At 32.4% G+C, this 120,121-nt stretch overlaps 4 protein-coding genes across 4 annotated transcripts; 1 reads left to right on the forward strand and 3 right to left on the reverse strand.

The window, feature by feature from the left end:
- Positions 1-322: 322 nt before the first annotated feature.
- Positions 323-47,475, reverse strand: LOC114330845 (glycoprotein-N-acetylgalactosamine 3-beta-galactosyltransferase 1). Its single transcript, XM_050656384.1, has 6 exons — positions 47,065-47,475; positions 39,342-39,688; positions 33,285-33,423; positions 29,478-29,637; positions 17,302-17,523; positions 323-9,247 (listed from the first exon to the last, which is right to left on the reverse strand). The coding sequence occupies exons 1-6, from the start codon at positions 47,106-47,108 to the stop codon at positions 9,065-9,067; spliced, it is 1,095 nt and encodes a 364-aa protein (XP_050512341.1). The 5' UTR covers positions 47,109-47,475; the 3' UTR covers positions 323-9,064.
- A 414-nt stretch (positions 47,476-47,889) lies between these two features.
- On the forward strand, positions 47,890-50,349 carry LOC126888276 (uncharacterized). The gene is made up of 4 exons (XM_050656385.1): positions 47,890-48,155; positions 48,248-48,440; positions 48,585-48,824; positions 50,001-50,349. The coding sequence occupies exons 2-4, from the start codon at positions 48,252-48,254 to the stop codon at positions 50,310-50,312; spliced, it is 741 nt and encodes a 246-aa protein (XP_050512342.1). The 5' UTR covers positions 47,890-48,155; positions 48,248-48,251; the 3' UTR covers positions 50,313-50,349.
- A 518-nt stretch (positions 50,350-50,867) lies between these two features.
- On the reverse strand, positions 50,868-57,405 carry LOC126888275 (putative nuclease HARBI1). Its single transcript, XM_050656383.1, has 5 exons — positions 55,742-57,405; positions 55,319-55,515; positions 55,084-55,225; positions 53,284-53,440; positions 50,868-52,804 (listed from the first exon to the last, which is right to left on the reverse strand). The coding sequence occupies exons 1-5, from the start codon at positions 55,979-55,981 to the stop codon at positions 52,413-52,415; spliced, it is 1,128 nt and encodes a 375-aa protein (XP_050512340.1). The 5' UTR covers positions 55,982-57,405; the 3' UTR covers positions 50,868-52,412.
- A 6,376-nt stretch (positions 57,406-63,781) lies between these two features.
- LOC114336364 (eukaryotic translation initiation factor 4E-binding protein) lies at positions 63,782-119,246 on the reverse strand. The gene is made up of 2 exons (XM_028286719.2): positions 118,936-119,246; positions 63,782-72,991 (listed from the first exon to the last, which is right to left on the reverse strand). Exons 1-2 carry the CDS (start codon positions 119,075-119,077, stop codon positions 72,765-72,767), a joined length of 369 nt encoding a protein of 122 aa, XP_028142520.1. The 5' UTR covers positions 119,078-119,246; the 3' UTR covers positions 63,782-72,764.
- Positions 119,247-120,121: the final 875 nt, after the last annotated feature.

The raw sequence follows: 120,121 nt of genomic DNA on the forward strand, positions 1-120,121 counted from the left end.
ACCATCGGAACTACTTTTTTTCGAGGCCTTGACTTTGGCGCCCTCTACAATATTAGTGAACGTGCATAAATGAAAAAAGATATATTTTTTGTATTCTCTAAGAATTAGATATTAATATGTAATAGGTTTTATGTTCATTTTTAATAAAGATTCTGAGAAAAAAATCTTCAAAAAATGCTTATTTTTGTTCTTCTAAAGTGTACTAGTACCTTAAAAAGTAATGATAGCTAACCATTAGAAACGTAGTTATAGTCTGTGTATAGCCCCTAGGGGGGCGCGCTTTTAGTAATGGGGGGCATGAGCATATAAAAAAATACACCAACATCATTAACTAATTTACTAAAATCAAAGCAAAACAAAATTCTGACAAAATAAAATACACATGAACAATGAATAGGAGTTATAATCATAAAGAGCACTCAATACTAAAAAGTAAGATTTTACTGTTTTTTGTCAAAATTATTGAACGAGGGGGGGCGCGGTGAAAATAGGGGGTGGCAAAGGGTAAAAGGTTGAGAAACGCTGCCTAGATACACATAATAGCATTATGCTAATGCTGAGAAATTTAAATTAGCACACTTTTTGTTGACAAATTTCATACCTGAACTTATATTTATTATTATTTGCAACGGTTCTGATATAGGCTAAAACTCAACTGCCCCAATGATGCTGTAGATGCCATATTTACCGACCATATAAAGTTTGCGACTATTCTATCGGAAGAGACTTTTAAACCATAGGTATATACACAATTTCGTCTCAAATGTCTTGCAACCCTACGCCTCAGCGAAGTAATGAGTCTCATAACCTTTACAAAACCACAATATTTTAAAGACGACTATATTTAGTATGTACACACGTCTATTTTACTTAAAATATAGTGGTTTCTGCGTAGACCGTACAGAACACTTTTTCCACCAAAAAACTTGGCTTTACGTATCAGTACTGTTGTGAAGCTGACTCAAGAGATGTACAGCTGGTTCCTAAAAAAACTGATACGACACTTAGTAAGATTTAATTATCTTGAGCAGTGTATTTGACTGGTCTGACATCTATATAAATAAAAATGAATGTTTGTATGTATGTATGTTCCGTATAGACTCGCAAACTATGCATTTGATCGTATGGTGACCTTGATCAAAGTTGTTGTGCATAAACCCGGGATGGTTTCTGAAGTGGTACGGTCTACCTAAGTGAAAAAGGGGCTTGCCCCCCGAAATTTTTTTAAATTTTTTTGGGCAATTTTTTTTTTCTTAATTTTATACGATGTAGAACCCAATATACACTAATACATTTTATAAAGAGTACATAAATGATAGTTTTTTACATAAAATAGGGTTGTTGTTATCATTTTTATTATTATTAAGGAATAAAACAAACGACTTAACTCAACAATATTTATATTAAAGCAAGAATTGTAACCAAATTAAAAGATAACTGGGCACTACCAGAGACAGCAAAACATTTTAACATAATAGTCTAAGAGCTAGAGCCGAAAAATCATCGTCATAAGTAATATGGAGTTTGGCATGTGAAATGTGTCTATTGTATATTGATAATTATGACCCCTTTCAGGCTGACACCTCAGTGGATACAGGAAGTAGCAATAAGGGATGAAAGGGGAAAGTTAGCTCAGTCATTAAATGTTTTCACCTCCATCGATTTGCATGAAAATTGGTGACTAGTTAGAGCATACCTCAAGAAACAAAACTGATTTGGTGCGAACTTGTACTTTTACCCTGGGGGTGGATACCACCCCTTCTCGGGGGGTGAAAACTATTTTATTAAAAATAACCTCATACATCGACAGAGGGACAAATTTTAAGTAAAATTTGTTATATCATGTTATTAAAATAAATCAATAATTTTGGAGTTATTAGAGATCAAAGATTTGAATTTTTCGTGAAAAAATGCATGGTGTAAAGTGGTTTTTCATAAATAACTTAAAAACCACCATCTCAATCTGAGCTATACCAACATCTTTTACGAGCACGATATATTATAAGTACTTGGTTGAACGCCTATAAAAAAAGAATGTGTGTGTACTATGTACGCACGTAAGAAGATATTCTTCTATTATATAATAGGTAATTTAAACGAAGTAAATATACTTAAAAGGTTATTATTTGTATTTTATTTAAAAATCAAACTAACTTTCTTATCTACCACTTTCAAAAATTTTTTATTAAAACAACCAAAAATAAAAAAAATATGAATCGCCCGGGAATTGAACCCGCAACCTTCCAATCTCAGTGCTAACGCATTTCTAACTACTCCATCGAGGCTCTAGAAATAGATATGTAAGTTTCGGATATAATTACACAACACGGCGACATATAGTGTAAAAATGTTATGCTTACATAATATTTTATTAATCCAAAAACACAAGAATTATAATAAATAATACATTTCCTAAAACCACTAATATATTCTTTTAATGACTTATTTGCACGGTTACAGATATATACATACCTATCTTGTAAGATTAGCAATGAACTACATAGGTACTGTCAGAACTACATACTGTCAGTGTGCGCAGGCGCGCGGTAAATGTACAATTTTACCCTTAATCGATTCGCCGCTAAAGAAGAATATCTTCAAAAATCCAACAGAGCTGGTTATTGAACAAAATGGTTGGGAACTTGCTGAAGATAACACATATAAATTCAAATGGTTTGAAGGGTCCCAAATGCCAGATATTGTTAGAGATATTATTTTTGAGAATGAAACAGACGACGAGATGGATGATCAGCAAGCTGATGATGAGATTCATAATAGCGAGAGTAATGAAAATAAGTATGATAGCGATTTTAGTGAATATGACAGCGAAAGTGAAAAATAAATATTTTCAACGAAAATTTTGTTTTCGTTTATAAATTCGCAAAGTCCGTTCGTTCATTCGTGCGTTGCCGCCCCTGCAATATCTAGAGCTTATCTACCGATATCAATGTAGTTTTGTTTCCTGAATGCAAATCTAAAAACGGCATTTCGATATCTCAAACCATCTTCGAGATAACCGACCTCAACGACAAGTTGCATCCCGGGACAGCAATTTAGGATCCTTTAGCAATTTTAGATAACGAGATAATTCTACAATAGAGACACTGCTAAAATGCATTAAACCTAATGTTCGGAAAAACGTAAATGAAAATTTCATATTATTTCAAACTAGCGCGTGATTCGACTGACATCGGCTAAAAATGCTAGTGATCAAGACCTAAATTGCTATCCCGAGATGTAAGTCTTTGTTTCGTTTGACACATAAACGGCAAAAGAATTGAAATATCAAATAAATAAATATTATTAATAATGTTAACCTAAGTAATGTTAACCTTCGGATGACCAAGGGGCCCAAGGGATGTAAATTTGGACCCCAATATGTATGTTTTTATTCAATAAATTTAGAAATATTTTCAATTTTAAACTCATTATTTTTTTATTTGACTTTAATATCATTCTAGATACCCTCATATTTTGTAATAAAAAACTTCCCTATATTTTACGAAAAAAAAATATTTTCTGAATTTGGGGTCAAAGACGAACTCCCTTGGCCTTCCATGTTGCAATTTTATATTAAGTAAATACCGTCTATTACGTGGAATTGTTTGTAAGAAACATTCCAATCTTAAAAAAATGTTTGTTAAGCCTGTGGTGACGTAAATTAGTGTATATTTAAAAAAAAATTAGTTATATGTTCAGAATGATGATTCCTAGTTTTGTGCAGTTGCACTTAAAATATGTTTTACTAATGTTTATATATCATTTTTGATACAATACTAACATTAAAATTAGAATACATTATTTTATTTCTTAAAACAACTTAATTTTTTTGTCAATTGTCATTTTTGACTGGGGTAATTTTTTTACCCGTTGGTCATCCGTGTAACAAAAAAAGGTTGGTCATCGGAAGGTTAAATGGCACAGTAAAGTACCTTTATAGCTCACAATATTTAAATATAAGGATATAATTGCATATGATAGTAATTTTCCATATTAGTAATTTAAATACATAAATAAAGTTTTCGTTATAATAATGCTCGCAATTTTAGCTTGTTATATTTGAATTGTAATAAAACGAACTTGATAATTTAATTATTAAATTATAATCCTAACTTCATTCCCGAAATTCCTTTGAAATTATTCTGTTAATTAATATAGCGTATGTTTTAATTTTCACTTTTTCGAAAGGGTTCGCTTCTTTTCGAAAGGGTTCGCTTATTTTCATCATCACTTGCTTAGCTTTGATGTTATCAACTTCATCTGGAGCTCACTTGATAGGTATTCTTGAGTACTTTGACAAAAGTGTTTAGTAAGTATATTTTACAAAATGCATCGTTTTCCCGTTATTTAAGCTTGAATACTTAGATTTGAGTACTAGCTGAAAAAAATATATATTCAATCAACTATAACTCACTTTTAATTAATTCTAAAAGGGCTTTCACGTAAAGAATCTATTCGATTTTTTATTACCTTCAATTTTGGTAATCATAACTATTTTGTTAAAACTTACAGTTTTTGAATTATTTATGAAAAATCGCGTTTGTTTCAAGAAAAATTCAAATTTTTGATCCTTAATAATTTGATATAACAAATTTTGCTTAAAATTTGTCCCTCTATCGATTAGTGTGGCTATTTTTAATAAAATAGTTTTTACCCCCGATAAGGGGTGGCATCCACCCCCAGAGTAAAAGCGCAAGTTGGCACCAAATCGGTTTTGTTTCTTAAGGTATGCTCTAACTAGTTACCAATTTTCATGCAAATCGACGATCAAATTAAGACTGTACATGTCAATTATTCGCCCAGTTGTTACATATGGGAGTGAAACATGGACTCTACATCAGCGAGAAATAAATAAATTGCTGATATTTGAAAGGAAAGTCCTCAGAATGATATTTGGTCCTCAAAGAGATGAATTTACAGGAGAGTGGAGAAGGCGCCGCAATGCTGAATTGGTGACTCTATATGGTACTGAAAACATCGTCAGACATATAAAAGCTAATCGGATAAGATGGGCAGGTCATGTAGTAAGATCAGAGGAAGACAGAGTGCTAAAGACAGTGTTCTTCGAGAGACCAGACGGTAGAAGATCAGTGGGCCGTCCCAGAAAAAGATGGAAGGATGATGTTGAAACCGATCTATCTAGGATTGGGGTACAACAATGGCAAATCGAAGTGCAAGATCGCAGACGATGGAGGGCCATAGTGGATGCGGCGAAGACTCACCCCGAGTTGTAAAGCCAGTCAAGAAGAAGAAGATGCAAATCGATGGAGGTTTAACAAAATAGGAGGTGATAACCTTTAATCACTGCGCTAACTTTCCCCTTTCATCCCTTATTGCTACTTCCTGTATCCACTGAGGTGTCAGCCTGAAAGGGGTCATAATTATCAATATACAATAGACACATTTCACATGCTAAACTCCATATTACTTATGACGATGATTTTTCGGCTCTAACTCTCCCTCTATAAGCAGAAGCACAGTTTTTCTATTAATAAAAAATGGAGGGAACAAGAAACTCTCGAAAGAAAGCGAGGGTCTGGAAGGCCAAAACTATACTAAATTTAGGTATGTAAAAATAAAATTAATATTTTGTAATATCTCCATCAGCAGTGATAACAGCTTGTAATCTTCGGTCCATCTGCGTGAAAGGAAATATGAGATTGTCTTCTTCGGAGAGCTCTTCCCAAACCTTGCTTTCTTTCGAGAGTTTCTTGTTCTCTCCATCTTTTATTAATATTAAAAACGGTTGTTCTACTTACGGTAAAATGGTTCGCTACGGCAGATAGTGACCAACCATCTTCTAATTTCGATACAATTCTTGATTTTAGTTCTTTGCCAGCATGTGGAGCCATTTAACAGAATAAGTTATCCGACAAATTTTAAGATTTGGCAGTGACAGTATGTAAATAATAATATAAGTACAGTGGAACCTCGATAACTCGGATTAATCGGGACCGCGGCCGATCCGGGTTAGCCGGAGAATATGGTAAAAATTAATAAAATACGGTATACGTACAGATAAACTCCGTTAGAATTGAAATAACATGAAATATATTTATAAATATGCACAGTACCTACTCATTAAAATTACTAAAAAAAAAAAACACCAAACACAAACGTAAGCAAACGGAAGCGAACAATACAAGACACACAATACAGTCACAAAACGATGTAATGTTATTTAAGAACAGTGAAAACTAAAGACCATTGTTTATAAAAGAATTTTTTAAATAGTCTGTCCTAAACAATGCTAAGACAGTTTGAAATAAAAAGGAATAGGTACTACAGACAGGTGCCTGTTGTTTCTGCCGGTTTGTGCCACGAATCATTTTTAATATCGTATAGTTCAAATTACACACATACACATTATCTCTCAAATATTATATTACATACATTTTTATTGTTGAGAGGTTTGTCTGATAATTAACTATTTTGATGGGAAATAAGCCACAATTAAATTGAAAAATACAAAATTTTGAAAATCAAAATGTTTATCTGATGAAAATCGGTCCGGGTTAGCCGGACTTCCGGGTTATCGGGGGCCGACTTATCGGAGTTCCACTGTATTTATCCTTCAAAATACACTGCTCAATTTTCTACAAAATACGCTTTAAGAGTCGTATCAGTTTTTTTGGAACCAGCTGTACAACATATAGAGCTGAGTCCCATCACCGAGACAGGTACAAACTACACGTAACGTTAAGTTCAAATTTTGGCGGAAAACACTTCAAACACTGCACAACAAGCTTGTACCAATGCAGAATGTGGAATAGACTAATAACTCATGGCTAGAGTTATGAGTCAAACTTGCCACACCATTGAAATAACTAGAAGTAACTTCATGTTAGTTTTGTGATGGAGAGGGTACCAAACAATCCAAAACAAGAACACAGAGTTCAAAAGTTAGGATGTCCTGTACCCAAAGGCTGTACTACATCTTTATGTGATAAGAGGAGCAATTATCTAAAAACTTCAGATACAAACGAGTTCAAATGGTCTAACTGGGCTTTACAACACAAAATAGGGCTTTAAAAAACACCTTTTAAATAAATATAGACTCTGTGTTAGATGTTCAGTTAGATATGTTAAAAACTATGTATCGTCAGTGCTTTTTTCCGGCTATGTAATATGTAGATTCGCAAAAGCACAGATACTTCAGGATCATTCCTCTCAAGTTTTATTTTTCCATACATAATGAAATTTCGAAGCACAACTATGGCTGTAAATTGTTCTTTCGGGCGTTTAAAACAACTTTTAAGGTTCGGATCACTCAATGAATCAGTTTAGTCTTGCGCACCCATCTCTATTTCCAACACCTACAATCGTTTGGAAATAGAGATGGGCAAGTACGATTTAGTTCATTTCAGTGAGTTGATTGAATGATCCGAATATCAAATTTGTTTTTAAATTCGAATATGTTTAAATAACTGAGCAATGCTATAAATTAATTCATCGGAAATTTCACAAAAATAGACATGCAATTTTTGTTCTTTTACTCGTTTATGGGCTAGATATTATAACACTTAAGTTTTTCTGTCCGGATTTGTTTCACGCATGTGACCGTTAGGCTACGGCCAGACAAGCGACAATTTACATCGCTGTAAGAGCAGTAAAATGAAGCGCGAAAAATGGGTCCCACGGTGAGTGTAGTGGATTGGCCAGACCAGGATTTACAGCTCAGTCTGGCCATCCACTACACTCACTGTGGGACCCATTTTTCGCGCTTCATTTTACTGCTCTTACAGCGCCGTAAATTGTCGCTTGTCTGGGCGTAGCCTTAAGGAAAAATATATGTTGTATAAAATAACTTGATCGAAAATCAGACACTCAGGATGGCGGATATACAGGGTGTCCCGAAAAGATTGGTCATAAATTATACCACACATTCTGGAGACAAAAATAGTTCGATTGAACCTAACTTACCTTAGTACAAATGTGCTCAAAAAAAGTTATAGTCCTTTGAAGTTACAAAATGAAAATCGATTTTTTTCAATATACCGACAACTATCCGAGATTTTTTATTGAAAATGGACATGTATCATTCTTATGGCAGGATCATCTTAAAACAAAATTATAGTGAGATTTGTCCACCCCATAAAAATTTTATGGGGGTTTTGATCCCTTAAACCCCCCAAACTTTTGTGTACGTTCCAATTAATTCATTATTGTGGTACCTTTAGTTAAACACAACGTTTTTAAAACTTTTTTGCCTCTTAATATTTTTTCGATAAGCGAGTTTTTATCGAGATGCGGTTTCTTTTTTAATATATTTACATATGTTTTATACTTGCTAGGCCGTTAACCAACTTAACAGGCGTTACAATAATTTTTACAATAATGTAATTATTACATGTACACTATAGCGTTAGATTACCGCATTGTTGTCAAGCTTCATCGTGTATTAGTTCATCGGAAATTGTGAAAATCGTACCAGACAGAAAAAATTAAGTATATACACAGTAATAATACATGAAATATAAGGAATTTTTAGTTTTCATTATTTATATACTGCTCAACATAAACTTTTTCATTTCTATCCATTATGTGCTAAAATGTTTAAGCTAAAAATAAATACTTAATTTTAAATAACGAATCTTAACATAAGAATCGATTGGTCGGTAATTGTGATGAAAGTTGTGAGAAAGTTGATAAGCAAAGAAAGAATAATATCCGAAAAATTTAAAGACATAAGTATACTGAACAGCTAGATAGCAAATCTTTATTTCAAATCGTCCACCGTAAGTTTCTTGATATTCTGTACGATAAAAGAAAACCTGAAAGATTTCTGATGGCCCCATTCACTCTCAACCTCAGTCTTAAATCAAGCACGTGTTCCAACAGGTAAACCAATATCTCCACTCTCGGACAAAAAAGAAATGAAAAAGAGTTATGGTCCGCAGTACACGTTACTTTAAGCTCTTTGATCAGTTAGCGGCTATTGTTTCAAGCTCCACATTATATATACTTTTAATCCGTTAAAACCTTTCGATTTACAGAAAAAACAACAGCCTGTGTCCTGCAGATATAGACAATTAGTACCGGTACTCGTGAGTTGGTATTGGTATTACGTTGTCGCGCTTGATGATTCGTCTGCGACTGATGGTTTCTCAGTTAGCTCTGGTGGCATCTCTACGTGGAAGGATATCCCGTACGGCCTTAAGTGGTATACTAAGTACTCCAGTACGTACATTTGGTTCGGGCTGACGTAGTGGAAGGATACTGCGTTATCTGAGCAACAGTCCATACCCTAAATTGAAAAATAACGTTAGGTAAACACAAAAAATAATACATACATACATATACAGGGTGATTGATTAGTGGGGTAAAGCTCAATAGATCCGCTATAGTAATATAGCAATAAAAGTTAATAACAAAAATTGTAGCCAACTGTGAGCTTCACATTACAAAATTAGTTAGAATGTTACAGGGTGTTCGATAACACAGTGGCAGACCAAATTTATGTTTTTTTTTAAATGGAACACCCTACATATATTTTATTTTAAATTCGAAATCCTGTTACCTTCTCCATCACAAAAATGTAAAGGTTTGTTATGTTATACAGGGTGTTTACAAAGTTATAACCAATTTTATATGAAAATCGTAACAAGTTCCACTCCCTGCATAAATAAAAATAAGCAAAACAGCAATGGTTTATTAATGTCATATTTTTTTGCGTATTGTCAAAATTTTCAAGACTGATTGATATTGCTAATTTTCTTTATATCAAATACAGGGTGAGTCAAAACGCAAGTACATTATTTTCTCAGTCATTTTAAATGGAACACCCTGTATTTTATATCACTATTGAAAAGTACCATTACCGTACTTTAATTTTTAGATAACATTCCTGTCTAAACTTATTAGTTTTCGAGATATTTTCATTTTCAATTAACCAGTAGCGTAACCACCCAAATCACCTGAATTTAATAAACTGAACTGATTTTTTTGGGGTTATGTTAATAATGAAGTTTATAAAATACCTCCAACAAGGGATAAGATGAAAAATAGAATACACAGTGTATTTCGATGTGTTAATTTACAAATACTTCGTAAAGTAAGTAGCTCATTCATTGATCGTTTTTAGGCGTGCATAAAAATGTGTTAGGAGGTAATTTGGAACACCTTATGTAATTAAATATTAAAAATATTTTATTAAAATTAGTTTCTAATTTTTTCAAACATGTTTCTTTTTGCAAAATGTATTACTGATAAATTATTTTTCGTTCTTTATTTGTTACATTGTTACATTTACATACAAAAGTAGTGTTTAATTGTCTTCAAAAAATGTTGTATTTTGTTTTTGTGTGTTTTTTTTGTAAAATTTATTACTGATTTTCTTTCTTTATTTGTTACATTTACATAAAAAAGTAGTTTTTAATTGTTTCAAAAATGTTGTATGTTGTGGTTATGTTTTTTTTTTTGTAAAATGTATTACTAATAAATTATTTTTATTTCTTTATTTGCTACATTGTTACACTGATTACCGGATAGATAATCAGTAATCGTCAATTGTCAATTCAGTCATGGCTTACTTAAAATTTACATAAATTTAGACAGCTAATATAATTTGCTCTGAAAAATGAAAACATCTCGAAAACTTATAAATTTGGACATAGGGAATGTTATATAAAAATTAAAGTACGGTAATGTTACTTTTCAATAATGATATAAAATGCAGGGTATTCCATTTAACATTACTGAGAAAATAAGGTACTTGCGTTTTGACTCACCCTGTATTTGATATAAAGAAAATTATCAATGTCAATAATTCTTGAAAATTTTGACAATAAATAAAAACTATAGCATTAATAAACCATTGCTGTTGTGTCTATTTTTATCTATACAGGGAGTTGAACTTGTTACAATTTTCATACATAATTGGTTATAACTTTGTAAATACCCTGTATAACATAACAAACCTTTATATTTTTGTGATGGAGAAGTTAGCAGGATTTCGAATATAAAATAAAATATAGGGTGTTCCATTAAAAAAAAAACATAAGTTTGGTCTGCCACTGTGTTATCGAACACCCTGTAACATTCTAAATAATTTTGTAATGTGAAGCTCAAAGGTGGCTAAAATTTTTGTTATTAACTTTTATTGCTGTCTATTACTATAGCGGATCTATTGAATTTTACCCCACTAATCAATCACCCTGTATAGTGAATTTTTTATAATCAATAAGTGAGGAAAACATTACAAATATATTTGCTTCCTATAATTTTTTCATAATTATCTAACTAGGTAAAGTCTTAGAAGGAAATAACGGAAGTATAAACGTCCTGCTCTAGCTGGACGTGCACAACTAAGGAAGACTAGTAGTAGGGGAGTATATTTCTCCTGTGCTTTAAGCGTTCTGAAACTCATACTTCAGCGAAGATATTGCTCAAACGTGTGAACGGCCGTAGCTCAACGGCATGATCACTGGCTTTACACGCCAGAGCACGCGGGTTCGAGCCCTAGTCCAAATAATGAAGCTTACAATAGAACAAAACCTCGCAATTTTTACAGAATGGATCGATTTGCTTGAAAATTTGGGAATAAGTAGTGGATAGTCCAAGGATCAAAATCTATATGATGTCGAAAGGCGCTTTTACTATGGGGGCGGTTGCCACCCCATCTCGGGGGTGGAAATTTTTTTTATATTTAGGCAGCAAAAGTTGGTAAAAACATTTATTCTAAACAAAAAACGTTCTATACATTTTTTTGATAAAATCAATACTTTTCCATTTATTCGCTATCGAAAGTGTTGGTTTTATATCGAAAGTGTTGGTTTTATATCGAAAAAATCAATGTTTTTAATCAATTTTCTGCTAATAACTCAAAAAGTTTTCGTTTTATCAAAACAACTTTGCTTAATAAAAATGTACCATTTGAAAAAATAAACAAATCTGTTTTTTTTAAACCAACAGTAATCGAATTATACTTTTTTATATGTTAGCTCTTCTTTGTCAACTGCTAAATATGGTAGATTCAAAGTCAAACGACGGGAAAACTATGCATTTTTCGAGGATAACTCGTTGAAACTAATTTAAAGTATTTAAAAATATCTATCTCTAGAAATAAAAAAGTCTCTAGCTCAAAAATTAAGTAACTTATAATGAAAATAATGTCCGTCCCTATTTTAAAAATATTAATTTTATCAAAAAAATGTATAGAACATTTTTTGCTTAGAATGAATGTTTTTATCAACTTTTGCGGTCAAAACATAATAAAAAATTTCCACTCCCGAGATGGGGTGGCAACCACCCCCATGGTAAAAGCGACTTTCGGCATCATATAGATTTTGATCCTTGGACTATCCACTACTTATTCTCAAATTTTCAATCAAATCGATCCATTCTGTAAAAATTGCGAGGTGAAAAGCTTCAGTTCCTGGACTACCCTGCCAACGACAATCAATTTTTCATTTCTAAAAATGATACGAGCCGTTTCACCGTGCCTCGGAGAGCACGTTAAGCCGTCGGTCCCCCTGGGCTAGTGTACATCGACACTAGTTACCTGAAACAAGGTTAAAGATGTAAATGGCGCCGAAACAATCCGAAAGGATCTCAACGGCAAAAATGCCATACGATATTATTATTATGTTATTGCTCAAACTGTGTAAACTAGGACTAGACTATGTCACATCAATTTTGAATATACAAAAATATATGACAGAGTTATTATTCTCAAACCCGGAGGGCAGAGGAAGTATAGGACGAACGCGTAGAACGTGGATTGATGATGTGGAAGAAGACTTTAAGATTCTAAGCAAATAGACGGAGAAGCAGCGCTGAAAAATCTCTTTGAATTTACTATACCTAAATTTTTCACATTTTTCACAGTTAATTACTGTGATTGTGTAGAGTGTAGAGAAACATACTGCGGTCGGTCAAGCGAAACGTAGAACAGGGGTTACTGAGAGGGTATCAAAGTTGCTTTCCTACGAAGGTAATTAAATCCTTTTACTAACGCTGAAAATCAGTACACACATTCTAAATTAAATATAAATAAAAGTTGTTATAGTCGGTCAGCTGTATGACGGGACAGAGCCGGTCGGTCGGTTATTCACTATATTTTGACCACCTTGTAAACTGCTTTATTTACAGAATTAGAAAAAAAATGTAAAATACAAATTCTATTTTTTAATTAGGATTTTTTTACATATATATCGTACTAGTGACGTCATCCATCTGGGCGTGATGACGTAATCGACTATTTTTTTAAATGAGAATAGGGGTCGTGTGCTAGCTCATTTTAAAGGTTATTTAATTCTCTATACAGTACTATAAACATTAAGATCATTATTTATACAGGGTGTCCAAAAAAATGTTTTGAATTATTAATTGAACAATTAATTTAATTAAACAATTTTTTTGGACACCCTGTAAAATTAATCAAGTTAATGTTTATATTACTGAATAGGAAATTGAATAACCTTTCAAATGAGCTAGCACTCGACCCCTATTCCCATTTAAAAAAATAGTCGATTAAGTCATCACGCCCAAATGGATGACGTCACTAGTATGATATATATGTCAAAAAAAAATCATAATTTAAAAATCGAATAACTTTTGTATTCTACATTTTTTTCTAATTCTGTAAATAAAGCAGTTTACAAGAGGGTCAAAATATAGTGAATAACCCTGTACATTCACTGGGGCCGACCGACCGGCTCTGTCCCGTCATACAGCTGACCGACTATAATAACTTTTATTTACAATATTTAATTTAGAATGTGTGTACTGATTTTCAGCCTTAGGAAATGGATTTAATTACCTTCGTAGGAAAGCAACTTTGATACCCTCTCAGTAAGCCCTGTTCTACGTTTCGCTTGACCGACCGCAGTATGTTTCTCTACACACTCACAGTAATCAACTGTGAAAAATCTAGCTTTAGTAAATTCAAAGAGATTTTTCAGTGCTGCCTCTTGGACTAAAAGTGGCGACTTCTCTGCGAGCAGACCAAGATCCACATATTATGGTCGAGACAATTATGATGATGAATTCCAGATTTGAATGGTCCAGTTATAGCCTTCATTCTCTTAGGATAAGATATTTAACGATTTCTTGCGGAATTTGGTTCCATTCCATTCTGGCATAATTCTGCAGTTAAATGTTTTAGTGCTTGTAATTTTGAAGATACAGGTCCACCTTCGCTACAAGATGGGTATATCATATTTCCTTCTCAAGCTCCAGTGATAGTCTGCATTCTCTTAGACATACTGTGCAAGAGATATTTGACGATTTTATTGCGGATTTTGTCAGGAATCAAATATTTGCGTTTTTCAGGAATTTAATTTGCAAGTATTTATTTAAATTGAAAAGATATTTAATGATAATGGTGTTAATTAACGCTATTAATTACCGCTGACCGGCCTAAGGTAATAGGAGGCTGGGAGTCAGCCATAGAGTTAAAGAAAAAAAAAATGAAAATACGTGACAAGAATGTCAGATGTGGACAAAAAAAGTTACGCCAAGAAATTAAGAAAAAGAAGAAAACAACCAAGGAAAATATGTCTAAAAAGCATGCGGATATGTCTAAAAAGCATGCGGATAGAAGAAAACAAAGACTTGATGCCCAAGACTCGGTATTATAACAACTTTTTTATTTTAAAAACGTTTGTTACATTTTAGAGATTCCCTGAATATATCCTTATATCCTTTTATGCAACTTCTAATCCGGTTTTAATATTTCTATTTCGAAACATTAACTGATATAAATTTAAATGTGGTTACTGCATCTTGATAACTATAATATTATTACCGCATCAATTATCTTATCTACGAGAAAGATTTATCAATGAGCAGCAGAGAAATAATTGTAGTGTAAAAATAACTGATTGTGAAATTTAAAAGCTAAGATTACTTCCTGTAGATTTCTTTTAAATGGATAGACCGAATAGACCACTAAGATAAAAGTCAAAAGCTTACAGTATGACTCCACAAGATATCTATTCCTCAAAAGACTAACAGAAAGCAGCAGAAACATATACCACAGAAAGTGATGGAGCAGCGGCGGCCGGCCAGGTGAAGTAGGTGAAGGTGATCTTCACCAAAAAATATAATCAAATTGAGATAAAAAAAAAAATAAAAAAATATAAGTAGCATTATTATATCTAAATACTGAAATTAATTATAAACCTATTTTTTTAATTAATCCAAAAATTAAAAAAGAATTTTAATATGTAATCCAAAAATTAAAAAAGAATTTCAATATGTAATCCAAAAATTAAAACTGTAGGTCCTTGACGGTCAGATACTGACCTGTGTCATTTGACTTCTATGACTCGAGCAGAGTTAGATGAAGACGTAGCTGAAATTTCGGCTCTCGGCTGCACAAGCGTCAACGGTTGTCATGGCAACGTGACGTCATCATATCGGCACTGGTAGTACCCAAATTAGCAAGTGCAGATGAATTTAAAAATAAGTCCGCCGTATTCACCTAGTAAAATTTTAGTTGTATGCGTGCTATGATGGGCAGTATTCGTTTTTTTTTTTTCGGAAGATGGAAGACCGCAAATCAGTTCAGCTGGCTAAAGGCTTTTTATGAGATTTAAATGATTTTGAGTTTACATTTTTAGCAGTTTTTATCGACATGTTTCATATTATAACAGATATTTTATATGACGTTCTTAAAAAAAAACGTCCCTAGATATTCATTTTTGTTTTAACTAGATAAAAAGGACTCGTCAATTAATACGTGATAAAAGAAGTGAATAATTTTTTAATTCTGTTTTTGACAAAGCAAGCACAATGACGATTATTAATACTTTGAAAAGATCTATAGGTGTGATGATGGTATGAGCACGAATGCAAATTCTACCCAATTTTTTTATTTAATATATATATTTTAATGGAAATGGATTACATTTTCAGGATTGTGATGAATTAAAATTCTTTGTGAATTGTGATTGTGATGAATAAGCTTAGCAGATACAACAAAGTTTGGGTCATACAGTTTGATCATTCCTTCCGACGCTTTTCAAAATTTATTTTGAGTTTTTGGCAAATATTTACTAAAACTCAAAGACTTAAAAGAGAGCTCTATTTCATCCTCGTCTCTAATATAAGTGCCATAAAAAAGTTTTCAAGTTGTTAGGGCCCTAAACTCTAAACATTTTTTAAAGAATTTTTAATGAGATTTGGGCGCGTCATAGGTATAAGTATACCGAAATGTCTTTTGGGTCCGGCAGACTTTTCTCATCTTCACCACTTTTTTAGGCCACGAGCCGCCGCTGTGATGGAGTAGAAGAAAGCTGGGTAAAAATTAAGTCCCAATATCTTAGCGTCAGACAATGAAGGTCTTGGCGACAGAATTATAACTAAAATTAAATCGCTTCCAAAGCGAAAAACTTCATGGTTTTGTACAGAGTGAAGGAAAAATGTAATGAAAAGAAAAAGCTTACCTGAAATACATGTCAAAGAAGTGGAACATGATTTTTATGGTCTGCAAAAGGAAATATGGCGCTTTATAAGAGGTTAAAGAACGGAGGTAAAGGAACTCATAGAACCAAAACACATAGAAAGGGATACATGGAAAGACTATCTAAAAAAGATCTATGCGGAGGAAGAAAAAATGATGCAAGAGCCGGAAACACCAGAAATTACCACAAACGAAGAAGTTACTTTATTAATACACAAGAAGTTCCAAAACACTTGAAAAGCTGAAGAACAGAAAAGCTGCAGGTAGAAATGGAATACCAATCGAATTAGTTGTGCTTATGAATACAAATCACAAAACCTTCACAGAATAAAAGATAAAACACCGAAAATAAAATATGCAATATTTGTGTCACATGTCAAATTTGATACTTCACACTAGAGATGTTGAAAAAGTATGTATTCGTTACAAAGTACTCGTTACTTACGAATACCGAAAGTAACGATTACTATACAGAGAAGCAAATCGTTACTTTGATTACTTCGTACTAATCGTATCAGAGCGAGTAACGACTTGTATCTACTTTGATTATTTCGTACTAATCGTATCAGAGCGAGTAACGACTATTGTATCTACAACCAGTACACTTGATTACTTTCTACCAATCGTATCCCAGCGAGTAACGGACGGGACCGGTATTTTACGAGTGATACCGAATATCGTTATCGGGATGAAGCGTTTTAAGGGTGTGAGGGTGAGGACTGAGAAATAGGATTCTCGATAATCATAGTAATCAAAGTAACGAATACTGTAAATGATTACTTTATACAAAAGTAACGATTTGTAACGAATACTCGAAAGTAACTAATCAACATCACTACTTCACACACAGTGTTGCCATATCTCAAAACTTATGCAGGTACTGATTACTTTACCTGTTTAGCTTCATAATATATGTAATCCCAGTACCAGAAACTCTTCGATACGTGTCCTGGAATTAAGTGATGTTCCGGTACAAACGGAAAGAATCTACCTCTACCTAAGGAGTCACGTGAGTCACCAGCCTTCACGTTGACAGCCTCCATACATTTCCCCATTTCCACGTCCTCGGACCCGCCGTTGGCGTGGGAACAACCCGTTGAGTTCGTCAGTCCAACCTAAAAGAAAACATTCTTGTTTTGACATCTTGTACATTTCTATTCAATTTGACATTCTAAATTGTACATTTTGTAAATAACAAAAGGCTAATTTCGACCGACCTCAAATAACGGTTGCACCTCTACCGACTGATTTGCGGAGGTCTAGAGATTTCTCGGCGCTGCTTACGAGAAACGGCTACATGCGAGACCATCCGCTACATAGAGATGGGCGGATCATTCACGTATTTTCTAGAAATAACATATTTTGTTTATATCAGCGCGCTAGTATTAGTTCAGTTAGTTAATAAGATAATTCGGAACTGCAAACTTCTAAATAAATAGTCGTATATAAATTCGAACTGTTAGTTTTATACAAATACGGTTCTGGATAATGACAGTAGCTCTTTCAGACAAGAGTTTTCTATTGTCTTCGATTTTGAACATTAATCCAATCTGTTTAAAAACACTCCAGAGACCTACCGTGGAAATTTCGAATATACTTCTACCTTTCAATATTTTAACACCGTCTCTATGTAAACATGTTCTTTCTTTTCACGCATTTTATATACAGAGAGGTTTTAAATTATGGAATAAATTCATTTTCTCTAAAATGAACCACTACAGAGAAAAATCCCGAAACAGGTCGATTTTTGTTTTTAAATTACAACTTTTTGGTATATATTCCATACTAGTGACGCACAGTGGTTCCAAATGCTGAAAACGTGGTCATGAGGCGAAAAAAGGAGTCCCTATTTAGGGATTTTCATGTTTACAGTTGTTTTCTCATACTATCGTAGAGTCCTAATACGCAGGTACGAGGATCAGACTGGATGTATTCTGGTTCACAACTCAGGAACAAGTGGGCCATGTCCGGGGTTATTTTGGCCGGCAGAGAAAGTGAAAAAGAACTTGTATATTGAAAACGCTGTAAAACGTATTGTAGTTTATCAATTTTATCGCTGTAAAGCAGATTCTTCTTTTTTAAGTATGTAGTAATGTAAGATGTAACTTAAATCAACATTTATTGACAATAAATGCCTTAAATTTGTTAATGCATAAATAGTGAAAATATACTTGAAATAATTAAAAAATTGTAAAGATGCACTCCAAAAGTACAAAATTCTGCATAATTCTGCCACTAATGCTTATTAATCTTAAAATATATAGTAAGGAGATACAGAATCACTTTGGTTTAACTGCCTATAACTGCCTATGCATTGCTGGCAGTTGTTTGAATACAAAAGTGTGAAATGACGCATATTAATGATTCTGGCGATTGTTGAGTATGTATGGACAGTTGTATATAAGTAATAGGTTCTGAATATTGTACTTCATAAAGAAAATGTATTGGTAATCAGCAAAAGTCCCTTATAGTATAACATTTTAAACAAAAATGCGGCTAAAATAAAATTTTCGAACTTATTTCGTCCATATTGGATCAGCCATTTTGTTTAAAAAAAAAAGTAATGTTAGATTTATAATCAGCTACCTTAACCTACCAAATATGATAAAAAATTTTCCTTTTTGATTGATATTTTCAATTTCTTTCCGCCATGTTGGATCCGCCATTTTGTTTTTCAGAAAAAATAATGCCAGATTCGTAATCAGCGATGCCAAAAACCCTTAAGAACGAAAGTAATTCCAAAATGTATAAACAATATACGCTTTTAAAGGTTCATGACCACGTTTTCGGCATTTGGAACCACTGTGTGACGTCATCCATCTGAGCGCGATGACGTAATCAATGATTTTTTTAAATGGGAATAGGGGTCGTATGCTATCTCATTTGAAAGGGCGTTCAATTCTCTATTCAGTAATATAAACATTAATATCTTTATTTATACAGGGTGGCCAAAAATATAATTTTTGAATTAAATTAATTGACGTAAAAAGAAGAATATATGCAATTTATTTAACTCAAAATACATTCTATCGCTGTCAGAAAATAGAAAAAAATGTTTATTTGGCAAATAAACATTGCTTTTCGCTTAAATTAAATGTTCAAACTGCCAAGTGGTAGATTGGAGGCTGTTTGTGATTTAATTTAAGCGAAAAGAAATGTATATTTGTAAAATAATCATTTTTTTTGTATTTGCTGACAGCACTATAATGTATTTTGAGTTAAATAAATTGCATACATTCTTCTTTTTGCGTCAATTAATTTAATTCAAAAATTATTTTTTGGTTACCCTGTATAAATAATAATAAAAAAATCATCGATTACGTCATCACGCTCAGATGGATGATGTCACTAGTATGAAATATATGCCAAAAAGTTGTAATTTAAAAACAAAAATCGACCTATTTCGGGATTTTTCTCTATATCGTCGTCCATTTTAGATAAAATGAATTTATTCAATAATTTAGAACCTCTCTGTATAATGTCAGAATTTCAAACTAACAACCCCTCAGGAATATCTATAGTTATAGGTAATCTAAGTTTATATTGTACAATCCCTACTTCACTATTTACTCTTTTTCTGTTTTTCAAAACTAACTTGGGTTTTGTCTTACTAATACACAATCCATCACACACACGTCTATGTACGGATTGAACTGGTTGCACAAGGCACCCATTGGATTTTTCAGGAATAAAATAAACGTGTGAATAATTAAATATTACCTACTGGATTTATATCTAAAACCATTGACATATTAAGCGTAGACTCGGCATACTCACCAAAAAAAGCGTAATGCGGAAACAGTCGATCGGTGGTCTATCTATCTATTTTAACCAAACGATCCCGCGCATGTGACTGACAAGGATGGCTAGACCACTCAATCTTTGTCGACGTTACACCCCGATGCATTGAGTGGCATATCCCTAGCCAAGTCTATCCCTAACATGTCTCTGTCTAAAACACGTCTTGCCATTTTCGCTGACAAACACAAACCATTTCCAATCCCAAGTACTACTATGACAAACTTACTAAGGTACCATTTATTTGCAACCGGTTTAAGAGTATCGCTAAAGTAAGATATACTCCTTCTCAGAGGCATCTTTCAGTGTATCACAAGTGACAGAAAAAAAGGTAGGTCCGTGATACATACACATTTATAATATTTATTCCAGTTGTTGATAGATGACGCTATAATCGGAAAAAAGATTTAGGTATTTACCCACTATTTACCTATTACATATCTATACGACTATAATTTAAAGTTCTTCTCAGTCTTTCAGTGTGTTATTAATGATGTAATATATGATTTTAAGAATTTAGAGAATCATAGCATGACATTTTAGTTAAATCTGACAGTTTTCAGAATCGTAATCGTAATTTGCAAGAAAGTTTAATGAAAGGGTAACAAATCAATTGAAAGTTCTGTCCGACAAAATACATGGGACCTTTTCGTAATCTGACGTTCCAAATTTTTAAACTGTTCCACAATTAAAACTTCCCCTGTTCCAGTGTTCCCGTGCATCAAAGTTTGTCCGACTAGACACTGTTAAGCTATTAACAAATTTTCAGCTAGTTATTAATCAACTTTTTTTTGGTACGCGGGATCCAGGCCTAATAGTCGTATAGATAATACATAAATAATTTTTTGTTCGATTATAGCGCCATCTATCAACAACTAGAATAAATGTTATACAAATAACTTTAATCACGGACGTACATTTTTTCTGTCACCTACAACTTAATGCGTTAGAAAAAAATCGAAAAACTGTGACGCACTGAAAGATGCCTCTGAGAAGGAGCATAGCAGTTCATTCGATTTGCCAAAAACCCAAGTACAGGCTATTAGGGATTTTCTCCGACGCCTTCCGACTCCTAACCGCCATTCCATATTTAACCATAGACCTAGAGGGATTTCTCTTTCCTCTTGTTCTGTCATCTGGCATTCTCTGGTACTTTGCCAGTAAATATAAAATAAGGATGATTCAAAAATCTACATCTCTTCATAACCTTGTTAGCATGGAACTGTTTTTAATGCCGTGCCAAAAAGGTAAAACTGCTAAGCAAACAAACATTTCACGCGGTGGATTAGTCCGCAGTTTCCTTTAGGTCATCGTTCATAGGTTGTGATGTTTTTTTGCCTTCTCTGCTATCTTCTTCCACTCACTCCGGTCCTGAATCTTTTCTCTCCAGTTTGCAATTTCCATCTTTGATATATCGTCTAGCAGTTGATCTTCCCATCTTATTTTTGGTCTTCCTCTTGGTCTATTTGTTACTGGTCTCCAGTTCACTATCTTCCTGATCAGTTCTTCTACCCCTCTTCTTTGTGTGTGTCCAAACCATCTGAGTCTTTGTGCTTTAATGAATTTTACTATATCTTCTCCTTCAGTTATATTTATTATTTCATGGTTCATCAGCCTTCTATATTCCCCTGTTTCTGTCATCACTGGGCCATGTATTCTTCTCAAAATTTTTCTCTGAATTATTTTTAACTTTTCTTCGTCTTTTTTCGTAACGCACATTTAGACCAGGGCGCATCTGTAAAAATATTAGTACATTTGGACGTTGAGAGGTGACTCAAATTTTTTTGCAGAAATTGCTTGAAAATAAATCAAATAATATTTGAGTTATCCTCCCTCTCAAAAAGGTCCGGAACATTGTTTAAGGGGGGGGGTATGGTTTGAAATATTTAATTTTTTTATTATTTCAAATAAAAGTGCATACTTTCAAGAATACTGTCTAAAAATTTCAGATTTATCGGATTAAAATTACCAGAGATACAGGGTGTTGAATATCCCTACCTTCGACTCGCGTTGCCGCGGCTTCACGCCAGCACGCTTGAGCGTAGTGAGAAATGTTAAACAACTGTTCGCCTTCTCTTTTGTAGATTACTCCGCAATTCAAAAAACATATTCCAATGTTCATCACTTTACGATTTGGCAGACAAATCAGAAGATGAAGATGCAGTTGTCAAAACTTTAAACGCATTTTTCTCAAAACTGCTTTTTCAAATGCGGTGGACATTGTAACTGAAAAACTACTTGACCGATCTACCTGAAATTTTGCATAGATTTTCTTTAGACATTTCGTGAGGTAACAACGTCGAGATATTTTTCGTTTTGTGCTTATTTTTTCTTAAACAATATTAAACCTGTTGGTTTTCACAACATTTTTATCAAAAATTTCGTATTTTTGATTTCTGAGTGATACCAAAAATTCAAAAATCATTAAAAATAAAAAAACTCGACGTTGTTACCTCGTGAAACTCATAATCTAATTAAATCTTTTTGAATTTTTTGTTTCGTATAATCCAGTGATAAGTTCTGATGTCCACCGCAAAATCCATTTTTTTGAGCTGCCTGCCAAAATTTGTCGCCAATGGCTTATTTTTCAATATTTTGGATTGAATTTTTTCTTAAAAATTCTTTGAATTGTACTTAATATGTTTATTTAATTTAAAAATAAAATAATTCTACCATAGCTTCGAAAAAAAATCACAAAAATGTGCTTGATATGTTGATTTCAAACCATACCCCCCACTTAAATAATCAAAATGTCAATAAATTAAGGAAAAATTCGATTTTTTTCTTGGTTTTTTGATTATAACTTTAAAAGTATTCATTTCCGAGAAAAGTTGTACTGACATAAAAGTTGCGTAATTAAATTTCCTACAATGTAGAATTGGTTAAAAATTTAAAAAATAGTCACCCTTGTTGCAAAATAGCAATAATTGTGAAAAAAACATACAAAAACAAGTATTCGCATTTTACGTTTTTCAACCATTTATGCTACACTTAGGACTTAGGAACTTTATGATACAGTAAAACAATACTGTAAAGTTCATTAAGATCGGTTTAATAGATTTTGCAAAATAAATTTTGCAATCCAGCTTTCGTAAAAAAAATTCATTTTTTAAAATGTTACAGGACTGAAAATAAAGCAGATAGCAAGTTGAAAATTTTTTTGCGTATAGAAATGTGCTGTACCTTTCATTTGCAATTTTAAATTATCATATGTTTAATATCATGTTTAAATAAACATTAATTATTGGTGCTACGCGCAGGACAGCGGATTGTTTGCTCTGATTGGGCATTCCAATGACCTTTGACAATGATTGATACATTTTAATTTTTATTACATTTCGATATAAATAAATAAATTTGTTTATTGCAAAATAAAATCACATACTCTATCCTTTGAAATAACACTTTTATTAGCAAAAACTTTCTTTGTTCATATATTTTAACTTAAATAATAAAAGTTTATTATTTTTAAACATATGCAATTGTTTAAACAATATTTCACAAACAATAATAAAATTAGTTTGATTTTTGTGGAATTAAAATATTAAAATACAACAACATATAGAGTAAGAAAATAATATATTAGATAAAGATTGGAAGAAATTTTGGTGGAAATCAACTTGTGTGAATCGAACACCGCTGTCCTACGCGTAGCACCAAAAATTATTGTTTATTTCAAAAATTTTCTGACGCCGTGGTAATTAATCGATTTTAATTTTGAAAATTGCAAATGAAAGGTACAGTACACTTCTATAAGCAAAAAAAAATTTCAACTGGCTATCTGCTTTATTTTCAGTCCTGTAACATTTTGAAAAAATGAATTTTTTTTGCGAAAGCTGGATTGCAAAATTTATTTTGCAAAATCTACTGAACCGATCTTAATGAAATTTACAGTATTGTTTTACTGTATCATAAAGTTTTTCTGGGTGAAATATGAAGGTCCTAAGTGTAGCATAAATGGTTGAAAAACGTAAAATGCGAATACTTGTTTTTGTATGGTTTTTTCGCAATTTTTGCTATTTTGCAACTAGGGTGACTATTTTTTAAATTTTTAACCAATTCTATATTGTAGGAAATTTAATTACGCAACTTTTATGTCAGTACAACTTTTCTCGAAAATGAATACTTTTAAAGTTATAATCAAAAAACGAAGAAAAAAATCGAATTTTTCCTTCCATTTTTGACATTTTGATTATTTAAACAATGTTCCGGACCTTTTTGAGAGGGAGGATAACTCAAATATTATTATCTGATTTATTTTCAAGCAATTTCTGCAAAAAAATTTGAGTCACCGCTCAACGTCCGTCTCAAAACAGATGCGCCCTGGACTAATTACTTCTGCTCCATAGGCTATCACTGGTCTAATTGCTGCTGTATATATTTTTGATTTTGTTTTTTTGCTCAGGTTTTTGTCCTTGAGTAGTCGGTGGTATTTCCAATATACTCTATTACCTGCTTTAATTCTTTCGTTTATCTCTATACTCCTTCCGTTTTTGCCGTCCACCATCACCCCCAGGTATTTAAAGCAATCTACTCTCTGGAATGTATTTTCACCTATCTTTATTTTTGTTATTCTGTTTACATTGTCTCTTGTGCTTATGAGGTATTTTGTTTTATTCTGATTGATTATTAATCCTCTCGTCTTTGCTTCTCTTACAAGGGTTAAAAGTGCCTCTTCTAGTCTTTTTTTTATCTCGTGCTATCAGTCCTAGGTCATCCGCATATCCTATGATCTGTGTTGAGCTTTGAATAGTCTTTTCAGGCCTGTGTCCCTAATTACTCCTTCTAGAGCGATATTGAATAGTGTCGTTGACAGACTGTCACCTTGTCTTACCCCAAGTTCTATTTTGATGTCGTTTGTATCTCCCTCATTTGTTTTAACTTTTGCTGTTGAGTCTTTCATTGTCATTCTAGTTAGTCTTATTAATTTTGCCGGTATCTCCATTTTTTTTCATTTCTTTTAATAATTGTTGTCTGTATATGCTGTCGAAGACCTGTTGGAAATCGATGAATAGTATGTGTAATTCTATGTCATGTTCATAGTTTTTTTCAATCTTCCTTTTCTAAAGCCCTGTTGGTATGGTCCTATAATTTTTTCTGTGTATTGATTTAGTCGGTTTCTTATAATTGTGGTCAATATCTTATACGATGTATTTAGTAGCATAATTGCTCTGTAGTTGCAGCACTTAGTTGGATCTCCTTTCTTAAAGATTGGTGCGATATGCCCATTTTTCCATTCTAAGGGCATGCTTTCGTCATTCCAAATTGTAACCATTAACTTGTGCATTCGCTTCGTGAGCTCCTCTCCTCCGTTGATGATCAGTTCGTTGTTGATTTCATCTGGCCCTGGCGTTTTGTTTACTTTTAGTTGTTTTAGTACCTCCATGAATTCCTGATAAGTAGGTGCACCTTACTTTTCATCTCTGTTATCTCTTATATCCTCATCCTCTGAATCTGCCTTGTTGTTGTTTTTGTATAGGTTCGTGAAATGTTTTTCCCAATCTTTTTTGTTTATTTTTGTGATAATAATAACTAAATAAACTGTAACTGTAACTGTAAATAACTTCTTATTAATACTGTTAAAAATATTTTTTTAAATTCAATTTAGAAATTACTTGTTTCATATTTTCATTATGTATTACAGCAATTTACTTATGATGTAGATTAGAATGGACCATTGGCTGTCAAGACGTGTAGCGATAATCCAAAACAGTCGTAAGTTCGTGAAATATACTTTAATAGAACGCTTGACTTTTATTATAGAAACAAATGTGACAAAAATTTATAATTAATGTAGACAGTTGACCCAATTCTTATCATTTCGAATCGAAAAAAACAGATGGAAACTTGAGCAACAATTATACGAACGCGACTTATAAAATCGTTTAGGACGATTAAGAAATATTTTATTGCCTATAGAGATAATGATTATACGAATTATATATCAAGGAATGAACGGATAGTTGACTGGTATTCGACAATAATAATTACGATACTACTCGTAGATAGTAATGAACACTTTTACTGGCAGATAAAAAATATTCGACCAATAATCGTATTCATTTCATAAAAATAGCGTCAATAAACTTAATATAACAAAACAAGGGATCGTATTTTTCTTTCGTTCGAAATACTTTTTTTTGAAATACTTCAAGCATTGTCGGAACAAATAATTCCAGTACTAACATCATTATACAATGAATGTCTTAGACAAAGAAGGTTTCCTAATAATTTTAAACAAGCAGAAGTTATAATAATACATAAAGGGGAAGATAAAGATCCTGCCTTACCGAAATCATATAGACCGGTATGTTTATTGAATGCAATGGGAAAATTACAAGAAAAATTACTATGTAAAAAATTAAATCAAATAAGAACAGAAATTGGATTACATCCTGGTCAGTATGGTTTTAGGAAAAGTAGATCAACAGAAGATGCAATAAATAAAGTATTTGAAATAGTAAACGAAAGCATAAAAAAGTATGTTTTAATGATCTTTATAGACGTGTCTGGGGCTTTTGACAATCTTTGGTGGCCGTCATTCTTTGAAAGACTTCGAAGAATGAGATGTCCAAAGAATCTGTACGGAAGTCTCAGAAACTACTGTCAAGACCGATATGCAAGCCTAAGCTGTCCAACAGGAAAAAAGACAAAACATATCACAAAAGGATGTCCACAAGGATCAGTTTGTGGACCTATGTTCTGGGATGTAATGCTAGAGGAACTGTTGGAACAATTGAATATAGATCCTGAAGTGCTTGGAAGCATAGCATATGCAGATGATTTGTTGTTGATCATAGATGCAAACTCAAGAAGAGAATTAGAAAATAAATCAAATGAAGTATTAATAAGAGTAAATGATTGGATGAATAAAGTAAAATTAACAATATCAGATTCAAAAACAACATATAGTTTAATAAAAGGAAATTTAGAAAGAGATCCAATTATAAAAATTAGAGGGAAAACAATAAAAATAAAAATGGAAACAAGATATTTAGGTATTATAATAGACGAACAAAAATTATTTACAAAACACATGAATTGTGTCTGTGAAAAGGCAACAAAGATCATGCATAGCATTGCTAGTCTAGCACAGAAGGAATATAGAATTTCGTTCCGACAGATGAGAATATACCTAAGTACAATACTTGCATCAATTGTAGGGTACGGTTCAAGTGTATGGGCACATAGATTAATAAATAAAAAAAATGCAGAAAAATTAAATAGAGCTCAGAGAGGATTTCTTGTAAGAATGACGGGAGCATTTGGAACAACTGCAACACAGGCACTCACAGTTTTAACTGGAGTAATGCCAATGCATTTAGAAACACAAAAAAGAGCATGTAATTATTGGCTAAAAAAAGAAAAATATGAAAAAATAATACAAATAATAGGATTAGATATAAGAAATAAAAGAGAATTAAAAGAAATAATAAATAGAAAAAGACAAAATGAATGGGAAAATTCAACAAAATCTAGACGTTTATACAATTTTATACCAATATTAGAAAACATTCCAAATTATTTTAATCCAAAACAAGGTTTAATACACTTTTTAACAGGACATGGACCGTACCCAACATATTTGGAAAGATTTAACTTAAAAGATGATGCATATTGTGAATGTGGAGAACTAGGTACACCAGAACATATAGTATTACATTGTGAAAATACTATAGAAAATGAAGAACATAGAGAAATGAGAAGAAGATTAGAAAGAATTGAAATAAGAGATATATTACAAAATGAAGAATATTTTGAAATATTAAACAATCTCACACAAATAATATCTAAAAAACAACAAGAAATCTATAATAATAGAAGAAGACAACCAATAATCCAACCCTGATGAAGTTGAGTAAGATAAAGTTAAAATAAATAAAATAAAATATAAATTCAAAAATAGATATTTACAATTATAATAATAATAATTCAATATAAATAAATAAATAAAAATAATAATTCAATACATAATTCATGAAATTTAAAAAAAAAAAAAAAAGAAAAAACTACCAACTCTCTTCTGAAAATAGAGGGACTGTCTTTATAACTTAGAAGGGAGTTGATAGTACCAAAAATATTTTAAATTGTTTATTTAAATTTGTTTGTTAAACGTAATTAATAGATTATGGCAAATTGTTAATTGTAAAAATAGATTTAATAGTTGAGTAAAAAATGTAAAAATATAAAAAAAAATATCTGTAATCCCATCAGGAAAAACGACCTGGATTAGTCACTAGAGGCCAGGTCATATGTATAAATAATAAATAAAATAAAAAAATAAATAAATAAATTTTCTTTCGTTCGAATGTAAACATTTTTATTTATTTGAGTTTTATTATTATTTTCGTCAGTTTCCGTCTATCTTTATTTTTTTTTTTCGCGAATACATCGCCTGGGAATATTAATTATTACTTTATTCCAAAGAGTTTTCCTATCTATCATTGCGAAAATTACAAGAAATCTCTTCCAAATTTCCCTTTCTTCTTCTTCTGGATCGGCTACTATTTCATTGGTTTCATTTTCCAACAATATTTTCTATCTAGGTTTTCAAATTCCTGCTATTTCTTTTCTTTGTGGTCGTTTCCACTCTGTTTATTATTTTACCTGTGATCTATTGTTTTTTCTTTTTAGTTTACTTCTTTCTTCCTATTTTAGATTTAGATCTGCTTCTGTTAGGATATTTTTAACCCGAGAAAAGTCGCGCTCTTTTCTGTCACACGATCGGTCGCGCGTTAGATTAAATCTAACTTATTTGAAACAAATTTTTACGTTATAGTATTTTTATTTACTTATATTAAAAATATTTATTTCTAACACGAGGGATACACGAAAACGGATCAAACGCTAAGATAAAAGACAAACAGATACAAAGAAATGGAACAAACACTAAAATGTATCCACAGTATATAATTCCGCTGGTATGTCGGTCTAATTTTTGCGCAAAGTGCCTACAACTGTTAATTTATGATTAATATAGAGATCGTTTAGATATGTATAGATATCTCAGTACAAAATAAATCTAGACAATATACTAGAAAATTATACTTGAAAATTTTGACCTACGTTTTCAGTCGCGTCGTTAGATTTTATCTAACAAAAGTCAATTCTACTCATATTTAGTTACACTGTCCGGTACCCCTGGACATGTGCATTACCACACTCTTCTTCGAGGCACTTACGAGTGGAAAGCTATGTTGCTAAATGTTTCACCAAGTTGATAGAAGTTGTTTATCTATTGGTTTAATATCTCTGGAAAAAAAACACTTACCTCAATGAATCGCTTAAGCGCTTCTTTGCTTAACACGTACCCCGCACCCCCGCTCATATAACCCTGCTTCACGAAGGGCTTAAATCTACAACCAAAGTATATTGGTTCGGTGGGTTTGTTGGGTAGTAGCATATACCTTAAATTTTCTAGTATCACATACCTACAACCAAGGATGGGAATAAATGAGAATTTTTCTTTCTGTTGGAATTTCAATATTAAACAGTTTTAAATAAAAGAGAGGCATTATTCAGTCTTTGCGTTCTTGTATAACGAAACCGAGACCGAGTTTTCTAGATTTCGAGAAGGCTTTTGGTAAAAAACAGGTCATTAAAGATTGAAAAAACTATTAAAAACTGTTCGGATTGACCATCAATAAAATTCCCTAAATGTTCCACTATCCTGGCGATACGGCAACTCTGTGCGAATATGCCAACGTCAAAATTGATGACGTCACTGAATAAACACAAACATAAGGTAATTTCTTACAAGTACATACACCAGTACACGCAGCTGGTTCGCGCAGACAGCTCGTGCCGTTATTTCAGCGATTTCAGTAGCAGTACCAAAGATAACAATAAAAAAGGTACAAGAAGACATCGGGTTCATGAAAAACAAGAGAAAACATGAATGGATAACGTAACAGATCATGGACCTCATGGACGTAAGACGAAAACATATAACAAACCCAATAGAATACAAATAAATCAATATAATCAGTAGAAAAAAGTACAGAGAAGCTAAAGAAAACTGGATGTCAGCAACATGCCTAGAAATCGAACAACGTCAGGAAAGATACGACACCTTTAATGTCCATAAAATAGTGAAAGAAATGAGAGATATACACAAAAGAGACAAGAAACAATATTAAGAAAAAACGAAATAATTCTAGATACATAAGACATACTGAAGAGATGGAAAGAATACATTCAGACTCTTTTGACTACGATAGACCTTGTTCTCCACTATCCAAAGATGATTGAGTAATTGAAAAAGGTTCAAAGGTTCAAAGAACAAGTTTTTTTTAATGCCATAGATATTAGTGGCGTAGAAACATGGATCATGATAGAAAAGACAATAAACCTTATTAATACTTTTGAAAGAAAGATATTAAGAAGGATATTGAGATCCATTTACGACAACGCTATATTTATGGAGAATAAGGTTCAACGACGAGTTATACCATTATTACAAAGAACCTTCTATCACAAATTATGCAAAAGTACGAAGATTGAGCTGGGCAGATCACCTTATAATAAGAATGGATAATGACAGGACACCTAGTAGAACGCTTAGCGGAACTATATTGGGACATCAGCCAGTTAGTCCAGGGCACATTTGTTTTGAGATGGACGTTGAGAGGTGACTCAAATTTTTTTGCAGAAATTGCTTGAAAATTACTCAAATAATAATATATGAGTTATCCTCCCACTCAAAATGGTCCGGAACATTGTTTAAATAATCAAAATACCAAAATATGAAGGACAAATTCAATTTTTTTATTGGTTTTTTGATTATAACTTTAAAACTATTCATTTCTGTGAAAAGTTGTACTGACATAATAGTTGCGTAATTAAATTTCCTACAATATAGAATTAGTTTAAAATTTAAAAAATAGTCACCCTTGTTGCAAAATAGCAATAATTGCGAAAAAAACTATACAAAAACAAGTATTCGCATTTTACGTTTTTCAACCATTTACGCTACACTTAGGACCTTCATATTTTACTCAGAAAAACTTTATGATGTAATAAAACAACACTGTAAATTTCATTAAGATCGGTTTTATATATTTTGCAAAATAAATTTTGCAATCCAGCTTTCGCAAAAAAAAATATTTTTTTTAAACGTTGCTGGACTGAAAATAAAGCAGATAGCAAGTTGAATAGCAACTTTTTTTTGTTTATAGAAGTGTACTGTACCTTTCATTTGCAATTCGCAAAATTAAAATCGATTAATTACCACGCGGCGTCAGGAAATTTTTTAAATAAACATTAATTTTTGGTGCTGCGCGCAGGACAGCGGTGTTATATTCACACAAGTTGATTTCCACCAAAATTTCTTTCCAATCTTTATCTAATATATTATTTTCTTACTCTATATTTTGTTATATTTTAATATTTTAATTCCACAAAAATCAAACTAATATTATTATTGTTTGTGAAATATTGTTTAAAAAATTGCATATGTTTAAAAATAATAAACTTTTATTCTCTACGTTAAAATATATGAACAAAGAAAGTTTTTGCCAAAAAAAGTGTTATTTCAAAGAATAGAGTATGTGTTTTTATTTTGCAATAAACAAATTTATTTATTTATATCGAAATGTAATAAAAATTAAAATGTATCAATCATTATCAAAGGTCATTGGAATGCCCAATCAGAGCAAACTATCCGCTGTCCTGCGCGTACCACCAATAATTAATGTTTATTTAAAAAATTCCTAACGTTGTGGTAGTTAATAGATTTTAATTTTGCAAATTGCAAATGAAAGTTACAGTACACTTCTATACGCAAAAAAAATTTCAACTTGCTATCTGCTTTATTTTCAGTCCTGTAAAATTTTGAAAAAATGAATTTTTTTTGCAAAAGCTGGATTGCAAAATTTATTTTGCAAAATCTATTGAACCGATCTTAATGAAATTTACAGTATTGTTTTACTGTATCATAAAGTTTTTCTGGGTGGAATATGAAGGTCCTAAGTGTAACATAAATGGTTGAAAAACGTAAAATGCGAATACTTGTTTTTGTATGGTTTTTTCGCAATTATTGCTATTTTGCAACTAGGGTGACTATTTTTTAAATTGTTAACCAATTCTGTATTGCAGGAAATTTAATTACCCAACTTTTATGTCAGTACAACTTTTCTCGGAAATGAATACTTTTAAAGTTATAATCAAAAAACGAAGAAAAAAATCGAATTTTACCTTCATTTTTTGACATTTTGATTATTTAAACAATATTCCGGACTTTTTTGAGAGGAGGGATAACTTAAATATTATGATTTGAGTTATTTTCAAGCAATTTATGCAAAAAAATTGAGTCACCTCTCAACGTCCAAATGTACTAATATTTTTACAGATGCGCCCTGGGCTAAGTAGGAAGACCAAGGAATTGGATTGGTGGATAGACGAAGTGACAACAGATGATACAGAGGTACTGAGAGCGGATAACTAGCAGCCAGGGACAGAGACACTTGGAAGCGGATGCTGGGGAAGGTCATGGTCCGACTTGGCCTGTAATTTACTCATTCAGCCAGTTGCAATATACTGCAATAAGCGGTAACGATTTATTTCATTTGGGTTACTACTAATAGGGCTTTTCATCGACTGTCATTTGTGTCGAGCTTCTGTCATTTGTCACATAATATTAATATATCTGCGCCGTACGTCTTTGGTTTGTATCATTCCAGATACCAATAACGTATGACGTAGATATATTAATATTATGTGACACATGACAGAAGCTCGAAACAAATGACTGTGAATGAAAAGTCCTATTAGGGGCATACAACCATATAACCTGAGGACGTATCTTGTTCAAATTTAGACCGGAGTCAAGTGAGTTTCCTGTTGACTGGAGCAGTGTTGCCAATTCAATTAAAAGCCGGGAAATTCAAAAAGTCACGGGCTTATTGACCTGCCCCGTATTACCAAAAAACATGATAGGCTATTTTGGAATGTCCTTCAAAAACCGATAGCATTGAACGTGTTAACCGCTTAAATAACATTGCGCAAAAGATAAAACTAATTGCCTCATATACTTTCATTTTGTTTAAAATCGACAAAAATAAAAAATAAATATACTCACGTATCGTCATCAGCCTTTAAAAACCAATCTGCCGAATCATAGTAATGTTTGTAGACATACTTGAACGCTTCTTTGGTTTTCAACCAAAGATTATCGCGACCTTCCTTCACCGGAAGTGCTACCGAAGGCAGTGAATTATCTGAAAACACACTATTTATCAAAATTACGTACGGTACCATCATTATTTTTAAGTAAAAAATGGTAAATTGTCGTATGGTATGATATTGGACCCATATAGTCCATATTGTGATGCCGCTCCCGTCTGAAAAAAATCTGATTTGGTTTCTTTGCGGATTCCTATTCAAAAATATCTCCTTTAAATAAATCAGAAGAGTACCGGATGAAACTTCTGGACAAAAATTGTTTACACAATTTTTTAAACTAATTCCAAAACTCACCTTTTTCTGGCCCGAAAAATATTTTCTTAGCTTTTCGGGTAATTTTAAATAAAAAAAGTCTCTTGTCATTTTTTTCCAACGAGTTATCAGTGATTTAAGATCTAAAAAAATGCGAAAATACGCATTTTGGACGCTTGAAAACTAACACGTATTATTTTTGAGATTGCCAACTACCTAAATTTAAGTTTAAACATTAAGTTTCAAGATTCTAATTCAAAGAGGACCTAAACCTCTGAGGACTTGAGTCGGGTTGAAGCCTGAGTTCTGTGAAAAAAAAAACTTATATTTATTAGCATTTAGTATTAGCATTTAGTATTATTTGTCTAATTCCTTAGTTGTAATTAAATTTAAGTTGGTTAGGGCCCTGAATGAAGAGTATACCTGCTGGTCAATTTAATGTTTTCGCTTCCTTTTTTGTATTTTTTAGCTTTTTATTTATTAGTAACTACATATGTAATGTACAGTCCCTGGCCATATTATTATGACCACCTATGAATTTTTATAAAAATCAAGTATTCCACTAGGTACGTTTTGTTTAAAATATGATTTTTAAATTTAATTTTGTTATGTAATGTTAATGTTATATATTAACTATATTATATTTAATAATAAACACCAATAAAACATTTCAAAATATTACCTGTTTATATACTTGTTAATAATTTGTGGAACTTCTGACCTTAATCAGATGGAAAATATTTGGGAGCTTGTAAAACGAGAAATTTCCGATGAAAAGGTCACTAACGAAATTGTTTTGACTAAAGGACTAACATATCATTGAAACCACAATGACAAATTGAAGCAAAAAAATTTAACTGCATTCAAAGTATGCCAATACGGATACAAGCGGTAATCAAAGTTAAAGGTGGGTCAACAAAATATTGAAAAAATAAAAATATGTGATATTTTTAAATGTTTTATTGGTGTTTATTATTAAATTAATACATTTAATAATAAACAGCAATAAACCATTTAAAAATATCACATATTTTTATTTTTTCAATATTTTGTTGACCCACCTTTAACTTTGATTACCGCTTGTATCCGTATTGGCATACTTTGAATGCAGTTAAATTTTTTTGCTTAAATTTGTCATTGTGGTTTCAACGATATATTAGTTCTTTAATCAAAACAATTTCGTTAGTGACCTTTTCATCGGAAATTTCTCGTTTTAAAAGCTCCCAAATATTTTCCATCTAAGTAGGGTGAGAAGTTCAACAAAATATTAAAAAAATATAAATACATATGTAATATTTTCGAATATTTTATTGCTGTTTATTATTAAATATATTTTAGTTAATGCGTAAAATTAACATTGCATAACAAAATTAAATTTAAAGATCATATTTTAAACAAAACGTACCTAGTGGAATAGTTGATTTTTGTAAAAATTCATAGGTGCAGTGGCGGCTCGTGATTTTTACAAAAGGGGAGGCTATACCTAACTGTAAAATATCTAGACAAATTTGCACTAGCAAAAAAATGCGCCAAAAAATGTAATTTAAGGCCCCATATTTTGACCATTTTTTATTTACATTTCATAATATCATCCTAATTCATAATTTCATGATATTATCATTTTAAAAATAGTTAGTCTAATAGTAAAAGTTTAATACCAAAGTTTGTGTCGTTTATTTGTTAACAATTCCATCTATTTGTAGATACCTATGCATATCAAAATAAATACAGATTTGAAGTTTTGCAGTCCATACATAATGAAGCTTCAAATTTTTTAAGATACTCAACTGAATTTTTTTAATTCTAAACGCGGCCTACTGCGAATTCAAAAACACGATAAATTACCGATATTTTGCTTTGAGTTAGAGATATCGGAAAAAGTTATTTGAGCAAGTTGTTCCAAATATTATTATAACCCCACATACCAAATTTCATAACAAAATTCGCACTTTTAGATTTTTCATTATTTTTAGTCAGGACCCTAAAATTCGTTGTCCCGAGACGCACCCAACCACCCAACGGAGCTGAGAAGGTACTCTGCCTCCCTTGGTATATCTCCGGGCAGCGTGTGATGGCGCCGTAGATGCCACTGTTAGGAGACCGGGTCTCCTTAAACGCCTGCTGCGCTGCACGGAGCATTAGCAACGGAGAATGCTGGGCTTCTCGGCTCCGTTCGTGCATCTCGGGATAACCCAGGGTCCTGCCTACAATAATATGTAATAAAACTGAGACGCTATCATGCGTTCTAATGCTAATGCTCCGTACGTATGGATAATTAGTGATAATATGGAATTTACACGTTGTATAATAGTGAGAGTAATTATTGTTGTTTTCGCGATTCATGATAAACAAAACAGTATAGAGTGTGTAAAAAATTTATGGGGAGACTGAGCCTCCCTTGCCTCCTCTGACGAGCCGCCACTGCATAGGTGGTCATAATAATATGGCCAGGGACTGTATGTATGTGCGTGCATAAGTATGTATGTGCGCACATGTACATACTGTTATTGAATCGATTATTGTTGAAAGGGGGTAAGCGCCATTTTCAACTTTTCGAGTTACAGTAAAAAACTCTTCTCTCTTTCTTAATTCGCATCATTTGGTGTTGAAAGAAAGCAAGCACTGATGCACTGCATGGATATAGTTTATACTGCGAAACTGCATTTAACACCAAATGACTTGCATATAGAACGAGAGAAGGGTTTTCTACTAGAACTCAAAAAGTTGAAAATGGTGCTTACCATCGTATGGTACCATGGTGAATCGATTCTATTATATTTAAGATATTGTAGCAAACAGTAATTTATTATCTATCGTGGCTGAATGGATCAAGCAATCCAAAGCCAATAAGAAAAGAAAAAAAATATTACGAGTAATCGGGGCTTTCAATTTATACCGTTGTTTTCCAATTGTTAATTATGCGCTTCCAGTCGATTTTTAAGACGCTGCGCGTCGCTCTATATGATGCGTCTCTGTCGCACTATATGATTGGAACACACTGAAAATAATTAATCGAATAAATAAATAAATAAATTATTAAAAAAACTATGTTAATAATAAATTATAAAAATTTAATAAATGGGAATTTCTTGGGAATTCTTGAAGTCTAAATTGAATTAAAATCTGTTCAGAATCTTGAAATATTTTCGCATTTTTCAAATTTTTTCATCACTTATAACTTATCACTTTTTTGTTTAAAATTACTCAAGGCAATCAAAAAAAATATATATATTTTCCGGAGCAAAAAAGGAAATCTTTTGGATTTTTTGCGGGGATTTTGGATGTGTTTAAACAATTTCTGCCCAAAAATTGCGTCCGGCACCCTTCAGATTTGTTTAAAGGGGACATTTTTGAATATGAATCAGCAGAGAAACCGAATTAGAAATGTTTTTCAGACGAGAGCGGCTTCACAATTAATTATGTTCTATTTTTCTACAAATCCCGCCTGGACTACATTTAAAGTTATCAAAACGGATGTGGTTGGTTAATATTTTGGGAATTGTTCGAATGGCAGCTTTAAAAACTATTTTCGTAATACTTCCTCGTGTAGATAGCAGTATTATGGTGATTGAGTGTTTTCCACGCATTTTTTGTTTGCGGTGACAAAATCCTTAAATTAAGTAAATTAGGGAAGATATGCCTGAGACGGCATACTTTGTTTTAAATGTTTTGTAATCGATAATCGATAGAGTTAGTCATGTAATAAAAATCAAAATCAGTGCTAGGACCATTTACATAAATATAACATTATTTTTTAACAACCTACATATTATAGTTTTTTTCTGAAAAAATAAATTGTAAAGTATTACATGTACCATCTCACCCACATACATGTGGATAAGATGGCATACCCTTGAAATAAAGGCACTAATCTCGACATAAGTCACAAATAAATTTTTTGCAGTCTTGGGTACACCGGCACATTCGGAATATATGACCACTTGCCACAAATTTGGCATCTTAGTCAGGTTTCTCGAGAACGAGATAATGAAAAGAGGCCATTACAAAAAATGCAAGCAGCATCTTCCTCGTCACTTGTTTCAACTTCGACGGAATCGATTCTGTCGGTTCTAATTCCTCTTAAAACGAAACATAACTGTAACGATCATATAACAAAATTAATGCAGTGTTAAAACGCATAAGGGTGAGATGGCATACCTATGCCATCTAATCCACCTACTTACTATGCCATCTTAGGCAACATTGCAATCAGACCGTTTTTTTAAATTAATTTTTCTTAAGCACATTTTTAAGATATAAATCGATGCAGGCGTGATAGGCATAAGGTAAAAGAACATCACAAAATTTAAAAACTTAACTTAGGTGTAAAGACTCGCGAATTATAATGTGATACAAAAAAAGCCAATAAATATATTGTCCTACTTATTAAACATTCTTAAGGCTACTGCTGTCAAAACAAAACTAACATGCATAAGTTCAGCAATGTTGACAAATTCTAACTTAAGGAACTGAAAACTGTCGCACTAGGCACAAAATTTGAAATAGTTTAAGAAAAACGCGAGATATGCCATCTCAGCCAGTATGCCGTCTCAGGCACATCTCCCCTATATAACTGATTGTGATTTTGTTTTATAAAAACTTAACCAAAAGTCTGTTAATACAGAGTAAACACCATTTTTATTCTTAAATGAGTCGAAATACCATACGATACATAGACAATTCAACAACCTTCTCAAATACTTTCTGAAGCACAAAAATAACTAATGGTAGGGGAGCCCAAGCGGGGATTTTTGCAGTAACTCGAGCGCGTCAGATTATCATATGGTGAGAAACCTGGTACCCTTTAACTGTACCTCTACCATATATTGGCTCTAAACACAGGGGAGTTCGTTAAGGGGGGGGGGGGGGGGCGAAAAAAAATCTATCCTTAGAAAAACTCGAAATCGTCAGATTAAGATAAGGTAAGTTAAGTACATGCAAAACAGTGTATATTTAAAAAATCTCATGATTTGGGCGGGTCGTAAGGAAATGGGTCAGTCACAAAGTTTCACAAGAAAAAAGCGTATATTTCGCGAAATTAACGATAGATCTAAAAACAAAAAAATACGTGCTCAATATTTGTCAAAAATCTATCGAATGATACCAAGCACGATTCCCCACATAGAGGTGGTGGGGGTAAATTTAAAATTTTAAATACGAATCCCGCGATATTTCGCGAAATGAACATCAGATCGAAAAACTGAAAAATACACTTATTCCATATGTTTGAAAAATCTATCGAATGGCACCAAACACGACCCCCCACGAAGGTGGGGTGGGGGGTTACTTTAAAACTTTAAATAGGAGCTCCCATTTTTATTGCAGATTCGGATTTCTTACGTAAAAATAAGTAAGTTTTATTTGAAACATTTTTTCGAATTATGGATAAATGGTGCTATAATCGGAAAAAACCATTGTTGGAAATGGAAAATTAAATTAAAAATGGAAAGTCCCCACTAAAATGGAAAACTTTACTTAACTTTTTTTGGTTTTAGAGCCTAATCTTTACAACCCAATAGGTCCCGAAACCTATTGGGTTTATATCAATCCACCCTCGTATTATATTAATGTTTACTCCCCCACATTTAAACCACTTAACATTTGCATAATTTAAAAAAAAACATACAAAATGAAGTATCCGGATTTTTGACCAGGAGTGTATAAAGTACATAAAACCATAAAAAACATTAAAAATTCTTACCTTCTTTCGAACTCATAAATAACAAAACATTACACCGTTTCCCCCACGTGTTCTTCACGTGTTTGGCCCTTTTCTCATGATTTTTCGGTCCAGTCATGATCCAACACAAAATCCTAACGTTACTGTACAATTTGTTGGCTACTGTCGGATCTTCCATGTTGTGGAATTCTTCATTCTCAGCATGGTCTCCTGGATCTACAGTTGGCCCGTACATGTTTTCCATGTCGTTGCTTGTGTGAGGATCTGTTAAAGCTATGATTTGATGGGAGACGCCTGTGTATGCTATGAGCCATCCGCAGATTAGGCCCATTAATAGAGCTATGAAAAACTGCTTGTTGATGGCAGGCCTGCAAATAACAATAACAATTTATATTCCTGCTGAGTACAATAATTTTATAAGTTTCTGATAGTCAATGTGGTGAGACCGCTCCCGTCTGGAAAAATTTCTGATTCGGTTTCTTTGTGGATTCCTATTCAAAAATGTCCCCTTTAAACAAATCTGAAAGGTGCCGGGCGGAATTTTTGGGCAGAAATTGTTTAAACAATTTTTTTAAACAAATACAAAAGATCACGTTTTTTGGCCCGTAACATATATTTTTGAGTTTTGTGGGTAATTCTGGACAAGAAAGGTCTCTTGTAAATTTTCTCAGAAATTGATAGTTTTCGAGTTATAGGCGATTTAAAATCTGAAAAATGCGAAAATACGCATTTTCGAGGCCTAAAAACTCATATTCATATTAGTATTTTTGAGGTTGCCAGATACTTAAATTGAAGACCAAATATTCAGCTTCAAGATTCTGAAGAGTGATCGCGTCTAGCTTTAATTTATACCGTTGTTTTTTAATTGTTAAACATGCGTGTTTATCCGATTTTTTTGCCGGTACGGCGCGCTTCGTTTCAAAAATCTCCTATTTTCCCCCGAAAAATATTTTTTTCTAGATTCTTTGGGACATTCTAAATAAAATAAGTTTCTTGACATTTTTCTCAAAAGTTAATAGTTTTAAAGTTATAAGCGATTTAAAATCCGAAAATGCGTTTTTTGGAATTTTTCGGATTTTAAATCGCTTATAACTTAAAAACTATTAACTTTTAAGAAAAATGTCAAGAAACTTATTTTATTTAGAATGTCCCAAAGAATCTAGAAAAAATATTTTTCGGAGGAAAATAGGAGATTTTTGAAAAGAAGCGCGCCGCACCGGCAAAAAAATCGGATAAACACGCATATTTAACAATTAAAAACAACAGTTTCAATTAAAGTTAGACGCGATCACTCTTCAGAATCTTGAAGCTGAATGTTCAGTCTTCAATCTAAGTATCTGGCAACCTCAAAAATACTAATTTAAATATCAGTTTTTAAGCCTCGAAAATGCGTATTTTCGCATTTTTCAGATTTTAAATCGCCTATAACTCCAAAACTATCAATTTCTGAGAAAAATTACAAGATACCTTTCTTGTTTAGATTTACCCAAAAAATCTAAAAATATATGTTCTAGAGCAAAAAAAAACATGATCTTTTGTATTTGTTTAAAAAAATTGTTTAAACAATGTCTGCCCAAAAATTTCGCCCGGCACCCTTCAGATTTGTATAAAGGGGACATTTTTGAATAGGAATCCACAAAGAAACCGAATCAGAAATTTTTTTCAGACGGGAGCGGTCTCACCACATGGACTATGATAATAAAAACGAGGATCATTCATAAAAAAGGTTCCCTATACTGCTAAGAAAAAATGTGACGTGCTGGGAGAAATCTGACAACACTGCCTTGAACATCAACTCTCCCTCCCTCTTACCCCACCAGTTTCGTCTCGCTGCATTGCTCAGTGTCTGCCTAGCAGCCTTCGAAGATGGAGGCCCCGGTCGCTGTTACGGCAGATGTAAAATTCATGCTGTGATTCGTTTTTTAAATGCAAAATGGATTTCACCTATTGACATTCATTGTCTGTTAATCGAAGTTTATGGGTAAAAGTGTATATTATCTGTTCAACATGTTCGTAAATAGTGTAGTAATTCAGTGAAGGCCGCTCCAATCTTTGTGTCACGACTACATTGTCACAGGGCTTTCTAAGGTGGGTACTATGTTGACTCTCTTATACCGACTTCTCGAAGGCCTTTGACACAGTAATCCATTCTTTGCTCATCTTTAAATTAAGATGTAATGAATTTCCTGAGTGGTTTCATTCATGGTTACTTAGCTCTTTTGATGAAAGAGCTCAGTATTTTTTTATAAAGGGTTCACTCTGGATTCCTATCTTGGTCAGTTCAAGGGTTCCTACAAGGTTCACATGTGGGTACTATTTTGTTGAACTTGTTTATTAATAATGTTTCTGAGGTAATAATTTAAGCACTCTTTGACTGAGTAGGTATGTTAGGGAACGAAGATGAGAGACCTCTAACTTCAGTAATTATTTCATTATAATAATATTTACAAGAAAATTTAATTCATATCTCAATTTAAAGATTATTTAAAGTTTAGTTTTTTTGATTTTTGTTATGGTTAGTATATTTTATAGATGTATATAACTATATGTATATGTTGTATAAATAAAAATTACATAAGTAAATAAATTAAATATATGTAATCAATTTCGTTTTTGGTTTTCCCATCTGGGCTTATCCAGGTTAACCTTCTATTATCTTATCTACAACATAATGAACAAATATAAGATTTTGAGACCTTGTCACATGTTTATCTTAGGTTTGTTAAGTTAAGATAATTTTTAACTAGGAATATATAAGGAATCCCATCTACATACACATGTTCACACTATGTATTATAAAACGAGAGACAATATTATGTATTTTACCTCAAAAAAGTTATGTAGCCCAGACATAATTGATTAAACAAATTAATGTTTCTAATTTTGAACCGAGTGTGACTAGAGTTGTACAAATGGATTGATTATGTTAAAATTTAAAACCGATTATACAAAAGTAGGTTCTACTCACTTCCTCAATAGAATAATTTCATTATTAAAGTGGGATGTTTTACTCCATAGAACCTCTTATGGTATTAACAATCCTCTGGATAGATATTCAGTCTTTGTGAATAATTTAAAAATTAATATTTTTAACATAATGTTAACGAAACTTAAGGGGAACAGAGCAAACTGCAAAATATTGACGCATGTCAAAATTTTTAATGTGAATCATGAGAAAATTAGTAAGTATTTTTGAAGAATTTAAACACAATGAAAACCTACTTTATTACCGAAGGCCGAAACTCCCTTAGAATAAATAAAAAGTTTCTTTTGGATGAAATATTTGCAATTAAAAATCACACTAAATCTTCTCTTTTATTTTCACCCCTGTAACATATTAAAATAGACATAATATGAGTATTCAGGGACATTTGGCCCTCGGTAATAATGTAATCTTTCATTCTGCGTTTAAATTTTTCAAAAATATTTATTAGTTTTCTCGGATTCGAAAAAAATGAACACATTTAAAATTTTGACATGCGTCAAAATTTTGCATTTTGCTCCGTTTCCCTTAAGAGAAGCATTTTGTTTTGGTTTTTTATTACAATTTAACTGATTTTTCAATTTAACATTAAAATAATGGCGGCATATTGTAGTTAAGTCTCTTAATATTTTATTTACATGAAAGTATTACTAGGATAAAATATTTATTCTTGTGCTAAACCTAAGCACTTATTGTAATTTAGTTCATTATTGAGGTTTTCCTGTATAATAAAGAAATAAATAAAATGTTTCTGGTAATTGGTACTGTTTTGCATAAATTCTTTAGTAGGTAGGGTTCTTTTTTGCATAAGTGATTAGTTTAGTTTAGTGAAACCGGCCGTTATACTCTAGGATAGGTATATGAGACCACACTACAGTCTTCTAAATGTGAACAAAGACAGGTCTACAGATGTGTGTTGGATAAATCCCAGTACTTTCATCGCCCTGTTTGTTATTTGATCGAATGTGGCTTGAGAATGACAGTTTGGTTCTCAGACTGAATCTACTGAGTAGGTACCCATACATATGTATATTATGTTACTGGTTGGCTAATAGGTAATCAATGTTGTTTTTGGTTTTCCCATCTGGGTTTATCCAAGTCCACTTATTATCAATTATCTTATTCACAATATTGTCCAATACAATATAATTTTTAAAAATAACTATGAATGTATTTAAAGAAAATACTGAACAAATATAAGATTCTTGAAGAATTATCACAGGCTTATCTTAAGTTTGTTAAGAAATTAAGATAATTTTTAACTTGGAATAGATATTACATTCACATGTTAAGAGTATGTATTATAAAACAAGAGACAATGTGTATTTTTCCTCAAAAAAAGTTATGTAGCCAGACATGATTGATTAAACAACAAATTAATTTGTGTATTATTTGCCTTGGCAGGCTATTAGCTCTCTGGAACAATCAAAGGCGGATCCAGGGCCAATTTTCGGTGGGGGCCATGGGCTTTTTTGGGGGAGTAATGGGGGACTGGGGGAATTTTTTAAAAAATTATGGCTAAAGTGGTGAGTTTTTAGGCATTTTTTCACAAACTTTGGAGTGGCATAAAGACAATCAAAACTTATTGTTATTAAAGTATCTAATATTAAAGTCAGTACCGATTCCTACACATTTCTTCGGATCCAAGTGCAGTTCTTTCAACAAGTTTAATACTATTTTCCCAAAACTTCTCCTGTCAGGCGTTGTTCTTCCCCTCTTTTTTTATATTCTCATAAGCGTCAATGAACTTGATTAAATCTTCACGAATGTTGTTATTGTGTATGTATCTCAAATTTAGAGGAAGCTGTTCCACATGGGATACCTTGGTCGTTTCGTCAAATATGACAGAGTAATAATTTGGACTTTGAATCTGGTTCATTATTTGCTCAATTATTTCTTCACCACAATACATGTATGTTGCTCGGGAAGATGCTGTGGATAGGTGTTGTTTAAGAGTCTCATCTACTGATGCGATTTTAATCCTAAACAATTCCCTGAAATTTCCCTCATTGATAGGTCCAGCATCTTCATCCAGAAGCAGAAGGCCATCATCACGATGGCCCCTTAGAGGAATATTTTGTCGACCTAAGAACACTATAGACTCTAATATAGGTTGTAGTCTTTCTCTATTTTCTTGTATCTGTTTAGACCTCAAGAGTATATATCTGGTTAATGACCGACTTTTGCGGGTTGCGATGATGTTTTTTCATGGGTGTATGGCTCCGTCTGTGCTCATGAGTTTGGGGAAAGATGTTTAAGGTTTCGTGGCAAGCTTTTGGGTTGCCATCTCTTTATTGTGACCACAGTTTTCATTCTTCTTTATTATTCTTCTTCTTTTTATTTTTTGTGTATACAGAATATGGAAATTGATATCATTTTGATAGCTGCCAAGGTCGTCCTAACAATTGGGCACTTTGTAAAATTATCAACATTTTAATTTACAAAACATCCTATGTCATTCTTGAAGCCTCCGTTACTGCTTTTGTTCAATTCTAGTCCAGAAGACATATTATCCCTTGTTTTGTACATACAGTATTTCTCATGATCATCTTTCAGTGCGTCACAGTTTTTCGATTTCTTTCTAACACAGTAAATTGTATGTGACAGAAAAAAAGGCACATAGGTGATTACATTTCGTCGGTGACATTTTTATAACATTTATTCTAGTTATTCTAGTTGTCGATAGATGGCGCCATAATAAAAAAATAATTTTTTTTTAATTAGATAATAATATTAAAATATAATCTGTATAATTTATAAGATTAGGTATACAAATCAAAGAAAATACCATTTTATAAATGCAAGAAACACTTTTGATTTGTTTTTATTCCAAATTGAAAATAAAATGTGACAACTGTCAGATTTAACTACAATGTCATGTTAGAATAAATGTCATAAATGTGTATTATCACTGACTTACCCTTTTTCCTATCATTTGTTACGCACTGAAAAATGATCATGAGAAATACTGTATATGTATATGTGTTTGAAACTAAAAACATTTGAACTGCAAATATTTAAATTTATATTTTTCCCTCCGAAAATGTAAATTTAAATTTATATTCCCGGAGGGGGCAATGGCCCCCTCTCTGGATCCACCCTTGGGACCAATCATGTAGTTTAGTAGTAGTAGCAGTGTACTAGGTACTTTAACCTTCCGATGACCAACCTTTTTTTGTTACACGGATGACCAAGGGGGGGAAAAATGACCCCAGGTCAAAAATGTCAAAAATTACAATTAACAAAAAAATAAAGTTTTTTTTTTTTATTTTTATTTTTTTTTGGCATGAACTTTGTCATTCAGCCAGTCACAACATGAGTATTAGTGTCATGTGTAGTGTGTATGTTGAGTAAATGTCTTGTTACTTTGCAAAGTCGACGTCATTAGCGTAAAACTACTTGTAATTACACATAATAGACGCTATTTCACTAAACATCAACCTCAGCATATATTTTTTATTCGTAAAATATAGGGAATTTTTTTTATTTCAAAACATGAGGATATCTAGAATGATATTAAAGTCAAATAAAAAAATAATGAGTTAAAAATTAAAAATACTTTTGAATTTATTAAAGAAAAACATACGCTGGGGTCACAATTTCCCCCGCTTGGTCATCCGAAGGTTAACTAACAAGTGATAACAATTGAGGACAATCTATAATAGCATTAATGACTTTGTGCAGGAAACATAAATCTAACAATGTTCTCTTTGACTCAAGTGTTAATAAATCAAGACTGTCTCTTACCCACTAATAGTCATATTCATATCTCAGGTATCCACTCTATCTATCCTCAAAAAATTTATTTTGGACCCTTTCAATCTGTTCAATGTAACAGCTGTATGGTGGCAACTGATCTATACTCTAGAATGGGACTAACGAGACCACACTACAGCCTTCTAAATGTGAACAAAGACAGGTCTACAGATGTGCATTGAGTACTTTCATCATCCTGTTTGTTACTTGATTGATGTGGCTTGAGAATGAGAATGACAGTTTGGTTTCCAGATTGAATTTATTGAGTACCAGTGGTGTCATGGTACCAGAACGCCGTTCCGGCACTGGTTAAGAAAAGAAAAAGAAATAGAGAATTTAGGTTTTGTAAACAAAAATTAGCTGTGCATTCCGGCACTGCTAATTTTGCCATAACACCACTGTTGAGTACCCATACATCTATTATATTACTGGTTGGCTAATGTAATCAATTTTGTTTTTGGTTTTCCCACCTGGGCTTATCCAGATCCACCTTCTATTATCTTGTTCACAACATTCTCCAATACAATATAATTTTTTAAAATAGCTATGAAGTTATTAAAAAAAATACTGAACAAATACAAGATTCTTGAAGAATTATCACAGGTTTATCATAAGTTTGTTAAGAAATTAAGATAATTTTTAACTTTGAATAGATAAGAAATCACATTCACACCTTCAGAGTATGTATTATAAAATGAGAGACAATGTGTACTTTACCTCAAACAAAAGTTATGTAGCCAAGACATAATTGATTAAACAACAAATTAATTTTTGTATTTTTGAACTGAGGGCTGTACCTCTGTACTAACGGATTGATTATATTATCAATAAATTTAAAACCTATTATACAAAAGCAGGTTCTACAACACGCTACTCACTTCCTCAATAGAATAATTTCGCTATTTAAGTGGCATGTTCCATTTATGGTGAACCAATTATTATCCTGGCATCAACTACCGTACATAATTTATAAAAAAATATTTATGCAAATCACATATCACTTACCATTTGTATATCCTCATGTATCCCATGCTTCTTTTGGGTAACATAAAGTTTTAAAGCGCAAACTTAACGTATCACATCATTTCGGTTTTGAACTGATTTAAAATCGCACAGTTTATTATAAAACACTACATAAATAGTCCCCGTTTTGTCTCCTTATCTGGGACTGTCTCGACTGTCTGCTGTCTGCGTCTGCTAATGTGTTTGTCTGTTAGTTTTATTACCTGTCACTGTCACTAAAATGTCTTACCGAATGCTGAGTGATGCTGACCAAAGAATACATATCTGACTGAAATCTGTGCGCTTATTCTTGAATCGAGAGAAAATTTTACTCCCCACTAAGCTAACTCACTTTTCTACTCCCTCATAATTTCTCTCGATTCTAAAAAGCTGTATTCTTGAATCGAGGGAGTAGAAAGGGATAAGAGAAATTGTGAGCAGTGTTGCCGGGTGTTTATTGAAAATTTTAACCAATCACAAGAGTTAATTATTGACAAATGACATGATACCGTCAACAGTCAAATTCAAATTCAACCTTCATTGCCATTCTCCATTTATTTTATTTGTTTACGTATACAAACAAAGAAGGAACTGTTGTTTTCTTTCTTTGCATTTGCATCAGGGTTACCATGTCTAGGGATTTTCCCCGAATCTAGGGATTTTTTGAAGCTTTTGGAGCTCTGGAGGGATTTTTTTTGAAATCTAGGGATTTATTAAACTGTGCTAGCGCCATTTTTTGTTGTTATTAAATATCCTTTTGTTCAAATATTGTTATTATTGTCATTATTTATTGTTCCCTGACATAAATATTCCTAAGTAAACATTAAAACATTACCTAATCAATGATTAAAGCGGATTAAACATAGTGTTTAATAGGTTATAAATTAAATTGACAGCTGTCATCTGTCAATTTCTTCTTTTTTAGGTCAAATTAATACGATTTAGGGATTTCTAGGGGAAATTGAAGCTCCCGTCTAGGGATATTCTGAAATTTCATCTGGCAACCCTGATTTGCATTGCAGTTGTTTATTTTTTGTAGACGAGGACAACGTGATCAAAAAGTTGCAAATATTTGTATTAGCAGGTATTTTTAGGTAAGTTTGTTTTAGATATGCCTTCAATTTTAACAATTTATAGCATGAAATTTACAAAATCTATAATTCTAACAATTAATTATTTTTAACAGAAACATGACACATATAACTGCGGAACAAAAGGAAATCATGTTAGACTTCATCAAATCCAGGCCAAGGTTATATGCCGGGAAATTTTCGCCAGAATTTACCCGGCAACAATCCCAATCGCTATGGCAGGAATTGGCTACCATATTAAACTCGCACTCGAATGGCGCCAAAAAAGAATGGAGTGCTTGGCGCAAGGTAAGTTATAAATACCTTTAATATAACAGTCCAAGACACTTTTAATTCAGAACTAAACAACTTCTTGTAATATAAAAATATCACTTCTTCTTCTATAAAACATAGAAAAAAACATTTCTCACATTTTTTTTGTTTTCATTGCAGACCTGGATAGATATAAAAAAAAATTGCAAGGCAAAAGCGGCCAGACAAAAGAAATATCAGATGGGTACTGGAGGAGGGCCCTCTCAATCTGATGGTAATAATATGGACGTATTTGAAAGTAATGTAATAGGGCTTATGAGCCCTGTATGTATAGCAGGGAATGTGGAGGTACCTGAGCCAAGCATATCTCTGGATGAATCATTCTCCACTATAATTAGTGAAGATATTGAAAATATAGAGGTATGCTATAATAATACAAAGCAGATATAAAATAAGTGATTGATGTGATCGTTCATAGGTAATCTTTCATTTTGCCGAGTGTATATTGAATGCTTGACAAAAGCACTTTAAATGTTCACTTATTGATATTTCCTGCACGTCACTTGATTAAGCAATAAAAATATGTGGACTTTAACAAGGCACTTGTGTGTTACTGTATATGCATATACACATAAAACCAAAATTATTCAGAGTCACACCCGAACTTTGGGTTCCCTCGAAGGGAACCTGCAGTTTCCGCAGAAATTTCAAGTGATATAAATGTATATTATACATTTATATCACTTGAAATTTCTGCAGGAACTATATTCTAGAGTGCTATGTACTAAGAGTATAAGTCAAAAATGAAAATTTTTTATTAGGACTTTTCAGTCTTTTTTACCACCGATGAAATAACTATTACAACTAAATATGAAAATGGTGACGAAATATGATTAATAAATTAGTAATTAACTATTTTACTTTCTACTTTGGTAATACCCTATTAATTATATAATTCAAAATATAGAAGAATCCCGAAAAATCTTTTTTATGACTTATACTCTTCGTACATAGCACGTTAGGTGCTTTTCCGGGTATGACTCTGTGAATAAATTTGGTTTTTAAAAAACGTGGGTCAAACCCGGAAAACCATAGAAAGTATGTGTATATGTATATACAGTAACACAAGTGCCTTGTTAAAGTCCACATATTTTTATTACTTAATCAAGTGCTTAGTCAAGTGAAGTGCAGTCTTTCATTTTTCTGACTGTATGTATTTAGAATTTAGAAGAATTTTTAAAATTTTAAACTACACAACACATAGAACTGTAATCACAGGATCTTCAGTACAAATATTTACAATAAAAAAAAATATGCAGTAGAACCCTGATTATCTGTGTGCGGATTATCTCTAGTCAACTCTATACGCTGAGAGGGAGACTCATAATGAAAGATTTATTTTTTCTGTTACCTTTTTATGGTAGGTACATATGTATATGTATTATGTATGACAAATAAATGTTCGGATTATCCATGCTTTTCAATTATCCGTGCCACATCCGGTCCTGAGGGAGCACGGATAATCTGGTTCTACTGTGTACACATGTATTATCTACTACTTGACTAGAATCAGCTAATAAATATCTTGTCTTACAGCATGACCAAAATCCATCTACAGCCACACAAGGAGAAGGAGCAACTGTAGAACCAGAGGTTGAAAAAGAGCCGTCAACCTCAGCCAAAAGTAAACGCAAAACAAAAACCCAAAGGCTGAAGGAGTCGATACAAAACCATGCAAAACTCGTTCAAATTGCACGAACCGGTGTAATGGACACAAAAACTTATAGAGAAAAAAAACTACAAAAGATGAGTGAGCACACCGATGCAATTAAAGAATTAACAAGTGTGCTAGCAACAGTTGCTAAGGGGCTCACTAATATTGAGGGGCTCTTAAATGAATTAATCTAAAATTTATATTTTTAATTAAATTTCTAAATTATACAAAGTTTTTTTTTTCTTCTTCCTATCTCAGTCCTAACCCCCTGGGTAGAGTGTAGTAGTTGTCCTGGTATTATGTAAAGTCTACCTCAAAAGTCTTGTTGTTATTTCTTTTAATACCTGGTTGCTTGTGGAAGTTTAGTTTGCTGATTGCCATTCGTGTTTCAACACAGGTATGGAATTTCTCGACTCGGACAATAGCAGCCCGCTCAGCTGAATATTAATGACTCTCTTAGATACTTTGTCTGACTTTATATGTTATCAGTTTGTTCTCAAGGTCTCTGTGTAGTTTTTAACTTTGATAGTGAGATTGTTTACCAGCTTTGCACCTTTGTTTTATTTCTTTGTTGAGGTTTCTTAAAGTAACATTTTCTCTTTCTGTAGGTACACAACATTGACGAAGATTTCTTGTATTCTTACAACTTTACATGGTTTGTCTGTTATTCAGTATTTTATTGGTTGCTGTTGTTGTTTTTAGATATAATATCCAAAAACTAGACCTTTGCAGAATAAATAAATAACCAACAAATTAAATTCATATTTATTTTCTTTAAAATCTAGTTTATTTTAAATTATTTTCTTATACAGCAGGATAAAATAATACAAAATATAACAAATCATATTAAAACAAATAATAAAATTATTTTTTTCAATTTAATTGTGGCTTATTTCATATCTATATAGTTAATTATAAAAATGCCAAAAGGAAATAGTTCATAACATTAAAATAAGATAAAAAACATAAACGGAAATCACCTAAATTAAAATAATTTTTTATATGTTGTCTATAAATATTCTCAGAAGCACACAGGCACATATAAAAGTGGATGAAACAGTGTTAATCTACTCCATAATCCATCAAACAAAATGCTGTACGATAAAACTAGAATAGAACCTATTAATAAGAGACTCAATAAGTTGTTTAAATATTTCTCTATTAATGACAAGAACAAAGATTTGATCGAGTCCCATATTATGAAGATACTAGAGGACAGTAACTGTAGATATCCAGGGAGAACTCTATTCGAAAAAATCTGCTACATATATTATTAAGGCAATAAACAATTCTGCCCATCTGATTGATTTAACTAAATTATTACTTGATATGTTTCAATTATATACGTTGAAACTATAAAAGTTTAGGAAGTTAAGAATAATGTGAGATTACAAATTAAGGGATTAATTTGAGATTGAACAAAGCTGCTGGCAGCTAAGGTATATAGCTGTTCCATTATATCTTTGCACAAACATCATGATTCATTTGCAAACAAGTTAAATCATATATTAAGTGAAACAGATGTTGATATGTAATATCATTGATATGTACTGTCAATGTAATAATTAGGAAATGGCTATTATTGGTGCACATATTTTATAGTTATATTGTGCATTTATATGTTACAATATATTTAACACAATATAACTTTATAAAATAAACACAATACAAGTTATAAATTCAAATAAACACAACAATTGGTGCTAATGTCACTGTCACTGAAAATTATAATCATCAAAATTCATAGTAAACAAGGACATGCCATATTGTTTATCCTCGTTTAAATTATTGTGGTTTCTATGAACAAGCAGTTTAATTTTGCGATACTAGTTTCTGTGAGAACAAAGATACCTAGTTTAAAAAATAATTCGTGAATAATTTTATGCATGTTCAAAGACAGAATGGAAGGACTATATCTGACCAAGTACATATTGCATTTTTATACAGTGATGAGTGCGCTAATAACTGGTAAAATAGCACAAAAGATGGAAAACGTATTAATTTGTGAGATAAAAAGAAATGGAACTAGTCGAGTTGGGAAATTTAACGATATTAACCTTTAGACGTATCGCACAAGTTTAGCAGACTACTGTTACATTGACAGTTTTACATACTCCTGAACATAGTTGACATACTCCTCTGATACGTGAAAAGGAGGGAAATAATGAATATAATGTAAATTTAAAGGTTAATATCGCTAAATTTCCCAGCTCCTACTAGTTTATTTCTTTTTATTTCACAACTTAATAGGTTTTCTGTCTTTCGTGCTATTTTGCCGGTTATTAAGGTGCTCATCACTGTATATTAAAATGATTATTTATTATGTTCTGCTGTAAGCGTCTGGCAGCTGCTAAATCAGGATTGGCTGTTGGTCGTATATTAACAACATTACCAGCAGCATACATGCCATAATCTGGCTCTACAGGATGAAGTTCTTCTGGTATTGGTACGTTGTTCTCTATACACATATTGTGTAAAATGCAACAAGCATTTACAATTTTTCCGCTCAGTGTGGGATGATAGTGCATAGTCCTATATCTTAAGAGGCACCTGAATCGATTTTTTAAGACTCCATTACAACGTTCAATCAGAGACCGGATAGAACACAACCTATCATTGAACAATTGCTCTCCCGGATTCACTGGATTTGGTAAAGGTGTCAAAAGCCACGGACGTGTGGGATATCCTAAAAAAATTATACTAAGAATCTGCTGATTATCACTATAGTTTGTTTTTAAACCAAGAGGCGTGATTCAAATTTACCGTGCTGTAATGCTTGTTTGTAATTATTCCAACCGCAGTCAAATTTACTCCACTATTATAAAATTTTGACACTAATGACATTTATCAAGTTTTGACACTATTGGCATTTCATAGGTTAATTCAGTTATATCAGTGATTTTTTTGTGTTTTCTGTTATTTCTTTAATTTTTAGTCTGATTTGGTATAAAAAGCAGTTGTTTTTAGAACTCTTCAGCAACATATTAATATAATATTTATCGATTACTGTTGAGGGCCGACATGATCAATAAAAAAAGATGTATTTGGTTATTTTTCTAGTGACTTTTTTGAGTGTGAATCTGTCTTTTTAGTTTACTCCTCCTGGTTAAAAAATAAACCATAATAGTCTTCACTCATGTTTGTATCACAGTCATTATGCCTTACCTGAATCTCCTAATAAAAAAAACACATTAGCAGGATTTCTACGGTAACAATTCTCCATATATGTAGAGATAGGAGATTGTGCCCATATGAATGCATCATGGGATGATCCAGGAAATCTTGAATTCACATTAAGAATTTTCAAGTCATGATCACAAACCTGAAATATATTGAATGTGTATCAGAAGATTTACAGATATCCTGTATTTAGTACACAGAATTTGCTTTGCCGAGACACAACGGTCTAGTGACATTGGTAATTTCTTTTTTGGGAAATTAGATTGGTAGATGTGACTGGAAATTACTACACAACCAAACATATCTGCTGATAGCCAATAGTAAACAGAATAAATAACATAAACCTTACGCCAATCAACAATTATTTATTTACATCATTTATAATATATTAATAAAAAATGTGAATATTATTTATTGCAACAAATAAAAATATTTTATAGAACAAAATTCCACGAAATTTTATGAGTTTAGTATACACTCCCATTATTTCCAATAATTCTTCTTTTTTTAGTGAAAGAATAAGTTGATTTGAGCAATTAATAGTGTGAGGTAGAAATTTTAGTGCTGTATGTTTCCTATTACGAATGTGTCAAAGTGAATCTTGGCAAAGCGAATTCAGTATAGAAGATGCCTAGTTTATAGCCATGGTTTCTATTATTTCACAAATATTTGTAATTATTAGATAGACACTGACAAACTTTAGATAAAACACTTTATACAGCGTGTCTACTTAAGTTGGAAACATATGAAAAAATTTATTAATTAATAATTTTACGAAAAAAGTTATTCTTTATAAAAAGTTCTGCACCCCCCAAAACCTAAGATTCAATGATCAGATATCAAATTTTCTCAATATTATACGAGGTATGTCAAAAAATATGAATTTCGGTATTAAGTAAAGGGTAAAGTACCTTTATTTATCTCAATATCGAAAATTCTTATGATAAATAAGAATGTTTAGAATTAAAAACTAAGATCAAATATGCAATTATATGCTTCTAATTGAAAAAAAAAAACATGGCTTTTAATTATTACAAATATGATAACTCGTTTATTATTCATTTTATGAAAAAAAGTTATTCTTCATAAAAAGCTTTGCATGGTATAAAATCTAACACACAACCATAATATATCAACTTTATTAATTTTATACGAGGTGTGTCAAAAAATATGAAATTCGCTCAAGATCACAGAACCTTTATATTTCACAATATTTCAATTAGAAGGATGTAATTGCACATTGAAACATAGTTTTTAATTCTAAACAACTTTTTTAATAACCGTTTTCAATACTGTGAAAAATAAAGGTACTAATAAAATGTGATATCTGATGGTTGCATCTTACGTCTTAGGACATACAGAGCTTTTTATAAAGAATAGCTTTTTTGTAAAAGTAATAATAAAAGAGTTATCATATGTGTAATAAATAAAAACGAAGTTAGTATCAATAAATTTGAGAACAATTTGGAAAATATTTTTTTTTCAATTAGAAGCATGTAATTGCATATTTGATCTTAGTTTATATTTTAAAACAACTTTTCATAATAAGAATTTTCGATATTGAGAGAAATAAAGGTACTTTAATCTTGAACGAAGTTCATATTTTTGACATACCTCGTATAATATTGACAAAATTTGATATAATCTGATGATTGAATCTTAGGCTTTAGAGCATGCAGAACTTTTTATAAAGAATAACTTTTTTCGTAAAATGAATAACAAAAAAGTTTCCCATATGTTTCCAACTTAAGTAGACACTGTATAATTAATGGTAGATTTACATACCAGTTGCACATTTAAGGAGTGGTAATTTTTCCTATTAACATAGATGTGTTCTGGATGGTTTGGATCCTTTGGAGCCACTATTGCTACATGCGTGCAATCAATAATGCCCAAAATTCCAGGAAATCCATATAGATCAAAGAACCTATAAGCAAAACAATTCTATAAAAACTTAACAAAATCAAAATGCTTTTAGAATGCTTATTGAGTTTTCATAAGAAAGATAATTGTTAATCACCTTGTACGAAGAGCTTCTCTTTCATGTTGCGTTCTGGGAAATTTTACTTTATGATTTAAAATCTCAGGCCTGTTCAGAGCATTTGTCACTTCCACTATAGCTCTACTTGTTGACGCCTGACTTATAGAAATGTAGTGGTTAGTGCCAGTTATTTCCTGATGGCTTCCACTAGCATAAAATCTCAATGCAGCTAAAACCTAAAAGAGACAGCAATTAAAAATAGTCAATTGTTGCATATGGTTTAAAAACATGATTATCCCTCTTTCTAAATCAATAAAGAGAAATATATCGTTATTGCAGAAACATGACACATAACAACATTATTGTAGAAGGATCAAACCAAATTTATGATTAAATTATAACTATGATAAATTAATGAGTTCTAGCAATAGCTATATAGCTACTAACTGCTCATTTACTTACCCTTGTCGTTATAGAAAGTGCAGATCCTCTCGATTGTGGCAACATAAATGGTGATACCATTTCCACAAGTTCTTGTACCATACCTTTGGACAGTCTAAAAACTTGTACAAATTTGCGATCGGACAACAAAAATGGGTCCGTTGGTTGGAGGACATCCCGACCAATTTGAAGATCTTCAACTGCCTCCAAAATATCATTTAACATAAGATCATTCCAATAGAGCATATTATTTAGATCCATCTTTACTATCCCTTAACAAAAACAAAACACTTCTCTCCGCTTTTCTAAGGTTATGTATTGTTATTTTCGCTCCCATTTTCAATTTCTCTTACATACTACCAGTAGAAATTATTACTCCCTTAGGGAGTGACATTTCTCTCGTAGATCGAGAGAATTTTTTTCAAGAATACAGCATTTTCGGTTTTAGGGAGCCACGCCTACTTTTACGTCACTTTCTCTTACCATTTCTACTCCCTGAAATTCAAGAATACGGGCCCAGGGAGAGTGTAGCCAAGCCCGGAAACCAGAGCAAAATATGGCCGCCCTCAGTGATCACTGGTTGCCCTAGTCGCACACAAAAATATAAATTTTACATAACTGTCAGTTGTAAAAAGAAGATTGAGGTTATATAGAAACATTGCAAAAAATGAAAAAATGCAAAATTATATTTTGATTAAATTAATGTTATGTTCTTTTATTAGAACTGCTTGTTTTGAGAAAGTCTGAAGTGCCTATAGATAGTGCAATATTGATTCGTAGAAAAAAGACGTTAATTCATAACAGAACAGAAACTAAATGAATCTGAACCAAATCATTGTAAACAAAATTCTGGTCTCATTATGGACGGGCTGCAGTGGAGCTTGCAATAATTGGTTTCACACTGATTGTGTAAAAATATCATTTGCTTCTTAAAAAGCTAAAACGGTATTGTGATAATTCTATAGAAAAGGTGAGAGTTGTCATTTAGGTTCGGATGTGTGGAAGATACTGGGAATAAGATAAGAAGCTGGTCAAAATAGTAAAGCAGAATACATAGCGTGGAAGGAGTTAGTATGGTTATTGTTAATGAAAAGTATAAGCATTTATCAGTTATTCTGCAGGTGGATTCTCCCAGGCATAAACTGTTGCTAGAAAAGGGGGAAGATCAGATGAGGATGCTGGAGCTAAACTGGTCTGTTACTTACAAGATTAGTTTTTGTGCTAATTTGCAAAATGTGTTTAGGTGCCTCTTTTAATACTAGTGACATAACCAGTGTTTAAACATGGATTAAAAAATAGTGTGTGTACTTTTATGTATGTAAGTTATACTTACAGTAGACGCCCTCTTAACCGACCGACCCTACACCTTTTTGGATGATACTATTTTTAGATTAGAGGTCATACAAGTTTCATAATTTGTCTTGTGAGTGATATTGTTAATTACATATGTATATACACATCAACATTCGTTTCACTTTATATTTTGACTTAATTTGTTTGAAAATGAATTGTGACCCATGGGAAAAGTTATAGCTGACGGACTATATGTACATACTACTTTTTTGTTTATAGATCATAAAATATATATATTTTTAATAGAGTTACATATGTAATGTCTTTCTGAGGGTGGTTTTAAAGATTTTCGGTTTAACCAACTTTTTGATTATCTGACCTATGGGCAGCTCCCGTCATGGTTGGTTACGAGAGCGTCTACTGTATATATGATTTCAACTATTTCAAGGAAATAAATAGATTCAAAACAAACAGTTTATTTGTAATTTATTTAAATATTAAATTAAATTTTAATACTTACTACTTTCCAAAAAATTTCATTAAAAGAATAGCACAAATTAAAAAATTATAAAACATATTTTTACTAAAAACACCAATATATTTTGTTCACACTTTATTTCCACCGATACGTAACTTGAAAGATTTAGCAACTAACTTTATATTGTCTGTGTGCACAATAGTGCATACTGTTAGTTTTATAAAAAACTCACAACATTTTTCCCAATCGCACCTAATAACTTCAAAAATAGAATCAAGCTAGAAACATAAAGCATAAACGAACTTATAGGTGTTTAATTCAAAATGACAAAAAACATATAAACGTTTTTTGGACAGAAAAGTAATAGACCACTTGTGCGTTTAGATTTGTCAATTTTAATCAAAAGCTAAGTAATGACTGCTAGGTCTGTATGAATTTTTAAGTCTGTATTACTCATTATTCATCACGAATAGCTGGTGTATCAGAAATTTCAACACCTCTTCTTGGTTAATGTGGAAGAGACAGATAAAATTAATGGAACATTGCTGGAATAAAGCTTATGTTAAGTGATAGTCCATATTCTCCACTTACTGCGGTCACTTTATTAAGTAAGCAGTATCTGTAGGTTTTCATGTGATTCGGCTAAAAGAACTGTATCATCAGCGTATCTCAGGTTATTTATGATCATGCCATTAATTCTAATGCCTATGTTTATTTCATCCATTGTCTTACTTAATATGTCTTCCAAGTACCTATATATTAAATAATATTGGTGAACGTATACACCCTTGTCGAACACCTTTTTTTTTCATTTCTATTTCTTCTGATGTTATGTCTTCTATTCTCACTACCGCTTTTTGGCCATAGTATAAGTATATAGTGAGCCTATAAGGGTCCGTTTTTCCTTTAGAAGTATGGAAACCTAAAAACTGTTAATTAATCAATCAATTGATATCGGCCCTGGACAGATAACGAAGTACAGGCATATTTGTGCTCTTCACAATTTGTTAGTTCTTGAGTGGTGAATCAATATCTATGAGATTTTTAATTTTTGCATACTGGTAAACAAAAGTATGTTACATCTCCTACTGTAAGTAAAACTGTAAACAATTTAAAATGATTGATTTAACATGTAGTGTTACCACTTTAAATTCTTAACCTGTCCAAATCAACCGGAAACAAAAAGCTGACAAGTTTCTTTGCTAGTGACATGTGAGCGACTTTACTAATTTGATTTTTAGGCATTAATATTTATTTTGAATTGACTTTATTTATTTTTAAATAAGAACACTTATATTAATTTAAATACACAGACTTACTTCATATTATTTATTTACCACACTAACTTACACGAACAATAAACACTTAATAGTATTTAATTTATTAGGAAATACTACACATTATCAAATCTAATTTATATTGTACTTTACAAAATTTATCTAATCAAAAATACCTCCAAATCGTACGCTCTGATACAGTATCTCGTCGTGGCTTTATTAGACTTCTCACTCATTCACAATCGTTGCCTTAAATACTATTTACAGTTTTTCTAGAACAAAAAGAATGATAGCGTCATTTACCTGTTAAAAGAGTCTCCCTTTGATTCTAGAATAAAAATAATATTTACATAAAATAAAGTAACGTTTACATGTATCCAGAAACTGGTGCCAGTCTCACTGGAATGCCAGTGGCATGAAAAATAGACCACCTTTCTATTCAAGACAGCGCTGGCAGACAGCTCTGGACTGGCGCAAAAAAGTGTTTACACTTGAACAAAACCCTATACAAGATGACTCTGCCACATCCTTGGTAGAGGAAGAAATTAGAATAATCACAAGAAACTTCCTTGATGGACAACGGATCATCCAAGTAACGAATCAAGACTGCTAAATACCCCTCCTGGATTTGAACGGTGACTGAAGAAACCATGGCCAATAGACTTAATAAATTAACTATTTATGTGAACTAATATAAAATATATTATACAGGAGAGTTGCCACATGGCAGCTTCTACCTCATGTGTTCAACATTCACACCATTTACTTATAGCTTCATGATCAGATGGTAAATTAAATTGTGTATTAAATAAAAAAAACGTCAAAATATGTTTTATACCTAAAGGTGGAGCAGAATCTATTTCCTGAATTTCAGTTATACAATTTTGATTGCTTATGGAAGATGTTTGTTGTCCTTTATATACTTTCTTATTTTGTACACCAATCCTTTTTCTCAGCGATTACAAATTCAATTCTTGTTCTGCATTACTTCCAATCATTGCAGGAAGTATTTGTATTGTATGATGACCTGATACTAAAGATATAGGAAAAGTCAAACAATGAGGAATGCACATAACTTTCCCCTTGTTGCCATATTCTAAATTTGAAAAAATATATAGAGAATAGTCAGATTTTTTTGATATGCCATTCCTATTACAGCAAGCATTTCATTGGCTAGAATTAGTGACGAGTATAATATATGATGTCATGGTAACTGACGTCTGTCATAATATTGGAGGTTACATTTATAATGTCAAATTATTGTTTTCAATTTATATTTGATTTGTATAGTTTATATTTTAACAACGGTTTATTTTTTAAATAACTTTACTTTCCCTTCCGTATCCTTGATTGGTCGTTTAGGTTCGTAATGGTTTTCTTGTATGGTAGGTTTAGTTAGGCATTAATTTTAAGAAATGTTGCTGGCTAAATGGGCACAGCTTCCAAAGGCCACAAAAGAAGAAGAAAAAATAAACAAACAAAAATCTTACATAACCTTCTATCTAAGCCTTCTATACTATAGGAAAACATGACTGACACTGGGTGCGTTCGGATGACCACAGCGGCTGGACAGCTGAGCCAGCAGTAGCTGTCAGACGTCACTGCTGGAAGTCAGCCGCTGAGAGATTTACTAAGCTTTCCCTATCACAGCTGGATACAACCACTCAGCCGATTTCTGCTGATAGTCATCCGCTATGGTCGTCCAAACTCACCCACTTATACGCTCTGAACTTCGCTGGTGTCGCTCCTAGCGGATTACTAATTCAACTTTCACCAGTAATTTTTAAATTTATTATTTAATTTTATCGCTTAATATTTACAACGCAAAAAAGTAATTAAATTGTAATCGATTTTTTAAAAATTTTGCTAACTGTTTTAACATTCTCTTAATGAAATATTAATTTCTTACTTCAGATACATTCACAATTATCGTGTAGATGGCGCTTAGATGATTTATATCTAATTATAATTAGATATTACAAAATATTAAAAAAACTTAATTCAGTATTTAAACCGTAAGTATACTTAAGATAAAAATATATACCACAGCTTTGACCAACTAATATTTTTTCTAATTAATGTTTTTAATTTCAATTTTAAATTATTCACTTTGACATTTATGTCAAATTTCCAGTAAAGGTTTACAGACTTGTCACTACTGGCTCTCGCGATTTTTTAATTATCCCCTCTACCTATGAGCTCAGCGTATATTACAGATACAGTTGGAAAAATGAAAGAATAGGGCTTTTCATCGATTGTCATTTGTTTCGAGCTTCTGTCATGTGTCACACAATATTATCATTGGTTATATCAATAACGTATGACGTAGATATATTAATATTATGTGACACATGACAGAAGCTCGAAACAAATGACTGTGAATGAAAAGCCCTATACCCATGAACGATCACATCAATCACTTAATTTATGTTTGTTGTCTTTTTCTAATAATAATAAACGTTTGTTATAGAAAAAGATAGGAAACACAAAATAAGTGATCGATGTGATCGTTCATGGGTATTCTTTATTTTTCCCACTGTAGTTATCTTTGTTTCACACTCTTAAAGACAAAGAGAAACAGTGTCACCTGTAGTTGCTGTGGTAAATACATACCGTCGAAAAAATGAAAGAATACCCATGAACGATCACATCAATCACATATTATTCAGATTATTAATAATCTATCTCTCTCATTTATTATTTATGAAAAAAAAACAGCAAATACAAAATATGTGATTGATGTGATCGTTCATGGGTATTCTTTCATTTTTCCGACTGTATATGTTTTTATTTGGCAACAGCGCTTGTTTCCAAACTTAACGGTAGTGAAAAACTAATAAATGAGGAAAAATTGTTGAATTTGCTTGCCATCAAGTTTGTACGAGTACCAGTGGGTTATATTTCATTAAATATAATATGAAGTGCATGCCTAATTGTTTAACTTTTAGTTTATCATACTTTAACAATGAATTGGGTGGCTCTCTGATCCAATATAAGTACTGTTATTATTTCCACTAAAAATGGTTACAGGAACAATTTTTTAAATTTTTTGATTTGATTGATATGACACATTTTTAAAATTCTGATCAGTCTGACGTAGAGGACATTTTGTTTGAATAATAGGTTTGTTCTAGCAAACAGTCGAACTAGTCAGCAAACAGTTGGTCAGTGAGAGAACATAATACAGTTACGAGTGCTATCCCCTCTACTCGTGCTGGTCCACTATTCGCTAATGGTTTCAGACCGTTTGAAACTTGTGCTAGAACAAACTGATTGTAAGAAACAAATCACAATAACTGAATAAAACAGATTTTCCCACCTACCTCTATCCAAAGTATACATTTCCTGGCCTCATTGTAGGGAGCATAGTCATATTTTTTCTCCCTAGGGAAACAAAGTACTTTTAATCCCTAGGGAGTAAAAGTAAGTGATGTTGACGTCATACTATGTCATAGCATAGATGAAATAACTTATTGACACCCTATACTATTACTCTATTTTGTATTAGGTAAGTATCCATACATTTTAAATTTTATTTATAGATGTTGCAAAATGGTAAAAACAGTAAATTGTTATTTTGATTTAAAAATTTTTCATTAATAATTTGATAGTTATACTGTACCTACTTGTTAGTTTTAGTTCTCTAATAAATTTTGTTAGTTCTATTGTTGATTGAATACATAAATTCCTGTATTCAATTATGATTCATGTATTCAATCAACAGTTATATAAATATTTTAAAAATGGAAAAATGACTTATTTGAGGGAGGTGGAAAAATGTATAACATGGGAGAAGTGCCTTTTCCTCCCTTGAATGATTACTGTAGTAAACTAGTACACTTTATTCTTGGGAGGAAAAGGTGCACTTCGCTCTCTTGTTATACAAATATCTATAGGTGTTAAATTGGTGAATAAACAAAAAACCAATATAAATAATTAAATACTTTCGCTTTCTTCTCTAAATATTGTTGGTACAGCATTGCATTTTAATTTTCTGCTGCCATCTTGCCAACTTTTTTCCACATGTCAGAAGTAGTGTTCCTAAACATTCAAAAATTGAATACAATATTTTTTAATGATATAAATATTATAAAGAGAATGCATCAAATGCAAATACTCAATTAATTTTACTTGAAGAACTTACTTCACAAACAACAGCATATTTGTTTGGATCTTGTTTTAACCCTATATTTTTAATCCACACTTTCCGTCGTTCAGATTCTTTTGGGAAAGAATTCATTTTCACATTATTTTTCCCCTATCGACTTCGCAACCTTTTACCTTAGAAGAAGGCATTTTTCAACCTGAATAATAGCAATAGTAATTTAATATTTCTCGATCTATCTAGTTAAGTGAGGTTAAACTAGAGTAAACGAAAAATAAACAACTCATCATCTGTTTACCCCTTCCAAATTAATCCGGAAATCTGAGCAAAAGATGGCGGAGCCAATCAGCTTTTAGCGTATACGATGGCAACACTCTTCCAAGACGCACACTGGCTCCGATGCATTGAGTGGCATATCCCTAGCCAAGTCTATCCTTAACATGTCTCTGGTTAGTATAGACATAATTTGACGTGGCACCTTCGCTAACTTTTAAAAAATTCCTAGGCGCATTCACCAAAAATTGCACTGTCAAAATTGGAAATGGATTTTTTTTATACAAAATTATTACATTTGAGGTTTTCCCAACATTGAAATCGTTACAATCTGTATTATCTTCTTTCTTCTCAATATTTGTTTAAAAGAGTTTGTTTCCTTTTAGAAAATTTATACTTATTTCCATATTCTGTTTTGTGAAATTGTTTGCTTCTTGTTAGAAAATTTATACCTAATTTCAAATTCTGTTTTGTAAAATAATGTTAACCAACTTTAATTTTTGAATACTTACAAAACATTTGTTAATTATTGCTCAAGGTTCAGCGTTTATATAACCTCATGTTTACAATGGTAAATTAATGCGACAAAAATATTTAGGACAATAGGTGAAAAACATGGTCATTAAAAAAACAAATAAATTAAGAAAATTATATTACAAAAGTTTCTATAAAATTAGAAACAATCATTTTTCATTAAAATACAAAAAAAAAACGTTTAAAATGAGTGTTTAACACCACGTGCTTAACCATTCCACCTAACTTGTTTTATGTTATTGCTTACGAAAATTATTCACCTTTGGAATAAAAATTTATAAAAATTATGTGAATATAGTTCTTGAAAATTTTACACAATCAAGTCTTCAACATTGCTAATTATTTTTAATAATAATAGGGACAATGTTGTCAAGATTAGATAAAAAATTGAGTATTTTTCATCTAATATCACAAAAAGTGTTTCTGTAACCTTGACCAAATTACGCAAATACTATAAGTACGCAAATGGTCTACTCGTAGTATATTGTCATAGATTACAATAAGTTGTAAGTTTCAAAACGTGACATCCCTTTATTGTTTAATAAATACTGATAATGTAGTGTTTATGTCAGCCCATACAAAAAGTACAAAATGCAGGATCGGAGGATATATACAAGATATATCACGGGAGTAAATTCAACATGCCGTCAAAGATATGAAAAATAATACAGAACCGAGGGAAGAAGGTTTAGTCATTGAGACAATTAAACTAGGAGGTCCACTTTTGATGTCACGAATCCAAACACTTGATAATTATATATCTGTATAATGAAAATATTCCAAATAAAATTTGGTTACAATTCTTCTTCATAAAAAGTAGATACGCAGGCGAAATATCTGGAGGAGGCGTATGTTCAACAATGGACAACTCGGTGCTGATTAATGATGATGATGAGTGTTCATAGAAAGTACACTGAGAGAGAAATATTACAAATAGTGGTTAATTTAAGAAGTCTTAAATGGATTAAGGATTAGTGTATAAAAGTATTTTAGATGTAGGTATAGATTAGATACGGGTAACAAGATTAAAAACATAAAAACGTAGAGTACCTAGTGTGATATGTGATAAAACACAATAAAACTGAAGTACTTTGGAAATTTCGGTACTTTTGAATTTATATGTTGCTACTACTGTTTATACTGGCAATACAGTGATGAAAATGTTAATTTAAACATGCTTATACAGTTTTTATTATCTTAAGTTATTGCCTGGAAAATACACTCACCGGCACAAAATTCCGCCACCCAAAATTTTTGATTAAGTTTGATAATTTATAACTTTATTATTTGTACTCCGATTTTCAAGATTCTTGCACCAGGTTGTAGGTACATGTATTAGTATCGTTTGCAGTGGCGTAGCTAGCCCCACAGGGGCCCCCTATCAAAGTTTATCGCGGGGCCCTTTTCCACGACTGATATGGGATAGTGCCAAAAAATGTTCAACAAAAGCAGCAAAAACGCGTGTATAGAATAGAATAGAAATATATAACCTATTCCACGAATATACGACCCTCTTGGATTATCGCGACAACGAATATTTTACTGTGCAAAATATGAAGAACGACAGTAAATTGCAAATTATATTGTTGTTTACTGGAGTTATTATTAGAGCAAAATACTTTCGTACTTCTTATATTGCACAGTAAAATATTCGTTGTCCCGATAATCCAAAACAGTCGTGTATTCGTGGAATACACCATACTTTATTGTCACTGAAAATTTTACAATTTTATAGACAAAGCGTAGGTACAAAGAGTAGGAAAAAAAAACAACAACAAATACAGTTTACTGAAATTACACAAATCGTCATTATTATTACAAAATAAAAGATAATGAAATAAAACAAAACAATACAGGGTGTTTAATTAATAATTGGAAATATTATTAGATTCCTGGGCTCAAAATATTACGGTTTAACACAAATCGCCCCCGAAAAGGTTTCCTAAGGGAGCTAGAGCTCTTTGAACATGGTGTCTTTTAATTAGTTTTTTTTTGAAATACCTCTAGAACACATCTATTTAGAAAAACTAAAACTGGTACGGCTATTTATCTTCCAGAGATGAATCTATTTCATAAATTGCGAATTTCTATTACCGGTCATATGCGTCCTCTTTGGGTAGCCTGGGTTATTTTATCGCCTACCTTTATTGTCTTTAACTTTTTAGCATTTTTTACACTAGATTATTAAATTGTGTGGTATTCTAGTACTAAAAATTACTCATTCTTTAAGTCGGTAGGATACACCGTTTTCTAGAAAAATCGATTTGAAATTTTTTCGTTTTTTGAATTTGATCAAAATTTAAAAAAAAATTCAAAAAAAACGGTGTATTTTACCGACCCAAAAAGAGTAACTTTTAGTACTAGAATACCTCATAATTTAATAATCTAGTGTCAAAAATGTTTCAAAATTAAAGATACAAAAAATAATGCGATAAAATAACCGTTGACCTACTCAAAGCGAACGCATATGACCGGTACTAGAAATTCGCAATTGATGCAATCGATTCGTCTCTGGAATAAACATACCAGTTTTCGTTTTTTGTTTTCATAGTTTTTTTGAAAATTTTTCTCACCTTAAAAAACACACAATTTTCAAATCGACATTTCTAGAAAACGGTGTATCCTACCGACTTAAAGCAAGAGTACCTTTTATTACTAGAATGCCTCACAATTTAATAATCCAGTGTCAAAAAGGCTTAAAAGGTAAAGATAAAAAATGAAGATAAATAGGGGTACCAGTTTTGGTTTCTCTAAATAGAAGCGTTCTGGAGGTATTAAAAAAAACTAATTACAAGACGCTTTTTTCAAAAAGCTCTAGCTTCTGTAAGAAGCATTTTCAAACTAGTGGATTTGGGTTAAATCTTAATACATATTTTGAGCCCAGGAATCTACAGTTCAATTATTTCGAATTATTAATGAAACACCCTGTATATTGCAAAATTTAAATAAATTGCAAATTGCATAATACAACCTTAGGAACTAATAAGTTCAGCGTATAACACTCAAATATAGATAATAATAATAAATCTAATAAACTCTAATAATCCAAAGTTGAAAAACAGATTTTAATTGAGACTCGAGAAACAGATTGAGAATTGCGAGCGACCGGCAAATAGATATATACCTAAATACAATTAGATAAAGAACAGATTACACGAAAATATACGCAAACAATACAGTGTTTCAATGTTTCAACTTATCAAAGATTAAGCGATTACAAATATTGCAATTTCGCATTATACATTATACAATGTCTCACACAGCCAACGGTGAATAGACAATAAGAAGTAGCTTGGAAACAAAAAACCTCTGTTGTTATAGAACGGCAAGAGGCAGAAAATAGATAGGTACCTGTACAGTAGGTACATAAATATAGTTTATAATAAAAAATCCATTACACGAAAATGTCGATATCCTAACAATAGATGTACACTGTTTCAAAGCGTTGTAATAGTGAAATAATTGCAGAGTATTTTGTTCAATTGTTTGAATAGAATTTCGTTTCGACATGCCGCTTTGGGGCCCCTGAATGTCGGGGGCCCCGTATAATTGATACGGCTGATACGGCGGTAGCTACGCCTCTGATCGTTTGGTATTATTCCGGTAACACAAAAATTTTGTTTGCATTGCATTATACGGGAATGAATGGAAGGGTTGTATTTCCTCCTAACTTAAAAAGATTCTGTGGAAAAATGGGTTTTGTTTCATAGTCCTGTCATATTATCCCGGAGGCATCACTAAAATTCTGTTTTTTGAATTATCCGAATATCTCTCTTCTTATGAGAGCTGTGCCATTTTGTGTAAATAAAAACACTGATTGACTCATAAAATAGAGGTTGGATTGATAAGATTAGAATGGCCCGCATGCAGCCCAGATCTCAATCCTATTGAGCATTTATGGGATGAATTAAAAAAAGCTATTCGCCGTCATCCTGGGCCTCCAGAAACTTTGGTACAGTTATGGCCCTGGTAGAGGAATATCGGACTATTCCCGAGGCAAGAATAACACATATTTATTCGATGCCAAACAGATCGCGAGCAGTCGTTGCTGCAAAGAGGTAGGACATACTCGCTATTGAATTGTTTGGTTTTGTTGTTAATTTTGTGTTGTTTTGTTAATTTTAGTGAGTTTGATATTTTTAATCAAAAAAACCTTCAAAGCTGTGTTTTTCTTTACAGCTCTTACAAGAAAAGAGATATTTAGATAATTCAAAAAACAAAACCTTAGTGATACTTCCAGGATAATACAAAAAGAGTATGAAACAAAATCAGCGATCAAAATTTTTCCACAGAATTATTTAAAGTTAAGAGAAAATACAACGCTTTCATTCACCCCCGTATAATGCCATCTAAGCAAAAAATTTTTGTTACTGGAATAATAAAAAACGACATCAATATATGTACCGACAAACTGATGCAAGAATCTTGAAAATCGGAGTACAAATAATAAAGTTATAAATTGTCAAACTTAATCAAAAATTTTGGGTGGCGGAATTTTTTGCCGGTGAGTGTATATACATACATAATAGTAAGAAATTGATACCAAATTATGGTCAAATTAATCGTTAACCATTTCTTAAGGGATTACATAAAAAAGGAGAGCAAAATTAAAAGGAAGCACATATATTATCAGATATTCAGATATTTGTGGTCAAAATGAAGCTCATCTATAAGTTACTTTCAACAGCGTCAGATGCTTTGGCTTTATAATAAAACAGTTGTATCCATATATAACCAAAATTCTAGGTTTCTGATGCCTGGTTGCACCAGCAAAACTTAAGCTAGAGCTTTAAGTCCCACTTACGTTGCACCATAATTTTCAATTCTTTAAGATGCAATACACGTGGCAATCAGTTGTGGCAAGCTGAAAATTGATCTGAGACTTAATATTTCAACACGTATGTTTCGTAAGCTAAAAAAAGGCACGTCTTAAGCTTAAGATCTGTTGGTGCAACCAGAATAAATTTTAGGTGATTTATGTGATCAATATAGGTATGTGGTAGAATGATTAAGCTACAGTGTGAGGCCATACTGGCAGACTAGATCACCAATTTATGTCATATAAACTACGCATAATATTCAGCATATTTTTTTAATCAAGGCTGTTCTTTGAAATTGAAAATATGTCATTTATTTTTGAAGTTATATTTCTTTAGGCGCGATTGAGAGTAAAATTTCATAATACTGCGCGGATGCGCACATAGACAGTATGGCGTTTAGTTGCTGAATCTTTCAAGTTATGTATAAATACAATATATCAGTGAAAGAAAAGGTGTGAAAAGAATATACAGTAAAACCTGCCATATCCGGATCAATGTGGCGACAGACCGATCCGGATATGAAAAAATCCGGATATCAAGACCACTACTTCTTTTACAGTCTCTGAAACGTTTCCTCCTTCATACATTCCAGTAATCAACGCCGTCAGTAACTTTCGTCGATAGACACGTTTTATAGATTCTAGAATACATTATTTCGCCATCTTTTAGTTCTTTTGGATCGGGATGAGAGGGTGCGTTGTCTAACAGCAGGACTGCCTTTCTCGGTAGATTTCAGTAGATCTGGACGGCAGAACCGTCCGGATATGGGGAGGTCCGGATATGACAGGTTCGGATGTGGCAGGTTGTACTATATTAGTATTGTTAGTAAATATATTTATTATAATTTTTGTGTCTTTGGATTTGTCTTCCTCAGGAGTAAGATAAGTATTATTAAAACATTTTATTGTATATTTATTATACTTCACCTTCCAGTCTGTTTGTTACCGTGAATTGTCATTAGGTACGTCCGAACCGATACAGACACAGTCCTCGTAGCGTATTTGGTATAGCATTCGGCCAGAGATCGAGAGGTCTTGAGTTCGAGTCCGGAGCAATCCTATACTTTTTTTTTTATTTGTTTGAAAGCGGTAAGCACAAAATTAGTTTGGTGTTTAAAAAAATTAAAAGAAACTGTTTAAAGTATATTTATTTTTAAGAAATCATATAATAGAAGTATAACTTGTTACGTGCGTACAAAGTACACACACATTCTTTTTTTTTATAGATACACTGTTTTAGATTACATCCTTTAAAAGCGCAAGAATAGCTTACTTAGCTTATTGGCTTACTGCCAGCAGTCCAGAGATTAGCTTACTTCCAGCAATCAGCAAGATAGCAGAGAGTGTCATCCAATCCAAGAGAGAGAGAAGGAGTTCGTTAAAATGAAAAAACGGTTTGACAACAGCGTATCTTTATACGATACTAAAAAAGAATGTGTGTGTACTTGGTACGTACGTAAGAAGTTATACTTCTATTATATAATTTCAACGAAATAAATAATAAACTTAACAGGTTAATTGTATTTTATTTAAATATTAAACTAACTTTCTTACCTACCACTTTTAAAAATTTTTTATTAAAACAACCAAAAATTAAAAAAAAAATGAATCATGCGGGATTGGAACCCGCGACCTCTCGATCCCTGGTCCAATGCTCTACTAACGAAGCCACACGAAGCTATCGAGACCCTTGGAAGTGACGTTTCGGATATAATTACACAACACGGTGACAAATAGATCAAGTGAAGTATAAAAATGTTATACCTAGATATTTTATTATCTTACTACCGAGGAAGACAAATCCAAAGACACAAAAATTATAATAAATAATACATTTACTAAAAACACTAATATATTCTTTTAATGACTTATTTGCGCTGATATATACAGCCGGTTCCTAAAAAAACTGATACGACTCTTAGTAAGATTCGATCATGTTGAGCAGTGTATTTGATTGATCTGACATTATATTTATTATGACAGACAAATAATAAAATAAACAAACAACAAATAACAAACAACTGATTACATATTATGTTAATTCATAAATTGTACTAATTATTAAGGTCTAAATGTTTATATTATTTTGAATTCCTATATTTTATAAAGAACATATAAATGATAGTTTTTACATCAAATAGATCACATAATTATTGTAAACGTGGATTATACAACAAAACAAATTAATATTCAATTCAGCCCTGTAACTTATTAAAATAAATATTATAGAAGTTTTCAGGGACTTTCAGCCCTCGATAATAATGTCTTTCATTTTGAGTTTAAATGTTTCAAAAATATTTATTAGTTTTCTCAGGATTCGAAAAAAAAATGAATACAATTAAAATACATTGAGAATTTTGACATGCGTCACAATTTTGCATTAACTCAATGTAAAATTCTAAACTGTTGAATTCCAGCTTCCCTAATTATTTGACATCAAATGACATTAGAAACTATTTGTAGAGGATTGAAATCTGTATTGAAAACAACTATTAAAATTGGTCTACGTAATTAAACATATTCCAAAATTTTGTAAAAATGTAATACATTTCAGTTTTCAGCCCAAACTTAGGCCACACACAATGCAATATGTTCACATTTTTGAAATGTCAATATTTTTATTTTATCATCTATTGTTTAAAAACAATACAGTTGATAAGATACCCTCAGTTGCGAAGAAATTATTAATAATAAAGATTAATAATAAAGTCTAATAACCGTGGAACAGAATAATATATCTGACAAATTTTAAGATTTGGCAGTGACATTGACAGTATGTAAATATTAAGTATTTATCCTTCAAAATACACTGCTCAATTTTCTACAAAATACGCTTCAAGAGTCGTATCAGTTTTTTTTGGAACCAGGTGTACATACCTATCTTGAAAGATTAGCAACGAACTACATACTGTCTGTGTACGCATGCGCCAGGGAATTATAAAATTTCACGTAAAGAAGTATAACTTCAATAATTAGAATAATTAGGTGTTATGTTTTAGTTTTCAATATTCCAACAGTGTCGAAAGTTGGACACTCAATAAGGAACTCTTAAAAGGTAGAGGCTTTTAAAATGTGGGTCTACAGATGCGTTCTCAGAGAGTTATAGAGGGATACAGTCACAAATCAGGCAATCCTGGAAATACTGAGTATTGAACTTATGCATTTGGCCACTTTTGCCTAGAGGCACAAGAAATGAGTTCCTACAGCTTATAATGCAAGGAATAATTGCTCATCTTAAATATTCTGCGTAGTTATTCCCTTAAAAGTAATTTAAAACATTACTTATCAAATACTTTCCTCAATACAATATATTGATGTCTCCTAAACAGATGATATAGATATAAACAATACAGGAACCGTCATTTTTCGTTATTACCAAACGAACTAAAGGAATTTTTATTTTTATAAGTATACATATATTGAAATATTTATTTGTATATTATTAAAAAACAATTAAAAAGCTACAGATCATTTAATAATCAGAAGGAGTTTATAATATGCGCAATATGCGCCTCATTAGTGACGTCACAATCATTTTCATTCTAATTCTAAACATGTCCAATTTGTATAATAAAAGTCTTGACTAATTAATACAATTAATTAATTTCCAAATAAATTCACAAAATGAGTAAAAATTATACCCAATGTTTGTAAAATGCGCAATTTGGTTTGTTTAGAATCCAAAAATCAACCAAAATTTGGTATGATGACGTCACGGTGAGAACTGGGTATTGTTTGAAACATTACCGGATTTACATAATATATTTGCTGTCCCACAGGAATACTTCTTTGAATGTGAATTATTCTTCGTATTTTACTCCTTCTCACTATTGTTAAGTAATAATTAATAAAACGTGGACCTGTTTTAAATCACCGAATCCAACAATTGCTTGCTATGTCGTTTTCTTTTATCAATGATTTATTTTTTGGATATGGAAAAAGCTATAAATTCAATGGCGTAACCAGGATGATCCTAAGGGTGGTTACAACTACTGGAGGGTATCTCAATGGCGTAACCAGGATGATCCTAAGGGGGGTTACAACTACTGGAGGGTATCTGGTACTCTATGCTTAACACCATGTTAATGGTGTTAAGCATAGAGCTCAAAGTAAATCCCAATGGGGGGGTTATAATCCCCAAAACCCCCCTGGTTACGCCACTGTAGGAATCTGGTTGTTTTTGGTGACGGAACCTGCAAGTAACCACTTCCTGCGCAGCAATCTTATAATTTTAACATATTCCACTTCCTGACTAGTCGATAATACTAAAGTTCCATGTCAAATTGGTCCTCGGAGGTATTGTGGTTGTTGATTTCTGGCTGTGACTTTCTTGGACTTGGAGGTAATGGCCTGGAATGGTTTTGTTTTCTAACTACGTTCTTAGCGGAGCCGCCTAAGATGGTGTCTGGAATCTCGAACTGAGGGGGTGTTTTGGAAATTGGGGAGTTCCTTAGGTTCAGAAGAACCGATTTTTCGTATACTATTTTTGTACCTGCAAGATAGAAAAATATGTATTAGCAAAATTTATGTTATTACGTAAGGCGTAAGGTTTTTTACATAAGAATACACAGATCTACAAAGAATTTTAGATAAGGTTGTTGCAACGAGTGAAGAATTTGGTCTGTCACTAAACATAAAGAAAACATAATTCATGGTTATATCAAAGAAAAATATTAGAACATCAATCTACACGTAAATAATAAGACGATAGAACGAGTTCAGAATTATAACTATTTAGGGGCAAACATTAATAAAACAAACGATTATACCAACGAAATCAGAGTTAGAATAGAAAAGGTTGGAAGGTATTCAATAATATGAAACAAATATTAAGTAGTAGAGACCTCAGCCTAAATCTTAGAAAACGAGTACAAAAGTGATGTATTTTCTGTAAATAGATTGGAAGCATTTGAAATGTGGAGATATCGAAGAATGCTGAGAATCTCCTGGGCAGACAGAATAACCAATGAAGAAGTACTAAGAAAAATACAGTACAAAATAAGAAAACTCCAATACTTGGGTCATATTGATATAACACGTGGTGATAGATATGAACTCCTAAAAAATTAATAATGTAGGGAAAGATTCAAGGAAGGCTCAGCATAGGTAGAAGAAAAATGTCCTGGCTGAGAAATCTCGGGGAATGGTTTGGTTGCAGTTCAACTGACTTCTTTCGGGCTGTAGTGTCAAAAGATAGAAGAGCAATGGTGATTGCCAACCTTCGTCGCGGAGATGGCACGTAAAGAAGAAGAAAGTTAGGGTGTCTTATAATTTCTTCTTGTAGGAAATACACTTGAAATATTTTTCTTGTCTAAGTATCTAATAGTCTTCTATCGACTCGGTATTCGATCTAACTAGTAAATTTATTCTCTGTTTATACATTTTCTTGTTTATATGACCTATATAGTTTTTTCAGACTTACAAGGACTCATCATGTAATTTTGTGACTGTTTAGTACTTATCTATAAAACAGAGCCGTGCGGTACATCTTTTCAATATGATGCAATTCTTCGAAATGCCGCCCCTTAATAGTTATTTATGATATAAGTGTTCAAAGTACAATTTTGAGGCACGCATGTGAAAGTTTGCAGAATGAGCGAAGCGAATTCTGCAATTCACATGAGTGCCTTAAAAATGTACTTTTTAACACGTATATCATACAATATTTTTTCTACCAACGTCTTATATATCAACAATTATAATTTATTTATTCTCAAATACAGGACAATACCTACAAAAACTTTTACTTAAACTTGACTGACATTCAATTTTTATATTTTTCTTGACATTACATCAAAACTGTCTATAATTTCAATAGGTACCAATACTTTAGTTTTTTTTTCTACAAACGTGTTAAAAATGCAATAATACAGTTTAAATTAAATTTTAAAAAACCTTTTAAACCACATTTTTCAAATTGCGCAAGTTGTACTATGAATATTACTGTTAATAAATGAAATATAAATATTTTGACGTTTCACAATTTGACAATTCACTTTTAACTGCAGTGCCTTAAATTTTTTAAAGCACTAGTGCTTTAAAGTAGCATTTTTAACTTGAAATGAGTGCTATTTTTTTAGTTTTGTTTGTCTTATGGAGCTTCATAAATAGTTTTTAATAATTTTTAATTTTGAAAAACTTCTTTCCTCACTAGCTACCGAGACAGGGAGTGTTAATAAAATTCTTAGCGATACAACTACATTTGGGCACAGTATAAAGAGGGAACCTCTATATACTGTGATTTGGGTATACAAAAATACTTAGTTCAAAACTTCTAAAGGTTTCATGGACTATGTTATCATTTGGGATATACCACGCAATTCTTCTAGAAGATCATTTGCCTGTATATCTGATTCTTTTTCTATTGAAAGTATTGAATGATACAATATTTTTTAGTGTTTGATTATTTATTTCCCTCAATTTAAAAATATTATCAAAAATTTATTTATTTATGAATTTCTAGAAGAGGAAATATAGATGAAAAAATTCATTTTAAATTTATCTTCTTCTGGCGCTTTATTATTGACGCTTTTTTCTCCTGGCTCGAATTTCATTTTCCGCTGGAAATTCGGAGCTTATATCAAGATTTTCTGCAATTTTATTAGAAGTAATTGTAATTTTCGTTTGGTCATAGCCAGATTGTCTGTAACTTGAATTGGCTGAATTTATATGAAATAAAAAATCATGCCAAAGAACTCCGCATATAAATTTATAATTTTTAATGTTTTTTGCTAATCCTCGTGCTTTGACTTAAGTTTCTGTATCTTTGTTGACTTCTTCTATTATTTTGAATAATGCATCATATATCACAAAATTGAAATCAAGGTTTTTCATGCATCTATTCGACTTGGCCATCTAGTATGGATTAACAGTTTTAGAGTTAGTTGTGAAACATGTTTTATCAGAACTTCCCAACGCTTTGTAGAACCAGAAAAAAGTGTAAAATTCTTGTATAATACAAAAAACGTTGTTGTTTCTGTAGAAGACGCTTTCACTTTTAAAAGTAAGTTTACAGAGTGGCATGCGCCACGCTTTAAACTTGAGTGATACACTCCATCGGATATTTTCAAATATTCTATTTTGCACACCCATTCTTATTCCTATAATTATTTTGATGTATTTTCATTTTACTAATTATGCCGCCCCCTTGTGATGCCGCCTGATGCGACTGCCTCACCGCATCATAGCACCGCACGGCCCTGTATAAAAACTGTTTCGTTGTCCTTGTATTTTCCCCTGTCTACCATATTATGTAACCTTGAATAACGTACTATTTAATCAAGCCAATATTTAAGTACAATTACAAATATTATTTCTATCACTTAAAAAATATTTTTTTGCTCGGCGATAACCTACATTTCAACCGATAACAAATTATAATTTGAAATTCTCGAAAAATTAGACATTCAATTCATTTCTACGCTGCTAATAGGGCCTTTCATTCACAGTCATTTGTTTCGAGCTTAAGTCATATGATAAAATAAAAATAAAATAAAAATTTGATTTTTATTCAGTTGCAATGCGAAGGCAAAACAATCTTATTTTTCACTTAGAATACGGAGCGCAGTCCAGCAATCTGAAGCGACGATTTTCGACTCTTATTGGAGTCTCATCGGAAAGACGTAGGCCTGCTGCTTCATACTCTAAGTGATCAACACCCAGAGTTTATCCCCCATACCGCAACTGACGGATAGGACTAGGTGACTAGCGTCATCTGGCAATTGAAAGATGAAGTAGTTTTCAATCCTAATAGCAATATTAATAATATTTAAAAATATTAAAATATTACTAAAAGATTTTTAAATTGAAAACTTATTGGTCCATTTTCTTGGTAACACCTCCAAGACTTCTAAAATTTGCAAGCCAAATGGATGCTGAAGCGAAGAAGACAAGAGGAAATTTAAAAAACTTACAATTCACGACCCCGTCTGTTCAGCTGGTAAATTCCAACAGAAAATGAACCTAGTTACTCAAAGAAGTAACGACCAATAAAAAAATAAAATAAAAATTCCATTTTTATTCAGTTGCAATGCGAAGGCAAAACAATCTTATTCTTCACTTAGAATACGGAGCGCAATCCAGCCCTATGAATCGACGATTTTCGACTCATGTTGGAGTCTCATCGGAGAGAACGAAGGCCTGCTGCTTCATACTCTAAGTCTAAGTGACCAACACCGAGAGTTTATCCCCCACACCGCAACTGACGTGAATGGCCTAGGTGACTAATCTTTTAGTAATATTTTAATATTTTTAAATATTATTAATATTGCTATTGGGATTGAAAACTACTTCATCTGACGTATGAGTTGTTTGTCCGACAATCTGATTTACTAGCCATTATTCTCTTCTTAAAGTGCTCTCTCTTCAATAGAGGTTGGCTACTATGATTGCAAACTCTCTGTCTTCAGCTGTTCAAAATTTAGTCCTGGTCATTGTCGCAGGTTTCTTAGTCTCGATAGTCTTTTTCTTCCTGGTGCTCTCTTTCACTCGATCTTTCCTGTACCTATTAGGTAGTTGTGCATATTGGTAAAAAAGGAACTACTAACAGATGTGAAAACTACCGCACACTGTCACTAATAACACATGCTAGTAAAATCTTGTTGCATATTATCAAAATCAAATTAAAAACTAAAAACCTATCTACATTACCAAATACCTCAGCAACAAGCGGGGTTTGTAGGGGCAAAGGTACACGGGAACAAATCCTGAACCTGAGACAACTCATTGAAAAGTCTAGAGAATTTCAAGTACCTATGATTAGGATTATATGGTTCGTTGACTACCAAAAGGAATTTGATTGTGTAAGCTAGATAAATCTGTGGTCCATTTTAATAGAAATGGGCGCACCAATGCACCTGGTGACATTTATTAAAAATCTGTACCAGTCCAATATAGCAACAGTACGACTAGATTAGAAGTTCTCAAACCAATTCAAGACCGAGAGAGGTGTTAGAAAAGGATGCGTGTTGTTACTTGACTTAATCAACATTTATGGTGAACGAACATGTCATGAGGATGACTTTAGAAGAATGGGCTGGTGGAGTAACAGTAGCTGGTACGAAAATCTCCAATTAAGATTTGCTGATGACACTACACTTATAGCAGCAAATGAGCAAGAAATGTTTGATCTTCTGCGAAGAGTTGAGTACGAAAGCAATAAAGTTGGTCTGAAAATCAATAAAACGAAAAGAAAAATAATAGTGGTCGACAAATTCGACACTACTCAACTGACTAACGGGTTACAGGAATACCCGATAGTAAACACCTTTGTCTATCTTGGGTCCAGTATAACCAACGACGGTAACTGTGAAGCAGAAGTTCGGAGACGTATTGGTATGGCAAAACATGCGATGAGTCGCCAAACTAAGGTTTGGAAAGACAGATCGATCTCTCAAAATATCAAGGTGAGACTGGTGAATGCCCTTGTATTTTCACTATTTCTACACGGAGCAGAGACTTGGACTCTTTGAGCACGCGAGCGCCAAAGAATTTATGCTTTTGAGATGTGGTGCTGGAGAAGGATGCTGCGCATACTTTGGACAGCTCATAGGACAAACGTTTCCATTCTAAACCAACTCGAGATTAAAAAATGGTGTCCACAATATGTCTGCAACGAACTCTGCAATTCTTTGGTCACGTGGTTCGCAGAGGTGACGACAGTTTGGAGAGATTAATTGTTTCTGGAAACGTTCCGGGGAGAAGATCAAGAGGCGATCACCAACTAGATGGTCTGACCAAATAAAGCATTCAGCTGGAAACTCATTCTGCGAAGCTCTTAGAGCAGTTGAAGATAGAGACCAATGGAGAAGAATTGTTATTAATATTGGAATAAATCACGATCCTCAGTAATGGGGAAACGACAAGAGAGAGAGAGAGAGAGAGAGAGAGAGAGAGAGAGAGAGAGAGAGAGAGAGAGAGAGAGAGAGAGAGAGAGAGAGAGAGAGAGAGAGCGAGAGCGAAAGAGAGAGAGAGAGAGAGAGAGAGATGATAAGACCAATAAACATGGAAGGTAATAGTAAACGCGGCAAAGACTGACGAAGAGTTTTAACGCCATTGATGATATTATTATCGCCAGAAATATTAGTAAATAACAAAGGCCTTCGTGTTGTTGACCACGTAAAAAGTGTTAGACCTTTTAGATGGCAGTTATTCAAAGAGACTATTTGTTTTCAAAGGTAGTTGTAATAAACAAAAATGTTGGCACCTCCTTGTATACCGATTTTACTACAAGAAATACTCGATAACACGGTGTTTATTTTTAAGTTTTATTTTTAAATATGTATTTTAAAACAACTATTTTTATCTTAAAAAGTCAGAGGCAATGTAACGATGTTTTATTTAGTACGATATTGTATTTATCACCTTGTCTTTTTTAAAAACGACTTTTCTTATCTTGTGACGTCGTGTAATTTAATCAGAGGCACATATATTACCTTTTTATCGTCTCAAGCGCTTTTCTAGATAGTACATATAGTGATTTTAAAAGTCTTAATTTTAATGAATAATGTTAACACTTAATTTATTTAGTTTTTATTTTAATTTATTTACCTACATTTATTTTTAATTTATTTATAGGTACTATTACTATTTACGCTAAAACAATATAGGAATACATCATTAGACTATAGGAGGCAGAAAAATCAGTAACCTACAATACTAGTCCTGTCGCCAGGGGGGGTACAACGGCCTCCTTAATTCAGATGGACTTACCCAAGTTTTTTTTATATATTTTGACCCGCAGAATACGAATTTTTTGGGTAACAGTTGATTCGGATGTCGATAAGATTGTTATAGACAAAGAACTTGAGGAATTACATAACAGCGATTTCTCGCAAAACACAACATCTTTTTGTATTTTTTGGGTCATTTTAAGCAAAAAATATTCCTACAAGTTTTTTCGTAGAATGCATAGTTTTCGAGAAAACCGCGGTTGAACTTTCAAAAAATCGAAAAATTATAATTTTTGAACCCGAATAACTTTTGATTAAAAAATAAAGTAGCAATTCTGCTTACCGCATTTGAAAGTTTAAGTCAAATTATATCGGTTTTGATTATTTGCATTGCTAAAAATTTATTATTTTATTGTTAAACAAAGATATAAACACCTAGTATGTGAGTGATGTTTTCAATGATTTCCCATTTAAAATCGAACGAGTAGGTAGAGTAGCTACAAGTGCAAGCGAGGCAATTTCTACGTAGCATGCGTTAAAACGCATGTATTAGGCACGGGAAACACTATGTGTTTATAGATTAGTTTAACAATAAAAAAATTAATTTTTAGCAATGAAAATAATCAAAACCGGTATAATTTGACTTAAACTTTCAAATGCGGTAAGCAGAATTGCTACTTTATTTTTTAATCAAAAGTTATTCGGGTTCAAAAAGTGCAATTTTTCGATTTTTTGAAAGTTCAACCGCGGTTATCTCGAAAACTATGCATTCTACGAAAAAACTTGTAGGAATATTTTTTGCTTAAAATGACCCAAAAAATACAAAAATATGTTTTGTTTTGCGAGAAATCGCTGTTATGTAATTCCTCAAGTTCTTTGTCTATAACAATCTTATCGACATCCGGATCAACTGTTACCCAAAAAATTCGTATTCTACGGGTCAAAATATATAAAAAAACTTGGGTAAGTCCATCTGAATTAAGGAGGCCGTTGTACCCCCCCTGGCGACAGGACTATACGCTGATGACACACTTTTTTGATGACATTCTTCTTTTGTTTTTTCCTTTCTTCCGATGTATTTCTCTGCTGTTTGTGTAATAGTTCCTTTTATGGAGTGCTATTGCCGATCTACTCCTTCACTTTCATTTAACTCGTGCCATTTGTGATAAAAGTGCATATCCCTTTCTGCACTTGTTGCATACATTATTATTCTAAAACCTTGTCTCACCTTTGTATATTCATCATCATCAGTGGCGTTACAGCTCTTTAAATGAGCCAAAGCCTCCTTCAGAACAATCATCCATTCACCCCTGTCTCTGGCAACTCTTCTCCATACACTAATTCCAATAGATTTCAAATCATTCTCTAAGTTGTCTTGGTACTGTTGGATATTGTAAATATAGTTTTAGTAGACCACTCTGTAAAACCTAACAACTGTTATCAGAGTAACACATTTCTTATTATTGTAAAAAGTACATTCGCCAAATGAGTATTAAATGAGCCTTCTTTGTAGAAAGATGTGTTTTATTTTAGTAATTTATAGTTTGTAATATTCACCCTCAAATTTGGGCTAAAATATATTACAAAGTGGCGACGAGTTTTATGGACATTTGTTCTAGTATTACGAACGAGACTAGTGACTTTTTGGCGTAGTTAACGCATTTTTTATATTAAAAATACCGGACGTGACAAAAACGCCATCGTATGTTCTGTTTACCGGTACCATTCAAGAGTTCGTGCCCGGTAACTCAGATTGGACAGTGTATAAGAAACGATTAAGTAATTACCTTGCTGCAAATGATATTAGTGACGAAAATCGGAAACGCGCTATTCTCTTAAGTTTATTAAATGAAGAAGCGTATAAATTGTTGTTCAATATGTGTATTCCAGACGAGCCAGAGATAAAAACGTTCAAAGAGTTGGTTGATTTGATGGATGAACATTTTAAACCGAATAAATCAGTGTTTAGTAACAGGGACAATTTTTTTATAGCACGCAAAATGGCCAACGAAAGTGCCGAAGAATGGGCAGCACGTCTACGTAGTTTGGTAGTGTCGTGTGAGTTTGGTGGCGCCCGTGAAATCGAACAGGCGTTAGTGAATCAATTTATCATAGGCTATGATAGTGGCACAGTAAAAGATCGTCTCTACGAGGAGAAATCCACGGTAAAGTTTTCCGAGGTGGTGGAAATAGCTTCAGCAAAATCTGTAAGTTTTTCAAATTTACAAGTTGTAAAAAAGGAACCAGAAATCCATTTCGCCGGCGGAAGCTTTTCCAAATTTAAACAGTCAGCGCATGTTCGCGCATCTTCATCTCAGAAAAGCAACTTCGACGCAGGAGGGAGGAGCCAATCTTCAACAGCTGGAACTTCCACCAAGACTAAATGTTTGGTATGCGGACGTAAAAACCACAATTCATATAAGTGTGCCTATCGAGAATGTTTTTATCACATTTGCAATATAAAAGGGCATTTAGCACCAATGTGTTCAAATAAAAATAATAAATCTAATAAAACAGGTAATAAAAACAATTTTCTAGATTCTGAAGAATATTGTTTATATAGTTTACAATATAATACGAATCCTGTGTTAATAGATTTATTAATTGATAATGAGTTGTTTACATTTACGTTGGATGCTGGCGCTAGCTATAGTGTTATTTCAGAAAGCTTTTATAATTTAAATTTTAGCAATAAAATTTTGCAGGCAACCTCCAAAATTTTTAATCTTTATAAAGGGGACAAATTAAAACCTTTAGGTTTCGTTAATTGTGAGGTTAAATATAAAGAGAATTTAAGTAAAGAAAGTACTGAATGGCCTAAAAGAGTGGTCAAACCCATAGATCGTTTAACGTATGAGTAATTTCTTTTTTATTATTTTGTAAATACTTATATTTGTTTTACTAGTAAAAAATAATTTTTTTAAGGGGGAGATGTTGGATATTGTAAATATAGTTTTAGTAGACCACTCTGTAAAACCTAACAACTGTTATCAGAGTAACACATTTCTTATTATTGTAAAAAGTACATTCGCCAAATGAGTATTAAATGAGCCTTCTTTGTAGAAAGATGTGTTTTATTTTAGTAATTTATAGTTTGTAATATTCACCCTCAAATTTGGGCTAAAATATATTACAAAGTGGCGACGAGTTTTATGGACATTTGTTCTAGTATTACGAACGAGACTAGTGACTTTTTGTCGTAGTTAACGCATTTTTTATATTAAAAATACCGGACGTGACAAAAACGCCATCGTATGTTCTGTTTACCGGTACCATTCAAGAGTTCGTGCCCGGTAACTCAGATTGGACAGTGTATAAGAAACGATTAAGTAATTACCTTGCTGCAAATGATATTAGTGACGAAAATCGGAAACGCGCTATTCTCTTAAGTTTATTAAATGAAGAAGCGTATAAATTGTTGTTCAATATGTGTATTCCAGACGAGCCAGAGATAAAAACGTTCAAAGAGTTGGTTGATTTGATGGATGAACATTTTAAACCGAATAAATCAGTGTTTAGTAACAGGGACAATTTTTTTATAGCACGCAAAATGGCCAACGAAAGTGCCAAAGAATGGGCAGCACGTCTACGTAGTTTGGTAGTGTCGTGTGAGTTTGGTGGCGCCCGTGAAATCGAACAGGCGTTAGTGAATCAATTTATCATAGGCTATGATAGTGGCACAGTAAAAGATCGTCTCTACGAGGAGAAATCCACGGTAAAGTTTTCCGAGGTGGTGGAAATAGCTTCAGCAAAATCTGTAAGTTTTTCAAATTTACAAGTTGTAAAAAAGGAACCAGAAATCCATTTCGCCGGCGGAAGCTTTTCCAAATTTAAACAGTCAGCGCATGTTCGCGCATCTACATCTCAGAAAAGCAACTTCGACGCAGGAGGGAGGAGCCAATCTTCAACAGCTGGAACTTCCACCAAGACTAAATGTTTGGTATGCGGACGTAAAAACCACAATTCATATATAAGTGTGCCTATCGAGAATGTTTTTATCACATTTTCAATATAAAAGGGCATTTAGCACCAATGTGTTCAAATAAAAATAATAAATCTAATAAAACAGGTAATAAAAACAATTTTCTAGATTCTGAAGAATATTGTTTATATAGTTTACAATATAATACGAATCCTGTGTTAATAGATTTATTAATTGATAATGAGTTGTTTACATTTACGTTGGATACTGGCGCTAGCTATAGTGTTATTTCAAAAAGCTTTTATAATTTAAATTTTAGCAATAAAATTTTGCAGGCAACCTCCAAAATTTTTAATCTTTATAAAGGGGACAAATTAAAACCTTTAGGTTTCGTTAATTGTGAGGTTAAATATAAAGAGAATTTAAGTAAAGAAAGTACTGAACGGCCTAAAAGAGTGGTCAAACCCATAGATCGTTTAACGTACGAGTAATTTCTTTTTTATTATTTTGTAAATACTTATATTTGTTTTACTAGTTAAAAATAATTTTTTTAAGGGGGAGATGTTGGATATTGTAAATATAGTTTTAGTAGACCACTCTGTAAAACCTAACAACTGTTATCAGAGTAACACATTTCTTATTATTGTAAAAAGTACATTCGCCAAATGAGTATTAAATGAGCCTTCTTTGTAGAAAGATGTGTTTTATTTTAGTAATTTATAGTTTGTAATGTTCACCCTCAAATTAGGGCTAAAATATATTACAGGTACCTAAGTCTCACTCGTCCTCTTGATCGTTGTCCTATCGGCCCTCTTCGGTCAAAAACTTTTCTGACTATGGCATCTTCCACTCTGGCCTAATTAAATGCCCTATCCATTTAAGGCATGCTCCCTTAATAAATTTTACGTCAGGTTCTCCAAAACTTCTATACAACTCAAAGTTGTAACGCCTGTGCCACAAACCTTGTTCTTTTATCCCTCCATATATTCTTCTTAGGATTTTTCGCTCAAAACGTTTGAGCAGTTCTTGGTGATTCTGTGTACGTGACCAAGTTTCTGAACCATATGTTAGCACTGGTCTTATTAATGTTTTGTAGACAGTCAATTTAATGTTTCTAGGTATTCTTGAAGCTATCTTAGTCCAGGGTAATAAGGATTTTCTCGGGACACTCAAAGATCCAGGTAGCTGATTACTTTTTTAGTTATTGTAGACCTACAGGAAGAAAACCTACCTGTTTCCTGCCTATAGATCGCGTCCGTTTTTAATTATTAACAATTTAGTGCAGAAATTGCGATTTTTTCGATTTTTTGCACTCCATTAAAAAACTAAATAGTTGATATAAAATTACAAAATTCAGTTTTTTAAAACATTGAAAAACCTTCTAAATGCCAATTTTTGAAAGTTAAAAAGTTGATTTGTTGCTAGCAAACTGCAAAATAAGTGAAAATCGTTATTTGTTAATAACTTTTACTAAAACAACCTTAGAACTTTAGTGTTTCAGCCAAAGTTGGACATTGGGGTACTTAACAAACCCTCAAAATTTGAGATCGATTCATTATGGTAGGGGAGCCCAAGCGGGGATTTTTGCAGTTACTCGAGCGCGTCAGATTATCATATGGGGAGAAACCTGGTACCCTGCAGATGTACCTCTACCATATATTGGCTCTTAACACAGGGGAGTTCGTTAAGGGGGGCCCGAAAAAAAAATCTATCCTTAAAAAAACTCGAAATTGTCAGATTAAGATAAGGTAAGTTAAGTACATGCAAAAGACTGTATATTTCAAAAATCTGACGATTTGGGCCGGATGTAAGGAAATGGGTGAGTCCCAAAATTTCACAACAAAAAAGCGAATATTTCGCGGTATGAGTGACAGATCGAAAAACTAAAAAATATGTGCTCAATATTTTTTTAAAATCTATCGAATGATACTAAACACGACTTCCCACGGAGAGGGGTGGGGGGTAAATTTAATATTTTAAATACGAATCCCGCGATATTTCGCGAAATGAACATCAGATCGAAAAATTGTAAAATACACTTATTCAATATTTTTCAAAAATCTATCGAATGGCACCAAACATGACCCCCCATAAAGGTGGGGTGGGGGGTTACTTTAAAATCTTAAATAGGAGCCCTCATCTTTTATTGCAGATTTGGATTCCTTATGTAAAAATAAGTAAATTTTATTCGAAACATTTTTTCGAATTATGGATAGATGGCGTTATAATCGGAAAAAACGATTGTTGGAAATGGAAAATTAAATTAAAAAATGGCAAGCGCCCACTAAAATGGAAAACTTTACTTAACTTATTTTGGTTTTAGGACCTACTCTTCACAACCCAATAGGTCCCCAAAGCGCTCGAGTGACTGCACATTTAGCATACTTTGCTCCCCTACCATTAATTAATTTAAGTTATTCTATTTGTTTGTCCCAGAGACCTTTATTTTGCAATAAGATAAGACAAAAAATAATGAAGATAATGCAATTCTGAGTAAGCCAAATGAGAGTAGAAGAGTGATAGTATCAAAATGTATTAAAAAAAGATAAAAAAAAATAATTAACATAGTCAAAAATCCTAATGCCAAATTTTTAAAATTTTGTAGTTTATAAACATTTAGAATAACTTTAAAAATGTTTTTTTAACAATCTTTTTATATATTCGAAAAGATAGTATTTTAATACAAATTTTCAAATAAAAAGCCTTGGCTCATTTGGGACAAAGTTAGCCATATGTTTTTTTAATTCACAGCTAATTTGTTTATAATAATTAAGGAATCTCATTAATGCCATTTTAAAGAATGGGATTTGTATTTTTTTTTAAATTTGCACAAACAGTATACCTTTACAGCACCCTCTACGATTTTTCAAAAATGTAGTGCAAACGATTACTAGGGGGAATCTACAAATCCAGCGAGTTAAAATACCGAAAAAGCAATTTCAAACGAACATAATTTGCTGTAGATATCTGCGGATCAACTCAATGGATTTTGATCTTTCTTTTTTTAATTGGTATGTAATTTTTACGTACCTTACAAATATGCAATTTGTTTATAAATTTATTAATTAATAAACAGTCTAATTTGTTTAAACCATTCTTGAAAAAATATTTTTTTTACAAAAATCTATTTTTTTAATCATAGTATCATTAATCATCACAGAAAAAGTTAAAGTACACTTTAATAAATAAATGATTTTTATTAGATAATTATTTATTGAAGATAATTTATTTATTAAAGTATACCTTAACTTTTTCTATGATTAATATGAATAGTAGGTATGATTAAAATCATGGATTTTTGGGAAAAAATTATTTTTTCAAAAATTGTTTAAACAAATTAGACTGTTTATTAATTAATAAATGTCTAGACAAATTTCATAATATTTGTAATATACAGAACAATTACATACAAATTAAAAAAAGAACGATCAAAATATATTCAGTAGATCTCGAGATATAGAAAATGATAGTAGTTTTAAGATGCTTTTTATAGTTTTTGAACTCGTGCATTTGTCGGCTCCCAACTCCCCCTTCACTTACCACGACTAGTCACCAATTAAACTACATTTTTAAAAATTCGTGTAAGATACCAGCTTTTCTAATATGTAAAATGACTTTTTCTACAGACAATATTTTTAAAGTTATTCTAAATGTTTGTAAGCTACAAAATTTCACAAATTTGACATTAGGATTTTTGACTATATTAGATAATCTTTTTATCGGCTTTTAGTACATTTTGATAGTATCAGTTTTCTACTTTCATTTGGCATACTCAGAATTGCCCTATCTTGATTATTTTCTGTCTTATGTTATTGCAAAATAAAGATCGCTGGGATAAACAATTAGAATAACTCTTAAACTAATTAATGGATCGGTCTCAAATTTTAAGGGTTTGTTAAGTACCCCAATACCTAACTTTGTGTGAAACACTAAAGTTCTAAGGTAGTTTTTGTAAAAGTTATTAACAAATAACGATTTTCACTTATTTTGCAGTTTGCGTAGCAACAAATTAACTTTTTAACTTTCAAAAATCGAAATTTTGAAGGTTTTGTAATGTTCTAAAAAATTAAATTTTGTTATTTTATGTCAACTATTTAGCTTTTGAATGGGGTTCAAAAAATCGAAAAAATCGCGATTTTTGCACTAAATCGTTAATAATTAAAAACGGAGGCGAACTCTAGACAGGAAACAGGTAGGTTTTCATCCTATATTGGTATACAATAACTAAAAAAGTAGTCAGCTACCTGGATCTTTGAGTAACCCGAACATGGTCTATTTTTAGCTTATTACCCTGGTCTATCTGTGTTCTTAAGCCATAGGAATCTGTATCGGCGAGCACTATTTTTCTTTTTCACCTTGTATATTATGTTACTTAAAACAACATAAATGCAAATTTATTATTTGTCTATAAAATTAGTGTATGTTAAACATCGTAGTAGTTGAAAACTTAATTGTTTTATAGAGAACCAAGCCCGTAAGTGTAAATTATAATAAAACCATTGGAACGAGGTCCATAGGTATATTTTTATCATCCATTTAAACGACCTTGAAAGGCTGTCCTGAATGCGGGACTGTTTCATTTCGGTAATAAATTAAAGAGTGAGTTGTTAATTCTCCGCTTGCGCTTGTCTAAACCAACTATTGTTATGAGGTTAATCTCGTTTAGGATAACGAAAATAGGAAATAGGTCAACAAACTGCGGGATTGCGGGAGCTGGCAGCCAGGTCTAGAGAAAAATTCCGTAAAACTAACCTACCTACTTATATATTATAACACTTAACACAGCTTGTTTTCTACAAAATACTTAGAATTCAGGAGAATACTCGAATGCTGCAATGTGACTCTGTCTATCAAGCGTATGGCACAAGAAGAAGAAACAACATTAAAGGAAAAATACAGCATACTGGTTATGTCACATGTCTTAAGTAATAAGCAATTTCAGATTTTTTTTAAGAACTTCTGGATAGGAAATCGAAACACCAAATAGATAAAAAATATAACTGTTATCATTACACTCTTATCTATTATGGTTTAACCTTATGTTACTAAAAATATAATCAGTAGGTATAAAACATGCAGTAACAAAATAGTATTGGAACAATTTTTGTGGATTAAAATACTTTTATTTGATCCTCAATCAATAGGAAGGTCACAAAAAAATCTCCAACATGTAAATATGCATCCTAAATATATAAATTTAATTAAATGTTTTGTGTACAAAATTATCTTAAAAGTGAGAGTTGAGGTTTGTCACGTAACCATTAGTTTATTAATAACCAACAAAACAGGAAAAATATAGATTGGTTAGCTCACGTAGACATAGAAGGGTAATTGGACTAAAATTTTAGATATTATTTTCACAAATTAGTTAGTTTTTTTGCATTATATACCGTTTTTAGGCGTCAACGCTCTTCCGATAGGGATCTATGGAGGAGTATATCAGCGAGCCGCAAACCCTTATCCCTTGCCGTACCGCTCCCACATAGGCCGATCCGGCACCAGCTCATTTCAGACCAAACCGTATAATGGTCCAGGGTAATAAGTTTTTTTCCATGACACTTCAACAGCCAGGGTACTGAAGCGTTTTTTCGACAGGTAATACCTTTAAGAACAAATTGTAACTATTTCCTGCGTAGGATCTGGCTTCCATTTTTATTTATAAAAAATTTAGTGTCAAAAAACGGTGTTTTTCCTTTTTTTGCAAATTAATTGAAAACAGTAAGACTCATGGTTTTCTTAGTACAAACAACTTCGAGAGAATGGAAAAAGATTTAAAATGGCGTATTGCAAAGTTTAATACACTTATTTATTGTTAATATAATTGCGAAAAAAAGTCGAAAAAAAAATAATTTCGCAATAATTATTGTAAAAATAAGTATATAGCCTTGAAATCTTTGTCAAATGAGGGTTCTTTGGTGCTTAATATGTGACAAAAATTTCAAAGCGATTCTTTCAATTGTTTAATTATTTTTTCTGACTTATACAGGGTGTTTCATTAGGAAAGTAACATACGTTAACTGTAGAAAGAGGACACTTAGGCGATCTCAAAAATACCATACTTAATGGGTCTTACTCCATTAATAACAAAGATACTGGGTGTTTTATCTATTTTGCCATTTTCTTAATTGTTTCATAACTTTTTAACCACACTATATATTTATGTTATATTTAGCACGCAAATATCATTTAAGGTGTACAATAAACTAATTTATTTACAATTGTAAAAAATCCAGGTCCGGATTAAAAAATATTGGAAAAATTTTCCGACCCAAAAACAACACCCTGTACATTAAATTTTTTTAAAACAGATTTTTCAGTTGACAAGAGGATGAAAAACTAAATTTAGTGGTATACTTTAAATTTTCGGCAAAATTATTTTTCTGGTCAAATTTTGAATTTGAATTCTGAAATTATGTGAATTGCGAGAGCTCTAAGCAGAAGAAAAATTAAAATACGGCTTACAACTTGTCAACCGCACTGCATATTGATTTTATATTTAACACGCGAATATTCTTTTAGGTGTCCAATCAATTAATTTATTTACAATTATAAAAAATCCAGGTCCGGATTAAAAAATATTGTATAAATGTTCCGACCCAAAAAAATACACTGTATATTAAATTTTTTTTAAATAGATTTTGCATTTGAAAAGATTATGAAAAACTAAATTTAGTGGTATACTTTGAATTTTAGGCAAAATGATTTTTCTGGTAAAATTTTTAATTTGAATTCTGAAGTTATGTGCATTGCGAAGCTCCAAGTAAAATAAATTAAAATATGACTTAATTTTAATTAATACCATTATTTAATCTAAATTTGTAAAATATTAACATTTGCACACATAACAATAATTTTTTATGGTGGTAATTTTGATTAAGTGCTTTAGTTTTGAATAGTTATTATACGCTCTGAGCTTCGCTGGTGGCGCTCCTAGCGGATTACTGGAATTATCTTTCACCGGTAATTTTTAAATTTATTATTGAATTGTTATCGCTTAACATTTACAACGCAAAAAATTAATCAAATTGTAATCGATTTTTTAAAGATTTTGCTAATCATTTTGACGTTCTATTGATAAAATATGAATTTCTTACTTCGGATACTTTCACAATTATCGTGTAGATGGCGCTAAGATTTTTAGATTAAATTATAATTACATATTACGGAACATTAAAAAAACTTAAATTCAGTATTTAAAACGTAAGTATATTTAAGGTAAAAATATATACCACAGCTTTGACCAACTAATATTTTTTATAATTAATGTTTTTAATTTTAATTTTACATTAATCACTTTGACATTTATGTCAAATTTCCGGTAAACGTTTACAAACTTGCCACTACTGGCGCTTGAGAATTTGTAAATATCCCCTCTACGTACGAGCTCACAGCGGATACTGCAAATTTTCGCTGTTTGTTATAATTTTTAGATACTTTGTTGATTAAATTGACGTATTCTTTATTGACCCTTTATTATTTATTCATTATTTAAAGATAAATATTCGCCATAAACTATTTGTCACACATAATTAAAAAACACTGAAACGTTAACATTTTACCAATTTAGATTAAATAATGGTATTAATTAAAATTAAGTCGCATTTTAATTTTTTCTGCTTAGAGCTCTCGCAATTGACATAATTTCAGAATTCAAATTCAAAATTTTACCAGAAAAATCATTTTGCCGAAAATTCAAAGTATACTACTAAATTCAGTTTTTAATCCTCTTCCCAAATGCAAAATGCATTTAAAAAAATTTAATATACAGGGTATTTTTTTGGGTCGGAACATTTATACAATATTTTTTAATCCGGACCTGGATTTTTTATAATTGTAAATAAATTAATTGATTGGGAACCTAAAAGAATATTCGCGTATTAAATATAAAATCAATATACAGTGCGGTTGACAAGTTTTAAGCTGTATTTAATTTTTTTTTCTACTTAGAGCTCTCGCAATTCACATAATTTCAGAATTCAAACTGAAAATTTGACCTGAAAAATCATTTTGCCGAAAACTCAAAGTATACCACTAAATTTGGTTTCTCATCCTCTTTTCAACTGAAAAATCGATTTTAAAAAAATTTAATGTACAGGGTGTTGTTTTTGGGTCGGAATATTTTTCAAATATTTTTTAATCCGGACCTGGATTTTCTACAATTGTAAATAAATTATTTTATTGTACACCTTAAAATGATATTTGCGTGCTAAATATAAAATAAATATATAGCGTGGTTAAAAAGTTATGAAATTGGCAAAATAGATAAAACACCCAGTATCTTTGTTATTAATGGAGTAAGACCCATTAAGTATGGTATTTTTGAGACCGCCTAAGTGTCCTCTTTCTACAGTTAACGTATGTTACTTTCCTAATGAAATACCCTGTATTATTGCAAAAAAAAAGCTCTCTGGGATAAACAATTTGAATAAAATTTAAACAATTGAATGAATCGCTTTGAAATTTTTGTCACGTATTAAGCACCAAATGACCCTCATTTGACGGAAATTTCAAAGCTCTATACTTATTTTTACAATAGTTATTGCGAAAATATTTTATTTTTAATTTCGACCTTTTTTCGCAATTATATTAACAACAACTAAGTGTATTAAACTTTGTAATACGTCATTTTAAAGCTTTTTCCATTCTCTCGAAGATGTCTGTACTAAGAACACTACACCTAAGTCTTACTGTTTTAAATTAATTTGAAAAAAAGGAAAAAAGGACATTTTTGACACTTAATTGTTTATAAATAAAAATGGCCGCCAGATCCTACGCAGGAAATAGTTACAATTTGTTCCTATAGGTATTACTTGTCGAAAAAATGCGTCAGTACCCTGACTGCTGATTTGTCACGAACAGGGTATATTTTTGTCTTATTACCCTGGCCTAGTAGATTTAACGATTTGACGATCGAGTGCCTCAGGCCGCTAGGCTATCTGACCGACATCGACAGTGAGATTTTATAACTACTCATAAAAGGGACTGTATGACTTTCAGCAATTGTAAAAGTTGTAGATTATGGCTACCATATTAGTTCTGAGAGAGTGCTAAGTATCAAAGGCCCAAGAGTGGGAGAGTATATCTCCTTCGCCGTGGCAGAAGAAAGTACCATACCTGTCAAATATCTGGGCTTAATCTCTCTCTTCAGTCCCGACCATCGGACCACAGCATAATAAACGAAACCAACAAGGACACTCCCTGATGCCGCCTTTGAAGTTGAAAAGTACAGGGTCGCCATTTTTCGCGTAGTACATCTCAGTGGTGATGTGCTGTGTTGGTTCATCAGTGTTGCCGATGTCACCAACTTTATTACCCGTAAGAGATTATTTTTGAATAATTTCTGGAATTTATGCAAAAGATTAACAATACAATCGCCATTCATCGTCAATATTTTTTGTTATGTCCCAATTATTGACATAATTCCCACAGGCATACGTATAAAATTATGTTAAAAAATATGAATGTCATAAAAGTTAAGTAAATCTGATAATTATGTACAAATCGGCAACACTGTCGATTTTCTACATTGTCTGTACTACGCATAAAATGGCCGACGATCTGCGCAGTAATAGTGCGCGAACTGTTCCCGCCTACTAGTGTGTCACTGCTGTTGCGTTTTCTATGCTGTGATCGGACTCTCTCTCTTCAATCCTGCCCCCCGGAGGGAGTGTAGTGGTAGTCCTGATGTGTATTGTCCGTCTCCAAAGATCTCTGTCTCTGGTCATTTCTTTTAACTCATGCATAGGTCTTTTGCATATTCTTGTGATTTGATCGATCCATCTTGTTGGGAATCTTCCTCGTGCGCCTTCCACCTTTCCTTGTATAATGAGTCTTTCCATTTTTCTGTGTTTGAACAGAACATTTCAGTGGCGTCTATCTTTCTTCTCTCCGATTGTCCCAGGGCCCAAGATTCACATAGGTAAATCAGTATTGGGAATATTAAGCAGTTGATCAACCTCATCTTTAACGCTCTTGAAATTTGACAGCCTTTCCATATTGTGGTCATTTTTGGTGTGGCAACTTTTGCTAAATCACATCTACGTTTTATTTCTTCCTGTAGTGACCCTGTGTTTGTGATCAATGATCCCAGATATAAATATGAGCTCACAACTTTAAACCGGTCAATCTTGGTTATGCGTGAATGATTGTTTTGTAGTGTATCCACTGTCACGATCTTTGTCTTTGATATGTTTAACAACAGACCAAATATTTGGCTTTCGTTTTCATCCAGTGGTATGAGATCAATTAACTCTTCTTAACCATTTGCACGAAGAGCTGTGCTATCTTCATAAATGTGGATGACCTCCTTACTAAGTTGCATGATTCTGGTTTTACAACTCAAGGCTACGCAGATGACCTAGTTGTTACAATTAGGGGCAAGCATGACCCTATATCTAGTCTCATGCAAACTGCTCTAAACGAAATTAAAAACTGGTGTTCGAAGAAGGGCTTAAATGTTAATCCTAGCAAAACGACTCTCATACCGTTCACAAGAAGACTTAAATACAATTTACAGGCTCCAGTTATAAATGGTATCACACTTGACTATTCCAGAGAAGTAAAATATCTGGGGGTAACCCTAGATCAAAAACTCACCTGGAATAGTCATATTGAAAAAATCTTATCCAGAGCCTTGGTGGCAAGTTGGACCTGCCGCAAGACATTTGGAAAGACTTGGGGCCTAAAACTGAAAATGACTCTCTGGACATATAAAACGATTATTAGGCCGATGGTCACATACGCATCACTCGTATGGTGGCCAAAAACACAACAAACAACAGCTAATGCTAAGCTGCAAAAAGTGCAGCAGCTAGCTTGTCTGGGAATCACAGGGGCAATGTCAACATGCTCCACGACAGCCTTAGAGGCGATGATCAACCTTCCTCCCCTGCAGTTCTGCATAAGGAGGGAGGCAGTAGCCACCACCTTAAAGCTGCGACAGACACAAATAATGAAACCTGGCGATCTAGTGGGCCATCTTAAAATCTTGGAAGAAATTCTTTTGAATTCTAAGGATAAGCCGCCAGACGTCATGCCAGTCAAATTCGACTTTGAAACACCATTTGAAGTGGTCATAAAAAACCACCAAATGTATGAAACAGTTGAACCGAAACTGGAGGAAGGTTCACTCGTATGGTGTACGGATGGATCTAAGATAGATCAAAGGGCAGGAGTGGGAGTTACTGGGCCGAATTTCAGGCTATCCAAATCTCTTGGAAACGCCCTAACTATCTTTCAGGCAGAAATACATGTTATACAGATTAGTGCCCAAGAATGTCTCAACCGAAACACTCGTCGGGCAAAAGTCTTCATTTTATCAGACAGCCAAGCTACCTTAAAGTCATTTACTTGTGAGTCAAAGTTGGTTTGGAAATGTAAACTATCCCTTAAGAAGCTGGCGGAACGCAACAAAGTAACTTTGATGTGGGTGCCAGGTCACAAGGGAATTGCAAGAAATGAGGAAGCTGATAGCCTCGCAAAAGAAGGGGCCAATACCTCATTCCAAGGTCCAGAATCCTTCTGTGGGCTACCAAAAGCCACATCAGAGAGGAACTCCGGACCTGGGAACTCAATCAACTACAACTATAAATACTGGTCGAACTCACCAGGACAAAGGCAAGCAAAAAGGCTCATAAAGGTGTTGCCTGGTGCAACAAGCCGCCTTCTCGAAATGAGTAAAAAAGATATAAAAATGGTCACTGGCCTTCTCACTGGTCACTGCCCTCTGAGATATCATCTCAAAAAAATGGGCAAATCAGATAGTGAGAACTGTCGTTTCTGTGACAACGAAAAAGAAACGGCAGAACACATTCTATGCAATTGAGTAGCGCTGATCTGCAAACGACTAAAATTCCTAGAAGAGGTCACCCTAACGCCCTCTGACATAGGAAACAAGCCACCTAGGATGCTAATCAATTTCATCAGAAGTATTGGCATCCTAGAGTTTAACTAGAAACTAGATTAAGGTATGCACAAAAGATCTTTATAGGTCGAAGTGCTGAGAGGCTCCATAGCCTTAACGACCTCACATAATCTAATCTAATCTATCTTCATAAAGTAGGTTGTTTATTTTTCGATCATATATTAAGATGTCCTTTTCCCATCCTTCAAGCCCTCTTCTCATAAATAACCTTAGAGAGAAGCTTTATTCAAAACGTTTTATTACAATAAACAAATGCGTAATCAATTATTTAGATAACTGGGTATGTCTTTATCTGCTATTAAACCTCGACTTACGTATTTACACGATATAATCCTTCTTTAGCGATTTAACCTTTGCAATGATTGTTATTGTTAATGATAATGATGTTTACTCACTTACTTTAAAACAAAAACAAATGAATTCCACGATACGCATCATTGCATTTTGAAATTGAACGATTTTCTTTGTTTAAAAGCGTAATATAACAATATGAAAATGGTTTAGTTTTCTTGGTATAGTAATAATAGGGGAGGAAAGTATGCTAAATTAGCAGTTATTCGAGCGTTATGGGGACCTATTGGGTTGTGAAGAGTAGGTCCTAAAACCAAAATAAGATAAGTTAAGTTTTCCATAAAGTGGGGGACTCCAAAAAGTTGCTTATTTTTACGGCAAGAATCCAAATCTGCAATAAAAATTAGGGCTCCTATTATGATTTTAAAGTATGTTTAAATACGACACGACACATAAAGTATGTTTATGTGATGTGTTTGGTGCCATTAGATTTTTCAAAAATATTGAATACGTGTATTTTGCAGTTTTTCGATATGATGTTTATTTCCGAAATATCGCAGGGTTCTTATTTAAAATTTTAAATTTGGGGGTAGTGTTTGGTATCATTCGATAGATTTTTGAAAAATATTGCACACGTATTTTTTAGTTTTTCGATCTGACGTTCATTTCGCGGAATATTCGCTGTTTTTTTGTGAAACTTTGTGACTCACATATTTCCTTACGCCCCCGCTCAAATCGTCAGATTTTTAAAATATGCACTGCTTTGCATATACTTACCTTACCTTATCTTAATCTGACGATTTCGACTTTTTCTAAGGATAGATTTTGTTTTTCGGACACCCTTAACGAACTCCCCTGTATTAAGAGCCAAATGGTAGAAGTACATTTACAGGGTAGAATGTTTCTCCCCATGTGATAATCTGACGCGCTCGAGTAACTGCAAATATCTTTGCTTGGGCTCCCCTACCATAATAGTTGGTCTCTTGAGAGTCGTAAAAATATGTGCCATTATCTAATGTAGATATTACTAGTGTGCCGAGGTAGTTGTAGTTGTTATAGTGCGTCACTTTTTATACTGAAATTTGGTTGACGTAGAGTTGACCTTCTGTTATCTTTTGCTTGCTAATTATCATGAGATTTGTCTTCTTTACGTTTATATTGCGTCCATATTGGTGACTGTAATACGTGATTTTGTTCATAAGGACTTTATAGGAAGCTAGGACAAATAATCCCGGATAAATAATCCCCACAAATTATCCCTGGACAAAAAATCCCCAGACAAAAAATCCCGGACAAATAATCCCCACAAATTTTTTTGGACAAAATATCCCCACAAAAAATCCCCAGAAATATTTGCTGCCGAATAGTTCTCCAAAAATTTTCCCGAAATTTTACCAAATTTCGAATTTCAATTCCATGCTGAAAACATCAAATTTTACATGACAAAATAGTGTGAGTTTGTTCAAAAATCGTGGAAGGTATGGGGAATGAGCTAAGGCCCCGTTCTCATGACAGGCGCTTAACAAATGCGATTACAACTGCATACATTTTACATTTTAGTTGAGACCGTTCACATGCCAACGCGCGTCTTAATGACCTAAAACGCGCGTTAGCATGTGAACGGTCTTCAGTAAAATGTATGTAGTTGTAATCGCGCGTTATCAAAACGCGCGTTAAGCGCCTGTCATGAGAAAGGGGCCTTAGCTCATTCCCCATATCTTCCACGATTTTTGAACAAACTCACACTATTTTATCATGTAAAGTTTGAAGTTTTCAGCATTTCTGAGAACTATTCGTCAGAAAATATTTCTTGGGAATTTTTTGTCCGGGATTTTTTGTGGGGATATTTTGTCCAAAAAAATTTGTGGGGATTATTCGTCCGGAATTTTTTGTGGGGATTTTTGTTCGGGAATTATTTGTCCGGGGATTTTTTGTCCGGGAATTTTTTGCCCAGGGATAACTTGTGGGGATTTTTTGTCCGGAATTATTTGTCCGGGGATTATTTGTCCGGATCCCCGTTTAATAGAATGTCTTTTTCAGTTTCGTGCAAAGCTTCGATAAATATCTATTCGTTCAGAGTAAATAGAGCATGATTTTCATGTATTCGGTGTGTTCACCTTTAATTCTGATTTTTGCGAATTTGTTTTGACTTACTGAACCTTATTGAGTGCATTGTGTAGAGAGAAGAAACACTATTATGAGTAATATATTTATTCTATGATGTAAACTGACCGATATATATATTACAACCTTATACAGCAGTACCTAAAATCCCGTTTATTTGATCAGTATATCCTTCCTGTTCTCACGTATGGTTTAGAAACATGGACATTAACAAAGGTCAACATAAACAAAATAGAAATAACTCAAAGAAAAATGGAAAGATCCATGTTGAGAATAAAACTGCAAGACAGAAAATCAAACAAATGGATAAGAGAGAAAACAAAAGTAAAAAATGTAACTGAACATATATAACAGGGTTAAAATGGAGATTTGCGGGCCACAATGCGAGACAGGAAGACAAAAGATGGAATGCTGAAATACAAAACTGGAGACCGTGGACAGGAAGAAAAGAAAGAGGAAGACCTCAGATACGATAGAGGGACGATATAGTAAAAGATGCAGAAACTCACTGGAAAGCGCAGCCAAGGACAGACAGATAGGGAAAGATTTGGGGAAGTCATATGTATCTCCAAAGATGGATAGAAATGGGCTAAAGAAGAAGAGGAAGAACCTTATTGCCGCAAATACCTAGTGACAAGGCTCAGTTAGAGCTCTTATGACATACGCTGATCAACTGACTGCCTCACAGCAGTCACAGCAGCATGTCATCTAACTAAAAGTACTTGAAAATTGAATTTAATTCTTCATGAGTATATGAATGATAATCAACGACTACGATATCTAAACATAGCTTGGTACAATAATAAAACACTCTACTGCATCTTCAAAAAATTTTTATATTTAGGGAAGTAGTTGATTCGATTGAAAAATTTGAAACGTAAATTTTGGATTGGAAAATACTTCAAAAATACGCGTGCATAAAAGTTTAATGATCTTTACATAAAATAGTAAAAAAACAACACTTTAGATTTTTAGATAGATGATAAATACCTGCTTTATTCTGTCTGTTTATTATCTCAAAATGTAATCCTCTCATAGAGATAGAATTTTGTTTACCTATGTCTTTTGTGTACCCTTGCTTTAGTATTGAGTTCTTTTGAATGGTTGATCTTTGATGGTTGATTTTTCTGCGTATATTTTTTATATTAAGTTACACAATTTTATTTTTGGACATTATCCAAGACGACATCAGTTTTACATATTAAACAGCGTTAACGCCAGTCAATTGCAATATTCAAGACAATTTCATCATCTTTGCGTATCCAGCCGTATAGTATTTTCAGCTTAAAAGATCAATAAAAACACTAAGACACTACGCAATACATACTAGTTTTGTGTTTCTAAAGAGATAATAATTGTAATGTTGTAGAATCTACAGGTGGTGATCATTATAACACCTGTTACAGGAAGTATAAACTACTATAAGAGTTTGATACTTTTATAGAAATATTTCTTTTTCTTCAAGTGTCATTTGTTCAAGACTTTTGCCAGGGTCGCGGGGTCAGGACACTTTGTGTTTATGCTTTGTCCTTTTTTCTGTGCCCCTGTATTTAGCACAACAACTAGAGTAAGTACATTTCCACAAATAGGACAAAAACAAGCTAGAGAAATACGCAAAACGAGAAGGTTAAAAGAAACACGGAAGAAATAAAAATAAGAAAGAAGATTCAAAACCACGCACAAGATTCAAAAATCTTCAGAACTGACACATTAGAGTTTACATAACAATAACAAATAACACTGAAACAATTTTCATATTGTACTAATTATAAGGATCCAATGCTGATAAACAACAATACCTACTATCCACACACAATATACGTAAAGAAATTGAGAGCCATATTATTCAAGAAAAGATAGAAAGCCGAAGATCACGAGGAAAATCCTCAACAAGATGGATAGACCAAATTACAGCAATGTGAAAATAGTCTAGGGCGCATCTGTTTTGAGATGGACGTTGAGAGGTGACTCAAATTTTTTTGCAGAAATTGCTTGAAAATGACTCAAATAATAATATTTGAGTTATCCTCCCACTCAAAATGGTCCGGAACATTGTTTAAATAATCAAAATGTCAAAATATGAAGGAAAATACGATTTTTTTATTGGTTTTTTGATTATAACTTTAAAACTATTCATTTCTGAGAAAAGTTAAACTAACATAAAAGTTGCGTAATTAAATTTCCTACAATATAGAATTGGCTAAAAATTTAAAAAATAGTCACCCTTGTTGCAAAATAGCAATAATTGCGAAAGAAACCATACAAAAACAAGTACTCGCATTTTACGCTTTTCAACCATTTATGCTACACTTAGGACCTTTATATTTTACCCAGAAAAACTTTATGATATAGTAAAACAACACTGTAAATTTCATTAAAATTTGTTTTTTACAGATTCTGCAAAATAAATTTTGCAATCCAGCTTTCGCAAAAAAAATCATTTTTTTAAAGTGTTGCAGGACTGAAAATAAAGCAGAGAGCAAGTTGAATTTTTTTTTGCTTATAGAAGTGTACTGTACCTTTTATTTGCAATTTGCAAAATTAAAATGGATTAATTACCACGGCGTCAGGAAATTTTTTAAATAAACATTAATTTTTGGTGCTACGCGCAGGACAGCGGTGTTCGATTCACACCCAAGTTGATTTCCACCAAAATTTCTTCCAATCTTTATCTAATATATTATTCTCTTACTCTATATTTTGTTGTATTTTAATATTTTAATTCCACAAAAATCAAACTAATTTTATTATTGTTTGTGAAATATTGTTTAAACAATTGCATATGTTTAAAAATAACAAACTTTTATTTTCTAAGTTAAAATATATGAACAAAGAAAGTGTTTGCTAAAAAAGTGTTATTTCAAAGGATAGAGTATGTGTTTTTATTTTGCAATAAACAAATTTATTTATTTATATCGAAATGTAATAAAAATTAAAATGTATCAATCATTATCAAAGGTCATTGGAATGCCCAATCAGAGCAAACTATCCGCTGTCCTGCGCGTAGCACCAATAATTAATGTTTATTTAAAAAAATTCCTCACGCCGTGGTAGTTAATCGATTTTAATTTTGCAAATTGCAGATGAAAGGTACAGTACACTTCTATATGCAAAAAAAATTTCAAGGTTCTATCTGCTTTATTTTCAGTCCTGTAACATTTTGAAAAAATGAATTTTTTTTGCGAAATCTGGATTGCAAAATTTATTTTGCAAAATTTATTGAACCGATCTCAATGAAATTTACATTATTGTTTTACTGTATCATAAAGTTTTTCTGGGTGAAATATGAAGGTCCTAAGTGTAGCATAAATGTTTGAAAACCGTAAAATGCGAATACTTGTTTTTGTATGGTTTTTTCGCAATTATTGCTATTTTGCAACAAGGGTGACTATTTTTTAAATTTTTAACCAATTCTATATTGTAGCAAATTTAATTACGCAACTTTTATGTCAGTACAACTTTTCTCGAAAATGAATACTTTTAAAGTTATAATCAAAAAACGAAGAAAAAAATCGAATTTTTCCATCATTTTTTGACATTTTGATTATTTAAACAATGTTCCGGACCTTTTTGAGAGGAAGGATAACTCAAATATTATTATTTGAGTTATTTTCAAGCAATTTCTGCAAAAAAATTTGAGTCACCTCTCAACGTCCAAATGTACTAATATTTTTACAGATGTGCCCTGGTCTAAAAAGACGAGTTAAAAGAAATGACCAAAGACAGATCTTTGGAGACAGACAATACACATCACGATGACCTCTACTCTACACTCCCTCCGGGGGGTCAGGACTGAAGGGAGAGAGATTCTATATTTTATCCATCTTCTGTTTTTCTACTAACGATGATTTTTCTGGTTATTTTTCTTTCTTCTTTTCACATCTTCCAGTTTGTATTTTTTGTTGAACGTTAGTGTCCCTCTTGCATATAAGAACGAGAATTTGATAACGATATTGTAGTGGCTGATTTTAGTAGGTATTCTTTGTTATGAATTGTTTGTTAATATGATATGTGTGTTAATATGTGCTTTTTTGATCTTTGGAAGTTGGTATTTTTATTTTTATTATTATTTTATATACTTTTTTGCACGATTGATCATTTTTGACTGTTTACCGTGACAGATTTTACGTCAGTAGGTGACATTTACTAGCAACTCGACGGTAAGTAATCCAACTCGGCGGTAAGTACTCCAACTCGACGGTAAGTAATTCACTTACCGTCGAGTTAAAAAATCTCTTAATTTTAATTTATTTTTTGAAAGAATAAAGAAAACTAACGAATTATTTATTAATATTGAAACTTATGGTACAATTTGTTAAATTATTTAATGAAATCCCACTTGTTTGGGCTGTGGTTTCACTTCTAACAGAAACTCCTGCAGAATCGCATACATTAGTAGTATTACTAGTATTGCACAATATTTTTTCGGCAAAATCTATTTTATTTTGAAGAGAATCTTCTACATAGCTTTCTGCCACTGTCGATGAACGCCAACCTCCATGACGCTTTAATCCGAGGACATCAACACCTTTATAAGCCAAAAGCGTTGCTGATGTCCTCCTGAACGAATGGCCAGTATAGTTCTCGGGATTAGGCAAATTTAAGAATTTGGCAATTTGAGAAGGCCAGCCCCCGATTGTCCCTTTCCCTATTACTTGAGCACAACATTTTCCTTTGGCGTATCTTAAGAACAAATGATTTGATTTTACTTGTAATGGACGAAGTTTTATATACTTTTGCAGAATTTCTAAATATGGAATTTTATCGTCTGGTTTATTAACGACTGTAAAAGTACACTGGATGTTCGTTTTTGTATTGGGTACTTTTACAATCATTAAACCATCGGTTTGTTGGATGTAATTCATAGTAATATTATATAATTCTTCTCTTCTACAGGCGCCAGATATTCCCAATATCATTGCGACCTACAAATTATGAAAAAATCTTCATTAGAGTATTTCCTTTACCTAAACTAGCTTATATTACCTTGTGAACTAGAAATTCTTCATCCGGTGCTTCCATCAGAAATTTTTCAAATTGCTCCCGTGTAAAAATGCTCGCTTTCTTAGGCCTATAGCCAACATTTTTTCTCTTCAAATACGCGATCAAAGTTGAAAACTTGGAAATATCAATGCCATCATAAGGAAAAACGGTGGATTTAATCATTGAATATTCTGCCCAGAGGCTTCCAGGAGCTTTCAACTGCATATGTCTTTGAACGAAATATGCCAATAGAGTCTTTTCTTCGATTCTTAAATTCTTGCCTTCGCACCATTTTTTAAAACTTTGGTAGGTATTTTGATAACGGATTTTGGATTTTTCGGGAATAATTGCGGAACACCCTTCTTCCCAAGCCCGTTCAATTTCTTCAAATTCACTTTCACTCATATTTTAATTTATAATAATCAAAATTGTACTTAAAATTATTGACAACTAAATAAAAACTCAATTCTCCATTGTTGTTATGCACCCTAGTTACTACCTAACAACCAAAGTATCTATCTTGATAAAATGAATGAAACTAGTCAATATGACAAAAATGTTTAATTTTATAATTTATAATGGTATCAATTGTGCAAAAAACGTTATAAGCATGTCGAACGTTAAGGGTAACCGATCTCAGACAATAATTGGAGTCGTCGTCCGCTCCTCCTCCAAACAATTGTCTTCGATCGGTATAAAACCCTTACCGTTCTCCATACTTAATATACTATTACATACATATAGGTTTGTGTAGGAAATTGCAATGCAATAAATATTTTTCCACATTGTCATGGCGTAGTAGGTAATTTCCTTATCAAAATTATCAATTGCAGTTTGGTTTTTTATGTAAAATAACACAAAAAATGTACGATAAAACACAATTTATCACCTTTTGTCATTGGATATCTCTAGTGGCGTGTTTTTTGATAACGGTTAATTGAAAACTACATAAAATTGCTGGAATTTATAACGAAAAGTACTGCGTAGTAGTGGTAAACACTAAACAACAAAATGTGAACGTCCAACATGATTAAATTATTATAATAATTATCAAAAATATTATCGAAAAAAGGCCATTTTTGGGAAAAGTTATTTAGCAGCTATTTTATTGCTGGAATCGAATTTTAAGATTAAGATAAGATATTAGTAATATAGATATACAAAGTTAGTAGAAAGTGTGCTATTTTGTTTATAAAAAAATTAGCATTCCGAAGTCTTCTTTTTTTCAATTATCGCTTTTTAACTTCCAACATTTAACTTTAAGCCAAAAACACCAAAATAAAAATTCACCGTAATTTAATTTTGCAGAGATACATTTTTTCCCGACTTTCTTTGACAAAAATTTTCCTTGAAAAAACCGGGTTTTCCCAACAAAATATTTTATTTTCAACTAAAATTTTAGGATAGTAATTATTTATCAATAATTAAATAGCTTGATGACATAAAAGCTCTTTTGTAGTGGATTATATTTCCGGAAGTCGGCGATAGTCTAAAAGGGGTGATACACACGCGAGTAAGTACGCGAACTTATGGCTCGACGACCTTTTTCGCGCGTGTATCACAGCAAGTACGCGTTCTTTAAGTCCGTCGAGTAAGTACGCCGTCGATCCAACAAGTTTGAAATCTTACTGGTAATCCGTACGTGTATCACTGCCACGAGCCGAGAGCCTCGAGCCATCATGTTATTGCGTTTAAAGTTACACTTATATTTTCACTAATTAAGCAAATTGCCTAGAAATAATTAAATCGTTTATTGTTGAAAGGAGACAAGTTACATTTTATAAGTTTTGAGAAAACCGTAAAACATTATTTTAAGCTATACTAAATTATTTTTGATTTGTTTTTGAGTAAACCTAATTATTTATAGGCTGTTTTATCCTCCTGATGAAAATATTACCCTCTTATCTATGATATTTTGTTTGTTACCCACACTTTTCGATTTCGTCTTTTTTATTAGTATTAAAAATATATAACACGATAGGATACGATACGAAGTACCGGGTGTCCACTTATATTTTTCCCCATTTTAACTGCCTATAACTTCTAAACGGCTCAAGATAAAAATATGCGGTTTTCACTGAAATGTTTTATTTTAGTAAAAGTTTTGTCTAAATGGATGGAATTTTTTATATCGCTTTCAAATACGAAATAAAAAATGGCGGGTTTTTTAAAAAAACTTTGTTGACTTTTTTTAATGGAACACCCAGTATATGCTTTTGTAAATTGAAAGAAAGGTCATTCACCTATCTAGCGATATAAAGGTTTTCAAAATCGGTTGTCAAATCACTGAGTAATTAATTTTTAAAATGAAAGGTGCAACGTGGATATCACATACCTAAATAACATCACTAAGCAAGTTATGTGATTTCCACATTGCATCTCTCATTTTAAAAATTAATTGCTCAGTCATTTGACAACCGATTTTAAAATTTTTTATATCGCTGGATAGATAAATGACCGTTTTTCAAGTTTTTATGTAAATGCCCATTTTTATATCTCTTTTAAATAAGAAATGACGGATTTTTGAAAAAAAAACGTTGTTGACTTTTTTTATTAAAACACCCAGTATATTTTTTGTGTCTTGAAAAAACTGTCATTTACCTATCCAGCGATATAAAATTTTTTAGATTCGGTTGCCAAATGACTGAGCAATTAATTTTTAAAATGAGAGATGCAATGTGGAAATCACATAACATAATATCATTTTGCTCAATTATGTTATTTAGGTATGTGATATCCACGTTTCACCCCTCATTTTAAAAATTAATTACTCAGCGATTTGAAAACCGATTTTGAAAAACTTTATATCGCTGGATAGGTGAATTACCTTTCTTTCAATTTACAAAAAAATATACTGGGTGTTCCATTAAAAAAAAGTCAACAAAGTTTTTTTCAAAAATCCGCCATTTTTTATTTCGTATTTGAAAGCGATATAAAAAATTCAATCCATTCAGACAAAACTTTTACTAAAATAAAACATTTCAGCGAAAACCCCATATTTCTATCTTGAACCGTTTAGAAGTTATAGGCAGTTAAAATGGGGGAAAATATAAGTGGACACCCGGTATATAATACGATAAAATTCCTAAATAGCACAAACCACCGACGGCGACCGCGATCTTTAAAACCGGGTACTTTAAGTCTGCCGTGTATCACCGACGGCGAGCCGAGTAAGTCCGCGATCTTTAAACCCGCGTACTTAAAGTTTGCGTGTGTATCACGCAAATAGTTTAGCAACAATTAAATTGTTAATTAAAAATTTACGGTCGCAATGATAACCAGAATAATTATGTGGGTACACCAGAATAACTATGATTTTCATGTAAAAAGGCACTACATCTATCTAGCGTTATCTATCCATAGTACTTTATATTAATTGAAATTGGACTGTTTGAACGATCTCAGGAATGTTTTAAATTTGTAAACAATTTCTTGGCTTATAAACAAATATAATATATTGGCAACTATTAGATTAAATTAAATTAAATTAAGAGAACGTTATTGGAAAGGACGCGGCAGGATGCTTCTTTTAAAAGAAAAAAAGTTGAATTGCGAGTAGTGGTTCCTGAGATACAACCGGCCACAGTTGACCGGCATTTGCGACGAAGTTATAAACAAGGGGATGGTAATCTTCGAACCATTACCTTTTTGTTTCGGTCCACTTTCCACATACTGTCATACTGTAGTGCAGCATTTCTAGATATCAGCCAAGCATTCGACAAAGTGTGGCATACAGGACTCCTCCATAAGCTGAAGAAAAATCTTCCGTATCAATATCATTTAATAATAAAATCGTATCTTACAGATCGCTTTTTATTAGTGAAACAACAAGATGCTCGCTCAGAACCATTTAAAATAAAATCCGGTGTCCCACAACGTAGTGTACTCGGTCCCTTACTATACCTGTTATTTACTGCTGACCTACCTACAACTAGATTGACAACAGTCGCAACATTCGCAGATGACACAGGTATTATTGCATCTCACAAAGACCCCCAAAGAACTTCGCATAACTTACAAGCCCACTTAAATAAAATAGAAAAATGGAAACTGAAAGCTAATGAAACAAAATCGATCCACATGACATTTACCAAGCGAAGAGAGCTGTCCACCAGTATTTATCAAAAACAACAAACAATTAGTACAAGTAGATACAACCAAATACCTGGGCATACATCTAGATAAAAAACTAACATGGAGAAAACACATCTTCACCAAAGAAAGCAACTTGGACTCAAACTTCAACAAATGTACTGGATTCTGGGCAGACATTCAACACTGTCAATTGAAAATAAATTGGTGGTATACAAAGCCATACTTAAACCCATATGGACCTATGGCATACAGCTATGGGGCTCAGCCAGCAACTCTAACTTGGAAATCATACAAGATTTTCAAAATAAGGCATTAAGAACCATAGTAAACGCTCCATGGTACGTCCCCAATGCAATAATAGGCAGAGACCTGAAAGTTCCTAGCATCAAAGAAGAAATCAGCAAATACAGTGAAAAGTATGAAGAAAGACTTAGTCCGCATCCAAATGATTTCGCGAGTGAATTATTAAACAAGTTCGCAGACTGAAGCGTTATAAACCAACTGACTTACCAATTAGATTTTAGATAAATTAGAACTATTTTAAGTGTTACTCTTTATTTATAGGTCCATGGTTACTTTATTTTACTAGTAGTATTATCTATACATTTGTTGATAATTTAGAAAGGAAAGTTTTCATTGGAATTCTTACCTATATGTCATAGCCTAAGAAAGTCATAACTTTGACTGATTGTTCCTAACGCAACAGATTGTTAAATAAATTGGTGTAATAAAAAAAACTTTCCACATTCAAATTTTTATATCTTTAAGAAACTCATAACATATATTATAATAATAAAAAACGATCGGTATTATCCTGAAAAATACCAAAAATACCAAAATCCCAGTCAAAAACTAGTTTTAATAAAAATAAAATTTCAAAATTCAAAATTGGTATAGTATAAGGTATAAGTACGTTAAAAAAATATATTTTCTCGGCTTCTTATACAGCAATTTTCTTCATTTGTTTTACCCGAAGTAACTCTAGGAGAGTTATCGAAAAATTATATTTGTTTATAAGCCAAACAAATGTTTATAATGTTGTTCTGAAGCTATTTTTATATAAAGTTTATAACTTTAAAACATTCCTGAGACCGCTCAAATAGTCCAATTTCAATTCTGTAAAGTACGTTAGATAGAACAAAATCGTAATTATTCTGGTGTATCGTAATTATTCTGGTTATTGTTGCGGCCATAAATTCTTAATTAACAATTTAATTGTTTTAAACTATTTTTGTTAGATTATCGCCGGCTTCTGGAAATATAATCTACTACAAAGCGGCTTTTTTGTCACCAAGATATTTAATTATTGATAAACAATTACTTCCCTAAAATTTTAGTTAAAAATTAAAGGTTTTGTTGGGAAAACCTGGATTTTCCCAGGAAAATTTTCGTCGAAGAAAACCGAAAACGAAATATCTCTGTGCAGAATTAAATTGAATTTTTATTTGGGTGTTTTTGGTGTAAAGTTAAAATCTTCTGAGTTACAGTTAAAAAAAAGTTGAAAATAGCTGAAAAAAAGAACGAAATTTTCTAAGTTGTTTATAAACAAAATAGCACACTTTCTGCGGACTTTGCATACCTATGTTATTAATATACAATCTTAAGATTCGATTCCAGCAGTAAAATAGCTGGTAAATAACTTTTTCCACCTACCTCTACCGAAAGTATACTTTTCCGGACCTGATTGTAGGGAGCAAAGTTGTACTTTTCCTCCCTAGGGAGGAAAAGTAAAAGTGACATAATGGTATTTCATTCATGAAATATAACTTATTGACGCCCTGTACAATATCTATTTTCTATTAGGTAAGTATCTATACATTTTAACGTTTATTTATAAAACACCCTGTATTTTGCAGAATGGTAAAAAACAGTAAATTGTTACTTTGATTAACAATGTTTGCATTAATAATTTGACTTATATTTGACAGTTGACAGTTATATTGTACCTACTTGTTAGTTTTAGTTTTAATAAATTTTGTTGGTTAGTTACATAAATAAATAAAGTAAAAATGAAAAAATGACTTGTTATTAATTTGAGGAAGGTGGAAAAACCATATGTATAACATGGGAGTAAAGTGCCTTTTCCTCCCTTGAATGATTACTGCCCTCCGCTACGCGTCGGGCAGTAAACTTCATTCTCGGGAGGAAAAGTAGCACTTTCCTCCCTTGTTATAGAAATAGCTATTCCTTGTATTTTCCTAATTTGCATAGTGGTGTAGGGGAAGGACGGGGAAGATGACGCAGCGTCTAAGATGACGCACCTCTGTATTTTATCAAGTACTTCACTAAATTCAGTTTTTATACCCGTGGCGCCCTCCTTTAGAAACTACTATTACTTTAAAACTTCATCGGTCAGCTTTCGTACTGTTTAGTATCTGTGAGGCAGAGTAACGCGATACACGTTGATTTCTTGTTATTTTTGACACTGCGAATATTAATGGTAAGTTGTTTAAAAATGGTTCCATTGGATTTTCTTCATATTCATGGGAGTAGGTGATATTTATTTTCAGTTAGCGAGGATTTATCTGTTAAATATTTGATGATGGATAATTTTGATAACCATTTTTTGTAGGTTATGCTGAACAGGCTAAGTTGACGCAGACTGCGTCATCTTTGCTGTTATAGTGCGTCATCTTTGCCTTTTCAGTGCATTACCTTAAATAACAATGGAGTATAGAATATTTATTATTTAGTGTCTATTTTGCATTTTGAGGCATCTTTTTCTTTTTTAGAAATGGGAAAATATATACGAAAAACACAGAGAGGATCATTTTCTGCAGCAGCTCTTAATGCAGCATTGAATGCAATTTGTAGAGATGGTCGTAAAATTCGGGAAGTGGCAAGGGCATTTTCAATACCAGAAGCTACATTGAGGAGAAAACTTAAGGTTAAAAATTTATTAAAGGAAGTCAAATCAGAGTCTCTTGGTAGAGCCCCATTGTTTTCGGCACATCATGAAAAGGAGATACTAGATCATGTTCTCAAGCTGGCCAATTTATTTTTTGGTATCACTTGCATAGAGCTGAGAACCATGGCATTTGCTTATGCAGAACGCAATGAAATTAAACACAATTTTAATAAGAATAAACAAATGGCTGGAAAAGACTGGTATCTAGGATTTATAAAACGAAATCCTCAAATTTCCTTGAGAAAGCCAGAAGCTACAAGCATTAATAGAATAACAGCCTTCAATAAAATAGAAGTAGACCGCTTTTTTAAAAATTTGGAAACAGTGCAAGAAAAATATAAATTTCTGCCAGATCGCATTTACAATGTTGATGAAACCGGTATATCTACGGTTCCTAAAGAATCATGTAAAAGACTTGGACCCAAAGGAGTAAAGCAGTTTGGAATCATTTCCTCGTGGGAACGAGGGAAGAATATCACGGTAATAATGGCGTTCAGTGCCTCCGGTAACTACATACCTCCATTATTTATATTTCCCAGGAAGAGGATGAGCCCACAGCTTCAGAAAAATGGACCAAGCGGTGCGATTTACAACTGCACGGATAATGGATGGAGTAATACGTCTATGTTTTTATTATGGCTGAAGCATTTCCAAAAAAAAGTCCTGTCCAGTCCAGATAATCCCGTGCTGTTAGTATTAGATAATCACTCGAGCCATATTTCACTGGATATTTATAATTACTGCAAAGAGAATGGGATTATAATGGTTAGTATTCCACCCCACACATCCCACAAATTACAACCTCTTGATGTGTCATTTTTTTCTGCATTAAAATATGCGTATGGTCGCCATTGCAATTCCTTTCTAAAATCTTAGATCAGCAACTCAGAGTTTGAAGATAAAATTACTCCATATGATGTCGCCGAGATTTTTAAGTTAGCATATGATCAGGTGGCAAATATTGATAAGGCCGTTTCTGGTTTCGGAACGTGCGGAATTTTTCCGTTAAACTCTGATAAGTTCACAGAAGATGACTTTTTTCCTGCTGATAATTTAAACAATGATAGCTTGGATAGAGATGTTTCTCCTGAACCTGCACCTCAGGGAACACCTCCACTAATAACAACACCATCTATAAGAGAACCAGAATTACCACGTCCATCAACCAGCCGACAGTCTCCTGAAAGTCGTCACACAACCCCCACAAAACAAAATGAAATAACCAAACGTCCACATATTTCTCTTTCACTTATTTCTCCAGTTCCTTTGCCCAATAAAAAAATTAAAAGAAAATATGGACGACAAAAGCAACATTCTGAAATTCTAACAAGCACCCCTTTAAAAGAATTCTTAGAAGAAAAAGAGAATAAAAAAAAAGAAAAACTGGCGAAGTCGGAAGAAGGAAAGAAAAAAGTAACCAGACAAGTATTGGTTAATGATGCAGGATTAAAACTAAATAAAAATAAAGGGAAAGCCAAAGTACAAAAAATAATCAAACAAAAAATAAACAAAAAAATCTTGGAGGATAGCGATACTGAAGAAAGCGATTTTGATGAAGAAGGTCTTTGCAATGACGATGAGTTGGATGACATAATCAACGAGGGAGGTGAAACTGATATCTGCATATTATGTGGAGACTTCGGCAAAAAGACGGAAACATGGTTCAGATGCACAAGTTGTGGACAATGGGTGCATAAAGAATGCAGTGGAGCCAAAAGTCCCGAAAACTACATTTGTGACTTTTGTTAATATGTTAAAAAAGCTTTGTTTACATTTTCTTACTTTCAGTATTAAAAAATAAATTTTCTTTTCATATCACTTGCGCTTTTAATATAGATACCTACATGCGCCATCTTCACCATCACTGTGCGTCATCTTTCCCTCGGTGGAAGGTAAGATGGCGCAAAAGCGTTTTTTTTAAAGCCGCATAAAAAATACTTCCTTTTATTGAATTTAAAAATAATCCTAGAAATTGGTTATAGAAATGTTCAAATTACAGGCTCATAGCATTCAAAGTTAGCTTAAATATTTTTTACCCTTAAATAAAATGTATTTTGCTTAGGTGCGTCATCTTCGACGTCCTTCCCCTACCTATAACGAAAAGTAGTAGGTACTGCGTAGTTAGTGGTAAACACTAACAATAAATATGTGAACGTCCAACATGAATAATATTTTGCTAAAAAATGTTGTTGTTGGTTGGAGCTTATTATATAAACGTTGCGCTGCCAACGTTTTGCGGTAAACTCAAGGCTGCGCTGCGAATTTTAATGTTGCTTGCACGTGGATCGGAATTGAAAACAGAATCGTACTCTGACTTACCGGCGTTTTTTTCTACCTTTTTCTACCGGCAGATTTGTAAATACGGTCGATTTTGGATAATTCGAACGTTGATAACTCGAAATATTCGATAACTCATTTATATAGTAACAATCTAACTAATTTCGTAATGTGAAGCTGAAAGTTGGGCACAATTTTTATTATTAACTTTTATTGTTATCCATTACTATAGCGGATTTACTGAGCTTTATCACACTCATCAATCACCTTGTATATTGAATTTAAATTATTTTTTCTACAACCGTGTTAAAAAAGTGCTACTTTAAGGCACTAGTGCTTTAAAAATTTTAAGGCACTGCAGTTCGTATTGACCGTATAGGCAATTTTGATGTAATGTCAAAAAAATATAAAAATGAAATGTCAGTCAAGTTCAAGTAAAAGTTTTTGTTTGTAGATATCCTGTAATTACGTTTGTAGAAAAATATTGTATGATATGCGTGTTAAAATAGTTATTTTCCTAACAAGTGCAGAAAGTCATTCTTTTCCGCACGCGACTGCAGTTTGCCGAACGACGCGAAGCGGGAGTTCGGCAAGCAGTCGAGTGCGGAAAAGAGACTTTCTGCAAGAGTTAAAAACAATATTTTTTCTAAGAGTCTTTAAAAAATTACCAAATCCTAATCAATTAATTTAATTAATATGAAAATACATAGGTACACAAATTAATTCTTTGACAAGGTTGTCAAAACCAAACTTTCAATATAATTGGTTAGCATGACGACGATCTTGGTTTCCATGACGATGATTCAAAACGACTGTTATTGTCTACCGATTTGACTTTCGAATATTATGTCATAATAATTTTATTTCATCGAATTGTCGCGTTAATTTCATTAAAACAGGAACACAATAAGATATATTTGAAATAAATTAGTAAATAATATCTAAATATTATGTAGTTTATTGCATGTATTATAATTACGTTAAGGCCATATTAACATACCTAAATTAACACGCGTGCGGAAAAGTAAAAACGGCGTGCGGAAAAGTAACACGCGTGCGGAAAAGTGAAACTTTCTAAACTAAAATGCGTGCGCGAAAGTAGACATTTTTGCACGCTCGTAGAAAAAGTACATTTTTAAGGCACTCGTGTGAATTGCAGAACTCGCTTCGCTCATTCTGCAAACTTTCACATGCATGCCTTCAACGTGTACTTTTAACACTTATATCATAAATAACTATTAGGACGAAAAATTTTTTGTCATTACTTTTTAAACCACAGAAATGTCTGGCAATTACAGTTCATATTTCTAATAATGTTTAAAAAGTAATGACAAAAAAATTTTTCGTCTTACAATAACTTTAAATTCGATATGTTTACCTGTACAAGTGTGCTGCGCAGTAATGAACGCAACCTGTATCAGTAGCCAGATGGCCGGTACTGTGTTCGAGGAAGCAAAGGGAACAATATATGAAAGAATCGGCCGTCTTAAAATGCTTTTTTTTCCGACTCTTGGTCCACAGTATGTTATTTATAATAGAGGGGGAGGGAAAGTCAAATTAAAATGATAAAAGTTAAAGGATAAGGATTCGGCAAAAGTCTTCAACAGTAGAGTGCTGAGAGTTTGAGGAAAAAGATACAGTAAATGACTAGTGGTAAGCCAAAAGTAAAGTTGTGGTACGAGTGAAAGAGGAAGTTCTAGGGAAAACATCCGGTAAGGGGCCTCCTAGGATAAAGAAGCTTGGTAGTGAAACGATGAAGTACAAAAAAAGTTTAGGGAGAAGAAAGAGGCTAAAAGGAGGTATGAGAGGTCTAAAGGAAAGGAAGATAAGGTTACTTACAAAGTAGCAAAGAAGGAAGCAAAGATCGCTTAAGCTACGCTAAGGAAAGATCGTATAGAAAGTTGTATGAAAAGCTGAAAACACCCGAGGAGATGACAAGTCATTAAAAGACTTGACTTACGCCAGACAGATTAAGGCTGCGGAGGAAGAGTGTCAATAGCCGAACTTGAAATACAGCAAATATGGTATGAATAGTTTAGAAAGTTGCTAAAATGAAGAATGCAACAGGAGAGACAGAAGATGCGGGAATTCTAATGAGAATGTAATACCAAAAAATCCACAAGGAAAAAGTTTTCCTGTGGTTGGCTGTATACCATGTGATACAAAAAACAGTAAAATCCTGTATAAAAGGTACACGCCGTCTCACTTCCAACATGTGAACAAGTCATATCTAGATCTCAGATGTTACCTAGGGCAAATTAGATAATATTTTAAACATCCAGGCTTAAGGTAGCCTTTTAAACCAATGTTTCCTTGACGGACTACTTTTACTGGGCTTTGACCCACATATTTTTGTTAAATAATATCTTGGTGGTTAGCATGTACATTGCACGTAAGCATTGATGATGACTGGTAAACCAGTCAAAAACTAGTTATGTGAATTTGATGTGGCCCTTTTGAGGGTTTTTAAATATACCTTTTATACAGGATTTTCCTGTTTTATAATGTAATACCAATACCGGGGATAACGAGAGAAGAGATTGTGAAGGATTAAAAATGAGAGTCTAAATCGAAAATTTGCTCACAGGATACAGGCTGGTTGGTTTAACTGGAAGCAAGTAAACGGGGTACTCTGAGATCGAAAAATCGGTGAAAGGCTGAAAAGAAAGATAACCAAAAGTGTGGTGACTACTGGGTTGGGTATGGTGGTGAAGTGTGGCCTGTAAACAGTGTTGCCACAGGTCTTGAACAAAATTTCGGGAGACTGCTCCTATTTTTTCGGTAGAAATCGTCAAATTTCGGTAGATTTCATTTTTGATTCTTTTGCTATCACATTACAAAAAAATGATACTATTTAGGTACGAGTATTCAAAAATAAAGTACAGTCATCATCATAATGACCAATAATCACTATTCATCATAAAAATCATTCAAAGTTCAAAATCGGTATACCTTAAAAAAATGTATTTTCTCGGCTTTCTAGGTATTATAGAGCAATTTTCTTCATTTTTTTAATCTAAAGTAATTCGAGTAGAGCCGTCTAACTAACGCAATACTAAATATCAAGGATGTTTTAGTTTTGTTGAAAGGAATTAATTTATTTATAATAAAATAAAACTGCATATTTTTTCCTGTTGTAGACTTTTTAAAAAAACTTACCACACGTGTAGGTAGAGGAAAGGCTGCAAATATGGGCTGGTCTTGTAATATGGGCTAGGTGGGTTTCACAGCTATTCGTTGCAGATCTCTACATTTTGACTATTGCAAACGGTATTTGACGAAGTTAAACTATCACCGTAGCGATAGCGCCACTGTGGTAGGTATTTCCCAGTTTATAATAATTATTTTTCGGTTAGTGTGAGTGTCAAAACTTTTTCGGGTAAGTTGATAAATTCCAGTATTTAAAAATAAACACGAATTTCAAAAAAACATCTGTGTCACGTTGAAGCTCTATTATTAGTCTTTGATATATGCTAATGAGTTTTCTTCAAATTGTCTGCTTTTAGACATAACTTCTTTTGTTGTGCAAAGCAAGCGTGTTTACAATATGGGCTATGCCTCTGTTTTCATTATGGGCTAGTGGCCCATATTTAGAACAATGTAGCAATGTAGGCAAAACGAAATAGGAAAAGCCAAAGAAAAAAGGAAAGGAAAAGAAATAAAAAAAGGAAATGTAAGCAGGTTACCAAAGTCACAAAGGACCAAAAAAAGAAATCGGGTTCTAGTAGCGAGGATGGAGAGGAATATGTGCATGCAGATGATGAGAGCGATTACAATGCTTTCACTTCTACACAGCCTCCACAAGACGCAGCTGACGTAACGTGTATGTTTTGCGAGGCACTTTTTTCAGAGGATAATCTTGGTGAAATATCGGTCAAGTGCTTCATGTGTCATTTTTGGGCACATAACGAGTGCGCTGGGGCCGAAAAAGAAGAATACCTATGTGTGTGACTTTTGCAAATAGTTTTAGCCTATGAGTTATTTGATGGACTTTTTGTATTTTAGATATTAAAATATATTTGTCACGCATTTATCTCACTTCACACAAATTTAAGACACATTTTTCGGGGTAGCCCATATTTACGATCATTATTCAAACGGCGCAAAAGTACAATTTTTCATTATTTGTACATTTAAAACAGTTGTATATTTTTTAATCAATTTGGACTTTTGGCAGGTTAGAAGTAACTAAATGTAGGTATTCTTACGTACATTTGCAAATAAAATACAATTTTTATTCTTTTTTTTACAAAGAAAAACAAAATGGGTAGCCCATATTTGCATCCTTTCCTCTACCTATTAACGTTCAAAATACAAATTCTTATTTGAAAGCTGTATAATGGTTTAAACAAGTTAAAAAATTTTGTTATAAATAATAGTTACAAGTTATTAACATTTATAAATTACTGCAAAAATAAGGGTTTTTTGCAATTATCTCCAATTGTTTATGTAGGTATTTCAAAAAACATTTTTCTCTAAAATCTACAAGGAATGTTTTATAGGCAAAAACATGATTGTTTACACTTTATAATCGTCTAAAAACAAAACAATGTCGGATATTGGAGCAATTGAGAACGAGAACAATTTTTAATGTTCTTTAGTTATGTCGAAATACTTGTAGGTTAAAAAGGTGCAAAATAAATTTCTCCTGTTTTAAGATTTTAATATAAATACTATTTTTAGTTTGGAATTATCTTCTATATCAAAATAAGCCACAATCCTTCAGTATTCACTATTAAGATTCATGTAGATACATTTTACTCCCAAAATCATAATATAAAAGGACAAAGGACTGGTCATAAAATTGATATCAGTAAATCCGTATCTGCTGGTTCGCACATTGTGTCACAAGCTAGTAAAAGCAATGGACCGCGATAGCCGTGACGTCAAAAAAAGGTTTCCAAACACGTTGTGTCTAGGTACACGCTAAAATATACGCAAATAAAAAAGTTAAACTTCATCAAGCTAGTGACTATTTAGCGTGGGCAGTGACTGTATATTTTGATACACGCTATTTTGATATGTTTAGTGTTTGTTTGATAGAAAAATATTTGTTATGACCTTTAATTCTACCTAACTTTTTTATTTGCGTACATGTTAGCGTATACCTAGACACAACGTGTTTGGAAAAATTTTGACGTTTTGACGTCACACTATCACGGTCCATTCAAGAATTCTTGAAAATTGACTAAACTCTGTTGCCAAATCTATCCGCTAAAAAAAATGTTCTAATAATTTTGATTTTTCGGTAGAAAAAAAATCGGCAGATTAATTTGAAAATTAAGAATTTTGATTTTTCGGTAGAAAAAAAGGAGAATTAGGTAGCTCGGTAGATTTGACAGATATTCGGCAGATTTACAGAAAAATCGGTAGCTGTGGCATCACTGCCTGTAAACAACGTTCAGAACAAGAAGGTGGAGGTAGCTGAACAGAAAATGTTACAGTGGATATTGGATAAGACTAGAAGAAGCAAGATTAGGAACTATGTGATTAGTAGAGAAAAACTCAGGGTTAATACATTCTCAAAAAACTATCCCCAAAAATCATGAAAGAAAACGAAGCAGTTTTGGGAGGTGAGGATTGAGAAGATAAATGAGAATAAGCACCACTTTTGAGATAGAGAAATGACAAAATATGATACTGCAAGAATTTAAACATTAAAGAAAATAGCATATTTCTTTAACTTTATAAATACCTTCAAAAACATTTTTACCTCTTTCAATGCTATAGATTTTTTTGTAGGGATATAAAGCGCGATACGTATTAGGTACTTATCATGTAGATTTTGTAGATTATCAAAAGATATGACTTGACTTAACGTGCTAAGCTAGTGACTTGAAAATGACTTCTTTTAAGGCCTTGGTAACACAAATTAGAAGCCTATACTCATGAGGCAATTTGGAACAACATAATATCCTAAGTAATAAATAAAACTAGCAGAGTTGCAGGAGGAGGCAATTTAGAAGATCTGCAATTACTAAGTAGGTGTCAACAATTCAGTGTAACAGTGTATCAGTATCGAGAAATTGGTTATAAAATAAAAACAATTTATCTTACTCCTTGTTCCCTAAAAGGGAATGTAAAAATGTATACAGGGTGTAACGAAAATACGGGTGTAATGAAAATCGATTTTTTCGAATATATCGAAAACTATTAGAGATTTTTTATTGAAAATGGACACGTGGCATTATTATAGCAGAAACATCTTAAAAATTAATTATAGTGAAATTTGTGCACCCCCTAAAAATTTTATGGGGGTTTGGTTCCCTTAAACCCCCCCAAACTTTTGGGTACGTTCCAATTAAATTATTATTGTGATACCATTAGTTAAATTCAATATTTCTAAAACTTTTTTGCCTCTTAGTATTTTTTTGATAAGGCAGTTTTTATCGAGTTGCGGCTTCTTTTTTAATATCTTTACATAAACATTTTTTGGGGGTTTTGTTCCCTTAAACCCCCCAAATGTTTGTGTATGTTCCAATTAAACTTTTACTGTGGTACCATTAGTTAAACACAGTGTTTTTAAAACTTTTTTGTCTCTTTGTATTTTTTCGAGAAGGCACTTTTTATCGAGATATTACTTCTTTTTTAATATCGTTCAAAATATACCTAAAAATGTAAATCTTAAATAAATTTTCATATTATTACCAAGTCTCCATAATCGTACTTATAGCCATATACAAATATGTGGTGGATTTGATAAATATTCAAAATATCTCGATAAAAACTGACTTTTCGAAAAAGTATTAAGAGGCAAAGAAGTTTTTAAAATATTGTGTTTAACTAATGGTACTACAATAATAATTAAATTGGAACGTACACAAAAGTTTGGGGGGTTTAAAGGAACAAAACCCCCATAAAATTTTTAAGGGCTGTCCAAATTTCACTATAATTTTTTCTTAAGATACTACTACCATAAGAATGCCACATGTCTATTTTCAATAAAGAATCTCTAATAGTTTTCGATATATTGGAAAAAATCGATTTTCATTTTGTAACTTCAAAGGGCTGTAACTTTTTTTATGTGCACATTTGTACTAAGGTAAGTTAGGTTCAATCGAACTATTTTTGGTCCCAGAATATGTGATTAAATTTATGACCTGTATTTTTGTTACACCCTGTATATTTAATATGTTAAAAATATGTAGTTAGATACCTGTACTTTTAATTTGACTTTAAAATAAAGCTTGAGTTATTTATACAGTATTTTACAATACACTAAAAAGAACGGGATCAGTCTTACCTCCAGGTGTAGTTGAAAACAAAGTTCCACCGGGGGTAGAGGAATAATGTGCAGGTAACTCGGAATGATCATTAATTAACACTCTCCTAATAGGAATCGCCTTACTTTCCACCGCTTGTCTTGCCATGGGTGATGCAGACATTTTAAAAATAGCTAATATGTAATGACACTAAAAACAACTTATCAAATCAACCGCACAACTCAAATATTCTCCTTACAATAAAAATATTGCGATTTGCGCTCCCGCGATGCTTCAGATTTTATAAGGAGTTCGCGCATTCAGACCTTATCGTACAAATAAAGTGCGTCAACGTCACGGCGCACCAAGTGTAAAAATCAACGGCGCGGAGTTGCCAGATATAATTTTTTTAACGGATTTTCAATTTTTATGAGACAATATAATGCTGACATAAATATTTAAGCACAAGCACTACAAGAACTAAAAAAAGGTAAAGCAATGGAACCATATGGTCTACTTGGACCTTGGACCTCTGTCTAACTGGTTGTCACAGGTAGTATGTGTATGTGTAGCATTTTCTCGAGAAACGTCGTCAAAAAGGTCCCTGATGTATTTCTCACATTCTTTGCAATGTTGAGGAAATACTATGAGAGACCGAAATATTAGTGAATACATTAGAAGAAAACGTAACAGGCATGGGCGCCCATATACAAATTATCAGGGGGGCAGAGGTTCAACAAAATATGGTGTAGTAACCTTCCTTATAGGTATCAACACACCATCATCATAATCATCATCATCATTCAGCCTTCTGCGTCGAAAGTAAACATATGATTTAAAGATCTATTGTAATTATTAATTAACTTAAGGGTTTGTTTCCCTTACTCTACACTGCATGGGCCATACTGGTATTAAGAGAAACGAAAGAGAGGACGTACTTGCCAATAGCCCAGGAGGAGCAAAAAACATTCATAGGTCCATGTGTAACATCTAACATAGTCTCTTAATCCTTAATCAATGAACAGAAATCATATAAAATAAAACAATATTAACTTGAACTCAAGTTCTGTTATTTTTTAAATAGGTATAAATAATGCCGAGGAATCAGTATTGATACAGTAATTTGGTAGTACGTCTAAGAGCTAGTGAACCCTCCGACTAACGGTCGTCCTGTAAGGCTACAAATTTTTCTAGTGGTAATTCATAGCACACAAAGGCTAAAACCCA

Source organism: Diabrotica virgifera, chromosome 7 (genome assembly GCF_917563875.1).
Source record: "Diabrotica virgifera virgifera chromosome 7, PGI_DIABVI_V3a".
NCBI classification, from domain to species: domain Eukaryota; kingdom Metazoa; phylum Arthropoda; class Insecta; order Coleoptera; family Chrysomelidae; genus Diabrotica; species Diabrotica virgifera.

Coding starts and splice junctions, on each gene's coding strand:
- LOC126888275 (XM_050656383.1), bottom strand. CDS start 55,981: ATGGATCTAAATAATATGCTCTATTGGAATGATCTTATGTTAAATGAT. Junction 53,441..55,083: donor ACTCCTTAAATGTGCAACTG/GTATGTAAATCT, acceptor AATATATTTCAG/GTTTGTGATCATGACTTGAA. Junction 52,805..53,283: donor TTTTTTATTAGGAGATTCAG/GTAAGGCATAAT, acceptor TAATTTTTTTAG/GATATCCCACACGTCCGTGG.
- LOC114336364 (XM_028286719.2), bottom strand. CDS start 119,077: ATGTCTGCATCACCCATGGCAAGACAAGCGGTGGAAAGTAAGGCGATT. Junction 72,992..118,935: donor GTTTTCAACTACACCTGGAG/GTAAGACTGATC, acceptor TCTATCTTGCAG/GTACAAAAATAGTATACGAA.
- LOC114330845 (XM_050656384.1), bottom strand. CDS start 47,108: ATGTTACCCAAAAGAAGCATGGGATACATGAGGATATACAAATG. Junction 33,424..39,341: donor ATTTATGAGTTCGAAAGAAG/GTAAGAATTTTT, acceptor GTGTGTTTTCAG/ATAATTCACTGCCTTCGGTA. Junction 29,638..33,284: donor TTAAAGGCTGATGACGATAC/GTGAGTATATTT, acceptor CCTTGGTTGTAG/GTATGTGATACTAGAAAATT.
- LOC126888276 (XM_050656385.1), top strand. CDS start 48,252: ATGACACATATAACTGCGGAACAAAAGGAAATCATGTTAGACTTCATC. Junction 48,441..48,584: donor AATGGAGTGCTTGGCGCAAG/GTAAGTTATAAA, acceptor TTTTCATTGCAG/ACCTGGATAGATATAAAAAA. Junction 48,825..50,000: donor AAGATATTGAAAATATAGAG/GTATGCTATAAT, acceptor CTTGTCTTACAG/CATGACCAAAATCCATCTAC.